General features: G+C 41.4%; 1 protein-coding gene across 2 annotated transcripts; it reads left to right on the plus strand.

Moving 5' to 3' along the window:
• The first annotated feature begins 967 nt into the window (after positions 1-967).
• Positions 968-65888, plus strand: RCL1 (RNA terminal phosphate cyclase like 1). Of its 2 annotated transcripts, XM_010389082.2 has the most exons (9): positions 968-1354; positions 27958-28029; positions 31302-31477; positions 37285-37359; positions 38271-38395; positions 45373-45498; positions 48977-49133; positions 54257-54360; positions 64936-65888. In XM_010389082.2, exons 1-9 carry the CDS (start codon positions 1219-1221, stop codon positions 65084-65086), a joined length of 1122 nt encoding a protein of 373 aa, XP_010387384.1. In that variant the 5' UTR covers positions 968-1218; the 3' UTR covers positions 65087-65888. The 2 variants fall into 2 exon arrangements, with proteins under 2 accessions (XP_010387384.1, XP_010387392.1); XM_010389090.2 differs by lacking the exons at positions 968-1354; positions 27958-28029; positions 31302-31477; positions 37285-37359; positions 38271-38395 and adding an exon at positions 43930-44012 and having other exon boundaries at positions 45337-45498; positions 64936-65877.
• Positions 65889-144179: the final 78291 nt, after the last annotated feature.

Consider the following 144179-nt stretch of genomic DNA (forward strand, 5'->3'; position numbering starts at 1 on the left):
ATTCTTAATCTTATTTAAGCTCCCACCTCTTTCAGACACTATCATACCCAGCCCCCCTTCCCACCCCCATGCATTCTGGAACTCATGGTCTGGTGAGTGTTGTCCAAGAATAGCTACAAACCCACATTACTATGATATTGGACTCCTACTTTTGTAGTCATTTGTTAGTTAACTGTAAATTTTAGAAGGTTTTTGAGTAGAGAAGTGAAATAATCCAACGTTTGGGAAGATTTTCTTGTGCAGGACTGGAGGAGGACGGGAAGGAAAAAGCATTGCGTGTGTGTGCGTGGGAAGTTATTACAACTATCTATCTCGAGGCATGCGAAGTAGGAGGGCCTGAATTGCCATGAAACGCAGTGACGATAAACGAAGGGACCCGTGAGAAAGGGGCAAAGAGGTGTCTCTTAATAAAATAAGAAACGGCCTGCTGTGAGAGGATTCGGGTCTCAGCACAGGCTGCCACTGTCAGCTTTGCAATATTCCTCGAACCTTTCTTCATAAGACAGGATGACTCTACCTTGCAGGGTTACAGCATGGAGCTGGGGGACTGCGCCAGCAGTGCGCTGAGCAGCATCGTTGCGATAGGGTGAGTGAGCCAACCCTTGTTTTCTCTCTTAGAAAGAGGAGGGGTAGATAATAGCATCTTCACCCCAGTAGTTGCCGTAAGTAGTGATGCTAAGAATCCGGCACGTCGTAGGCATCAATCTCAGTCCGCCATCTCCCCTTGCTACCAAGCCAGAAGGTACCCAAAGGAGACTGCCCTGACTGGCAACTCCCGCGCCGGGGTTCCCGGGCCACCCTCACGCGTTCCCTCCAGCCGCGCGCTGTTGCCAAGGCCCGGGCACCGCCCAGCTCCACTAAGGACCAATGGCAGCGCGGCTTGGGCACCGCCCAGCTTCAGCGCGAACCAATGGAGGCGCGTCGCGGGCACCGCCCTGATCCAGCGCGGGCCAATACCGGCGTGGCCCGGCGCGGTGGCCGCCCCGGTCGGGCGGGGAGGCGGGGAGGTGGCCACTGGCTCCGCCCCGCTCCCCTCTGACCCGGTGTCTAGTCTCTCCGTCTTCCTGTTCCAAACCACGTGGACGCGTCGGGGCTGCGGGAGGCAGCCCAGCCGCCGCCGTCGGTGTCGCCGCCACCACCACCGCCGGGGTCACGGGTCCCGCGTCTGTCCGAAGTCGCCGCACTCGGGCTGCTCACGTCTCTGCGGAGGGCGCGCACATGGCGACTCAGGCGAACTCCCTCAGCTACGCGGGGTGCAACTTCTTGCGCCAGCGTCTGGTCCTGTCTACCCTGAGCGGGCGCCCCGTCAAAATCCGAAAGATTCGGGCCAGAGACGACAACCCGGGCCTCCGAGGTAACTTGGTGTGAGCGGCTCGCGGCGTGGGCGCGGGGGCTGAGGGGAGACCGCGCTGATGCCCTGGGGGCCCGCGCGGCGTTGGCTGGGGGCTCGGCGTCCTGCGAGCGCGTCGGGGAGGGCAGGTGGCGCGTCGCCTCTAAAGCTGAAGGCGCAAGAATGGTGGGGGAGGCGGGGTCGGCGCCCGAGGGGAGCGCTCAGCTGCACGCTGCGCTCCGCGTCTACGGGGCACTGGTAGTAAACAGCTGCACGTTTTCCAGCTTTACGTGTAGCAACAAATCCCTGGCGTCGCCCCCTCGCTTCCCTTCAGTCCCTCTTGCCCTCGCCATAAACCTCTCAAAGGAGAAAAACAGTTTGTTGGACCAAAATATGGTGAATGAGCCGAGGGAGAGACATTGGGAGAGAAAAGTACCTCAGGTTGGTTCTCTGCCCTGTCTCAAAGGAGGTCTCAGAAGCAGCTGCCCCCTTGGACACCGGCTGTTCCTGTCGCCATGATTTCTCGGCTGCCCTCACACTTGTCCTTGGGTGTGGATAAAGAAATTTTTAAAATTCTGTTTATTTTCAGCCGTGACTGTGATTGATGTGCGCAGGACAAGAGCTTTGAGATAGATTTTTAACAGTCATGGGCCTAATTGCCTTGACTTTAGAAAAAAGGTTGGTGACAAGCGCTAAACTACAGGCTTCCAGGCTCACTTCTTGCTCTACAATGGTAGGTTAAAAAAAAAGGCCCATTTAAACCCACATCTCATTAAATGGCGCCGGTTTTCACCTGGCCTTGGTTTACACCTGGCCCCCTGGAATGAGATACATGCATTTAAAAGCTTCTGACTGGTGGTTATCCCAAGTTGGGCGAGTCAGTAGTCAGGTGAAAAAGGAAAAACCTGTCTGTAAATTGAAAGCGAGTGTTTGTAGTTGGTCCTGGAAGCTTCCTGGGTGGTGCTGATGTGTTTCATTTTGCACTGGCTCTTGTTTTATCTGTCTAAATGCATTTTTTGGATAGTTAGATCTCTGCCTCTATTGGGTGGTGATTGGTTGCACATGAAGGGCAAAGATGCCAGGCTGTTGATGGAGATAGAAGGTTAGGAAGGAAAGAACCAGAATATCCCAGGTACAGTGGTAAAAAACCTAGTGATAGTAGGAAAAACTTGTGTTGGTGGTTCCTGTCCTCTCTCTACTGCTCAAAAACACTGAGAAAGTTAAGGAGAGACCACAAATGGTTTATGGCACGACTTTTCCTTCAACAACTATTCCACTTAGTTTGGCCCTTGGGCAAAGTGTTTGCTTGATTGCTCTGTGGCATTCTCAGCCAGCTCTCCATCCACTTTACCTTCAGGTTAGCTCAGTGAACTTGCCACTGGCTGGATATGGTAAGAAGATGGGCTTCTACTTTGTATACATACTAGGCATAACTTTTTTTTTTTTTTTTAAGAGAAATGGAAGTATAGCCTGGAAATCTGGGCTCTCTAAAATAAATCTAATTCTATTTAGAATTTTTCTCTTGACAGGTGGCCTCCAATTTAATATTTAATGTTCCAAAGTATGCTTCTCCTTCTCCTCCTCCATTGTATGTGAGCATCTCTTCAAAGCATCTCACACATATGAGCTCTCATTTCTTCCAGGAACAGGGCTTGGCCACTTGGTACTTTCTTGAAAGGGTGTCAGACGCTGATACCTGAGGGAGGTAGAACTGGTTGGCAGGTGTGCTGGTATTTTACGGGGACTGTTACTTTAGAGCATTATTTGCCTTACCTCGTTCATATACCAGGGGAAGAAAGAGACTCCTAATTATGTGTACATCCTTGTGCTGGCTTCAGGGCCTCAGAAACTTTGTAGATGTTTGTCTGCTTAATTTCTTTCTTTTTTTTTTTTTTGAGACAGAGTCTTACTCCGTCTCCTAGGTTGGAGTGCAGTGGTGCGATCTCAGCTCACTGGAACCTCCACCTCCTGGGTTCAATCAATTCTCCTGTCTCAGCCTCCTGTGTAGCTGGGATTACAGGTGCCTGCCACCATGCCCAGCTAATTTTTAGTAGAGTGTTTTTAGTAGAGATTAGGTTTCACCATGTTGGCCAGGCTGGTATCAAACTGCTGACCTCAGGTGATCCACCTGCCTTGGCCTCCCAAAGTGCTAGGATTACAGGTGTAAGCCACTGCACCTGGCCTGTCTGCTTAATTTCTTACAGAGGGAACTGATAGATATGCATTTGCAGATATACATGTATATGTGTATATGTATATGTGTACATGTAAGTGTATATACATATACGTACACACATAAATAGATGTAGTCCCTGACACGTGATTTCTGGTCATAGTCAAGGGAGTCCTTGGTAGCTTGATTGAAGATACAGCCGAAAGGCTGTGTTGCCTCTCATCTGTCCCTTTCTGCCTTTTCCTGACTCAAATTCTCAGAGTTGGGAAAAACTCAGAGCATATCCAATAAAATCTTTAGCTCTAATGCAAGAATCACATCTCTTAAAGGTGCTTGCTTAAGCATCCCTCATGGTGTGGGCTTTGGAGGGTAGGGGTGGTATGGGAGGCTTTCGGCCTCAGGAACATTTATTTAGAAAGTGTTTATTGAGCCCCAGTATGTGCAAGGCTTTGTATGGGAGCGTGTAATATATGTGAGAAGCTGCTTGCCCCTGCTCTCATGAAGCTTGTCATCTAAGTAGGATGTTACTAAGTTTGAGTAACTTGAAATAGGAAGGACTGAGTATTGTACAGGGGCTCAGTGGAGTTCAGAGCAGAGACTTCCCTGAAAGTTACAAAGGAAGGCAGGTTTTCTGGATCTGATCTGGACAGGTAGGATTGAGATGGTGGCTGCGGAAATAATTGTTTGCAAAATAAACAGTTTTTTTTTTTTTTAAAGAAATTTTATTTTAGAATCGGGGGTACATGTGCATGTTTGTTACATGGATATATTGCCAACTGGTGGGGATTGGGCTTCTAGTGTACCCATTATCCAAATAGTGAACATTGTACCCAATAGGTAATTTTTCAACCTCCCTCAATCTTCCTCCTTTTTGAGTCCCCACTGTTTGTTATTTCCATGTTTATGTCCATGTGTATCCATCGTTCACCTCCCATTTATAAGTAAGAACATGCAGTATTTGATTTTCTGTTTCTGAATTAGTTCTCTTGGGATAATGGCCTCTAACTCCGTGTTGCTGCAAAAGACATTATTTCATTCTTTTTTTCTTTTTTTTTGAGACAGGGTCTCACTCTGTCATGAGTGCAGTGGTGTGATCATGGCTCACTGTAGCCTCAACCTCTTGGGCTCAGATGATCCTCTGACCTTAGCTTCCTGAGTAGCTGGGACTACAGATGTGTACCATAGCATCTGGTTGATTTTTAAAATGTTTTTCGTAGAGATGGGGTCTTGTTTATGTTGCCCAGGCTGCTCTTGAACTCCTGGACTCAAGCAGTCCACCTGCCTCAGCCTCCCAAAGTGCTGGGATTACAGGCATGAATCACCATGCCCAGCCTGATTTCATTCTTTTTTTATGACTGTGTAGTATTCCGTAGTGTATATATACCACATTTTTTTTATCCAGTCAACCATTGGTGGACACTTAGGTTAGTTCCATCACTTTGGTATTGTGAATAGTGCTGCAATAAACATACAAGTACAGGTGTCTTCTTTGTATAATGATGTCTTTTCCTCTGGGTAGATACCCAGTAGTGGAATTGCTGGGTCATATGGTAGTTCTATTTTTAGTTCTTTAAGAAATCTCCATATGAGAGAAACAGTTTTTAAGTCAAAAAGTTCTTTATTTTCTTTATTTTACTGAGGTAAAATCCTTAATTTGTCATGGTCATAATACTTGGCAATTAAGAGCTTGGGCTCAGTATTGGACCTTGGTTTGAGTACGAGTTCTGCCTTTTGCTATTAGCTCTTGGTCCTTGGGCAAATTCTTTTAACTATTCTCTTCTGAGCCTCAGCTTTTTCACCTGTAAAGTGGGGCCAGTACTACTGACCTTACAAGGTTATTGTGAGGACTAAATGAATTAATACTTCAAAGTGTACTGAACAGTGCCTGGCACATAGGAAGAATAAATGTTAGCTGATTTTATTATTAACTTGAACCCACTTGAACCCACTGGGTATAGGTCTGCTCCCTGGCATGCCAAATCCATTCCTGCTTCTATATGGAAATTTTTCAGATATTTGAAGAGAATTATGCCTTCTGTAAAGTTCTCTTCTTAGGTGGTTGTTTCCATGTATTTGTATGTTATATGTAAAGCACAGTAGTTTTCAACCAGGGGCACTTTTGTTCAGTAGGGGACATCTGGGAGCATTTGGAGACATTTTTGGTTGTCACAGCTTGGCAGAGGGGTATGCGACTGGCCTCTAGTGGTCAGAATCCAAGGATGCTGCTAAATATCCTACAGGACAGCCCCCTACAACAAAGAATTATTGCATTCAAAATGTCAGTAGCGCTGATGTAGGAAAACCCTGGCCTACTTGACATTAGTTATTAAGCCTTTTCTTTTCCATGTGTCCCTAGTGATTAGGAATAGCAGCATGTGACACAAAGAAGACTACACAAGGATTTAGAAACAAACGAGACACAGGTCAAACTCTGACTTCAGGCAAATGAGTGAATCTCTTAAAACTGTGCCCTTCCATTGCAAAGGGGTTGTAAATACTGAAAAGAATCTGAACCCCAAAGAAGGATGGTCCCGGGATGGTGGTTATAATTGTCCAGCCACATGTATAATTTATGCTTCAGTTTTGAGGAACATGAACAATTACGTTTATCTCATTGTACTCTTCCTTTCATTGAAGAGGAAGTAAATATTTTTTTCTTGTTGCTGCTGTTTTACTCAAGGTAAAAAAGCCAACACGTAGTTAGGTAAGATAGTTTGTGAAGGCGAATGTGTACTGAAGGACAGAGCTGGAAAGAGAATGTGGCCAGCTCCTGCCTGAAGGGCCTGTTCTCTCTCATTTCACAGCGTGATGGACCTGGGTGTTCCTCATCAGTATTATAAAGCAGCTGTCCAAAGTGTCTCTATCTCTGGATTTCATGAGGGCTGTGTCTTGCAGGGTTCAGTTTAACAGTCTCTGTATAGTGTGAGGTCTAAATGGAAGAGAATCCCACCAGAATAATTGTTTAAAGTTGAAATAGCAGAAATAATGGACTTGAACAAGAGCAGTGGTATAGGAGTTAGGAGACAGCACTGCTACTACCTAGGATCCTGAGCAGGTCACGGAACTGAGCCTTAATGCCTTCCCCTGTGAAACAGAGGAGTTACTTTGTCCCATAGGGGAGTGCTCCGTATGGCTTAAGCAGATAAGATTCTGAAAAAGAAGAGCTAAGTGGAGTTTTAATCAAAAGGGTCCTTTAAAATGTGTTAAGGAAGCATGCCACAAAGAGGTCCTTTGAAAGGTCAAACATGTTTTGGTAAACCAATGCATTGTTCTGGGGATAAATCTGTCTGTTCCCAAATTGGATCTTTTAAAAGGAGGATGTGCCTATATTTTATTTCAGCCTAGTTTGGGACCCAGAATTCTTGATGGACAACTGGTTTTGGGGCGTGGCAGATAACTGTGCTACTAACTGTAGATTGAATATGTCCTGTTAATAAGGAACGTACCCTTTTGTGCCTCTTATGACAAAGTGTGCTTCCAGGAGATGATTTTTGACTGCCCAAAATAAGACTTCTTTTTTTTTTTTTTTTTGAAAGACAAATGCCAAGAATCCTAATGACCAATTTTCAGATACGGTGTTGTTTGGAAGCTGTTATATAAATGCCTTTTCTTTTCTTTACTTTTCTTTCTCTCTCCCCCTCCCTCCCTCCCTCTCTTCTTCCCCCTTCCCCCACTCCCCCTCTCTCTCCCTTTCCCCATCTGTCCCTCCCTCCCTCCCCTTCCTCTCCTTCCTCTTTTTCTCCCTTCCTCCCTCTCTTTCTCTTTCTCTTTTTTTCTTTTTCTTTTTCTTAGAGATGGGGGTCTCACTATGTTGATCAGACTGATCTCAAACTATTGGCGTCCAGTGATCCTTCTGCCTCCCTGTCCCAAAGTGCTGAGATTACAGGCATGAGCCACAGTGCCTGGCCATAAGAGCTACTTCAGATGGAACTATCTACCATCTTTTTAAAAAAACCAAACTTTTTATTTTGAGATAATTGTAGATTCACATGCTGTTATAATAAATAATGCAGAAAGATCCTGACTGTACTTTATCCAGTTTCCCCCAATGGTGATAGATGGAAAAATTATAGTACAATGTTAGAACTAGGATATTGACATTGATACAGTGAGATACAGAACATTTCTATCACTCCAGGGATTCTTCATGTTTGTTGCTCTTTTGTAGCCACACCCAGTTTCCTCCTTCCGCCACTTCTTCCTTAACCCTTGTCAGTCTCTAATCTGTTCTTTAATTTCCGTAATTTTGTCATTTGAAGACTGTTCCATAAATGGAATCTTATAGTATGTAACCTTTGGATTGGTTTTTTCTTTTTTCTTAAATTTTATATTATAAATTTAAAAAGTTTTTTAAAAAGAAAAAAAAAACTTGAAGGGCCTTGAATGAGTCCTGTATTTTTATTTTTTGTCACTATCTCCCTCCTTGGATGTGGTAGCCATTTCTCAGGCTCTCACTCCGGAATCAAACTCTGATTCCCTGTCACCCATGGTCACCATGGTAGGCATGGTGACTATCATCAAAAGTTGATATGGCAGACGTTCAAATGGGTTGTTGCTGCCACATGGGGATGTGTGATTAGCCTGAGGTTATCTAGAGTCACTATAAGGATTGACTTTTTTACAGGCAGCATGATTTTCTGGAGATTATCTAAGATGTTTTTATCAAGTTTGTTCCCTTTTGTTGCTGAGTAGTATTTCATGGTATGAAAATATAGCAAGTCTTTTTACTTACCTGTTGAAAAACATCTGGGTTGTTTCCAGTTTTTGGCTATGTCGAATAACGCTGCTATAAAAATTCGTGCAAAGGATTTTTTTTTCTTTTTATTATTATTATTATTATTTAATGGTGTCTAGCTCTGTTACCCAGGCTGGAGTGCAGGGGCGCGATCTTGGTTCACTGCACCCTCCCCCTCCCGGGTTCAGGCGATTCTCCTGCCTCAGCCTCCCAAGTAGCTGGGATTACAAGCACCCACCACCATGTCCAGCTAATTTTTGTATTTTTAGTAGAGATGGGGTTTTGGCATGTTGGTCAGACCGATCTTGAACTCCTGACCTCAGGTGATCGACCCATCTCAGCCTCCCAAAGTGCTGGGATTATAAGTGTGCACCACCATGCCTTGCCAGGTTTTTAAATTTTTTTATGTGAACATAGTCTTCCTTTCTCTGGAATAAATGCCCAGGAGTGCTCTTGCAGGGTTGTATCCTAGTTGCATGTTTAGTTTTTTTAAGATATTGCTGCCCTGTTTTCCAGTGTGGATGTACTTTTTTTTTTTTTTTTTTGAGATGGAATCTTACTCTGTCTTCCAGACTGGAATGCAGTGACGTGATCTTGGCTCACTGCAACCTCTGCCTCCCGGGTTCAAGCGACTCTTCTGCCTCAGCCTCCTGAGCAACTGGGATTACAAGTGTGCACCAACACACCCGGCTAATTTTTTTTATTTTTGGTAGAGACCGGGTTTCACTGTGTCGGCCAGGCTGTTCTCAAACTCCTGACCTCAAGTGATCTTCCTGGCTCGGCCTCCTGAAGTGCTGGGATTACAGGTGTGAGCCACCACACTGGCCTGGGTGTACCATTTTATATTCGTATCTGTAGTGTATGAGGGATTCAGTTTCTCTGCATCCTTACTTGCATTTGGTGTTTTCACTACTTTTATTCATTCTGATAGGTATGTAGTGATGCCCCAGGGTGGTCTTAATTTGCATATTACAAATGACTAATGATGTCTTCATTGAAACATCTTTCTGAGTCTTTTGTCCATTTCTAATAGGATTCTTTGTACTAACTGTTTTGTTTTGTTTTGTTTTTTGAGATAGGGTCTTGCTTTCTCATCTAGGCTTGAGTACAGTGACACGATCATGGCTCATTTCTGCCTGAGCTTCCTGGGCGTAAGCAATTCTCGCTATATTGCCCAGGCTGGTCTTGAACTTGTGACCTCAAGCCATCTTTCTGCCTCACCTTCCCAAGGTGTAATTCCTAAGGTATTACAGGTGTGAACCACTGTGCCTGGCCTCTACTGTTGCTTTTGAGAGCACTTTATATATGCTGGTCCTTTGGCAGATTTGTGGTTTGTTTATATTTTCTCCCATTGTGTAGCTTGTCTTTTTATTATCTTATGGTTTGCAGAGGAAAATATTTTAATTTTAATGATGTAAAATTTATCATTTTTTTCTTTTGTGGCAGTGCTTTCGGTGTTAAGTCTAAGAACTCTTTGCCTAGCTTTAGGTACGAGAGTTGGGTTGAGATTCTTTTTTTTTTTTTGCCTATGGGGAGCCAGTTGCCCAAGCATCATTTGTTGAAATGGCCATCTTTTTTTCATTTAATTGCTTTTGTGCCTTTGTACAAAATCAGTTTAGCATTTTTGTGTGGATCTCTTTCTGGGTTCTCCATTTTGTTCCATTGATTTATATGTCTGTCTCTTGCCAATACCACACAGTCTTTTTTTTTTTTTGAGATGGAGTCTTGCTCTGTTGCCGCTGGAGTGCAGTGGTGTGATCTTGGCTCACTGCAGCCTCTGCCTCCCAGGTTCAAGTGATTCTCCTGTCTCAGCCTCCCGAGCAGCTGGGATTATAGGCGTGCGCCACCACACCTGGCTATTTTTTTTTTTTTTTTTGTTTGTATTTACGTAGAGACGGGGTTTCACTGTGTTGGCCAGGCTGGTCTCAAACTTCTGAGCTCAAGTAATCCACTCGCCTTGGGCTGTCAAAGTGCTGGGATTACAGGTGTGAGCCACCGCTCCCGGCCAGTATATCACACAGTCTTGATTACTTACTGTAGCCATATAATGAGTCTTGAAGTTGGTTAGACTGATTCCTCCCAGTTTATTTTTCAAAATCATTTTAGTTATTCCAGTTCCTTTGCCTTTCAATATAAATTTTAGAATAATCTTATCTAATATACAAAAAAGCTTTCCAATATTTTGACAAGAACTATATTATACCTGTATGTCCATTTGGGGATAATTGTCGTCTTTATTATGTTGAGGTGTTAATCCATGAACGTGATCTGTCTCTCTACTTACTTAAATCTGTTTCTTTTCCCTAGATGAAATATTATGGGTTTATTTAAAACATAATTCTCATCTTGCGATGAAAAATGTTTATTTGTTCACAAAATGTTCATTTTTCAATGTTTACAAAATGTTTTTTTTTTTTACTATGTAATTTACAAATATACAGAAGTAGTTTACTTAAATTTATATTATGTATTTATTAAGGCAGGTAACTACATAGAAAAAAAATTTTTTCTTTTTTTTTTTTTGGAGATGGAGTCTCGCTCTGTCGCCCAGGCTGGAGTGCAGTGGCCGGATCTCAGCTCACTGCAAGCTCTGCCTCCCGGGTTTACGCCATTCTCCTGCCTCAGTCTCCCGAGTAGCTGGGACTACAGGCGCCCACCACCTCGTCCGGCTAGTTTTTTGTATTTTTTTTTTTTTTTTTTTTTGTAGTAGATACGGGGTTTCACCGTGTTAGCCAGGATAGTCTGGATCTCCTGACCTCGTGATCCGCCCGTCCCGGCCTCCCAAAGTGCTGGGATTACAGGCTTGAGCCACGGCGCCCAGCCAATTTTTTCTGTCTTAAGCATACTTGGGAATAAACCATTTGACAAATTGTTGCACATCTGAAACCACAGTGCATAACAAACTTCAAAAAATGGTAAGTTTTTTTTTTTTTTTTTTTAAGACGGAGTCTTGCTCTGTCGCCCAGACTGGAGTGCAGTGGCGCGATCTTGGCTCACTGCAAGCTCTGCCTCCTGGGTTCACGCCATTCTCCTGCCTCAGCCTCCAGAGTAGCTGGGACTACAGGCGCCGGCCACCACGCCCAGCTAATTTTTTGTATTTTTAGTAGAGACGGGGTTTCACTGTGTTAGCCAGGATGGTCTCAATCTCCTGACCTCGTGATCCACCTGCCTCAGCCTCCCAAAGTGTTGGGATTATAGGCGTGAGCCACCACGCCTGGCTGTTTTGTTTTTTTAAGACAGGGTCTTGCTCTTTTGCACAGGCTGGGGTGCAGAGGTGTGACCTTAGCCCACTGCAACCTTGAATTCCTGGGCTCAAGCAATCCTCCTGCCTCAGCCTCCTGAGTAGCCAGGACTATAGTTGTGTACCACCACACTTGGGTATTTTTCTTTCTTTCTTTTTTTTTTTTTTTTTTCAGAGGCAGGGTTCACTGTTTTGTCCAGGCTGATCTAGGAACTCCTGGGCTCAAGCAGTCCCCATGTGTTGAGGGGGGACTTTAGTCCCCCAAAGTGTTAGGATTACAGGTGTTGAGCCACTACATCTGACCAAAATGTTAAAGACATAAACAAGACTTATTTACCTTACTTAGGTCATAAATGTAGATCAGAAGACAAAAGTAGATTTTCCTTGTCAAAGTATGCAGCGTTTCAGAACTTTGGCTTCCTTGTTTAGTGCTTTTAGAACCAAGACTCACCAAGCACCATTATTTAGGATATTAACACACATTTTCTGTATCTGAATTTCTTCTTCTAACATCATAATAATGATTTTTAGAAGGCAAAGAGAATACAAGGTGATCTTCATGCTTATATTGTATTAAGACACATTCGAGGGAATTCTAGTCTTCCCTCCCCTCAACTTGGGGATTTCATTTATGCCCTTATATCCACAACTTCCAGTCACCTGCTTGGTGTTTTCAAAATCCAGGAATATTCAAGTTGGATTTAGAGTTGGAGTGATAGTAGATCCAATCACAGATCCCACCTGTTCTTTGATTTTTATCTTTTGGATTCCTTAGTTTTCTTGATTATTCACTCACAAGTTGACTCAGTTCAGCACCTGACCATGATTGTAGTGCTTCCCAGGTCGACTCTTTGTCTCACTGGGGAGACAGTGTGAAAGGTTACAAAAAAAAAAGCTACTGAATTCTCTTCTGGCGGTGTGAGTCATATCCACTGTTTGTGATTTAAAAGTGCTTCATGTGGAAGGCCAGGCGGTCTGACCCGGAAAATGCAGGGTTGCACTTCTGGCACTCGAACGGGCTGTTCTCTGTGTGTTGGCGATAGTGACTGGTCAGTTCATCTGAGAGGACAGATTTCCACTCATGGCCATCTCAGGTCCAGTGGTAAGGTTTCTCATCTGTGTAGGTTTGCAGGTGTTTCTTGAGGCGAGAGCTCAAGTTCTGGGGAACTCAGAGTCTTTATTTCTTTTGTTGCTGTTATATAGTTTTCAGCGTACAAGTCCAGTACATGTTTTGTTAGAATTGTTTGTAAATATGTTGTGGTTTTTTTGGAGCAATTGTAAATGGTGTATCATATTTTAAATTTTAGTTTCTGTGTTCATTATTAGTATATAGAAATACCATTCGGGTTTGTGTATGTGTGTGTGTGTATGTTTGTCTGGTATCTTCCAGCATTGCTGAATTTATTTAGGAGGTTTTTTTCCCCTTGTCATTTCCTTGGAATTTATTTTCTATGTAGCTGGTCATGTTTTCTACAAATAGTAACAGTTTGATTTCTTCATTTTTGATATGTATGCCTTTTATTTTCTTCTGCCTTATTGTACTGGCTAGAATTTCTAGCACCATGTTAAGTAAAATGGGTGGGAGGGAACATCCTTGCCTGGTTCCCTATCTTAGGGGGAAAGCATCCCCTTAAGTATGTTAGCTATATATTTTATGTAGATTTTTAAAAGTCAAGTTGAGAAAGTCATCTTTTATTACAAATTTTCTAAGTGTTTTTTTTAAAACAATGAATGAATGTTGTATTTTGTCCAATGCTTTTTCTGCACCAATTGATGTGAGCATGTGATTTTTCTTCTTCAGCCTATAAATATGGTGTATTGTCTTGATTGATATTTAAATATTGAACCAGCCCTGCATTCCTGGAATAGATTCTACTTGAGATATATATATATATATATATCTCACATATATGGAAGAAATGCTCTAGTAAAATAGGGATAGAGAGGGATTACTTTCTTTCAATGTGTTCATGAGGACTAGTTTTGAAGAGTTCAGATATAAAGTATATTTTCTTTTCTTGTTAGGTGGAGTGCTCTATAAATGTTGGTTAGATCCTATTGGTTCATAGGGTGCTGAGTTCTTCTTTGTCCTTGCTGATTTTTCTGTCTAGTTCTGTTGATTATTGAGAAAGGGGTCTCTGACAGTAATTGTGGATTTGTCTCTCTTGTTCATTTCTATCAATTTTTCTTTGCATATTTTACAGCTTTGTTTGATACATTTAGGATTGCTACATCCTCTTAGTGCTACATTGACTCTTATATAATGTGTCACTCTGTCTCTAGTATTTTTTAATTTTTTATTATTATTTTTTAAGACCGGGTCTCTCTTTCATAAACCAGGCTGGAGTGCAATGGTGCGATCTCACCTCATTGCCACCTCCACCTCCTGGGCTCAAGTGATCCTCCTGTTTCAGCTCCCCAAGTAGCTGGGACTACAGGCCACTACGCCTGGCTAATTTTTGTGTTTTTTATAGGGACAGGTTTTCGCCATGTTACCCAGGCTGGTCTCTGAACTCCTGAGCTCAAGTGATCCACCTGCCTTTGCCTCCCAGTGTGCTGGGATTATAGGCGTGAGCCACTGTCTACTGGTTTTTTAGGGTGGAAGAAATGCTGTAGTAAAATAGGGATAGAGAGGGATTACTTTCTTCCAATGTGTTCATGAGGACTAGTTTTGAAGAGCTCAGATGTAAATAAGAAACTTGAAAGGCAGTAAAAACAGCATAAGTTAGAGAATTAGGTTGCCCTTGATTGTGAAAATTATCACAATCAAGGGCAACCTAGATTTTCATATAAGCAAAGCATGATATCTAGAAAAATTTGAAGATGCAGGAGAAAGAAGTTTTTGGTTTCATTTTTATATCATAAAAGTAATACATATTTGTTTGGGGGAGCAACTCTTAATGATTCAAAATTGAAAGTAATCTGTGCAGGTTATATCCTTTATTGCCTCTGGCTACTTAACTCTTGCTGTGTCGCTCACCAGTCATATTCCTAAGAAGCAGTCTTCCAGACCTTTTTCTGTATGTGCACTTTTTTTTTTTTAAAGCACAAGAATGTTATCATTATTCCATTGCAGTACATGAGCGTCCTAAGGTGTTTTTTTTTTTTAATGGCTACAGACTGTTCCGTGATACAGACATACCAATTTATTTAGCCATTCCCTTAGCTATAGATACTCAGTAATCTTCAGTGTTTGTCATTAAATAAAGCAGCAGTAAAGTTTTCTTAAGTATATCCTACCATTCTTCTATTTCCATAGGATAGGGTCGTAGATATGAAATTGCTTGTCTAGAGACTATGCTTTTTTTTTTTTTTTCTTTTTCTGATGGAGTTTCGCTTTGTCACCAGGCTGGAGTGCAGTGGCGAGATCTCGGCTCACTGCAACCTCCACCTCCTGGATTCAAGTGATTCGCCTGCCTAAGTCTTCTGAGTAGCTGGGACTACAGGCATGTGCCTCCACGCCTGGCCAATTTTTTGTATTTTAATAGAGACGGGGTTTCAACATGTTGGCCAGGTTGGTCTCGATCTCCTGACCTTGTGATCCACCTGCCTCAGCCTCCCAGAGTGCTGGGATTACAGGTGTGAGCCACTGCGCCCGTCCGAGACTATGCTTTTTAAAAAAGAAAAAGAAAAAATAGAAATGCGAGATGGAATCAAAATATATGAAATTCTCTTCATTAACTGGCAAAATAGCCTTTCCCTTAATTGATATTTCTTCCCTGTATTGATATCTTCTCTTACTTTTTTTTGAGACACCTTTAATGGTATTTCTGTATCATGAAGTTAGAGATGTGATTGGGATTTTTCCTTTGCTTTTCGTTTTTTTTGTTTGTTTTCGAGATGCTGTCTCACTCTGTCACCCAGGCTGGAGTGCAGTGGCGTGATCTTGGCTCACTGCAACGTCTGCCTCCTGGGTTCAAGCGATTCTCGTGCCTCAACCTCCCAAGTACCTGGGATTACAGACGTGCACCACTACGCCCGGCTAATTTTTGTATTTTTGGTAAAGATGGGGTTTCACCATGTTGGCCAAGCTAGTCTCGAACTCCTGGCCTCAAATGATCCTCAAGTGATCTGCCTACCTTGGCCTCCCAAGGTACTAGGGTTAACAGGCCTGAGCCACTGCATCCTGCCGCTTTTCATATTTTTAAAAGTATTTTTTCTTTCAACTTTGTTTTTCATTTTTTAAAATAAATCTTTACTAAACCATACTGTATACTGAGAAAGTGTGTAACCAATAAATGTATAGTTTGATGAATTATTACTGTGGATATACCCATGTAGCTATTACCTATGAAAAGAAACAGAGTATATGCCAGCCTCCTCCCATGCTTGTGCCCAGCCACACCATTCCCTCCCACTGCCAAGGTAAGCATTAAATTTTTAACACCATGGATTGACCGGGCGCGGTGGCTCATGCCTGAAATCCCAGCACTTTGGGAGGCCAAGGCAGGTGGATCACCTGAGGTAGGGAGTTCAAGACCAGCCTGACCAACATGGGGAAACCCTGGCTGTACCAAAAATACGAAATAGTGGGGCGTGGTGGCGCATGCCTGTAATCCCAGCTATTAGGGAGGCTGAGGCAGGAGAATCACTTGAACCCTGGAGGTGGAGGTTGTAGTGAGCCGAGATCGTGCCACTGCACTCCAGCCTGGGCAACGAGAGCGAAATTCTGTCTTAAAAACAAAAAAACCCACCATGGATTAGGTTTCTAAAAGATTAACTATAATTTTCGTAAATGGAATCATGTAGTATGTAATTGTTTGTGTGCCTGGCCTCTTTAGCTCTAGAGCTCCGTGTTGGACCAGCAGTAGTTTGTTGACTTTCCTTACTACGTCATGTTATTCTGCTTTTTAATGTGCCACAGTTTAGTTTTGATGAAAATTTGGCTTGTTTCCATTTTTAACTATTAAGAACAGTGAGGTCAAGAATATTCTTGTACAGTCTTTTGGTGTACATATATATGTATTTCTCTTGCATGAATGCTGGGTCATAGGGTGTGCCTATGTTTAGTTTTCCCAAGTGTTGTACAAAGTGGCTGTGAGTATATCTGAGGTCTTAGTTACTCTACATCCTATTCAGTGCTTGGTATTGCCAGTCTGTTTAATTTTAACCAATTTTGTAGGTGTGTTGTAGTCGTTCATTGTGGTTTTAATTTATATTCCCCTATGACTGAGATTAAGCACCCTTTCTTTTGCTTTCATTGTTTTTAATTATCACAAATAATTGTAGGTATTTAGTATTTATTGGGCACAGTGTGATATTTTGATACACGTCTACAATGTATAATGATAAAATCAGGGTAATTAGCATATCCATCACCTCAAACATTTCTTTGTGCTGAAAACATTCAAAATCTGTTCTAGCTATTTAAAAATATACACCAGCCTGGACAACATAGCAGACCCCATCTCCGCAAAAATAAAAATAAAAAATTAGCCAGGTGTGGTGGTGTACACCTATAATCCCAGCTACTCAGGAGGCTGAGGTGGGAGCATCACTTGAGCCCAGGAGTCGGAGGTTTTCAGTGAATCATGATCACACCATTGCACTGGGCGATAGAGCAAAACCATGTTTCTTAAAAAATAAAGGAAAAAAAGAAAATATGCAATAAATTATTGTTAATTACAGTCACTCTATAGTGCTATAGAACATTAGAACTTATTTCTTGTATCTACCTGTACTTTTGTATTTGTTAACCAGCCTTTGGCTATCCTTCCTTCTCCACTCCCTTTCCCTGCCTCTAGTAACCACTATTCTATCCTCTACTTTCTATGGGATCAACTTTTTTAGCTTCCACGAGATATGTGGTATTTATCTTTCTGTGTCTGGCTTATCTTACTTAACATAATGTCCTCCAAAAGCCTCTTCATGTTGCTGCCAGTGACAGAATTTCGTTTTTTTTTTTTTTTTTTTTTTTTTTTTATGGCTAAATAGTATTCCATTGTGTGTGTGTTTGTGAATACCGCTTCAATAAACCTAAGAGTGCAGATATCTCATTGACACTGATTTCTTTCCCTAGTAATGGGATTGCTGGATCATATGGTGGTTCTCTTTTTAGTTTTTGAGGAATATTCATACTGTTTCCCATAATGACTATACTAATTTACATTTCTACCAACAGTGTATGTAAGTTCCTGTTTTTGTATCCTTGCCATCGTTTGTTATTTTTTGTCTTTTTGATAATTGCCATTCTAACTGGGGTGAGATGATATCTCATTGTGGTTTTGATTTACATTTCCCTGATAATTAGTGATGCTGAGCACTTTTTCATATACTTGTTGGCCATTTGTATGTCTTTTGAGGGATGTCTATTTGGCTTTTTTGCTGACTTTTAAAATTGGATTTGTATTTTTGTGTGCTGTTGAATTCCTTGTATATTCTGGTTATTAATCCCTTGTTGGATGGATAGTTTGTATTTTTCTTTCATAGCTTCACTCCAATGGTTTCCTTTGTTCTGCAGAAGCTTTTTAGTTTGTTGTAATCCCTTTTGCTTTTGCCTAGTTTTTCTTTTGTTGCCTATGATTTTGAGGTCTTCTCCAGAAAATATTTGCCCAGAACAAACATCCTATAATGTTTCCCTAGTGTTTTCTTCTAGTAGTTTCATAGTATTGGATCTTACCTTTACGTCTTTAAGTTCATTTTTTAAAACATGATAAGTGTAGGCATCTAGTTCCTTTCTTCTGCATATGGCTGTAGTTTTCCCAGCACCATTATGTATATTTTTAAATTTTAGAAATAGAGACAAGGTTTCACTATATTGTGCAGGCTGGTCTCAATCTCCTGGGCTCAAATGATCCTCCTGCCTCAGCCTCCTACAAGGCTGGGATTTCAGGCTTTGTAGTATATTTCAGAGGCACATAATGTAATGCCTCTTGCTTTGTTCTTTTTTCTCAGAATTGCTTTGGCTGTTAAAGTTCTTTGGTGGCTCCATTTGCATATTAGGATTTTTTTTCTGTTTCCGTAAATAATGTCATTTGTATTTTGGTAGGGATTGCATTGAATCTGTAGATAAAGATGGAATGTGTTTCCATTTTTTGTGTGTCCTCAATTTTTTTTTGACCAGGGTTTTATCGTTTTCCTTTTAGAGAACTTTCACCTCCTTGGTTAAATTTATTTCTAGGTATTTTATTTTATTTTTTTGGTTCTTGTAAGTGCAATTGCTTATTGATTTCTTTTTTCTGCGAATTGATTGTTAGTGTATAAAAATGTTACTGATTTTTGTGTATTGATTTTGTATCCTACAACTTTACTGAATTTGTTTATCAGTTCTAGGAGTTTATGGCAGTATTTTAAGAGTTTTCTATGTATAAGATCATGTTGTCTGCAAACGGGAACAGTTTAACTTCCTCCTTCCCAATTTGGATGCTCTTTATTTCTTTGTCTTGCCTAATTGTTTTGGCTAGGATAGGACTTCCAGTACTATGTTCAGTAGGAGTGGTATAGTAGGCATCTTTGACTTGTTCTGTATCTTAGAGGAAAAGCTTTAAAATTTCCCCCATTCAGTATGTTAGATGTGAGTTTGTCATATACGGCCTTTTTTGTGTTGAGGTGTGTTCTTTCTATACCTAACTTGTTAAGAGTTTTTGTCATGAGGGGTTTTTGAAATTAAAAATAAATTTTTTTAGAGGTAGAGTCTGACTTTGTTGCCCAGGCTGGCGTGCAGCGATACGATCATAGTTTACTGCAACCTTGAACTCCTGCGCTCAAGCAGTCTTTCCGGCCTGGTCTCCCTACAGGTGTGTGCCACCATGCCCGGCTTTTGTATTTTTTGTAGAGATGGGGTTCTCGCTTTGTTCCCCAAGCTGGTCTCCAACTCCTGGGCACGAGCAATCCTCCTCCTTTGGCTTCCCAAAGTGTTGGGATTCTAGGCATGAGCCACAGGGCTTAGCCTCCTGTCCTTTTAAAAATTGTTTTCTGGTTGATATCCTTTTTTTCTTCCTCTCTTATCATTGTAGTTCGATGGTTTTCTATAGTGATAAGGTTTGATTTTTTTTCTCTTTGTCCTTTGTGTATTTGTTCTACCAGTGAGTTTTATACTTTTGTGTATTTTCATGATAGTGGTTATCGTTTTTTCATTTCTAGATGTAGGACCTTCTTGAGCATTTCTTGTAAGACCTGGCTAATGGTAATGAATTTCCTCAGTTTTTGCTTGTCTGGGAAAGACCTCATTTCTGAAGAATAGCTTTTTTGGGTATAGTGTTCTTGGTTGACTTTTTTTTTTTTCCTTTCAGCATTTTGAATATATCATCTTATTCTCTCATGGTCTGTAAGGTTTCTCCGGAGAAATCTGTTTTTAGTGTAATGGGGATTTCCTTGTGTTAAGTTGATGCTTTTTTCTCTTGCTGTTTTTAGAATTCTCTTTTTATCTTTCACTTTTGACAGTTTAACTATAATATGCCTTGGGAAGACCCTTTTGGGTTGAATCTATTTCGGAACCTTTGAGCTTCCTGGATCTGTGTGTTCATACCTCTTATCAGACTTGGGAAGTTTTCAGCTATTTCATTTGGCAGGCTTTCTGTGCTTCCTTTTTTCTCCTCCTTCTGGAACTTTCATAACATGAACATTTGTTTGCTTAATGATTTCCTGTAAGTCTTGTAGGTGTTCTCATTTTGTTTTCATTCTCATTTCTTATTTCTTTGAGTAGGTAATTTCAAAAGACTTATCTTCAAGTTAGAGATTTGTGTCTTATGCTTGATCATGTCTGCTATTTTAGTCCTATTATATTTATTTCATTCATTGAAGTCTTAAGCTGCAGGATTTCTGTGTATTTTTAAAAAATGATTTGTATCCCTTTGTTGATTTTTTTTTTTAACACATTGTAAATTTTAAAATTAACCCAGGAAGCATCAAATATGGCCCAGTGGGATGGGGTAGGGGTATGTGGCTCTATCTTCATTTGGCACCATGCTGAAAGGTACAGTAGCCACTTGAAACTCGGCTTGAGGATGTCGGGCCACTGGTCTAGGGTGTCTGAGTGGTGACTTATCCTCAGGGGAAAAGTGGAGTTTTTGCTACTTGCTGCTGGAGCAAGACACACTCCAGCCATAATTCTGATTCCAAGATGGTGTAGCACAGGCCACAGGGAGCTGGGCACACGGTTGACTCCTTCTTTGTGGGGAGCACAGCTATGCATACTCCAGGCAGCTTAGGCCTGTGAGGACTGCAGGGTTCCTCAGTGGTGAGGTCTGTAAGGGTCCAAGGTGTTGATACAGATCACTAGGATCCTCTTTCTTACCTCCTTGCAGAAGGGAGTAGTCCTTTTGGTTCCCAGCTGATCCTGGTTGGGGATTGGGGTGATAGAAGCTTGGCATTTCCTTCTGAAGACATTCTCCGTGAACTTTAAAGCCTTCTGTTTTAAGATATAAACTGTTACTTTTAACAAACTCATTTGCCATTCTTTTTAATATAGAATTTTACTGAGGAATAGATACCAAATTTTATCAGGTGCTTTTCCTGGAATAATTAAGCCAGTTAGTTGAATTGTTTCCCCTGTTTATATAATATTATATTTAATTAATGTTGTAGTTTTCCTTGCGCTTTATCTGTAGCCCCTTTTTGGGATGCACCTTTCTTAATCACAGTAGTAATTTTTAAGAATAACATCATTTCTGAGATGTTATTTAAGATTTTTCATCTGTTCTCATTAAATGAGATTAGCTTGTAATTCAGATGGTTTTTAGTGATGTTCTTAACTATGCTACAATAGCCATCTTTACACACTCTTTTTTGTACTTTGGGTAAAATAATAATAATAATTATTATTATTATTTTTTGAGACGGAGTCTTGCTCTGTTGCCCAGGATGGAGTGCGATCTCAGCTCACTGCAAGCTCTGCCTCCCGGTTTCACGCCATTCTCCTGCCTCAGCCTCCCGAGTAGCTGGGACTACAGGTGCTCACCACCACGCCTGGCCAATTTTTTTGTATTTTTAGTAGAGACAGGGTTTCACAGTGTTAACCAGGATGGTCTTGATCTCCTGACCTCATAATCCGCCTGTCTTGGCTTCCCAAAGTGCTGGGATTACAGGCATGAGCCACTGTGCTCAGCCAGTAATTATTTTTTTTCTTTGAATGTTAGGGGAAAAAACTTCCAGTGACTTCATTAGTGCCCTTTTCTGTTTATTATTTGAAAAAATTTCTTGTTGTCTTCTTTTTAGGTCCTTTTGTGTCTTTTTCATTTATTTGGTTTGTCATTTTTTACATAGCTTCCTGTCTTAATTCCAAATATATTGGTAACTAATGGAGAATCGTTTACTATAAAGCTCTTAATCTTTTTTATTAATTATATATTTTTTATTTTATTGAGTCACATCTTATTTCCTTTTACAAATAAGTAAAGTGGTTGATTTGTGTTGTATGTTCTCAATTAATTAGCTTGATTTGTTTTTTCACCTTTGTTTTTTGTTTTTTGTTTTTTTGAGACAGGGTCTCACTCTGTCATCCGGGCTGCAGTGCAGTGGCTCCGTTATGACTCACTTCAGCCTCAACCTCTTGGAATCAAGGGATTCTCCTGCCTCAACTCTCCCCTGACCATGCCCCACTGAGTAGCTGGGACTGGGACTATAGGTGTGTGCCACCATGCCTGGCTAATTTTTGTATTTTTTGTAGAGACAAGGTTTTGTCATGTTGCCCATGCTGGTCTCAAACATCTAGGCTCAAGTGATCTGCCCGCTTCAGCCTTCCAAAGTGCTGGGATTACAGGTGTGTGCTACCACACCCAACTTTATATTTTTATTTTCTTTTTCTCTTCTTTTGAGATTATCACTTTACTGTTTGGCTTGTGATTTTGTTTCATTTCTAAACTCTCAGTTCATTTTGCTCTTGCTTTTCATATATATTTTTTTTTTTTTTTGAGACAGAATTTGGCTTTTGTTGCCCAGGCTGGAGTATAGTGGCACGATCTCGGCTCACTGCAACCTCCGCCTCCTGGGTTCAAGCTCTTCTCCTGACTCAGACTCCCAAGTAGCGGAGATTAGTTGCCTACCACCATGCCCAGCTAATTTTTGTATTTTTAGTAGAGACCGGGTTTCACCATGTTGACCAGGCTGGTCTTGAACTCCTGACCTCAGGTGATCCACCTGCCTCAGCCTCCCATAGTGCTGGGATTACAGGTGTGAGCCACCACACCCAGGCCCAATGTCTAAGATTTTTAAAGTGATAAATTTTTCTTTGGTAGAGTCTCATATATTCTGATGAAATTTTTATTTCTATGTAAGATATTTTATTATGTACTGCAATTTTTTTTTCTTGACCTCAGTATAATTTAGGAAAGATATTTGGTTCTTTACATTAAAATTTTTATATTACATTGTATATAATCACATATAGAAATAAACATATATATTTCCAAGTGAGGAGATGTCTTAATTTATTCCGAGAATTGAGTATTTGTTTGTAATGTCTACCTCTTTGGATTTAATGAGGAAAGTAATGACTCCTAATTTTGCATGTTAACAGTTCACTGTCTTGTCTTCTGGTTATTCCCTAAAAAAGTTGAAATCGGGCCAGGCGTAGTGGCTCACACCTGTAATCCCAGCACTTTGGGAGGCCGAGGCGGGCGGATCACGAGATCAGGAGAACAAGACCATCCTGGCTAACACAGTGAAACCCGTCTCTACTGAAAATACAAAACATTAGCTGGGCATGTTGGCCGGCATCTGTAGTCCCAGCTACTCGGGAGGCTGAGGCAGGAGAATGGCGTGAACCCGGGAGATAGAGCTTGCAGTGAGTCAAGATCATGCCACTGCACTCCAGCCTGGGCAACAGAGCAAGATTCCGTCTCAAAAAAAAAAAAAAAAAATGCTTTCTTAGGGGTACATAGTATTATAAAGACCTGTCATAGGCCATTCAATGAAAACAGTTTTGTTGGCTATTTAAATCATGTTGCAGTACCTTTGTTTTTTTTAATTTAAATTTTATGTATTTTAAGAAATATGCACATGGCACAAAATTCAAAGGGAATAAATGGGTTTGTAGAGCAGGGTTCCTCAACCCCAGACAGGGCAGGGTTGGTGGAATGGTTGAAGAATGAAACTGTTGCACCTCAGATCATCAGGCATTAGAGTTTCAGAAGGAGCCAGCAGCCTCGATCCTTCGCATGTGCATTTCACAATAGGGTTCACAGTCCTATGAGGATCCAATGCCATCACTGATCTGATCTACGAAACTGGTTCCTGGTGCCAAAAGGTTGGAGACTGCTGGTTTAGAGAATCTTTGAAGCAAACAGTGTTACTAGTTTGTTGTTGTTGTTGTTGTTTCCCAGGCTTTTTCTTTTTCATAAATAAGCAAATATATATACATATATGTACACTTGTTCTTTTTCCGCAGAAATGGTCACTGTCAGTGTACACTATCTGGCGATGGCACATTAAAAACACAGACTTTGCTCACGCCTGTATTCCCAGCACTTTAGGAGGTCGAGGTGGGGGGGATCATGAGGTCAGGAGATCGAGACCAGCCTGGCCAACACAGTGAAACCCCGTCTCTACTAAAAATACAAAAATTAGCTGGGCATAGTGTTGCACGCCTGTAGTCCCAGCTACTGGGGAGGCTGAGGCAGGATAATCACTTGAACCTGGGAGGCGGAGGTTGCAGTGAGCCAGGATCGCGCCACTGCACTCTAGCTTGGACAACAGAGTGAGACTCCATCTCAAAAAAACAAAACAAAACACAGACTTTACCAACTTTACCACTACTCAATAGAACCATGTAATACAACTGCACTTGTGCCAACTAAATTTGTACAAATAAAAAAATGCATAAGACATAAAAGTAGCGCATAAGAGATTGTAAAATGAACATCTGTGTGACCCCCATAAGACATAAAAGTAGTGCGTAAGAGATTGTAAAATGAACATCTGTGTGACCCCCATCCACAAAAAGAAATACAAGTTTGCCAACATCCATACATCTTTTAGCCATTCACAGCTCCTTGCCATGCCTTTTGTGGTAGCCACTATCCTCACCATTATAGCGTTGACTTTGATTCTCTTTATAGTTTTATAACCTAATTATGTATTCATAAACAGTGTAGTAAAATTGTGCTTGTTTTTGGAGCTTTTCCCTGAACGTTTTTAGATACCTGAAATCTTGTAGTCCCAGGAGCAGTCTTGAAGAAGAGGAGTCAGCAGGGTCTGTGGGAGGTAAATGGGCAAGGAATTCTACACAGGTTGGCCTAGTGAAGTTTGGGGACTTTGATCTTACCATTATTAGATGGACTTCAGATCTTTTCTTATACCAGGTGATGGAGCCATATCTCCACAGTTGCCAGGGCTCCGGAACTAGCTCTGAGTCTACTTCTTTGAAGTGCTGCTTCTGCAGCACCTGTTTGCCGTGGTCAGGGATGGTCCTGCCTGGAGTTCTCTTTATGCCCATTCTCTTTCTACTTTGGTTCTGGGGGGCATTTCTGGTTTTGTGTGTGTGTAAGAGTCCCTGTGGATTGCAAAAAACAAAATCTAAAAAGTAAAGTCATGGTTTCTTCCTTTTTTCTTTCCTAATTTGTAAAATCTATGGAGTTTAATCTTAGCCTGTATTTGTAGATGCTTGTTCCTCTATCCCATTTAGGCACTTAGAAAGTTTGAACAAATCAAGGGCTTTCCTGTTTTCTGCAGAGCACCTTAGATTTTCTATAAACCTAAGTAGAAAGTGGCATTGTGGTAGAGATTGTGCCTGATTTGTAAAGAATGTTAAAAAGATCATAGAAATAATTTCTAATTGAATTTCATCATTCAGATACTTTCAAACTCCTGTGATGCTACTTACGTCACAACCTATTGCACATACACATATGTGTAAAACAGACTAAAGTTTCATGAACAGCTTCCTTAGTATGTACAGTTATTCCAATGTAGTTTATTCTGTTGTAATTTTATTTTTTTAAAAATGTTGATTAGGGATCCATTAAATTAACTATAAGGTCCTTCAAGAGATCAGTGCCTATAGTTGAAAGTGCCATGATTTTCTAGAGGAAGAGATTGGCTCCAAGGAATTAAACTGAACAGAGGCAAACTAGTGTCATGGTGTGGCTGAGTGTGGAACCTTTAGTTTCTGTGCAGTGGCTTACGCCTGTAATCCCAGCGTTTGTGAGGCCAAAGCAGGAGGATCACTTGAGGCCAGGAGTTTGAAACCAACCTGGGCAACATAGTGAGATCCTATTTCTTTTAAAAAAAAAAAAAAGAAAGAGAGAGCATGGACTTTGGAGAAGGACAGACTCGGGCTCAAATCCTGGTTTTGCTACTTGCTAGTCATATGATCAGGGCAGTCTGTTTGGCATTCTTGGGTCTCAGTGTCATTTGACTAGGGCAATCTAGTTGGCATTCTTGGATCCTAGCCTTCTGTAAAATTAAAATGGCATCTTAATTCATTTTGTGTTGCTATAACAATGTCACAGGCACAGACTGGGTAATTTATAAAAGAAAAGAAATTTGTCACAGTTCTGGAAGCCAGGAAATCCAATATCAAGGTGCTAGTATCTGGCAAGGGCCTTCTTGCCACAGCTTCCCATGGCAGAAAGTGGAAGAGCAAGAGAGGGAGAGCGAGCGTGACTGAGAGAGCTAGACTCATCCCCCCCCCCCCCCCCCCCCCCGCCCCCAGAGATGGGCATCTCACTATGGTGTCCAGGCTGGCTTTCAACTCCTGGTCACAAGCAATCCTCCCACCTCAGCCTCCTGAGTGGCTGGGACTACAGATACACACCACTGCACCCCTGGCTGGACTCATTTTTATAACAGCCCACTCTTGTGATATAATAATAAGTCCACTCCTGTGATAATGGCATTCGTCTATTCATGAGGCCAGAGCCCTTGCGGCTTAATCACCCTTTAATGGTCCCATCTCTTAATATAGTCATAATGACAGTTCAGTTTCAACATGAATTTTGGAGGGAATATTCAAACCATAGCAAATAGGAATGACACTCCATGCCTCAGGGATGTGAGGATTAAATGAAAGAATATCTAGTGTAAAGTAAGCGTGCAACACACAGCAGCTTTATTAACCATTGTTATTTGTTTCAGGATTTAATGGAGTTTCTCTGATTTCTAGCCCAATGCCCTTTGTACAAATTGCAGAATCCATTATGACAAGAGTTATGGGACAGTGTTAAGCAACAGACTAGGTGGATGGGAATTGCTTGGTCGATCCACTCACCCTTTGGGATCAGTTTAGGTGACTACTGGACTGTGTGTCCATAAACTCTGCTGGTTTCTTACAGGAGTGAGAATTGTCTAAAAGTGTCAGGCAGTCACAACGCCTTCGGTGGCAGAAGAGTTGGTCTTTCTGTCCTTGTTCATGGGCAGGAAGTTAAAACTAAGGGGTGTGTTTGTGTGTAAGATTAACTCAGGGGAAGGAAAGCTAGAGGAGTCTTCACTTCTCCTCCCATAATCTTACATTTAAAATCTACTCTCTTCCTTTCCCTTTCTTTTTTCCTCTCCCCCTCTCTTTCTCTTTCAAAGAATGACCAGCTTTTGCCCAGGCTTGGTGGCTCATGACTATAATCTCAGCACTTTGGGAGGCTGAGGTGGGAGAATTGTTTGAGGCCAGGAGCTCAAGACCAGCCTGGTCAACATAATGAGACCCCATCTCTACAAATATAAGAAATTAGCCAGGAGTGGTGGTGCACACCTGTGGTCCCAGCTACGTGGGAGGCTGAGGCAGGAGGATCCTTTGAGGCCAGGAGTTCCAGGTTACAGTGAGCCGTGATCATGCCACTACACTCCAGTTTGGGCAACAAACCCTGTCTCTTAAGAATAAACTTTTAATATAAAATTAAATTTATATAAAATCCAATCATTAAGATAAAAACATTTACTAACATTTCACCTTTTTTCTTCCAGTCTTTTCTCATGCATTAAAAAAAAGATGGCAGTAATACTGTATATTCAAACACCCTTTTAATAAAATAAAAAACTGAACTGGTTAGATAGTTCTAAATCAGTAAGATGGTAGAGGAAGGGAAAAGGGAGGGACACTTTACTGGAAGGCAGAGATAGTGATCTCTTACTGTCTCTGAGACTGAAGGGTGGGCCTCAATTTAATCTTTCCTTCCAGGCATTCTGGAGCAGGGAAGAATCTGACTTTAAAATTGTTCTCTACCTTCTACTGTTACCTCGTTATTTGACATGCCCTCCTGAGTTCAGAAGAATAGGTCTCAAGGTTTCATGCTGCCGATATTAATATCCCATTAGAGTGCTGGTAGAGCTGCTATTTTGTGTGTGTGTGTGTGTGTGTGTGTGTGTGCAGTGCGAAAGCTGAATTGTTTCTAAGTTCTACTAAACATATATGTACCAGTCAGTGCTTTTCAGCTGCCTGAGGTTCCTCAACCCGTGAACCTACCCAGTCCTTTAGGAAAGCCCAGGTGTGATGCAGGAGGTAACCTGCCATCTGCCATAGTACCTGAATCAGGCGTATGCTCTGGAAATGTTGACCTGACATGAGGCCAGTCTGTCTTCTCTTTTCTTCACAGATTTTTTTCTCTTCACAGATTTTGAAGCCAGCTTCATAAGGCTGTTGGATAAAATAACGAATGGTTCTCGAATTGAAATAAACCAAACAGGTAAGCTCCTTTTAGATTCCTAAAAGCACCTCCGTGCACTAAAGCATTCCTGTTTCTCCCTCTTTTTTTTTCTTTTCTTTTTTTTTTTTTTCCAGTCAGTCTCTGCTTATCCATCTCACTCTTTTTAATGGTATAAATATTATGTTTAAAACTTCACTAATCACTTTGTATTATATAAATCACCATAAATTAGAATTTTGGGGGGACTTATATGAGGAACTCTGGAGTATAACTTTGGAGTTATATGAGGAAGCTGTGAATGTAGATCATAGTAAAAGCATATCATTCTAGATCATTTAAAAAAATACCGTGTTCCTATGGAAAGACCCAGTTACCTCTCTGTGATATGATTTTCCAAAGGTGTGCATGAAGTCTCCCAATTTGAAGGGCATACATTTGATTTAAGGAAGTTAGAAGATAGAAAATTTCAGATCCATAAGCAAGTCCCTCCTCTTTTTTTTTTAGCAATAAATGTTTTATACATAATGTTTACATGAAACTTTCCGAAGTCCATTTATTATATTATCACATTAAATTATTTCAACCAACTCTGTGAGGTAGTTTATGGGCTGAATTCTATTTATTTTAAAATTTTGTTTGTTAAAATAAGTTTACACGAGTATATGCAAAAGATGTGAACATACCTTCACTTCTTTCCTCTTCCATTCCCCTCTCCAGGGGTAGCCACTATCACAGCATTTGCTTACATGGACATTTGCATAATGCAGACCATCAACAGCATCATTCTCTTCATATTGTTCTTCAGCCAGCATTTTTTTTTTTTTTTTTTGCTAGTACAAATGTCTCAGAGAACTTGCCCTGCCAGCACATGCAGGTTTTCCTCAATATTTCTGTATAGTATTCCATTGTATGGATGCATGATAATTTATTTAACTACTCCCCACTGATAAACATTTAGGTTGTTTCTAGCTTTTAGTTTTTCTATTAGAAACTTGTGTCTACATTGTATGGAAAACCGTGGCAAACATCCTTTGGCTGACTCCATTAACTCTGTACCTTTCCACACACATTCCACAAATAAATCTCTGATATTTTCCCTATCTTGGCTCTCTTAAGGCAAGCTCGGGTTCATATTTGGTCCTGGACCACATGAGATATTCTGATCTATAGCTGTGTTTAGCCATATCTTATAGAGAACAGGTTTTGGGAATGAGATACTCACATGTCTTTTGCCAGCTATGAGTCCCTTAATTTCCTTTAGCTTGTTTGCTTTGAAATTGCTGGAGGTTTTTTCAGTAACTTTTTGGTGATCTGGAAGACAGATATTTCTGTTCTTTTTTTGTGTGTGTGAGGTGGAGTCTTGCTCTGTCACCTAGGCTGGAGTGCAGTGGTGCGATCTTGGCACCGGGGTTCAAGCGATTCTCCTGCCTCAGCCTCCCGAGTAGCTGGAATTACAGGTGCCTGCCACCATGCCTGGCTAATTTTTTTTTTTTTTTTTTTTTTTGTATTTTTTGGTAGAGACAGGGTTTCACCACTTTGGTCAGGCTGGTTTCAAACCCCTGATGTCAGGTGATCCATCCACCTCAGCCTTCCAAAGTGTTGGGATTACAGGCATGAGCCACAGCGCCTGGCCCAATTCTCTTCTTTTCTAGTCATATCTGCAACGTAGATTGAGGAGTAAGACATTTATGTGATTCTGCTCCCACTACATGTCCTTTTAATTTTCCCCATCAGAGTAGTAAAAGCCTTCATTTTGATAATCTGGCCAGTTTCTCATTTGGTTAATTTATATAAATAAACATACAGATTTGAAGGATTTAGTGAATATATAGTCTTTTTTTGGTTTTTTGATCTAAAGAATGGTTTTGTGGCCCTTACAACTATTTCAAATAACTGATCCAGAATCCATTTGAGAAGTGTTCATTACTTTGATAAGAATATGGTCCTGATTGTGATTGTTTGGATTCTAGTGTTTAATATAGTAAAGCCTAAATTTATTTTATGAAAGTCCCAAGAACTTTTTCCCATTTGAGTGACTGAACATGCCTCCTTCCTCTAATGTTAAATATATTTTTGGTAAATTGTGCCAGAGGGCATTGCAAAATATTTTGTGCAGCAGAAATACCCTGTTCCACCATTTATGTCTTCCTAGATCATTAACAGTTTTTTACATTGATATGTAAATCTAGTAAGAAGCTTTTTGGAGAGCCAGGCATGGTGGTTCATGCCTGTAATCCCAGCACTTTGGGAAGCTGAGATGGGCGTAAGAAGCTTTTTGGATAGCCAGGCACGGTGGTTCATGTGTGTAATCTCAGCACTTTGGGAAGCTGAGCCTAGGAGTTCAAGACTAGCCTGGGCAACATAGTGAGACCCTTTCTCAAAAAAAAAAAAAAAAAAAGATTAGCTGAACGTGGTGGTATGTGCCTAGGGTCCCAGCACTTTGGAAGGCTGAGGTGGGAGGATCACTTGAGCCCAAGAGTTCAAGACTATCCTGGGCAATATAGTGAGACCCTTTCTCTTAAAAAAAAAAAAAAAGAAAGAAAGAAAGAAAGAAAAGAAAAAGAAAAAAGAATTAGCCGGGCATGGTCCCAGCTACTCTGGAGGCTGAGGTGGGAGGATTGCTTGGGCTCTGGAAGTCGAGCTGCAGCAAGCTGTGATCATGCCACTGTACTCTAGCTTAGGGGATAGAGCAAGACCCTGTCTCAAAACAAAACAAAGTTTTTTGAATGATATGATTTTGTGAAAAGTGAATAAAGATAGTAGTTTCCACTAAAGCCATAACATATTAGGCATTTCCATGTATCAATATTAAATTAAATGAGCTACTGTTAATGGCATTGAATGCCATAAAGTACTTGCCTTTTCTTGGCATCATTTTTGGTGAATGAGGTATATGAGAAGTCTCATTTCAGCAGCCCTGGAGGATGCTGGTTGCTGGTGTGATGATTTAAGCACATCATTTGTAATTCCCCTCTGTGGTCAGCCTAGTCTGAGAGTGTGCTGTTGGGAGACTAGGGTGCTTATTAGGATCTCTCTTCTGTGCCCTGCCATGACTTTGGCAACTCAGATGGCTTAGGGAGGGGCTTAATTTATTACTGATTATTAAATTACATTCACAGTTTATTATTGTTACAGGGGCTTGACAGTAGTGAGTCAGCTTTTGGAGTGAAGTGTGGGCTCTTAGCGATGGCATTTCAGGCACTCTTGGATGCCCTTTTCAGACATTCCCCTTGGAACTCACTGCCTTCATTACCTTTGTGACATTTTAGTTTTTTTCCTGCTGAATGTGGCTCTTTTTCTTCTGGTTTAAGGAACAACCTTGTATTATCAGCCTGGCCTCCTGTATGGTGGATCTGTGGAACATGACTGTAGCGTCCTTCGTGGCATTGGCTATTACCTGGAGAGTCTTCTTTGCTTGGCTCCGTTTATGAAGCACCCGTTAAAAATAGTTCTACGAGGAGTGACCAATGATCAGGTTGACCCTTCAGTGAGTATTGAGAACAAACCGTGGTGTGGTTTTTGTTTTGTCTCTTGTCACAACCCGACTTGTGAGAAAAAAGTTCCTCATAAAGCAGTTTTATTTCAAATGTATATTCCTTTTGTTATTTACCTTGAGATTTAGAGGTTAATCACTCTAGGACACAGATGAACCAGAACTTAGGGTCATCAAATTCAGGACTATTGTTAACAGTTACCAAGGCGCCTTTTGTTGTTACCTAAGAACCTTCAAAACAGTTGCTCGCAGTCATAGTTGACATGAACTATAGTTCTGTTGGCTGTAGTATGTCAGAGTGGAGTTTTTGTAAGGTCCTGTGGTAGCTGAGGCTAGAGGGCAGCCTATCAAATTTTGGGCAGGAGATCATAGTTCCTTGGCATTGCTACAGCATAATCTTGACTTACCCAGGCTTCAATCATAAACTCAAGGGCTTTTGTTTTCTGAGAAGAGTTTGCAGATAGAAAAAGGGCATAAAGTCAGGAAAGGAATGTGTGAGCTTTGATAGTTTGTGGGTGTCAGCAAGCTTTTCATTTTTATTTTATTTTTTTCACCAAGGGCCATGCCAGAGCAAGCTTTTTATTAAACATGCTAATTTTTCTGCAGATATGGAGAGAATGGTTTAATATCAAGCAAAACTTTTTATTATGATCACAACTGTCTTCGTGCCATTCTAGGATGAAGTGTGTGTGTGTGTGTGTGTGTCAGAGAGAGACAGAGAGATTAGAGAAGTCTAGAGAAGTCCTGCCCAGGGCTTCCTCCCTTGTAGGGAGGGGTGGATTCCCTGCTTTTGGATGCTCTGCTGTCAGAGAAGATACCTTAAAACTGATGGCCATGATGCAAAGTCCAGACAGAGGTAGTATGCTTGTCTTTACCATTACAGGCCAAGACCAATGAATGGGTAGCTTCTGAGGCAGAATGTGAATTATGTAGCTTTTCTACTCAGGGAGGACCAATGAGATGATGCTGTGAGCCCCAAAGTAGAGACTGCTGGTATTCCCCAAGATACCTACTAGGGTATAAACGTTGTTAGTATGTTCTTAGGCAATAAAAACTTATTCTTCATTTCTTGGAAATTTAGCTGCATAAGCTCTTTTTCCTAGGATACTGAGTATAGTACAAGATCTGGAATTCTTAAGCTGTAAAGGAATGTTGCGTAAACTGTTTAGACTATTTAATTAAGTGATTTTTTTTTTTTTTTTTGCATTTTCTAGAAGACTATAGGAAATGAGTTATTTGCATAAAAGAGTGAGAAGAGGTATAAATACCTTTAGGTTGGAAGAGAGGAAGGTGCCTCAAACAGTGGAAAAAGGCCCTGAAGTATACAGCAGTGTGTGTATCAGTTTTGTACTTTTTTTCTATACTTGCTGATTATCTTAAAAGCTTTTCTCACTGGCAATATTTTAAAAATTTTATATGTTAACATTGACAAAAGATCAGCTGATGAATTTCTCAGAAGTGGTACCCAAAAATCTGTTTTCTTATGCTGTAGGATTATCTGCTTTTGCCAGCTGCATGACTAAAATTACCTTGGTTGGTATCTGACTCCAGGCCAGAGTAAAATAAATATACCTAATCCTGAGTAAAGAGTGACATCTTCAGCTCATTCCATGGCTCCTTCATTTCTAGCTTCTTCTTTTCTGTGTGATTTCCTCATTAGTTCATGTCTGCCTCTACTCTCTGCATACAAGGATGAAATGAGTGATTCAGTCCTTAACAAACTCCTAGTCTCATGGGGTGGACAGCTGGGAACTCATTTAGGGAGATGATAAGGATGAATACCCTTGGGCTCTGATAGAGGTAGAAGCAAAGTGCTTAGTGTCAGAAAGGGTTTCTTGAGGAGGGAAAATCAGAGTCAGCCTGGGTTTTAGGAAGATAATTCTGGAGGTTGAGTGAAAGATGAATGGAGAGGTGATAGACTAGCTTGGGCATTATGGAGATGGAAGGAGAAAGGAAGGGGCAGATAGGACAACTAATTGGAGGCGGAGTGAGAGGAAGGGGCCATAGATGACTTCACAATTTCTGTCCTGGTTGCCATAAAGGATCATGATCGTAAAGATCATTCCCATTTGACAAAGAGAAGAGGAAAATTACAGTAGGATAATGGGTGATGCTTTTTATTTTGGTCCTGTTCCCTGGAATGTTGGCAGCCTGACCATGTAAGGATTTCCAATTGGCAGTTAGAAATTATTGTCTGGAGCCTCGGAGACAGGTCATCAGAATCTTACCTGCTGATACTTTAAGCCTCTAGGAATATGAGATTGATTAGGCTGAGGCTGAACACTGGTGGGTTTGGCTGAATTCATCTTTCACGTGTTTTTCCTTTGACATGTACAGTGTGGCAGTGGTGGCGGTGGTGGTGGTGGTTGTTGGTGGTGTGTATATGTATCTGAATTGGTTGTTCATGTTTGAAACTCCAGATTTTACATTATAATAGGGCAGTGTGACAATACTGAATGGTGGTTCCTCCATGACAGCCATCAGTTGGAGGTGAGTAGCAGCTGCCTTTTTTGGATAAAGTGTGAGCCTTCAGCTGGACACAGGTCACAGCCGACTTCATCATTCATTTAAGCTTCCTCTCTGCCCTCCATGGGCATTAGAGTTTCTGCCCCGTGGTCCAAGGGACTGAGAATGGAAGAAGGAGAAATGAGTGTTTAAGGTGTGAGTGGGAGAAGAGGAGCTAGAGACAGAGTGACTGTGAAGATAGAAGTATTTGGAGAAGTCAAGCAGGAATCAAGTTCTAAGAAGTCAGGGATAATCCACAGAATCACTCTTTGCCGGAGTTGAGTCAGTTTCAGCAGTGAGACATTTTTATTGACCTTTGAGAGAACAATATCATTGGAATATAAGGACAGGAACAGACAGAGGAACGAGTAGGAACTAGAGCTATTGGAAAGTTAGGAGATTCTTTCAGAAGTTCTTAAGAGCTGAGGTTGGGAATTTTTTTTAGGCTAGGGGAAGTTTGAACTTGCTTGTAGGCTGAGGAGAAGCTGTAATGGAAAAGAAAAGAATTAAAAGAGCGGAGAGTCCTTGCCGAAGTCCAGAGGGGATAAGGATTGAAAACAGAGGTGATGGAATGAGTCTTATGAAGAGGAAGAAGACATTTGTTCCTTAGAGGCAAGAGAATAGAAAGTGGGGAGAAATTTTAAAGAGAAGAAAAGTTTTACGAGGTCTCCTGACTCTTAGTGGTGTGGCACCAGAGCTCCCAGTAATTATTTATTGGTGCCAACAAGCTGCTCCAATGGTGGGTGAAGATTCCATTCTTTTCCAATTCCCTCTTAGAGAAGAAAAAGAAGTACAATAATGTCTACCGTGTACTGGGCATTATTCTAGGTGTACATATGTATGTATGTGTATATCCATATTTCTTTAATTCTTCTACCAACTCAGTGAGGCGGGTGTTTCAGACAAGGTAACAGGAGAGCAGTTTTCTCCCTCCCCCCCCCCCTTTTTTTAAGCATAGATTGATTACATTTTTACCTTTTGATTGATTGACTGCACTGTAATGTTAATGCCTTTGCCCTGAGCCGCCACTTCGGTGAGAGCTTTGCCTTTTCTCTCTGACCTCAGAGTGGACCGATCAGTTTCCCTTAAGCAGAACTTGCAGGCCACCATCACTCTGCTAAAACTAGAATGTGCAAAGCTGCAGGAGACTGTAGAGTGTTCAGCCCCGCCTCTCATTTTACACAGGAGGAAACTGAGGCCCAGGAGACAGGGAAGTATCTAGGGTCTCACAGCCAGTGAGAGGCAGAGTAGGTCCCAAGCCCTTATCTGCTTTTCCTGCTCTTGTCCCACTGCACCAAGTTGCTTGTCCTCCATGTCAGATGGAGAGTGATAAGGGGACAAGACTACACCTGGAATTATCCTTGGACTTCTGGCTGAACTAAGTAAATTTGGCTTCACCTTTTGTGACTCAAGGTATAGGAAGGATGAGCCAGAAGGAAGGCTGTGTTTTTTCACCTTTTTTTTCCCTCAGGAGAGCCGGTGGCTGGCCAGAGTAACTGCAGCATTGCATCCCCTGCTTTTTCAGAATCTGACTTGGCCTTCTCCCCTGCTGCCCTTAAGCCTCAGCTGTATTCTTCTTTATCTGGCAATGCTAAATGCATATATTAAGTTTTTGAGTGTGCTTAGCTTTATTTTTTTATTTTTAGAGACAGGGTCTCACTCTGTCTCCCAGGCTGGAGTGCAGTGGCATGATCATAGCTCACTGAAGTCTTAAAGTCCTGGGCTCAAGTGATCCTCCCACCAGCCTCTCAAGTAGCTAGGGCCACAGGTGTGCACCACGCCCAGCTAATTTTTTTTAGTGGAGTTGAAGTCTCACTATGTTGCTCAGGCTGTAGCTTTAATATTTAAAATTAGCTAATCTTTAATGGTTTTCCTAGTTTCCCTTGCCCCACCTGATCCATTCTAAGCATGTTCTTAGGCCTCACAGGTCATTCCTACGTCTGGTAATTTTCTGATATCACAATATTTAGTTGCAGCTTCTTAGCCTATTAGAGTTGGTTGCAACTTGGAGATAGCTGGGCTTGAGCCCCTTGCCTTAGAGATAAGGAAATTCAGTTAGTTGTGATTTTCTTGTCTGAGGCAACATAGCTAATTAGAAGCAGAGCTGGGACCAGGACTAGGGCTTTTCCTATGCCTTCTGTGTGGTGCCCACCCTCACAGGTCCAGCTGACAGGTCCAAGAAGGGAACAAGTAATGGAGTAATTTTCTTTCCCATGTAGCAGTTGAGGCAACATTTGCCGACTCGTTACATAACAGTACATGATTTGAATGTCATCTTTCTACCCTTATCAGGAATCCGCAAATGGATCAGAAAGACCCCAGACTTCCTAGGAGCTCGGAATGCAGGAGGAGATAACAGTAACACGCGGCAAAGTCTTGCCATTAACTGTGGATGTTGTCATTGTAGTTTTGAGTTTGTGCTGCTTCCTGTAGTTTGAGGCTATCCTCACCCCCACTCCCCACTCCCATGTAAAACCATCACCTTCCCTTTAGCTGCCTGTGTGGTGCTCATCATTGGCATTCTTAGGTGAGCTGCTGAATAGTTCATTTGGTTTGCTTTGACTCAGAATGCTACCAGCTCTAAACATTAAATAACCATACTGGACAAATGTTAATGAAAATATTTTCTTCTGTAGCATTTATATCTGTAGGGTTCTCCAGGCTGGGCGTGGTGGCTCACACCTGTAATCCCAGCACTTTGGGAGGTTGAAGTGGGCAGATCAACAAGGTCAAGAGATTGAGACCATCCTGGCCAACATGGTGAAACCCCGTCTCTACTAAAAATACAAAAATTAGCTGGGTGTGGTGGCGTGCACCTGTAGTCCCAGCTACTCGGGAGGCTGGGCAGGAGAATTGCTTGAACCCGGGAAGCAGAGGTTGCAGTTAGCCGAGATCACACCGCTGCATTCCAGCCTGGCGACAGAGCAAGACTCCATCTCAAAAAAAAAAAAAAAAAAAAAAAAAAAAAAAAAAAATGAGTAGGGTTCTCCATCCATTTGTTTTCTACAACAGTCCAGTCTCTCCATGCTTTTTGTATTATGCCTCCGATGCTCATGATGACTGTAAGGTAGGTCTCCATGTCATAAATGAGGAAAGTGTGGCTCAGGGAAGCCCAGTGGCCTGTGAAATCAGTGTTCCTCAGGCAGAGCCAGCCCACTCACTCAGTTATATGCCAGCATCCTTTCTGTTTACCACACTGCATCATCTACCTGGTTGCTAAGCCTCACTTGTTTTTTTGACTCTTCTATTCTGCTGAAGGTTTAATTAAACTTTTCTTTTCTGAAATAATTTCATAGGTTGATGTTCTTAAGGCAACAGCACTCCCTTTGTTGAAACAATTTGGGATTGATGGTGAATCATTTGAACTGAAGGTAAGAATGTTTGAACTGTTGACCATATGTTCCTGTGGAGAACATTTTCCCACTGACTCATTGGAAGAGCTGTGTGACTCAGTGTATGTGTGTCACATTTGAGGTCACCAGTTATCAGAAGACTCACAGGGCTCATGAAGTAAACGCTGCAGACTTGGAACTGCAAGGGACCCTTTAGTAATAACAATCGTAGCTGACAGTTCTGTTGCACTTACTTTGCGGTAGGGGCTGTTCTAAGCAGTTTACAAAGACTAACTCCTTTTCTCCTCGCAACAGCTCCGCCCATGTCCCTCAGCTAGCAAGCAGTGGAGAATAGATTTGGGCCATATTAGCTTTCTGATCTGAATGATCTGGATATAATTTATATTCAGGGGCTCCCAGCCTGGATGTCCCTGAGAATTTTCAGTATTTCCAAAATCTAGTAGAAGTAGTTTAAGCATCTGTATATTGTTGAATTATATCAGTCCAATGAGGTAAACCATTTAGCATCTCTGCCTTTTACATTCATGTTTTAAACGGGGGAAATGACTTCATTTTTATTTAATAATGTTTTGGTAGATCAGTTATTTGCATGGGAGGAGAAAAAGTGGTTTCTGATTATTAAGAAATGGGCTCAGATGATGGACTAGGTCAGCTCCATATTTTAAGGATAAAAAAGTGACCTTTTCAGGGTTAAAGAGGTGAGTGGCACAGCCACTTGGGTAATAGACTTGGACTTTGACACACGCTGAGCGTGTACTCTCTAGGAGCCAACATAAGGTGCTGTTGGTCTTGAAGGAATGACAGATTTAATATGGAAGAGCTATGCCTTGTAAAGAAGCATCTGTTGGTGTAAACCTTCCTGGGCAGGGTGTCAGGGTAATCCATTGCTTTGCTGCATCCTCACCTCATCTTTCTCACTCTCTGTGTAGATTGTGCGACGGGGAATGCCTCCTGGAGGAGGAGGCGAAGTGGTTTTCTCATGTCCTGTAAGGAAGGTCTTGAAGCCCATTCAACTCACAGATCCAGGAAAAATCAAACGTATTAGAGGAATGGCGTATCCTTTCCGTTTATTTGGATTTCTTTTCTTTTTTCTTGCCTCACTAAGATAAGAATGACTAACAGCTTTACTTCTTCCCGAGGTTATTTACATTTTAGACTACAACTTTGAAAAGTCTTAACAGTGAAATCATAATTGCTGGCTGAGTTAGGATGTTCTGTTATCTGCCTCACCATGACTACATTGATTGAGTCATTCTTTTTATTTTTTAATTTTCCAGTTAGCATTTAGGCTCTGATGTATGTGATCCTCTCTCAAGTGTTTTGGTTTGGGGGCCATGAATATACTGCAGTTCCTCCCTCAGAAGAGGTCATCATTCAGTGAAGGAGCCAAATATGAAAACACACTGTTCTGATATAACATGCAAAATGATGTGTGCAGTGGGGTGGGGGCCTGGAGTAGACAGTGGTCAATTTTGTCTGGAGGACCTGGGGAGGCGGGAGTAATCATAATGAACAATATCTACTATTAAGTACTTACTCTGCCTCTACTTCAGTAGTCCCTTTACATGCTTTTAAGCCTCAGATTGACTCTTGACTTCACTTACATCCTTTTTTGCAGATGGGGAAACTGAGAGGTCAAAAGCTTGAGGAATTTGTTAATAACGTCACACTGCAGAGCTAGGATTTGAACCTTGTCTATGTGACTCTGAAGTACAGGCATGTAATTTTTACTTTTTCCCATAGAAAGGAGCCTTGAAGAACAGAGGGTTGCAAAGTAGAGTGAGAAAGGAGGAGTGCTTCAGGTAGAAAAATGGGCCTGAGAAGAGGTGGCAGCGCACAGTGGTTCTAGCGAATGGCAAGTAATGAAGTGTGACCGGATTTCAGGTTGGTCTATGGCATTTGATGGTAGAATGGGGCATGAAGACAGGCAGGAGCCAGTGAAGAGCTGAAGGTGGCTGGAATCAGATACTATGCAGAATGCAAAGAAAGGATGGTGGAACCCTGAGAGGCCACCAAAACTTGAAAGCAAGAGTTAAGTAAGGAGGGAAGTAAGAGTGGGGAAGAGGATAAACAAAACATAGCTTCCTGGAAGCTCAGGTCAGCGCCTTAAAAGGCCCTGAGGAGTTAGCATTGGGGTGGGGGAAAAGCTGAGGGACTCAGCAGCAGGCTGCCACTGATACCCTGGGGAAGAGTGCTGGATCTCGATCCTGAGGGACTAATTCTGGGTTGTGGAGTGAAGGGGAGGGAAACGGCGGCTTGTGGGGACCACTGTTTACAGAATCTTGACAGGAAAGAGAAGGAGAAGGAAGGATGAGGTGGTAACTTGATGAAGCGAGAGCGGGGGAGACTCCCTCCCTTTTACAAAAAGATTGGTAAGGATTCGAGTGTTTTTGTAGGTTGTTAATGCCGATGAAGCAAATTAATGAGCTGATTAAAAGCCCGGGTCCTGGAGTCGGAAAGACGTGGGTGCTGATGCTGACTGTGCCACTCACCAATGGAAGCATTTTGGCCCTAAGCGTTGGTTGCCTATATATCTTAGTCCTGTTATAACTGCTGTGTGGGACTACCATGAAGGTAAAGTGAGATTATAGTTGCACAGTAGCAGGCACTGGTGTGTAAGTAGCTTTGGGTAAATGGTTGCTACTCTTCTTTTTATTCTTACTTGAGAGGGGATGGATTCAACGCCACAGGCATACAGTAAGGGTGGCTCCAGGTAGAGCTGTGTGGAGGTGAGTGGAAGGGGGTTGGGGTGAGTTTTTCAGTTGTTACCGAGTTAGGATGAGATTGAGGGTAAGGGGATGGGCAGGGTAGGATAAGAGAGTGACAAGGATGGTAAAGATGTGCCTTCACAGTGGGGCATCATAACTGAAGATAAGGAAAAGGCTGTGGAACAGCACGAAGGTCCTGGCTGAAGGTGAAATGTTAACACATTGCCAGCTGCATGGCCATGTGGCTATGTCCAGTGGCAATTGGCAGCCTAGAGGGAGGAGTAGAGAACGTGGGAGGACCAATTTCATCCAAGGATGGATGCAGGTTGGCAAGGTGGGTGGGTCCTACAGGGAGACAGTTGGAGCGTGGGTGCTGGAGCATCGGGAAGTACATTCTTCACTGAGGATCGTCACAGGGGCTCACCAGCCTGGAGAAAGTAGGTCAAGGGACAAGAAACTTTTAACAGGTTTAAAGATCAGGTCTAGTGGAAATAGATACATGTACTGTGTAGGACAAGAGATTGTGTTTAGGGAGTTTTGTTTTCGGATTTCAGATATTAAAAGTGGTAAAATTCTAGGTGCTAACAGGATCTGGGTGGGGACAGGTGTTGGAGGCCATAGAGCAAGATGGGCTGTGGGATGACTTTACTGGCGGGAGTGTGACAAGGAGGGGTAGACCAGAAGGCCTGCTTCTCAGGGCTGGAGTGGATGCTTAAGGTCAGGTTTTGTATTTCTCAGGAGGTTTGGGGATGGTCTTACTTGGAGGAAGAGAGGTGTAGCGTGGACTTTGTTTTTCAGAGGCCTCAAATAGCTTGAACAGTAAGTGGTGAAGGGCAGGGAGTAGGGTGGGCTGCAGAGTCATGGGCAGAGAGAGTGCTAGTTAAGATAGAAGCTCAAACTTGGATTGCTGCCTGATGTTCTTTTTAAGGATTATCAAAAGCACAGGAATACAAAATAACAAAGCCTTCCTGGATTATGGTCTGTTCTCTGCATGGCTGTCCCCTAGCCCATGTAAGTGTCAAGCCTTGTGTGTACCAGGAGAGAATGGGCAAAAGGAGAAATGTTCCTTTCCTAGGAGCCCTGAGGTTGATGTATAGTTAAATTGCCCAGGCAACTTTCTAAGGTGATGTTCAACTCTAATATCCAAATCAGAGGAGCTGGAATAAGGTTAATGAGATTACAAAGAAATGGAAATGCAGTGTAACTAGGTGTATGTTTTTAAAGTCAATGTGCCTTTCCTACTTGAATTCATTCTTATTAACAGATGCATTGTATCCCACCATTGATGCCCCACTGTGAAGGCACATCTTTACCATCCTTGTCACCCAAAATCAAACCCTGTTGATGGCCATTGAGTTGTTTTTTGCTTTTCACCATTGCCAAATACACTGCGGTTAATGGCTTTAACCGCAACATTTTTGGCAATGGTGAAAAAAAGTGTAGTAAGCGTACAGGAATACACTTTCCAATACATTCCAATAAGTGTACAGGAATACACTTTCAGTACTACTTTGGGTTTGTCTGGGGGGTAGTTGTTTTTTTTCCTCCTTATTTGAGATGTGTTTCCTTTATGCTGTATTGGTGGCAGTGAACTTTGTTTGGAATCCAGTCTCTGTAGTCTGGAAATGTGATTTCTGGCAGTGTGCTCTGTTTTGACACAATCTTGTCATAACAACATGGTTTTCATCACAGTGGGGTCCCCCTTGTTCTCTCTGGGTGTGCAGATGGCTCGTGTCCTTTGATGATGGTGCTGGGAAATGGGGAAGGGTTTTCCAGGGGAGAATATAAAAGTTAAAAGAGCTGCGGTGCCGGGCACCTTGGGTGTAACTTTGTTCCTCCCTGACTTCTCCCTCTAATGTTCTTGGAACCTTCCCTGTGTAGAACCTGAGCCAGGAAGAGACTTGTGAGGTCCCAAGTTCTTCCCTCCCTGGAGGCAGGGGATAGGACACAGAAATCATCCCCAATATATCTCTGACTGGTAGAGGTTTCATCCCAGCTCCCCAGGACAGTTGACACAGTGCCCTTGCTCAGATCCCTGTCTGTAAACCCAATGTTTAAGCCACTGCTCTGCAGAGCTGCCCATTTCACAAACACCTCAAAGGAATGTTGATTTGAATGGAGATCACCCTCTTCTCCAGTTTTGGAGCCTGGGAAAAAAAGAGCTGCCTTTGGAAAAAGCTTGAGTTGGTTTTGTGGTTTTTTTCCTTGCAAGGCTTATTGACTACTGGACTAAGCTTGGAGGTTGTATTTCCCATAGGAGGGCTCAAGTTGGGAGAATGAGGCTCACTCTCTTGTGTGCATTTGTGGTCTTAACTGAATTACTTCCAAAGTGTATCTTTTCCCTCTTGCATTCTACAAGATGACCTACCAGCCAGGGCCCAGAGGGAGCCGGTGTTGGTTCCTGCCAGCAGCTGTGACTAGACAGTAGTTACCTTTTATTTAATGCCACCCACTCTGTTTCTCACCCTTGCCTTATGTGGGGCGTAAGAGAAAGGAGCATTCTGTTTCAGTTTTGCAGTGCTATCCTAGGAGCTCATGATTTGGTACATGAGAATTAAGTGAAAAAGCTGGCAGTAAAGGGGGTTAAGTTGGAATTTGTGGGATAATCTAGTTTCTTTTCCTTGATTATAGGGAAGGTACTTTGAGAATCAAGCTATCTTTCTTTATCTCCACCTACTGTAACACACACACGTATCCCTCTTAGCTTTCTCTGACATGGAACATTGGGGAAGGGGAAGAGTGGGAGTCCTATATATATATGGACTGTAGCTATGGATTTATACATTGGTATTGGTTCTTAATATGGTTTTCATAAATGGGCTTTAGGAGGTTCATAAACCTGAAAATTTTTCTGCAAAATTGTGAGTATATATGTTTCTCAGGAGAGGGTCCATAGCTTTCATCAGTTTCTCAGAGAGTTCTCTGATTCCTGAAAGAATAAGAACTTCTGCTTGGGATTTGAATCTTGGATGAGTAATAAGAAAAGCAATAGCTGACATTTGCTGGGCTCCTGCTACACACTAGGCATTAAGAGCTTTACATGCATTTTATTTCATTACGCCTCCAAACTCTGTAAGGAATGTGTTATGATTATCTTTCTTTTACTGATTAGGAAATGACGGCACAGAGAAGTTAGCACAATTAACCTGGAATGATGCAGCTTGCTGGAGCTGGGACTTGAACAGAGATAATCTCATTCTAGAACTTGGGAGCTCTTAGACAGTCCTTAGTAGGACATGCATACCAAGCCAGATGGTTCTAAGCAACTCGATGTATCTGGCTTTAAAGTTCCTTTGCCTTCTTCATTTCACCGCCTGAGTTCTAATACAGGGTTCTGTTGGCCCTGAATTTGTACTGTGCGTTACCCTTCATGTTTCCATATTGGGATGGGTGAGAGGAGGAAGATGCTTTTTGGGAGTCAGATCTGTTTAATTTTGAGCAAGTGTCTTAGTTTTTTGTCTTAGTTGTCTTTAATGTTAAGTCCTAGAACTCAGAACCGTGGCTCTCAACGCACAGTTACTGTGAGCATAAAGTAAGGTGATAATATATGTGAAAGAACTTTGGGAGCCATGAGCTCTGTGGGATTATGTGTTAGGATGGTGACATCTCTTATGCTTTCCTGGGGAGAGTAGGTAGCCTCAGACCTCAGAAGGACAGCACCCACTTGGTCCAAAGGGTATGAGACCTAGGACTGTTTGTCTAAGCTGTCTGTGGTCAAAAGTACATTCTGGACTGAAGAGATGGTGATGTAACTGGGCTGTGTGTGTATTGAAAAGTCCCTCTTTGCTCTTTCCTCATTTCAGGTTTGTCCTTTGAGTCAAGTTAAATATTTATTGAGCATTTCTGAGTACAAAAGTAGTGTATTGGAGAGTTGGGAGGGATTACAGAAGTAAAGCCCTTGTAGAGTGTGTGGTCTTGTTGAAGATCAAGAACAAAATGTGTGTATGTGAAGAGAGATGTATGGTAAGTTCAAGTGGAGCCCACACTTGGGTGCTGGCTGGGGGGTTTCAGGAGAGAGTTTGGGACCTCAGAGCTGGGAGAATGGGGCAGAGCAGCTCAGGTTGAGGAATTTGGGCAATATGGATGGGTTGATGGTGCAGAGCTGAAGATGGACACACTGAGCAGGCTGGGGGTTCTAACAACAAGATATGGGAGGATCAGGAGCCACCGAGAGACTGGCACCAGCATGACGAAGATTGGTCTTTTAGTATGATGTTCAGGATGGGTCAAAAAGGAAGCTAGATGCCAGATCAGGTCATGAATCATCTCTGAGCACTTTGTTTCTGCAGTTCAAATGAAAATTAAATATGTTATTGACAGCAGTTCTTGAACACTCACTGGGCTGGAATGGGCAGATCACACACCTCGTTTTACCTGTTGGACTTGTCACGTGGGGTTTGTATCAGGATAGTGGGAAGGTCACATGTTATTTCTCCTTTTTTTAGTTCCAAATATATAGCCATCTCTTGACCATATTGCACACTGAAGTGTTCAATACACACTTATTTTTTCTTTGACATGTGTGGTTGGCGAAAGCCAGCTTCTGTTATAAGTCTAGTTTTAGGCAATAATTTCCATTTCCTCAAGCACTAGTCTTTTCACTTGAGTTACTAATATCTTCCTCCTTTCTTTTCTGGGGTGCCCTGTTGTAGGAGTGCTAATTATTAATATTTTAACTATAAGGTAGCAGGTGTGAGGAGGCTATGTTATCCACAAATGGAGTAATTAATTCTTAAATAGTAGAAAATAGGCCCTGTAAGTTAGAAAAACCTTTTTATATATTTATAAATAGCAGCAACCATGTTCTTTCACTGAACTTTTTCTGCTTCTCCCGTCAGCATACCAGGAGGTGGATTGGGATTGCCCAGGTCCTGTGTGGTGTCTGTTCTGGGCTTAGGTTCTTAAGAGAGAGACTCATTGGCTACAGCAGGGGGAATGGACAGAGAATAGAAAGTGTTCTTAGGTATTGTACTTCAAAGGGAGCCTGGATCGTGACCCACAGAGAGGCAGGTGTCTTTATGCCTTCCAAAATTGACTTGAACCATTTCTAGGGGAAGCATGTCTGTAGGAAGTCAGGGGTGGGGTTGAGGACCTCCAGCTTTATACTTTCCACTCTCTTTATTGTTTAGATGTTTTCGCCATGACCTTTTATAATAATGAAAAAAAATTAATTACGGTACTAATTCAGTACATACAGTTGGAAAACAATAGATTTGGAAGTCCTAGTTTATTACTACAGTTCCACAAATACTTGCCAGCTTTATAACTGATTTTTTCTGTCCTGGAGTTCAAGCAGAATGACATCCTTAACTCCAGGCTGCAGGTACTCTGTACGTGTGTCACCTCAGATGGCGAACCGGATTGTGGATTCTGCAAGGAGCATCCTCAACAAGTTCATACCTGATATCTATATTTACACAGATCACATGAAAGGAGTCAACTCTGGGAAGTAAGTATCTGTGTTTTTGAAGTCTGTTTCTGCAGCTTTTTCACATGCCTGTTCTAGTTGAAGTTAAAACTGCCAGCTCTGAGGTTGCGCAGCCAGAGGAAGAACAATTTCAGAATTAATTTCCTTCTGACTTCTTGCTGTTGTCACCAACAGGCATTTCTTGAGTGCCTGTCACATGGAAAGCATCCCAGTGACTAGAGCTGGAAGCTGAGGGTCTCGTTCCTAGCCTTGGGGAGTTAAAACCTTTATCTATTAATACACAATGCTTTAAGCTTTAAATTCCATCTTCACTCTGTTTCAACAAAAAAATTAAAGCGAACAGGTTCTTCCACCCTGAGTAAGTAACAGTATAGGGTTAAAATCTTTTGTTATCTAAGTGTAAGTCGACATCTCTCTTCATCAGTGGAAACGACATATTTACATCCAGAGAAAGTTGCTATTGCAGATTTGAATTTGGTTTAGTGAAAACCTTTGCTTTGCTAAAAAATAAAAATTTTAAAAATTAGAAAAACATCCTAAATATGGAAAATAAGTTCTTAAAAAATGATGCTCTATGTAATGAAGATGGCTGTTTTAGGCTTTGCTTTAACTAGGAAGTTAGAGAAGCAATTAAAGCCACTTTCTTGAATTAGGAAAATGTTAAACCTACAGAAAATATCAAAGAATAGTACAGTGAATACTGAGATATACTACTGCTGCCTATAGTTAACAGTAAATATTTTGCCAAATTTGCTTTACTTGTTTGTGGGTTTTGTTTGTTTTTGTTTTTTACTGAATCATTTCAGTGTGAATGATGGCATAATTTCACTTCAAATCTGAGGCTTACAGGTTGTGTCTCCTAAAAATAAGAATATTAGAGTCTGGGGTTAACTGTTGTAGGTTAAGAAGTCAACTTCTTCTTGGCCGGGCGCGGTGGCTCAAGCCTATAATCTCAGCACTTTGGGAGGCTGAGACGGGCAGATCACAAGGTCAGGAGATCGAGACCATCTTGGCTAACACGGTGAAACCCCGTCTCTACTAAAAATACAAAAACTAGCCGGGCGAGGTGGCGGGCGCCTGTAGTCCCAGCTACTTGGGAGGCTGAGAGGCAGGAGAATGGCATAAACCCGGGAGGCGGAGCTTGCAGTGAGCTGAGATCCGGCCACTGCACTCCAATCTGGGCGACAGAGCGAGACTCCGCCTCAAAAAAAAAAAAAAAAGAAGTCAACTTCTTCTTAAGTGATACCACAGCTGATCCTTTTCCACAGCTGTTTCACCTGTGGTTTCTTTTAATTTCAGCAAAAAGAGGAAAAGAGAGTAAAGGAGGGGGGTGAGCATTTTATACAATCTTTGACCTTTATAAGGCCTAATGGAAAGATGACAGTGGTTTTAGAAATACAGTGGAGGCTCATAGTCCAAAGCAACAAAGCTGGTGGCGTCAGACGCTGGGATTGGGAAAGGATTTGTGGGCAAAGCTGGCCTTTCTGGCTTGGAAAAGTCAATGATGTTCCTAAACCTTTGGTTTATGTTCTAGTAACAACAGTATTTTCCTCATTTATACATTGAGGATGATGCCTATGTTTTGAGATTATTGTAAAGATCACATATATAAGCCATTACTACCTTCCTTGCCACATAGTAGGTCCTACAGAAGTGGTAGCTCCTGATGCTGTTCTTTCCTTTACTCTCCCTTGTTGGCCACAGGTCTGGATTTATGTGTCAGCTATTTTCTGGAGAAAAGGGGTTTTCTTGGGATGGGGGAGGACAGATAGCAGCAGAAGCTGTCTTAAGTGGCTTCATCTCGATGGTCCCTTCTCTGCTTTGCTTCTCGCTTTATCAGAAAGTGTCCTGGAATGAAGCAGAGCAGGCCTGACGGCCATCCTGCCACCAGCTTATAGTGTGGCTTTTTGTAATACCACTGATTCAGCTGACCCTAGAGTGTGGTCAAGTCCATACTTACTAATGATGAGTAGAAGCCTTACACGTAGATCAAGACACGGACATGATGTAGACTGTGGGTCATCAACTCCAAGCCCCATTTTAAAAATTACATGTAAAACCAATGTGGGATTTAAATTTGTGTTTGTTTTTTTTTTTTAATCTCCAGTTACAGATGACTAATAGTGCTCTTCCTTCTCTGTTATTAAAATAATAAAGTCATGGATGGGTATTTCTCTCTTCTGATTCAGTGAAGTATCCAGTAAGTCAGGCTTGTTCAGATGTAAGAGTTTCTGTTGTGGCCATGGCCTAGAACCTTAGCGGACATCAGTTCTTGGTGGCCTGTGTCAGCGCTTTGGCCAGAATGCACATCAGTCCAGTGTGGTCCCATTTTAACTCTCACAGTAATTATTTTTTTTCTTAATTGGGTCCTTTACCAAGGAAAGCTGTGGAGGGTGGCCTTTGCAAACTACACCAGTGCAGATCTCTCATGAGGTCACCTGATGACCAGCAGCTTGGTCAGCCTAACTTGAAACAGGCCTGATAACACATATTTCCCACAAGTTGGGAAGAAAAGTTAGAGTAATTTACATAGAACCTAGTGTATGTTCTTTGTCTTTTCTGAAGTTACTTAAATTGTGTTAAATGGAATAATCCTGATTAAATATAAAGTTTATTGTAATGACAAATGCACCTCAGAAAACTCACACAGATGGAAGTTCTTGGGAAATGCAGGTAAATGGGGTAAAGCAGCAGTGGCAGCTTGTCTTCTTGCTTTCTCTCCCCTTCATCTTCTCCTCTTCACTTTTGCCTGCCACTGCCTGCAGCCACTGCCGGATACCGTCTTGCTCCTGCTGGTCAAGTGACTCAAAGGCAGCTTGGGATTATGCTAAAATTTTCTAGGTGTTCCATGATGATAGGTGGATAGCACTGTGTTAGATTGTTAAGCATAACTCAGAGTGCCTCCCAGAACCTTTGATGAAATGGATAACTCACTGCACCCCCTTCCCTTGGCAGGTGTTGTTAACCTTCACCTGCATAGACAAGCAATTTTTTTTTTAAGAATCTAAGGACTGACTAATATAGTTCTTCCATATGTAGTGAGCTCATATAGTGCATTTGAAGCATCATTAATTTTATACATAGTTTTACTGAAACAAGTATTTTGACTAGTCTCCTGCCGGACACATAGGAAGTATTGTGTGAACGTGTGTTGAGTTGTGTTAAAGGGGGCAGGTCTGTGTTGTGTTTGCATATGGATTGTACTGCTGGGAAGGCCGCCACACCTTTCCTGATGATGTGTCTGCTTAACAGGCATTGGGAAAGTAGAACTGAGCTGTCAAATCTTAAAAGTTTGTGGAGAGATGCTTGTTTTTGGACTGATTTTCTTTTCTGGTCAGCTAGTAAACTAGTAGCAACTCTATGAGGTTAATGCAGCCAGAAAGAAGCCTTTGAACACAGTGCCATCCAAAAAAGATGTTTGTCTTCTTTTTCTGTTTGCCAGTGAGTGGAAACCTCACTTGGTTAACCCTACTCAGTGTTTGTGCCTTTGTATCTCCAGGTCTCCGGGCTTTGGGTTGTCACTGGTTGCTGAGACCACCAGTGGCACCTTCCTCAGTGCCGAACTGGCCTCCAACCCCCAGGGCCAGGGAGCAGCAGTACTTCCAGAGGACCTTGGCAGGAACTGTGCCTGGCTGCTGCTGGAGGAAATCTATAGGGTATGTCCACAGCTTCCTCTGATAGAGGAGTGACCAGGAAGCAGTTCGTTTTCTCATTCTCATCCCTTGGCAGATTTCATCCTCTTCCAAGGGCTAAAGCCAAGGAGGTAACTTGTTCCTATGCATTAAGCAGTTCAGCATTAACTAGTTCAATTGATTAGTTGAACTAGTCAGTGAGTAGAGATCTAGCCCCACTGGATTGAGACATAGGGCAGGTAAGTTTTAACAGTGAGCCAAGGAAAGAACTGGAACAGTCTAAAGGAAAGGAAAGGTTAAAAAAATGAAGCAGGTAAGGTAAGGTGGTGACTGACACACCACCCTAACCAAAGAGAGTACCATCCCAGCACCCCCCGATTGCTGCCATGTAGGAAGGTGGACTCATTCTTTTTTTTTTTTTTTTTTTTTTTTTTGAGACGGAGTCTCGCTCTGTCGCCCAGGCTGGAGTGCAGTGGCTGGATCTCAGCTCACTGCAAGCTCCGCCTCCCGGGTTCACGCCATTCTCCTGCCTCAGCCTCCCAAGTAGCTGGGACTACAGGCGCCCGCCAGGTCGCCCGGCTAGTTTTTTTGTATTTTTAGTAGAGACGGGGTTTCACCATGTTAGCCAGGATGGTCTTGATCTCCTGACCTCGTGATCCGCCCGTCTCGGCCTCCCAAAGTGCTGGGATTACAGGCTTGAGCCACCGTGCCCGGCCGGTGGACTCATTCTTTTTAGATCTTTCAAGAGAAGCTAGAAATCTGGATTTGTATGTGAAAGTTGATACATATATAAAACAATGGCAACAGGCTAAATTTTGCAGTGCATTGTAGAGCACAGAATCTCAGTTAACAGATAAGTATCAAAAAAAAGAAAAAGAAAAAAATTTTTTTAAAAAAAGCACAGAATAACTAGGGAAGGCAGGCCTGTGGCACAGCATGGCAGAAGCTTTGGAAAACCTGAGAACATGGAACAGAGAAGGGGTGAACTGATGTTGAAGACAGACTCAACCGGTTGTCATTTTGCTTCTGCAACTGCTGGTGGGACACAGCTCAGACCAATCTGGCTTCTCAGTTGCCACAGTCTTTCTCTGTTGATCCTTTCACGCAGCGGGCACATATGCATGCACCCACTTTTACCGTTTCCTCAAAATAGGTGATGTGATGTAAAGTAAGAGAGAAATTAGGAGGAAAGATGATGGCAGAAAGAGTAAGATACAGTTGCCTAAAAAATATATTCCCCGAGATCCCCTATACTTGGTTAGAAGAGGGTCACAAATCTGGGTCCAAGATTTCTGTTAGTCTGCACTGTCTTTTGCCTTGTTCCCATATCAGGAAGGTGAAACCTTTTCTCTGACACGCAGAGTCTAGGAAAAGAGATCCTGGACTGTCAGAAAGGCTCTGAGGGGTGGTCATTTCTTTGCTCTGTGTTAGGTCCCAGATTCTTGAACTGAGCATCAGCAGGAACTGTACTCTAGGTGATTTGCTGTTGTATGGTGTATAATGTTTGTAAATCATCTTCTTCCCCTAAGGAGCTGAAGAGACTTCTGTCTTTGTATTGTTCTGTGTATTTCTTCTCAGTTGTCAGGCATCTCTCTGGTCTCCAAGTAAGTTTTCCCATTTAAGGTAGCAAAAATCACATCTGAGCCAAGTGAAATAAAATCAGTAAAACAGGTAAAATGTCAGTTTAGTTTTTCTTTTAATTCTTCCTTTTGCCACTGGTTCAGTTGGATTAATCAGGGTGGTAGGGTAAAGCCTGAATATTCATAGGTATTGATCCTCAGACTGGCCTCATGGTGGAAAACAGCTTATATTTTTAGTCTACTCCCTTGATCCAAGTCAGTGTTCTTGAAAATGTCTCGTTGGTTCAAGATGGAACATGTGAGAATGAGCTGTTTCAGACTTAATTAAAATTTCCAGGTCCTAAATGGCTCTATTTAATGACCATCTAATTAAAAATGGAAGACAGTGGGCCTATAGTTGTATTTTCAGGAAAGTAGCTCCAGCCCCTCTACTCGGCATTCACCTGGGAAATAGTGGAAGAAGGAGATGAAATCTTCCTGAAGGAGGAGGTATTATTTGACCAGTCTTGCGCAGTCACGATCTGGCCTCAGATTTTTTCATGCTTAATCAGTTTAATTTTTTTATACCAAAATTTAATAATTTTGTGAAAGATGGGTAGTAACTAAAAGTTTGGGGTAGATGATCAAGAGGTTGCCCTGCCAGTTACTTAATTTACGAGGTTTGTGGTCTACTTATTTGTAGGGGGGGCGGGAAACAGTGTGTGTGATGTGTCTCCCTGGGTCCCTTGTTGTGCAGGATTTCTTTTCCTGGTCCTGTAGTGTCTGGCAGTGGCTGGTCCTATAGTGGCCCTCTCTCTAACTGTGGGGACACTTCCATCTCTTTCTAATAGACCTTAGGAGAATTAGAAGCATCACATTATACAATAGTCCAGTGGGAGCCATGGGCATAGCTAGAGTGTGAGGTTTATATCCTTACAAGTAGCAGGTTATAAGCCTCAGGGTGAAAGCACAGCCTACTAGTCGACAAGAGGAAAAACATACAGTTTAAATTAGGTTCTTTAATATTTTTCTTTTTCTTCCTCTTTGCTTTTTTTTTTTTTTTTTTTTTTTTGAGACAGAGTCTCACTCTGTTTCCCAGGCTGGAGTGCAGTGACGCAATCTTGGCTCACTGCAGCCTTTGCCTCCCAGGTTCAAGTGATCCTCCTGCCTCAGCCTCCCGTGTAGCTGGAGGCATACGCCACCACGCCTGGCTAATTTTGTATATTTAGTAGAGACAGGGTTTCTCCATGTTGGTCAGGCTGGTCTTGAACTCCTGACCTCAGGTGTTCCACCCGCCTCGGCCTCCCAAAGTGCTGGGATTACAGGCGTGAGGCACCGTGCCTGGCAATTTTTTGTTTTCTTTAGTTGAGATCTACTTTCGGTCTTCCATTGTGCCTGGACCAAGTTTCATTTTCTTTTAGTTATTCAGAAAACTTCCTTTGTGTGTCTATGATCTTTCATTATTAAAAGGATGGAAATACTTCATGTTTTTCTGATTAATTTTCTGTAGAGTTGTGATGTGACATGGATTGAATGAGTGGTAAAAAAATCCATACCTTTTGAAGGCACAGTTTATCAAGTTTGAAGCCTCTGATCTAATCCCTCCTATTCCATTTATGCCTCATCGGTTACCAAGCCTTCTTGATTCTGTCCCAGGCTTTCTGGAACTGCCTTTTTGTTCCTCTGCTCTAATCACTGCCTGCCTCCCTGCTCCACCCCACAACTGGATTATGGCTACTGGCTCTCTGCACTTCCAGCGGAGAAGTTCTTTCCAAATCCTGACATCCTTTTCAGCCTAAATCTTCCCCTAAAATCCTGATCTGATCTCTTCGCTCATGTGCACAGAGACCTTCACTGGCTTCTCACTTTCCTGGAACAAAGTCAGAATTCTCGACCCATTTCAGAAAGCACTGCTTTAGTTGGGCTACCCACCTTTTCTATGCTGTATGTGCTTCTCCACAGGCAGCAGTGGTGCCATCTAGGCTGGTCGCCTGGCCGCCTTGCTGGCCCTGGCATTTTGTTTTTCCCCATCATTCTGTTCTCCTTCCTCCCCAAACCCTGCTCATCCCTCCAGGGCTGTCTCAAGTAGTCCTGACTCCTAAAGCCCCCCCTCTGGTATCTGGCAGGTGACACCTGCCTACCCACCCTGGCATAGGTAGGGTGATAGCTCCTACCACTTCCTCCATGATGTCCTGTACAGGGACCTTAGCATATCTCTTGCATTAAAATATTGGTCCAGTGAATGGTGAAATAACAACAGTGATAGGAAGCAGAGACTGAAGAGAACACTTTAATTTTAGGCTGTCTTATGAAAGGGAGCAAGATCTGTAAAACAGTTTCATTGGTTGTCGTATTTTCCATGGGTCAGGTTTTTCTTTTTGGGTAGAAAAGGAAAATGAACTGTCCTTGTCCTGGAATTTGCTGTGTGATATAAATGTTGTTCCCTGTCCTTTATTAACTTAGGTAGTTTAGGGACGTGCAATAGATTTTCATAAAGGCTAGCAGTTAGATCAATCCTTATTTCCTTCACCATTATTAGGGCTACTAAATGATTTCTGACAGCCAGAGATGCACCTGAAAATGGATTTATTTCCTACCTTACATGCCTTAAAAAGGAGGCAGGGGCAGTTGTACCCACATGAACAGCACTGCTGGCCACCTATCCTGTTCAGTCTAGCCTTGGATAGTAACATGCCTTGGTCAGAGACTGGATTTCTAATTGTGACCTGTGCAAAATATGTAGAAATTCAAGGTCATCCTTCTTTCACTATGTACAATATGTTTTAAATAAAGTTATTCCTGAAAGAATGATCAGAACACATGTTTGTATACTTACGTATGCATCTAGTGGAAGCAAAACAGCTAAAATGACTGAGAAAAAAACAAAATTAGAAAGGCAACCTAAGCAGTTGTAACTCAGGAGAAAGTGTTTGAAGAGAAGTCTGTTCTGCTTGTTAATTTGGGAGAAAGGGAAGGAAAAGGGGATGGAAGGCATAATTTTATACATAAGTAATAAGAATGAAGGGATCTGACCTTAATGATTCTTCAGTTTTAAGGAACTCAGGAAGAGATAAAGGAGAGAAGTTCATAGAGCATGGCAAGCAGTTTCCTGAACGTATTTGAATAAGTGTAAAAGTAAGGCCGTGAAAAGGCCGTTTCATGTCAGATAGACTGTTGTTCTGTGACAGATTAAATAAATATGAGCGTCATCCACCTAACCCTTGGAATTAACTCTACATCTTCTAGAACTGATTAAGCTTTTTTTTTTTTTCATATACTCAATAAAGATGATGTCTTCCTGCTGCTGCTTTAATTACAAAAGGAAAGTTTCATTTTTTTTTTTTTACTAGATTCACTTAAGAAGATTTGAATCTGATAGTTTCAACTATTACAGTTGCTCTAATTGTTAGTTTAACCCTCTACAGTCAGTTGATGTAAGGATTACTCTTATAAGACCTGTATTCTGTTTTATTGTTGCTTGAACTTTGGATTTTGATATTATGAGTGTATGTTTCTGTATTTTTTTTCTCCTCTCTTTTGTTGGCTTTCCATTTTCTGGTTTGTACAATTATTAATTTGTGTTTACAGGGTGGATGTGTAGATTCAACCAACCAAAGTCTGGCGCTACTACTCATGACCCTTGGACAGCAGGATGTTTCCAAAGTCCTGCTAGGCCCTCTGTCTCCCTACACGTAAGTTATTCTTTTTCAACCTCGTTATTCTGTCCAGTTTAATTTTCTCATTGCCCGAAATGACAAAGGTGTTGTGCTGCACAGAGCCTGCACTATGAACACCTGCTTGTATTTATCCTCAAATCAGCCAGCAGTTATCACTCTTAATCTGGTGTTTATTTTTACATACAAGGATTTTTGCCTTTCTTTCCTTCCTCAGTGCCATGGAACTAAAGTTGCATGATCTCTATTGGGCAGTTACTTTGTTCGTGCTTTAGGTTTTGTTTTCAGGTTAGAGGTAAACTCCTGGTTTGGTGTAGCTTGGATTTTATTACTAGTTTTTTTAAAAATCATTATTTTCCTTAGCTGTCTAACTTACTGTGGGAAAACAGGCTTTTTGTCTAAGATGATGGGGTATGAGCTCACTGGAAAAGATGACGAAAGACAGAGTTAGTATTAATGCTACTGGACTAGTAGGGAATTGTAGAAGTGAGTTTGGACCATTGAATGTTAGCAGAAGTTGACTGCTGTGGTATGAAAGCAAGCACTCTGCAAAAAGAATAGGGTGTCAGAAGACTTGAATTATAAATGACACCGTGAAAGAAGCATTTCCTGTTGATAGTAAATGAGGTTGCGAAAAACAGCTTATTTGAATACTGACATTTTGTGTGTGTGTGTGTGTGTGTGTGTGTGTGTGTGTTCACGTGCTTGCATACTTAGAGATCATCATATGGGCCATCTGAGGGTGGTGAGCTGGGTGGCGGGTAATATTCAGGTAGATATGAGACTGAACTGTCCTTTTTCGGTTATCATGGTACCGATGCTGTATATCTGAAAGGTACAGTACTGTGATAACTGAAGAATGGTGGTGCCATCACATTGAGAAAGGGGTGAGGACTGCGGTGGAGCTATGCAGCCTTGGGCTGTGGCTTTGGGGACATGAAAACCAGGAGCTTGAAATAAATTCTTTTGGAGGTTTTTTTTTTCCAGAATTGGTGGTAGGAGGGTTTTTTTGGAACAGAAAAATGGAAGAGAATACATTCTGTTAGCAGAGAGGGAAGACTGGTAAGCAGGAAACTCATGAGGACCACATTATCTCCTGATAGCTTGTGTAAAAGTATTTTGCAGGACAGGATACCTAAAATTGAGTAATCCTAAATGGCATGGTAACATCAGTAGTAAACATTGTTAAATAGACTTGGTAGTTAAGTACTTGGAGAGGAGATGAAGACTGGGAGAACGGCACCCTAGGTACAGAGACTTGCTTCCTGTAGAGAGCTCACTGGAGGCGGCTGCCAACTATGTGACCACCATGGCCCCGCCAGCTTTATAGCTGGGCTCATAGCTGCCGTTTCCCAGCCCTTGCTTCAGGCCTGGAGAAGTCCTGCTTGCACACACGGTATGGGGTGTGGGGTGTTGTCTTGAGTGTGTGTGGTCCTGGAGCATGGGGTTTGGCAGAACATTCTGTGAAAATGGAATATATATATATTTTTTTTTTCTTGACACTTTTTTTCTTTTGCTTTTGGAAATTTTTCAGTTTGACCCCAGGACCTGTATAATCTTTTCAAGCTTTGCAGAGATGCTCGAGATGTGACTGGACATTTTTAAAAGTTCCTGTGTCCTCTTCAACACATCTTCTCACCAAACATTAATTGTAGTGTCTTTTCTTCAGAAAACTTGCCTAAAATGACTTCCTCTCGTGGGAAGACAAAGTGTCCTGCTCTTAATGGAGCTTTAAAGGAGTAGCACAAATTGTAAGATGATGTATCTTGAGGCTGGGGCTTGGAGACATTCTGCTGCTTCCCAGAGCTTTGTGCAGAGGGGTCTGCTGGGGTGGGAAAGGGAAGCCTCCTTTCTTTTTGATAAACTAGCATAAGGACGGTTAAGGGAGTCTATTTTCAAGAAAGCTGGATCTGTTTAGTACTCTTTCTGCCCCTAATCACTGTGGACAGCTCCAGCAGCACAGAGAGATGAAGGGCAAAGGCAGGACACAGCAGGCAAAGTTAACATTGTATTTGTGAGTACAGTTGAGGATAAAAAAGGGATGAAATCCATGGTGAGGACCATCATAGTGGGGGAACAGTTTATTCTAGATGGATTCAAGAGCTTTGGAGACCAAACTAACACATTTATTTTTATGTGCAGTTAAAGTCATAGAAACCTGTTTTGTGAAACCTCAGATTTCTAAAGAAAACCAGAAGCAAGACCTTCCTTGGTTAAAAAAAAAAGCATTTCTTCAAGCAGTTTGGACCTGTTTTCATTTGTATAAAATAGATTTTTAAATGGCTATTGAAAGAGCATTGGGATTGCTGTTGGTGGTTTTCTGTGCTACTTGAGAAAGTAAGTCTGTATGTGTGAAACTTTTTTTTTTTTTTTTGAGGCAGAGCTTTGCTCTGTTGCCCAGGTTGGAGTGCAGTGGTGCGGTCTCCGCTCACTGCAAGCTCCGCCTCCTGGGTTCACACCATTCTCCTGCCTCAGCCTCCTGAGTAGCTGGGACTACAGGCGCCCACCACCACACCTGGCTAATTTTTTGTATTTTTAGTAGAGATGGAGTTTCACCGTGTTAGCCAGGATGGTCTCGATCTCCTGACCTTGTGACCCACCTGCCTCGGCCTCTCAAAGTGCTGGGATTACAGGCGTGAGCCACTGCGTCCAGCCAATGTGAAACTCTTTTAGAAAGGCCCAAGAGATTTTTTTTTCAGTAGAATAAAATATTATTTTATAATCTCTGATATATGAAGATTCTATTTCTGTTAAATTTGAGTTTTAGGTGGCTTATAGTTAGTGACAGTGGTTGCACCCTCCATTCAACAAGCTTAATTTTATAGTTTAGGGAGGGAGGATTTATACTTTTGGATTAACAGCAAGAAAAATAGCAAAAATTAAGATGCATCTTAATTAGCACTTTCAGAAATTGTTTGTGGAATGAGACTGCAGTTACAGAGCTCTCTGCATTCTACCAGTGCACAGGCCTTGGAGTCCAGCCTATTTGGACTTAAGGCTCTGCCACTTGCCACCAGGAGACCATGGAAATGGTATTTAGCATCTTGGAGCCTTGGTGTCATTTGTAGATAAGGTGCATGGTCCTGAAGTCCTGGACTTGTGGAAATGGAATGAAGCTTAGATGAAGTCAGATGCTTATGCTCCTGGCAATGTGCCTGAGGAGCTGTCAGCGCTGGGTGCTGTGGTTTCTGCCTGGACACCCCTTCACCCTGCTGCAGTCCAGTCCCTTGGTCAGGTCACTTTTTTTTTATTTTTTAAACTGCTCCTTGAGGAGCAGGACTACCCCATAGGCAGTGTGGCCAGAGTAGCCCAGTCAGGTCACTTTGAACCCCAGGAGGCCTGGTAAACTTGCTTTGGGTGATTTTAGGGTTTAAGTCATCTGTGAGTGGTCTGCCCAGCTACCTATAAATCTATATCCATTAATTTTAAATTATGGATTAAAAATTTTTAATTTCTAGTTATTATTTTTATGACTGACTTTCCCTAGTCACATTACTGAGCAAACTACACACATCTTATTGATCCTAAGAATTCTCTAAGGTAGATGTTTATTTAAAAAGCACCATGTTTACTGTGTGCAAGATGTTGTTTTAAGTGCTCACACATATTAGCCTATTTGGTTTTCATCATAACTTTATAAGGGCAAAAAAGGCAAGTACTATCATGTGTGCCATCTTACAGGTGATGGGATTGAGACACAGAGAGATCAAGTTACATGCCCAAGTTACATGCCCACAGAGAGGTCAAGTTACATGCCAAGTTACATCACACAGACAGTAAGTGGGGTTCAGACCTGGACAGTCTCTTCCAGTCACTGCTTCCCTTACCCACTGTGCTTTTATGTAACAGCTGGGATTCCATCCATATCGCTGGACTCAAAGCACCTTGCCTGAGGCAGGATGCCATGCTACATCTTTTCAGCAAAGTCCTTGTTTCAAATTCTGCTGTGAAATGATCTCTTTCTATCTTTAGTTGGAAATCTAAAATAAACCATGACTTTTTTTTTTCTGACTTTAATTAATGACCTTTTTCCATGACTGTGGAAGTGCTAAGGAGTTAGAAGACACTGTCCTTGTTAAACACAAACTGACTGGGGCTTCCTGGCCCACTCAGTCTAAAGCACAGCCCTCTGAAGAACCAGTGAGGAAACCAATGGGGAAACTGGGAACTGCCAGCCAAGCCTGCCACTCCTTGGGATCAGTGGCCTCACTGCATTCCATGAGCTTGCACAGTACCACTGTGTCTTAGGTTTGTGAAGCGTTTAAATACTGTAAAGCCCCGTCACCTGATGTTTGAGCCCCAGAACATATTTGGTGTATGGTAAAAGCAAGTGATAAGCTTCCTTCTCAGATAAAAAAGAGGTCAATGACCTGCTCATGGTGAGATCCTGTCTGAACTGGGCCTGGGACCCCATCTCCTGACAGTGCAGCTAGCCTGGTTCTCTGTTTCCTGCTGCTCTAGTAACAATGTAGTAACTTCATTTTTGGAGCAGAGGTCAGCTGGTCTTTGGAAAAGCCACTATTTCGCAGAACAAGCATCAGTAGTATATTTAAAAGCTGCCATGTAATAACTATAGGGACTCCATCCAGCAGATCCTTTTCTTATCTCCAGATCTTTCCCCTCAACTTCCAGAGCATCTCCTTACACCTGAGATGTAGGTACCCTCAGCTCTGTCTCATATCCAGTGGCATAGAAACCAGGTGGCTTGATGGAGCAGGACGCAGGACCCTCTGTTGTGGTTTGTGCCTGTGGGAGCTGCCAGAGATTACCCCATGATTGCCCTCACCCCATTCTCTCACATGCTTCAAAAGAGGGGTCTGGTGGGAGGGGCCCTCACCCCATTCTCTCACATGCTTCAAAAGAGGGGTCTGGTGGGAGGGGCTGTGTTTAAGGGTGGGATCTGGCAGCCTGTCAAATCCTGGTCACTTGGGATTCAATGGACCCATGACCATGAGCCTCATGGCCTTTCCTGTTGACCAGCAGTGGCAGTGGGAACAACTCACCTTTTGAAAATATATAGGAAGCCCGGGCACGGTGGCTCACACCTGTAATCCCAGCACTTTGGGAGGCCAAGGCGGGTAGATCATGAGGTTAGGAGTTCAAGACCAGCCTGGCCAACATGGTGAAACCCTGTCTCTACTAAAAATATAAAATTAGCTGGGCGTGGTGGTGCATGCCTGTAATCCCAGCTACTTGGGAGGCTGAGGCAGGAGAATCGCTTAAACCTAGGAGGCGGAGGTTGCAGTGAGCTGAGATCGCACCATTGCAACCCAGCCTGGGCGACAGAGCAAGACTCCGTCTCAAAACAAAATAAAAAATAAAAATAAAATAAAATACATAGGAAAAGTTATCTCTGTGCTCCAGAATTCTCTGAAACCTAATTGTCAAATAGACGAGAGGCTTTCGTAGAAAAGTCAGTTGCTTTTTGTTTTCTGAAAATCATTTTGTCCTGGGGGGGAAGGAAAAGCCTCACTGCAGATAATCACATGTCAGGTGTTAAAATCCTGTACACAGGAGTTGCATAGAGCCCCTACTGCCCAGAATGGTTCTTCTGAAAAGCTACTATTTGCGCTGTGTGGGTGGTTGCTCATTGAGGGGCAGAGCTGCTCTCGGTGAGCGGTGGGTCTCTCTTTGCCCTGGCTGTGTGGCTCTGTGGTTCTATCTAGGAAGTGTGAATCTCCAGTATAGTGCTGTGGAAGAGAGGGGCAGGGAAATGTGAACTCCAGAGGCGGTGCCTCAGTGCAGCTGCAGCTGTGGAGAGCTGTTGGTCTGTGGAGAAGGATGTGGATCAGCACTGGACGAGACTTTGTTAGTGCATGTAGATACAGGGCGAGCTTACTCTTCATTTGCTTTTCATTTTCTTAAGGAGGTTGTTTGCTGGGATTTAATATTGTCTGTGGTGATTTTTCAGGTTCTGAGCATTTTTGCTCTTCAATATCCCAGCTACCAGAGACATAGGGAGAATGGGGCTAGAGGTAGGGGAAAGATTCTGAAATGTACCTTAATCCGGTCTCTTACACAGTCTTCCTTGGACAGGCTGAGGGGTTGGCAGAACATTATGTAAAAAGTGGAACTAACTTTGCTTTTTCTAACTGTTCCAAAGGCTACAAATACCCCAAACTTGCAAATACACAAGTCTGCACACTTGAGCCTGTGTTCCTCCCATCCTTCTCCAAGAGATCAGAAGCAAGCTGAGGCCCCGTAGAAATTCTGCCAGCTGGGGAGGGTGTCTGGTTTTTCAAGCACAGTTGAGTGATTCAGAGTGAAGTAGGCTGGGTGAGATCCTGGGAGCAGAGCATGCCCCAGGCCTGTATTAGTTTGAGGCAGCAGCAAAGGAGAGACCAATTTGTTTTCTCCTTCAGATGCAGATGAGTGGGTGAGATGGCTGGCTTTTTCCGGGTTGCCGCCAGCTGGAAGCTTTGCCCACAGATGTGGACTGTTTATCTATGGTTTGATGTGTTTTCTTTTTTCCGTAGGACAGGATGGGGGAGATGGTGGGATGGATAGAAAGCAACAACGACAACAAAAGTTTAATTGGTTAGTAAGACAGGAAAGCCAGCAGGGAAAGCTGACTTCCCTTAATTGCCAAGAATGTTGAAAGTTGTTTCCCAAAATTACCCCAACTCCTAAATTCTATCCTGTGCCTCTTTACTGAGAACCTTATACAGTGCCTTGTTTGAATAACAGGTTCAGTGATGGAGAAGAGCGTTGTCCTTGAGGTGCTTAAATAATTTAATGAGGGGGAAGGGGACAGTTTTACATAAGCATTTAATTAGACACCATGAGCAGAGAATGCTATGGAAACCTGGAGGGGTGGGAAAGATCGTTTGGGGTGGGCTTTATGGGCTAGCAAAGGCTTCATAGAAAAGTTAACAAATGTGATGTTATTTTAAAGGTCGAGATAAACTTGCACATTCCTAGGTGGAAGGAAAGCAAGGAATTGGGAGATTTCTTCTGCGAGCATCCAGCACTGACCAGAACTCCTGCTCTCTGGGGTTGTTAATGTTTCATCTCTTAGCCCCTGATGCACTGGTCACTTCAGTCACAGGGTCAGGAATTGTTCAGGCCCCCTTTTCTCCATATAGCTGTTTCCTTCCTTTGACTAGATCAGTGCTCTTAGCACAGAGGGATGGGGATGGGAGGGAAATTCATCAATTCAGGCTTTATATGTAGTTTGGTATACACCGAGTAGGGGTGAGAACCAGGATCAGTTGTTTTATAACATGGCAAATATGTATTGATTTCTTTACTTTAAAAAGCTTTATTGGGATACAATTCACATACGACACAATTTACTCATTTTTAAGTACACAGTTTAAAGACTTGTGTAACCACAGCCACAATCTAATTTTAGAACATTTTTACTACCTCCAGAAAGAAACCCTGTGCCGACTCACAGTCTCTCCCATTCTTCCCCCTCTCCCCAGCCCCAGGCAACCACAAATCTCCTTTCTGCCTCTGATAGATTTGCCTGTTGCGGCTTTTTCATATTCTGTAGCTAGAATCATACACTATGTGGTCCTTTGTGACTGGATTCTTTCACTTAGCATGATGTTTTCAGGGTTCATCAATGTAGCATGTATCAGTACTTCATTCCTTTTTTATGACAGAAAAAAAAAATCTTCCGTTGAATGGATGTACCACGCTTTATGCATTCATCAGTTGATAGACATTTGGGTTGCTTCTGCGTTTTGACTCTTGTGAATAATGCCATTATGAACATTTGTATGCAAGTTCTTGTGTGGGTGTATGTTTTCATTTCTCTTGTATATATTCCTAAGAGTAGAATTACCGTATCCTATGGTAACTCCCTGGTTAACATTTTGAGGAACTGTCAGATTGTTTTCCACAGTGGCTGTACCATTTTACATTCCTGCCAGGAGTGTATGAGGGTGCTGGTGGTTCTGCCTTCTCACCCACACTTTTGTTATTGTATGTCTTTTTTATTATGGCCATCCTATTGGATATGAAGTGATATTTCATAGTGGTTTTGATTTTCATTTGCCTAATAACCAATGATGTTGAGCATCTTTTCATGTGCTTATTGGATATTTGTGAGGAAATGTCCATTTAGCTCTCTCATCTTTTTCTTTTTTTTCTTTTTTTTCTTTTTTTTTTTTTTTTTTAGTGAGTCTCACTCTGTTGCCCAGGCAGGAGTGCAGTGGTGCAGTCATAGCTCGAGTAGCTAGGACTACAGGCTCCTGCCATCATGCCTGGCTAATTTTAAAACAATTTCTTGTAGAGATGGGGGTCGTAATAGACTGGTCTTGAATTCCAGGCCCCAAGCGATTTGCATGCCTTGGCCTCCCAAAGTGTTGGGATTACACGTATGAGGTGCCACGCCTGTACTCTTCCATCGTTTAATTAGGTTATTTGTCTTTTTATTATTGAGTTGTTTATATAGTCGAGATGCCTGACTTTTATCAGAAATATGACTTGCAGATCTTTTCTCCAATCCTGTAGGTTGTCTTTTTATTTTCTTGATGGTGCATTTGATGCGCAAAGTATTTTAATTTTGATGAAGTCCAATTTATTTATTTTGTCTCTTATTGCCATCCTTTTGGTGTTGTATTTAAGAAATGGTTAAGAAACTGTTGCCTAGCCCAAGGTAACGAATACTCCTGTATTTTTTTTTTGCGAACTTTATAGTTTTAGCTCTTATAGCTACGACTTTGATCTCTTTTGGGTTAAGTTTTCTGTGTGATGTGAGGAAGGGGCCCAACTTCATTCTTTCACCTGTGGATATCCCGTTGTTCCAGCATCTTTGTTGAAATGAGTATGCTTTCCTCATTGAGGAAATTAACCATAACTGTGTGATTTATTTGTTGACTCTCTTTTCCATTGATCTATGTGTTTAGCATCAGTGTTTTTAAAACTCCTTAGATGATTCCACGTGCAGTTGAGATTGAGAGCCATCTGGCCAGAGTGGGGAGTTTGGCTGGTTTGACTGGGAGACAGTACAGTGCGAGGTTTTTGTAATACTTCACTATAGGTGTGCAAACCATTGTTCTTCACTAAGCCAGTGTTCCCTAACCTTGCCCAGTGAGAATTGCCAGGGATTCTTGTTAACAAGAATTGGTCTCTATGAACCGGGGAGCACGGGGTCTGGTGGAGGGTAGGAAGGAATCAGCTTTGTGTGTGGCCTATGATTCTGGGTTCTTCCATATGGATATGGACACTTCATACCAGTTGCAAATTCACCAGAACCTTCAGGAACCTGTGTATTTAATGAACTGTTCAGGTGTGTCTTATGATCAGGCTAGCTAAGGTGATGCTGGGTCTGCCAGGCAAGACAATTAGAAGCCTGTGTACCTGCACTGCGGTTCATCCACAGAATTGCTCTTCCCAAGGTACTCTTGGAGTGATGCCGTCACCCTGTGATGATGCCATTGTCCTTGTCGTGTTTACTGTGCACACTTCCCCGGCCACCTTATTTAATATTGCCTTCTGCCAAATTTGTACAAATACTGTCGTACCCACAGTTCTTCCCCATCTGTGTTGTTTGTTTTGTTTACATTACATAGCTTTTTTTTTTTTTTTTTTGAGACGGAGTCTCGCTCTCTCGCCCAGGCTGGAGTGCAGTGGCCGGATCTCAGCTCACTGCAAGCTCCGCCTCCCAGGTTTACGCCATTCTCCTGCCTCAGCCTCCCAAGTAGCTGGGACTACAGGCGCCCGCCACCTCGCCCGGCTAGTTTTTTGCATTTTTTTAGTAGAGACGGGGTTTCACTGTGTTAGCCAGGATGGTCTCGATCTCCTGACCTTGTGATCCACCCGTCTCGGCCTCCCAAAGTGCTGGGATTACAGGCTTGAGCCACCGCGCCCGGCCTTACATAGCACTTTTCAGGAATAATTAATTTATTTATCTTGTCTCTACACCACTAGATTGAAATCCTCATGAGGGAAGGATTTTTATTTTTAATTTTTTTCATTTGAGTGCAATATTCCAAGCACCAAGAACAGTGCCTAGCATACAGTACGCACTTGATAAATATTAAGTAAATGCAAAGGTATTATTAGAGAATGAAGGGAGAGACTTGTCTATTTCAGCATCAGTAGTCATTGTGCTTGTTTTGTATGTCATGGTGCTGTGAATCATGGAAACAGGTGTTTCTGTCTTTGTACAGGCCACTCAAAAATCATTGCCTAAGCCAGGTATGGTGGCACACCTGTAGTCCCAGGTACTCAGGAGGCTGAGGTGGAGGATTGCTTGAGTCCAGGAGTTTGAGGCCAGCTTGGGCACATCGTGAGACCTCGTCTCTTTAAAAAAAAAAAAAAAAAAAAAAGTCTTCACCATATTTATGTCCATTTTCTGCTAGGTCTGAACTAAATGACTTATGTGTCATGTGCTAACTTCTAACCTTTCCCCCCTCCCCGGTTTAATTTATCTTGCTATATTGTGTGTGTCTCTGCAGACTATCTCAATCTTCTTTGGAAACTGGCTGGCTGAAAAGAAGTATTATTTAATCAGATTTGATGAGAAGTTCTTAACTTCAGCTCTCTAGGTCTGGCAATTTAAAATGTTGGATTCTAGATGGTAGAGGATAATTTTTTTTAATGAATTGCCTTTTATTTATTTATTTATTTCCTTTTTAGGATAGAATTTTTGCGGCATTTGAAGAGCTTTTTCCAGATTATGTTTAAAATTGAAACCAAGCCATGTGGTGAAGAACTCAAGGGCGGAGATAAAGTGCTGATGACCTGTGTTGGCATTGGTTTCTCCAACCTTAGCAAGACCCTCAAGTGATAACCATCACAAGATAAGGCCCCAATGCCTCCAGACAAAGCAGACGCTGCCACGGACACCAATGGGACCAAGTCCAAATGGATTAATCCAGGACAGGATAGCCACGTGCTTAATTTTCTGTGAAGAAATATCAATATACAAATAAAAGACATCTCTGTAGCATGTGGTTTCCAGCTGTTTCTCCAGTGGCTCTGCCATTGCCCAGGAGGCCCAGTCACCATGAGAGCTCCCTTGCCTTGCCTGGAGGAAGAATGCGCCTTCAGGCCACAGTCATGCTGCTAGAACAGTCTCATAGTTGCAGTTCTGCTGTGCTTCCTCAGCCTACTATTGTAGGCTTCCTTGGCCCTCTGTCATATGGCTGTTTTCCAAACCTGTGGAGTCTGTTACTGTTCTTTCTGCAAGGACTTACCTCCTTGAGCCTCGGTTTTTGTTGTAGGGATTAAATGAGATAATATGGGTGGCAGCTCTTCATGAGCCCTGCAGTGCTATGCAAATGTCAGAAACTGGTATATTAGACTATTTATCTTTTGTCTTCTGAATAGATTGCTGTCATGGACATAGACACTGATCTTCATCTGGTTCATTGGATGTATATATGAGGGATGGGTGACTACAGGGGTCCAAGTAAAGTTATTGGGATGTTTTTTATATTCCAGGTGTGCTATACATTCCTGTTTTATTTTCACAATAGCTCTGTGATGTAAATGCTATCTCCATGAGAAAATTCTTAAAGGGTGTTTCGTTCCTTTGAAATGTATAATGTAAAGACATTAAATCTCCTCATTTAAGGATCTAAGTGTAATAGAGTCAGGGATTTTACCCTTGCAAGCTAATAAGTTAGATTATTACTTTTTCGTTGATGCTCCCAGAAGACATGAGGACCCTGGGTCAGAGATAAAGAACTTTATTACTTCTTATTACTCAGCATAGCGTGAGCTTCATGTTTACATTGGTTTCCCCTGCTCCCCAGGTCTCACAGTGGACATGGAGGGGCCCAGGTAGATGCTATGCATGTTACAAGTTTGCATCATAGCCAAAGAACTTGTATGCTTGGGGACTGCACCTCTTCATGGCAAGTCTGTTGTTTCACATGCAGACATTACTTCATCCCTTAAGACTACCTCCTGCAAACACAGTTTTGAGAAAGAACCCAGGTAAAAGCCTGCCCAACAAGAATATGCAGGAATACCCAGGATCCATGGCAGATTTCCCCTGCCAACTAATAGAGTCTACATTTGATATGTGCATAGGCTTGAAGTTTGTAGAAGGGGAAATATGTACTTCTTTCTACTAGACTTCCAAATGGTGTCCTTCCCTGGGGGCAAACTTTGCCTCATCACTCCCTCACAGTACCTTTTTCTTTTTAAGTGAAAAGGGGCCTCATCACTCCCTCACAGTACCTTTTTCTTTTTAAGTGAAAAGGGGCTAGAGAAAGACTGTGCTTTGATGTCTAGGGGTGTGGGAGGATGTGGAGGTAGAGAGTTAACCTTAAGGAAGGCCAGGACATTCTGGACTATGACATTGTACTGAGAGCTTTACATACTGTATTGGTTATGTGCTCTTGGTATATAACAAGTGCTCACAAACTTAGTAGCTTAAAACAATACCTCTTTATCATTTCACAGTTCTGAAGGTCAGATATCCAGGCAGGCTTGGTTGGATTCTCTGCTTAGAGTCTCATAAGGCTGATATCAGGGTGTCTGTCACCTGGGCTGGGCTCAGCTCTCATCTGAAGGCTCTAGGAAAGAATGTGCTTCCGTTCAGGTTGTTGGCAGAATTCAGGGTTGTAGGACTGAAGTCACCTGTTTTCTTCCGATTTTTCTTGCTGGCTGTGAGCTGTGGACAACTCTCAGCATATAGACAGGCACTGCCTGTATTTCTGTTCACTTGGTCTCCCCTACCTTCAAGCTGGCAATGGTGCATGGAATCCTGGTACTTTGAATTCACCTTCCTTTTGTGATACCACCTAGAGAAAACATTGCTTAAAAATGACTCATAGCACAATAGTCCTACCTGGATTATCTCCCTATCTTAAGGTCAACTGACAACAGCAATACTAGATTTGTGTTTAAAAAAACCAGGGGCTGGGAATAGTGGATTACCATCCCAGAATTTTGCCTACCACACATACTGCAGTCCTACCTAGTGCCGCTGACGTTTGAACTCACATCTTCCGATATAGAGCTCAAATCCTGAACTAAGGGGCCACATTGCTTTTGGAATACCATATACCTGCTGTTCCTTGTACAAGCTCTGGAAATGGTGCTGTTGGTCAATGTAGGGTGGCACACAGAGGCCAGGCAAATTACTATAAGCAGTAGAGGGGATGTGTGCTACTGTCTGCTACAAACCTGGAAATGTCTGGTGTGGTTCCAGCCCTGCATCTGGCAAAGCTGCTTCTGGAGTTGGAACATCTAGCAGGAGAGGTGATGGTATTGCCAAAAAGAGGACCAATTTAGTATTTATTTAAACAGCTCACTCCCAGTCCCTTCTCAAATTCCCAAGAAAAGCAATATACCATTCCTTCAGGCAGAAGTCATGCTTTGCTGTTTGCTGGGACATCTTAGATAAAATCTTTAGTCTCTGACGAATCTTTTAGTCTCTGCCTTTTTTCTAGCTTAGCTCCTGGTCAGTCCACTTACTTGCTGGGATAGCTTGAAGAGAGAGATTCCAGCGTTTTGGGGCTTGGTTTTCTATCTTGGTCTGTTTGTTCCTTTCTGCTGATAGAGATAGACCATTCTGAGTTAACGGCAGCAGTTATTCAATGGGACTGTGAGTTTTTTAGGCAGATAAACCAGTGAACTTGTTGGGGGTCATGGCAGAATCATTCTTTGCCTTGTCATCTACAAGGCCCTGCTTCTGTCTTTCAACACCCTTTAACTACATTTCATGCAAACTCCAGCCAGCCTCCATCATGATGATTTTACCATAGTGGTCAAAACAGTTGCTAAGGGGTGGCAGGAAGCCAGTGTATTGCAACATGACATATTGATTGGGAAAGAGCAACAGGAGGACCTGCTGAATTCCATATTGGCCTCACTGGGCAGCTAAGCCTCAGGGGTTTTGTTTTTTTTTAAAATAATTTCTTTTTTGAGTCGGAGTCTCACCCAGGCTAGAGTGCAGTGGTGCAGTCCTAGCTCACTGTAACCTCACACTCCGCTCAAGTGATCCTCCTGCCTCAGCCTCCCAAGTAGCTGGGACTGTAGGCATGAGCCACTGTACCCAGCTAATTAAAAATATTTTTTTAGAGATGGGGTCTCACTTTGTTGTCCAGGCTGGAGTTTGTGTGTGTTTTTTTTCCAATTTAAAGTTCTGGGATACCTGTGCAGGACGTGCGGGTTTGTTACATAGGTAAACATGTGCCATGGTGGTTTGCTGCACCTATCAACCCATCACCTAGGTATTAAGCCCACGGTGCATCAGCTATTTATCCTGATGCTCTCCCTTCTGGGTTTTCTTTATTTTAAAAAATCATTTCCAAAAAATGGTAAAGGATAGCTAATCACAGACCCAAATTACAAAAACAAAAATTCAGGTTGTACCATGGTGCCTGTCCTCACACCAAACAGCAGAAGACCATGAGGTGGCCATTTCCTGTTAGGTCTTTGTGTTGGGAGGCTGCTAGGTGAGACCAATGCTGGCACTTAGTTTTAAGGCCACTGAGTAGAAGAGTTGAAGGTGCTAGAGGGAGGCAAAGGAAGTAGACAGGATGGCATACAAGAGGCTGGAAGCAGTTGATGAAATCAAAGGTAGATGGGGAAACTGGAGCACCAGGGAAACAGAATTTCCAAAGTTTTGGCAGTGCCTGAGGTGAGGGTGGAGGTCAGCTGGGGGAGGGGGAATCAGAGTGATAAGTGGATTTACTGGGCCTTTGTTCCAGGGTAGGAGGATTAGAATGTGGGGTTCCGTTGACCTTCCCAGTTGGTAGTGTTGTAGACCTGGGGTGTACAGGTGGCAACTTTAATCTGCAATGAGTGGGAATGCAGCACTGCAGGGCCTGTGCCCACCCAGGATCTCCGTTGTCCCTTACCTGGCTCCAGAGTGGACAAGAAATTGCTTGCACTTGGGTTTCCATGTTCAGATGGTGCTGGCCTGTTCTTTAGAAGTGACTGAAAGTTAATGGGATTGTCAATAGGCAAGCTGGGCCTTTTTGTACTTTTCTTGGCCACATCTAATAGGCCATTTGAGTGGAACACTTTATCAGTGTTTGGCATCTAATGAAGGCTGACCCACGTCACTCCTTTACTCCAGCAAATGAAAGCTGTCCGGTTGTCACAGGCCTGGGCTGAGCACAGGCCTGGGGTCAGCACCTGTTTTAAAACATCCTAGATATTTCAGATATTCAAGTGCCTCTGAGGGTTCAGGACATTCTTTATTCTGTTTCCTGCTCATTCTCAGCCCTCTGAAGAGCCTTGTGTCCAAAAATCCTCAGATTGCAGAAATAAATTATTTCTGCCACAATTTGGGACATTACATATTTCAAAGGATAGAGAAATCAGAGGCCAACTTAAAGACAACAGATAATGAACAAGCCTGGCTAAAATATATGTGCCTCCGTGTGTCTGTCCCCGAATACCCTGTTACCATGGCTGCGATAGAGTGCTGGGGCTGCTGCCGGACTCCCTGGGAGCCTTCTGGGCAACTGGTCTCCATCTTGAGAAAAAATGATGCCCCAAAGGTAAGGCCAGCTGCTGCTTCCTGCTACATCTGGGGATGTTGAACCATCCTGAAGTTCTTTGTAATCTTCAAGGAAGTATGTTAGTGTTTGAAATGGTACCTGGCTTCAGTTGTGGCAACCCAACCTCAGGCTGTTGTCGGTGCTGTGTGCAAGCACTTGGTTCCTGGACCCTCCCACATGCTCCCCTCTTGGCCCTAAGCTCTGTTTTGACCACCCTGCTATTTACCCATTAGACAATGAAAGGCATCGTGCCTAAGATCTATAAGCTTTGAAAAACCTGTGAAATGCTTGCAAGAAACCAGGAAAAATAATGCTGGCTATAAATTATGCAAAGAAAAGAGCAAGAAAAATATCTACAAAGTGAAACACTATCTTCATTTTTTTCAGCATAATTGTTAAAATATTGAGAATAATATAAATGAGAATTTCTTTTTTCACAAGAATTTATAGTTTTAGTATATGTTCTGCCAAAATGAGCACGTCACAAGAATTTCTAAGTGCACGCAGTGGTTGCCAAGGAATCATAGCTAAGCACGTTAAATTAGTTGCTGATCACCAAGCCATTTAAAAGGCAAAATTATAAATAGTCTTTCAGAGATTTGGGATAGGGCTACGTTTTATTTTCTTTCTTTCCTTTCTTAAGTTTTTAAAAAATAGAGATAGGGTTTTGCTGTGTTCTCAAATTCCTGGGCTCAAATAATCTGTCCACCTCAGCTGCTCAAAGTGTTAGAATTACCGGCATGAGCTACCACACCCAGCTGAGCTACGTTTTAATATGTGTGGTTCGATAACGCTCTCATAAGGCACCTAGAAAGTAAAACCCTCTAAGCCTGCCCCTCTCTTGGAGCCACCTCCTCAGTCTTAAAGCCTCAGCTGTTCCTAAGGAAACCCTCTATCCCCACAATACACCCGCTGCTACATGTTCTCATAGATGCCTCTCCCCGTCCTTACCTCAGTACTCACTGCACCCCGTCATTGCTTAATTTTGCACTCTCTTCACCTATGGTGGTAGGGGCCATCTTTTAAGATTTGGTGTGTCCATGATCTTAAATTTTTTAAGTCTCTATTAAAAATCAATTACATTATTCGTGAGAGAAGTTTTTGGTTTCTTTTTTAAATACGTAAAAGAAAGCTGGCTGGCTTCTTGAATTTCAGTAGTGCATTGTGGAAATAACACAGGCTTAGGAATTACACCTATGTTTGAATCCCAACTGTGTTAGTAGCATTGTGCTGGCCCTCTGTCCTTCTGACCCTTAGTTTGCTCATCTGAAAATGGGAATTACCTTGTGCCCACTCTGGGATTGAGATTTATTAAATGTGTGTTTGTGATTAGGATTCTTTTTAGTTGTTTCATCCTTGGTAAAGATTTGAAGCAGATTTCTGCATAACAGGTTAATGTCAGAATGAGTCACAGTGTTTATCTTTAACATCTAGTTCTTGGATGTACTCGGCTAGAAGACCAGAGACAAGCAATGGCACCTACATGTGGGTTGAGGTCAAACTGTCCCATGACATACGTTACAAGAGTTAAAAGAGAGGGCCTACAGGCATCTCAGTGAGTTCACTGTGTTCCAGTGCAGAGTGCCAGGATCCATCTAGTTGGCACAGAGGAGAAAGCCTAGCTGACCTGGCAGGTCCTGAAGCCACTGTGTACACCAAACCAAACTGAGTCGTAAGGAACTCCATCCTTTCCTCTCCCACCAAGAAAGGAAAAGAATTGTAATCTCTAGTTGCCAGTTCTGGAATTTTATGTGTCAGCCTACATTTCTTGTAGCCAGGCTGGGGCTGCACGAAACATTACGTAATAGAAAAAGTCAAACAAGCCTAAGGCTCTGGTCTTGGGTCTTCTGCCTAAAGCACACCTTTGAGCAAATCATTCAGGTTTTTGAACCTCAGTTTCTTCATTAGGACATGAATAAAACCTACTGCAAAAGACTATGAAGACTAAGCATGTGTACTGTACAGGCCCTGGCAATACTAGGCATTGAAAAACTGAGTTGCCTCCTTGACTGATGGTAGAGCGAAAGATTAGATTTCATGAGTTCAGAGATACAACAGGAATGTGGAGGTCAGTTTAACTTGGGTGAGTCCTGAGGCTTTGAATTGAATAGAATATAGTTGCAAATAAGAAATTGACTCAAACAGCAGAATTTATAGGCTTTTAAACTAAGTTCAGTAGCACATTTAGCTTCAGGTAAAGGTGGATCCATGGGTTCAAACAATGTCATCAGAATTCAACTCTCAGGCCAAGGCAGGAAGTTCACTTCAGGCCAGTAGGTCAGTAATTCAGCTCTCTCCCATCTCTGCTTTCTGTTGTGTTGTCTTCCTTCTCCAGCAGGTATTATTTTTCATACGCTGTTTTTTGGGCAACCCTTAAGTACTGGATAGAGATTCTCTACCCAATACTGAATCCTAGCTGTGTCAGTAGCATTGAGCTGGGCCTCCATCCTTCTCACCCTTAGTACTCTCATCTGAAAATGGGAAATATCTTACCCACCCTGGGGTTTATTGGGTAGTGATTCTATTCAATACTTTAAAAAAAAAAAAAAAAAAAAAAAAAAAAAAACTTTTCAAAAAGCTATCAGAATTGTGTCTCCTTCTGTTGAACACAGAGCACCCCAGTTGACCAGATCTGGGTCCTGTTCTCGTCCCTGGAGTGGTAATGATGTCGCCTCACCTAAATTGTATGGACCAAGAGGAAAGGAAGTGTTGATTCTCAAAGGGAAGTCCGAATGCTTTTATAGAAGAGACGGTTGATACTGGATAGGCAGAAGGAGCAGTTGTCCACTGTAGACTACATTGCCTAATTCCTTGAATATTCTCAGAAAGATGCTCCACAATACTGCCTGCCCACCACCATCTTTCACCATCCAGAGTCTTCCAGCATTATGGTATAGAATTGAGTGAACAAGGATGAATTCACCTTAACAAATGATGCCCAACAAAGGCAAGATCATTGGACTCAGAAGGCCAAAGTTATGGATTCTTGGCAAAGATTTGTGATATTAGCCAGTGGCATTCTTGGGCTAGAAGGGGAACAGTACTCTGGATGGTAACCCAGAGGAAGGAGAAGTGGCAATGACCAATTGCAGGTGTGGGAGAATCATGGGTGTTGTGGGCCAAGAGGAGGGGTCGGGGCACCACGTAAAGAAAAATGTCAGTTGGTGCTCTTGCTCTCTATCATGGTCCTGCCTTTTCTTTTTTCCTCTTTTTTTTTTTTTTTCCCTAAGACAGTTTCATCAGAGACAAGCTATGGCACCTGCATATGGGTTGAGGTCAAACTATCCCATGACATATGTTACAAGAATTAAAGAGAGGGCCCACAGGCATCTCAGTGAGTTCACCGTGTAGACATGTTACCCAGGCTGGAGTGCAGTGGTGCGATCTTGGCTCACTGCAACCTCTGCCTCCCGGGTTCAAGTGATTCTCCTGCCTCAGCCTCCCAAGTAGCTGGGATTATAGGCTCCCACCACGACACCTAGCTAATTTTTGTATTTTTAGTAGAGATGGGGTTTCACCATGTTGGCCAGGCTGGTCTTGAACTCCTAACCTCAGGTGATCTGCCTGCCTTTCAGCCTCCCAAAGTGCTGGGATTACAGGTGTGAGCCACTGCACCCGGCCATGGTTCTGCTTTTTCTAACCTCTGGAAAACAGATTCAGGATCTGGGGAGGAAGATCAGGATTTTTTGCCCATTGCCAAAAACATGAATTGATGGCAACAATGTCAAGAGCTACCTGTGGAAGAGCAATGAAGACATATTAAACCTGTGACTCCTCCAGTGGGCGGGAGTGTGAAAGGTGCTTCTCATTTTCAAATAATTTGCACTTTTTTTTTTTGGAGGCGGAGTCTCACTCTGTCACTCAGGCTGGAGTGCAGTGGCGTGATCTTGGCTAACTGCAACCTCTGCCTCCTGGGTTCCAGCAATTCTCTGCCTCAGCCTCCTGAGTAGCTGGGATTACAGGTGTCCGCCACCATGCCTGGCTCATTTTTTTGTATTTTTAGTAGAGTCGGGGTTTCACCATTTTGGCCAGGCTGGTCTTGAACTCCTGACCTCAGGTGATCCACTTGCCTTGGCCTCCCAAAGTGCTGAGATTACAGGCGTGAGCCACTGCTCCTGGCCCGCGCTACTTTTTACAGTTATATGTGCACACATATATATTTGTATATGTATACATGTTAGTTTATATTAAGAATCCCAGGTAGAACTCCAGTAATTTTCCATCAGCCTCAAAGCAAATAAGGTTAGGAATCCTGGCCAGGCATGGTGGCTCAAGCCTGTAATCCCAGCACTTTGGGAGGCCAAGGCAAGTGGATCACTTGAGGTCAGGAGTTCAAGACCAGCCTGGCCAACATGGTGAAACCCTGTCTCTCCTAAAAAGACAAAAATCAGCCAGGTGTGGTGGTGAGTGCCTGTAATCCCAGCTACCCAGGAGACTAAAGCAGGAGAACCACTTGAACCTGAGAGGTGAAGAGGTTACAGTGAGCTGAGATCACGCCACTGCACTCCAGCCTGGGCAACAGTGAGACTCCTTCTCAAAAAAAAAAGATTAGGAATCCTCTTTGTCACATTCCTCTGTACCCTCAAAAATCAACAACAACCAAAAACTACATATGCAACTTACCTGTGGCAGAGGCCTCAGAAGAGGCCACAAAAGATGCCTCAGGAGACCTGCTGCAATGCTGGACAAGTGGCTTAGGCCCCTGCACATTATTACCCTTTTTCCAGGGCTGGCTCCAGGATTCTGGGTGAGAGCACTGTGCTCCGCCTCCAAATTAGGGTCTCATTATGTCCAGTGTAGTGCTTCCCAGAGGAGGTTCCATGATACACTAGCATCATGGGGTGCCTTCCCTGAAAAGGGCTTAATAGAGGTTTTGAAAATGCAACAGTCTCCTTCACAGTGTACATTAACAAAGCAAACACTACAAGAAGCCTTGCAACTGAAGCTTTGTTTTACCTAGTACTGTTGAAACTCACGTAACCATGGAACTCTCCCTACCCTGGAAAAAAGAGAGAGAAAGAGACTATTCGCATTATGTAGTGCTCTTATTCGGCAGATCACACTTTGGGTGTTCTTGGTCTGATAGGATTTATTGGTGAGTACAGAAAGTATAAGCTCTTGCATTCTTTTTTTTTTTTTGAGACAGTCTTGCTCTGTCAGGCTGGAGAGCAGTGGCATGACCATAGCTCACTGCAGCCTCAACCTCTCCCAGGCTTAAGCTTCCTGACTAGTAGCTTCCTGACTAGTAGCTGGGACCACAGGTGTGTACCACCACACCTGGCTAGTTTTTAAAAATCTTTTGTAGAGATGAGGTCTTGCTTTGTTGCCCAGGCTGGTCTCAAACTCCTTAGCTCAAGTGATCCTCCTGCCTTGGCCTCCTAAAGTGCTGAAATTACAGGTGTAAGCCACTGCACCTGGCCAACTCTTGCATTCTTGATTGGGGTATTTGTGAAAAGCCAAGTAGTTGTCAGGAATCTAGGTGGAAAATCTAGACTCATGTCTAACCCTGGTCCCAGCCCTACAGTATTGAACACCCCCACACATGAGTTTCAGATCAGTGGCCCTCAGCCCAACTGACTCTGTGCCATCTTCCCTTATCGTCTGGGCTTCTAGAAATTAGAGGGGCCAGGTACGTGGATGAGGTTGGATTCTGTGGTGTTTATATGATTATTACAATGTCCCCGTTTTCTTGAGAGTTACACAGACTGTTGTTCTTTTCCTCTTAGCTCAGAGGCTCAATATGGCAGGAAAGCTCACTTTAGGTTTTCAGCAAGAAGTTGGAAGAGGTCAGGGAGAAATCCTTGGTGAGGAGGAACCAAGGAGATATGAAAGGTTTCTTGAAGTCCTGTGGTTAGGCCAAGCCTGAACCCTGAAACACCTAGATTTTTAGAGGATTCAGACCAGGATACCACCTGCTATCACTGAGATGCAAAGACATGGTTCTTGAAGCAATGGACCTGGTTGCTCGAAATAGGGAAAGAGCTTGAGCTTTTTAAATTGGCTTTTGAAAAGATACTCTTGTACTTCAGCGCCTGCTTGACCTGCTTCTCTGTTAATGGGCTCTCCAGAAAAGAGCTTGGCTAATACTCTCTGAGTGTCTTCTTCAAGATGTAGAGTTAATGTCAGTGCTTTTAAAATCTGTTGAACCTGTGTGCCCAGGATAAACTTTTGCAGCTCTTGACAATCTGAGTGAGTTCTATTTGTAGTCCTGAGTTTTGTCTTTGGGAGCATGGAAGGTAAGAGAGACCTTGAATCACCTGGACACCCACCTGAGAAGAAGAGTGAGAAAGGAAGTGGAAAACAACCTCAGTTGGAAGTAGTGTGTTCTGAGTACCTTTGTTAACAATGCTAAGAAAACAGCTTGGCAAAGTAAGGGGTCCTGTAGGGAGAACAGGAGTGGGTTAGCTGCTCCAGTCCCTCGGGAACTGTCCTACTTCTCTGATCTGTTTGCCAGGGATCTGCGTGCCCCAAGAGGACTGTTTGAACGCTTAACACATAATATGCTTTGTACATCTTGTGAGACTATCTTCCCAAATTTTAAGAACCATTGTTATGAATAATATACAAATGCATTTTAAAGCATTATTGAATTCATACTTATTTCATTGTGTACTCTTTGTTTGTTTGAGACAGGGTTGCACTCTGTTGCCCAGGCTGGAATGCAGTGGCATGATCGCTGCTCACTGCATACTTGAATTCCTGGGCTCCGGCGATCCTCCTGCCTCAGCCTCCCAAGTAGCTAGGACTATAGGCATGTGCCACCACACTTGGCTAATTTTTTAATTTTTTGTAGAGACGGGGTCTCACTATGCTTCCCAGGCTGGTCTTGAATGCCTCACCTCAAGCAGTCCTCTCTCTTCTGCTTCCCAAGGTGCTAGGATTACAGGAATGAGCTACCATACCTGGCCTATATTTTCTCAGTCAACAGATTCTCTTCTTCTTCTCTTCTTCTCTTCTCTTCTGAAACAAGTCTGTGAAAATTTTAGATGCTTAAAAGAGGTCCTTGTGCTTTCTTGAAAAGGCTGTAATTAGTGTTATATTGTAAAATTGCTTGCCCCCTGGTAGTCATCTCTGGTTGGTTACCTATCTTGGTTATGTAATTATTCTGTAAGGTTCTGGAAAGTTTGAACTTCTTGCCACAAACCTTGACTGTTTGCCAGCATGGAGGGGAGGGTTAGAAGAGAGAAGAAGGGGTAAGATTGAGGACAGCTCACTCATCACTCAGAGGGCTGAATTTCCATTTAGCATCACTGATCTCCTGATACTAAAACGTCCAAGCCGAGCCTCCCTGCTTTGATATAAAGTGCTGCCCCCTTCCCTCAGGATGTTTCCTCCACAAAGCAGCTGACTTCCAATGTGGCAAGAGCTCCTATTTTTCTTGACTGACAATTGCCACTGCCTTATGGATTTCAGAACACTTCCATGAACATTGTCCCATTTCATCCTCACAGACACTTCTCAGTTTAGGTTTAAAGAAACTACCAGACTTACTTAAGATCACACAATTAGTGGAGAAATTGCAGCAAGAACGCAAAACTTTGGGTTTCAATAGCTCTGAACCATGACATATGAGTGTCTTTAGTAGGTCATACCTTAGTGCCCTTTCAAATGGGCATTATTTAAATGTTTGCTCAGTATCTGTTTATAGATGAGAGGATGAACACCTGTGAAAGAAGGGTAGAAAAGGAAGGTGTGGAGGCAGCACCCAGTTTTTCATGTTTTCCTCAGAAAGACCGAAGCCCAGCAGCTAACCATGGATGAATTATCTTTTATTATCCCTTAGAAATCATATTAGGAATTTTTTTTCTTGAGTGTAAGTGACTAAAAACAACTCAAACAGGCTTAAGCAAATGTACTGACTCATTTAAGGGAAAAGTCCAGGGATGTACCTCACTTCAGGCCTAAACTGGGTCCAGGGGTTTGACTGATGTCACCAAGACTCATCACTTTTGATCTATCCTCTAGTAGGGTCACCCCACTGATGGTAGCAAGAAGTCATCAGAAGTTCTTGGCTTGTATCCTATCCTCTCAGCAGCCCCAATAAAAAGAATCTTTCTGACAGTTCCCAAAAATGTCCCCAAAGGGTTGAATATCATGGGATTGACTTAGTGATTTGCCCAACTCTAAATCAATCACTATAACCCGTAGTGGTTGGTCAGATTGGCCACATCTGGGTGCATGCCAGCTCCAAGAGCCTAGCACACTTGGACCTTCTGTACCGCATGAGCTAAGAATAGGAGAGGCAGTCCCCAAGGAAAGTATGGCTTCTAGCGCCAAAAGACAAAGAAATGTATGCTGGGCAGGCCAAAGCAATGAATTTGTACTGAAGAAATGTTCCTCTAGCCCCGAACACCCGGCAGCTTACCAAAATACTGCTTTAAACAACATTCCAGACACTCCCTCAGAATTCCAGTCAACACAATTTTCTCTATTCCACTGCATTATAGTTTGGTACCCTGGGCAGCTTCTCAGCTAGATCCCCTTTATTCCAACTCTGTCTTTGCCAGGTGAGGAAGTTGCAGTAGAGGAACTTGGCCCAAGTCACACCACCAGGATAAGGAGGAGTTCAGACCAGATCCTGTTCCCAGACCATTGGCTACTGAAACCAGGAAGCACTGCTGACCCTGCCACTTGGGCCAGCCCAGCAGAACAGCCTTGCTTGTCCCATGAACCAGCCAAGTTCTGTTAGGACCCAAGATTGGTATAGATTATAGCACCAAAAGATCTCCAGGTTCTGGAATTGGTCCATTTTGGCCATTGCTATGGTCTGAATATTCATATCCTCCTCAGATTCATATGGTGAAATCCTAACCCCCAAGGTGATGGAATTAAGAGGTTGGGCTTTTGAGAGGTGATTAAGTCTGAAGAGCAGAATCTTCATGAATCAGATTAGTGTCCTTATAAGAGACACTTCCCCACTTTCTTTTCCACCTTGAGGACACAGCAAGAAAGCACTGCCTGCAAACCAGGAAATGAGTCCTCACTAGATACTAAATCTGCTAGCACCTTGATCTTGAACTTCCCATCCTCTAGAACTATGAGAAATAGGTTTCTGTTGTTTAGAAACCAGCCAGTCTATGGTCTTTTGTATAGCAGCCTGAATAGACTGAAGCCTTCTGAGGTAATCATACCCTATTTTAGGATCTGCAGAGGATGCAGATTTAGGTAAAAGGATGTTCTTAAGAGTCCCCGAAGAGTGATCATCTGGAAGGATACACACTGCGTCATTAATAGAAGTAGCATAGGCCTGTGAGATTGGGAAGCGCACTTTCACTTTTTGCTTTATCTATTCTCTGTTGTTGGAATTATTTAGAGGCAGGTACTGAGCCACAGTGGGATATCTGGAAGAATCACACTTGTACCTGAACACAGAGTTCGAGATAGATGGGCAAAGTGTCTCTGATGAGGAGCTCAGGGGCAGGGTCATTAGGGAGAAGACTCCGGACCCAAGCATAAGGCTACCACGTACCCAGAAAAATTAAGATCTTTATTTTTATTTTTTTGAGAAAAGGTCTCACTCTGTCACCCAGGCTGGAGTGTAGTGGTGTGATCTCAGCTGACTGCAGCCTTGACTTCCTGGGCTCAAGTGATCCTCCCACCTCAGCCTCCTGAGTAGCTGGGACCACAGGCATGAGCCACTACACTTGGCTATTTTTTGTTGTTGTTGTTGTTGTTGAGACAGAGTCTCAGTCTCTCACCCAAGCTGGAGTGCAGTGGCATGATCTTGGTTCACTGCAACTGTGGCTAATTTTTTTAAAATTATTGTGCTCAGGCTGGTCTTGTACTCCTGGGCTCAAGCAATCCTCCTGACTCAGCCTCCCAAAGTGCTGGGATTACAGACGTGAACCACTGTGCCCAGCCAAAAGTTAAGGTCTTTAAAGGATGAAGACCTTTTCTTTCAGTGGCACTAACCCTAGTAGGGACTGTCACTTGCTACACTGATCCTAACACCATCAAGACTGTTAACTGGTGGACATGATGGTTACTGGCCTGGCCACTTCCCTTCTGGGCAGTCTTACAAGGCATGGGAGAAAAACAGTCACTCGACTGGCCACACTTAGATTTTTTTTTTTTTTCATCTACACCTCCTCAAAGGAACATACCCATATTTTGACCTAAAAGGGAAATGACCGGCTTATTATCTAGGCTTCACTCCAAATGACTTTAGATTTAATCATCAAATCTGTCCTGAAATGATAGATTTGCCATTTTGAGGACATCTAGAAGAATAAAGTTATATCCTAAAGTCAACAGAGGGTTTCCTAAATTTTTATTAAAAAGGTTTCCTTTGTTAAAATGAGGATTTTGGCAGGGCGCAGTGACTCATGCCTGTAATCCCAGGACTTTTGGAGGCCGAGGCAGGTGGATCACTTGAGGTCAGGAGTTCAAGACCAGCCTGGCCAACATGGTGAAACCCCATCTCTACTAAAAATACAAAAATCAGCCAGGTGTGGTGGTGGGTGCCTGTAATCCTAGCTACTTGGGAGGCTGAGACAGGAGAATTGCTTCAGCCCAGGAGGCGGAGGTTGCAGTGAGATGAGATTGTGCCACTGCACTCCAGCCTGGGTGACAGAGCAAGACTCTGTTTAAAAACAATAAAATAATAAAATAAATAAAAATGGATTTCACCTTTCCAGTTGGTTACTTTGAGGATGATGTTGTTCCTTTGCATGAGACTCCCTTTATGCCATTGACCTGAGAATACCTGGTGGCTCCAACTGTGCTTGGAACTCACCTTTTTGCTCCACTCTCCCCCTGCTGATTGCTTCCCAGAAAGGGCCTGATCCATCCCCACCTTGACTTCATCCCTTCTTCTCTTACACTAAGTAAAATCTCCAGTGACTGGCCTGGTAGTAGCCATGGGTGTGTCTTTTTAATCATTAGTAAATCTAAGGACCCTGATAGTTCTGGGCCACTGAGTTTTTTCTTATAGAGTCTACAAGAAAGAAAGAGGTGGTGATGGGAGATAAAATAGACTCATCTTTTCCTTCCTATTTCCCCTTATCCACATAAGCAAAACCTTTTAGAAAACTGAAAATGAGATGTACCTGGAATAAGATGGAACTCTAAACCTTCAAGGGATGGGCACTGGAAGGAGATGTCCAGAGAAGTAGGAGTGGGGCACAGGAGTGTGGAGGCATGCTGCGGACGGGACAATGCAGCTGGCTAGGAATATATTGCATGTTCCCTTGGGGGCCTTTTGATTGCATTTCTATTACTCCCTCCCTCTGGCTCTCCAGTTCCCTCCTTACTCTCCTTTAAAGCTCTGCTCCAGCCTGGTTTCAAGATGAAAGACTGGGAACATGATGACCTTTTTCTCTTCTGCATTAAATTGATAGAAATGATAGCAAATATATTTTGTAAATCAATTAATGAATTGCAAACATGAAAACACAACAGGGAACTGTCTTGCTGTACCAGAAATAGCAAAGCATTCCTAAGAGAAGGATGCAGACAGGAAACTCAAAGTAAATCAGACTTGAAACCATAAGCCAGGCTGCTCCTGTATCAAGAAACTGTCTAAGCCCAAGACTTACTCAGAAGAGCACCAAACAAGAATTATCAAACATCTGAGACAATAATACCATGGAAGAAAGACAAACAACTCAGCAAATGAAAGTCCTTCCTAAGGAGGCAGTGTGGGTGGGGAGGTGAGGGCTGAGCCATGCTCTCCCTTAAAGAATCCTGTGTGACCTGGGCATGCCCACTTCCCAGTAGACTGGCACTTCCCAGCATGGTAACCAATGGTGGTTGTGCTGAGCAAATGCTTCTGTGATGGGGGAGGTGCTGGCAGGGATGTATGCACACAAAGATGCTGTGGATAGTCTGGATTTCTTGCTAATGTGGGCTGCGGTGTTGGAGCCTTGGGTCCAGGATGCTCCTGGAAGAAGGGTCAATCTTTGCAGCCCAAACGGTGGAGCTGAACTCCCAAGTTAACACTTGCAAATTCATTCATTGCCTACTAAGCAGTGGGCAGGTTGGCTATCCACTCTTTCTCATCTCTGTGTCTTTAAAGCCATGATTCTTGAGGGAGGGGAGGGAGGGGAAAGCATGCCTTCCAGAGTAAGAGTATCAGGGTCATTTATTCTCTCCCTCTGATCCCAGCAGCTATAAACTCCATCCTGCCCCCTCCTCAATTCTGATATGCTTTCTCTAGGGTATATGTGGTGTCCACCCCCACTGAAGAGACATGTTTTGATATTCAGCTGGGCTGAGGTAGTTAAAAATTTAGAGAGCCACTATTTTTAGGTAAATATGATTCTTTCCAATTTGTATAAATCACCTATCTGGTACAGACTATCTTCCTTATTCTGATGACCCAAATGCGTCTCTCTCACCAGAGCTCTTCAACTGTTTCAGAATTACAGCCCAGCTTTCTCCCCCTTGAAGACCCCACAGGAATGCGAAGCTTAAATGTCCAAAGCAGAGCTCATTTCATCTTGCTTCCAGAGCTGATCCTTAGCCTACATTTGTTTTCTTGGTGGATGATAGCTCAATCCAGAAATCTTGGACTATTTATTTTATTTATTTATATAGAAGATGCAAGGTGAGATCTTGGAGTCCTCTTTTGCTCTACCCTCTCTTATTTCCCAAATTCTATAACCCCTTCCCCCACCACCCTGCCCCCACCACACACACACCCTTTTTTTCAGAGATAGGGTCTTGCTTGGTTGCCCAGGCTGGAGTGCAGTGATGCAATCATGGCTTCTTGCAACCTCAAACTCCAGGCCTCAAGGAATTCTCCCGCCTCAGCCCCCTGAGTAACTGGGACTATAGGTGTGAGCCACCAGGTCTAATTTTTAAATTTTTAAAGAAATGGGGTCTCACTGTATTGTTTAGATTGGTCTCAAACTCCTGGCCCCAAGCAGTCTTCCCACTTCAGCCTCCCAAAATGCTGGGTTTACAGATGTGAGCCACCATGCCTGGCTCCTACACCCTTTTCATCAGCCTCCAGTCATATTAATTCTAACTCCTTAGTAGTTCTCATCATTATCCCTTTTCTCCACATCCATGGACACTTAACCATTTCATTAATTTAGGCATCCACGGTCTCCTAACTGGTTTCTCTGACTCTAGTCTTGCTCCCTCCAATTCATTTTCCTCTCTGCTCTCCAGATCTATCTCAGTAAAACAAATCTTACCAGGCCACTTCCCTGTTAAAGTCTTCACTGTAAAGGGGAATAGGGAATTTGTATCAGAAGTTCTAAAAATCTTCATAGCCTTTGATGGGTATAATTTCCTTGCTAGAAGTTTATTCTAAGGAAATAATCAGATGTTTGGACAAAGGTTTGAGTACAAAGATGGTCACAGGAAAAATCTAACCATTTGGTATTAGGAAATTTGTCAAACCAAAGGACATTTATAAGAAGAAATCTTATATAGCCATTCTATGTTGTGAGCTACAGAGAATTTAAAAAATATGTTGGGGACAGCTTGGACCAGGTGGTGTCTTTGCTGATCCCCATGGTACCCTTGGCATATCTCCCTCAGGGCATCAGAGGACTTATCCCACTGTATCTGCCTGTTCTTGGTTCTTCCCCGCTGGGTTATAAGGTTCTGGAAGGGACTGTGTTGTATTTGTCTCTTTACCCCCACGTCCTGTAGCAATGCTGGCATACAGTATGGTGTGGGAGTGGGATGTCCTTAAGGATAATTCTGCTTCAAGATCTGACACACCCTTAAGTGGTATATCCAAAACTGAAATCAATGCTCCTCCCAACCCCCACCCCCCAAAAATCTCAGACCCAGAATTTTATTCCTCCCCTCCATGGCCATCTCCATGAAAGAATCATTTCTGGTGGCCTTGGAGGTACCAACCTTTCTCAGACTGGTGAAGAACATGGTGTGGTGTGATCCTATCCCATAGCTCCTTAATCTTCCCTATACCCCAGCACCCAGATTTTAAAAAATAGGGCTCAGCCTGGGCTCTGAGGTGAGGGAAGAGGAAAGTGGGGACTAGCCAGGGCCCTGAGGCATGGTTGGGGTGTGGCGTGATGTGGCAAGGGGTGGGAGTGGGCAGGAGAGACTGCCTGGGTGAGGCTCGCCTCAGATGGAGAAGCCTGACCTGGATCCACTTGCTGCCTGTAGGAGCTCAGTTGCCAAAACCTGTCTGGCCTAAAGACAGGCACAGTTTGATTTAATACTTGGTACTGACCTCACTTGTACATTAAATCAATAAATGCCAACTTAATGGAGCTGTTGCTGGGAAACTAAGGAGTATCAAGTATCCAATATCTGCACAGAGGAGATTGTTTTGATCTGTTTTGTTTTTCTAAAGCTGTAACTTACTCCTTGGTGCCCTTTAGGTTATTCCTTTTTGGTAGGAAAGTGGCTCCCACACTCTCCTCTCCACCTACCCTTTGGAGAAGCTTGGAAATGCACTCAGCAGCTGCCCCCATGATAAGCTGAAGGGCCTGTCCTGTCCAGGTTGGCAGGTCCTCCCAACAGGCAGAGTGAGGAGTTCGTGAATGAGGGAGGAGACTATGGTGTCTCAGAAGGAAAACTCTAGAGGCAAAACACTTAAGTAACAATGATCAGTTCAACTTCTGGATCTGTCTTGCAGCTCGCTGAGACTATTTCCAGCTGAACTGTGTAGCTCTCAGTGTGGGTGCCTTTTATCCATCACTGGTGTCATGCCAGGTCATCTTCATCTTTTCTTAGCTAGCTGAGGACAGTCATCCAAGCTGGGGTCTCCTCTCCTGTGTGTCTCTCCTAGGGATGGAGTTGCCAGGTTTGTGCTTGTTTTCACTTCTTGTCCAGCCTTTCCTTCCCCTCCCTTTCCTGTTCCCTGGGTCGACCATAGCAGAGGTTGTGTTGGAGGAGGGTACTGGCTTTTGGGAAAAAGAGGACAACACGGCTGCCACAAACACTACTCAGACACAGGCTGGGAATGGGGCCTTGGATGCCAGCTGTTGGGTGCCTGCCTTGCAGCCAGCTCAGCCAAAGCATGTGGTTCTGATCGTCTCCTTTCTTCTGCTTCACAGCCAGTCATAAATGCCATCTTCCTTGGATGTCTGAGTCCCTTGGAAACTGGGCTCTGAACTCGATTCCACTGGGGTTGACCATGGGCTATGCTATCAGAATTTCCACCTAGGCCTCCAGTTTCCTTAGAGCAAAAGGAAAACAAATTGTGAAAGGGGAGTAGCAGAGTGGAAAGGTGGTCTAAGGACAGCTGTTCTGACCTGAGTAAAATTACATCCCTGATGGGAGGCAGGAAGTGCAGCACCTTCCACACCTGAAACCATCACTTAAATAGCGCTTCATGGTTTGGGGACTGTGACAGTTTCCTAGGTGCTATAACAGTGTACTATAAACTGGGTGGCTTAAAACAACAGAAATTTATCATCTCACAGTTCTGGAAGCCAGAAGTCCAAAATCAATTTGCTGGCAGTTGATTCCTTCTGCGAGTTCTGAGGGAGAATCTTTTCCTTGCCTCTCTCTTAGCTTCTGCTAATCCCAGACATTCCTTGGCTTATAGATGCTTATAGATGTTCTTTGAATAGTAGATGCAATCCTCCATTTTCGTATGGTGTTCTTCTTGGGTCTCTGTCTTCATGTCTGTCTTCTGTTAAAGATAACAATCATATTGAATTAGAAGTCCACCTACTCCAGTACGACCTCATCTTATCTAATTAAATCTTCAACAACCCTATTTCCAAATCATGTTACATTCTGAGGTTCTGGGGTTAGGACTTCAACATACCTTTTTTTTGGGGGATATGTAGTTCAACCCATAATGGAGATCAAAGGCTGAAGGATTTGTAGCAAGCAAATCTGGGTGTTATGTGGGTACCTTGGAAGCCCTGCCAAAACAGTGGTCTTGTTAATTCTGCAGAGAAAGCCATCTGAACTCCAAGATTTCATAAAACTGTATTTGTATGTATTGTATTGGTGAAGACTTCAGTGGCAAGTCATAGAAATTAACTTAAATCAGTTTAGGTTGCAAATGATGGAAACTCAATTCCAGCTGGTTTATACAAAGCATTAAAAAAAGAAATTCGGCTGGGCGCAGTAGCTCACACCTATAATCCCAGCACTTTGGGAAGGTGAGGCGGGTGGGTCACTTGAGGTCAGGAGTTTGAGAACAGCCTGGCCAACATGGTGAAACTCTGTTTCTACTAAAACTACAAAAATTAGTCGAATGTGGTGGTGGGCACCTGTAATCCCAGCTACTCAGGAGGCTGAGGTAAGACAATTGCTTGAACCCTGGAGGTGGAGGTTGCAGTGACCCGAGATCACACCACTGCACTCCAGTGTAGGCAAAAGAGTAAGACTCCATCAAAGAAAGAAAGAAAGAAAGAAAAGAAAGAAAGAAAGAAAGAAAGAAAGAAAGAAAGAAAGAAAGAAAGAAAGAAAGAAAGAAAGAAAGAGAAAGAAAGAAATTCATTGTAATGAATTGTAATTCAAGTAATGACAAAAACCACGATTATTTTTGTGCCAGCCTAATATAAAGAAAGAAAGAAAGAAAGAAAGAAAGAAAGAAAGAAAGAAAGAAAGAAAGAAAGAGAAAGAAAGAAATTCATTGTAATGAATTGTAATTCAAGTAATGACAAAAACCATGATTATTTTTGTGCCAGCCTAATATAACCAGAAAAATCTGGGAATGGACCTAGTTTTAGGTAGAGTAGAATCTAAGGCTCAAATTATGTATTCAGAAGTGTCTCTCCTCCCTCCTCCCTTCTTCCCTTCTTCTTTCTGTCTCCCTCCCTTCCTCCCTCCCTTTTTTCTTCTCTCTGCTCTCTCTTTACCTGTCCTTCTCTTAGATTGGCTTGTTTCTGCTTGGTTTCATTCTGCAGGTAGGGTCTCTTCACAAAGAGGGCTTTAAAATGGTGCCTGAACATTCTGAAAACATCACCTCAGTTTACCCCAGCAGAATGAGAACTTCTCTTCCCAACTCCCTAGATCAATCCTGGGGAAGACATTGATTGGCCTTGCTTGAGTCATGTGCCCGTACACAAACCAATCATTGTGGCCAGGGGGATAGGGTGCCTGATTGGCCAGTCTGGATCGTGTACTCGCCCTATGGGAGCTATCCATGACAATTTGTCCTGCTAGATAGGACCTTATGAAAATAGGGGAAAACCAAAGAAGGGGGAAATAAGTTACTAGACCAACACTATAGCTACTACAGTCCACTATACATTCCAACTAGCTTAAAGAAAAGGGGGGATTTATCTTAAGGATACAGGGGTATCTTGTGGAATACAAGGGAAGGCATACAGTTGGTCTTTGGAGAGAACTTGGAAGCTATCAGGACCCTGGCAGCTTCTTTCAGTCTAGATGCTTCATTCTCTCTCTCTGAAATCTTCATTTTTCTGCTTCTTAGCGTACCCAGTGGGAAGCAAGTGGTGTCTCTATAACCTCCCAGTTTTTATCTTCTTCGTTCAAGCGACCAGCCTAATTTACATGTCCAAGGAAAGAAAGCTGATTGACCCAGCTTGAGTCAGATTTCCACCCCCTAATCAATTGTGTTTGGTGTGCCTGGGGGAGGGGGCCATACACCAGAAACATAACATATACCAGAGGAGAAGGATCCAATATGTGTCAGTTTTAATCTCCTGCAAGTGTGAAAGGTCCCTAGAATCATGCTAAGGATCATTTTTTCCTAAGACCTTCATTTTGCAGATAAATGGAAGTCTCAAAAAGTTAAAGACTTTGAGATCTCACCTGTACACACAGAGGCAAGACAATGACTTAGCTGTAACTAGTGCCCAGGTCCCAGGATTTCCTTTCCAGCTCCTTCTACAACTCCATGTTTAGGCTTCATAATTTCCATGGCTCTTGTCTATAGAGAAAAGTAAAAAGCAAGTATAATCAATCACACACAACACACCTATGCACACACATGCACACACACACACACACACATACACACACACACACCCCATCGGCGAACAGAAAACCTGTCTTGCTCCTTCATAGCCTTTGCTTCTGCTATCCCTCTGTCTGAGTGGTCCTTCCACCTCTGACATCCAACCCTTGGCTTGGTTAATTCCTATACATCTTTTTTTTTTTTTTTTTTTTTTGAGACGGAGTTTTGGTCTGTCGCCCAGGCTGGAGTGCAGTGGCCGAATCTCAGCTCACTGCAAGCTCCGCCTCCCGGGTTTACGCCATTCTCCTGCCTCAGCCTCCCAAGTAGCTGGGACTACAGGCGCCCTCCACCTCGCCCGGCTAGTTTTCTGTATTTTTTAGTAGAGACGGGGTTTCACCGTGTTAGCCAGGATGGTCTCGATCTCCTGACCTCGTGATCCGCCCGTCTCGGCCTCCCAAAGTGCTGGGATTACAGGCTTGAGCCACCGCGCCCGGCCCTATACATCTTTTAAAGCTCAGCTCAGTTATGACTTACTAAAAGAAGCTCTTCTGAAATCCCAAACTAGGTCAGCCCTTACCTGTTTTGTGTTTTTCTAGTGTTTCTGGATTTTCCTTCTTTGGTCATTAAGTTATCGAGAATGAAAATTTGTGTAATTTATTCAGTAGGTGCCTCCTCCTGGGTTGCAAGAGCTACAGGGCCAAGACTGTGTAATATTGCTGTGTTGGGCACCATTCTTGCACATGGTAGGTTCTTGGTGAATATTTGTCAGGAAAACCAAAAAGAATGAAACATAAGAGAACAACAAGAAAAAGAGCCTTTACCTTTATACTTTCTCTTGGAGGAATATTTTCCTTCTTATTCTTGTGAATTCTGGGAGATTAGGAAAAAAACTTCTGAAATGAAGGTTATTTCAGAAGTATTTTTTATGGGAGAGCTTCCAGAATTCTTAGCCTCAGTAATGATAATGGCTAACATTTTGGAGCAGCTACCATCTGCCAGGTTTGGCAGTGCTAAGTGCCTTGCCCCTTTTAATCTTCACATGAACTCTTTGGAATAGGTACTATAGGTGCTGAGCCTGGCTCTTCAGAACAATAAGCATCCTGACAAATGACTGGTCCCTTGAAGACAGTACCAGGTCTCATTCTTTGCACCTGCCCGGAGACTAGCCAGAGGCTGAGGTGTGCTTAGTAAATGGGGATCATGGCTCAGAGGCCCTTGCAGGAACCTAGAACCTCACTCACTTCCTCTGGTTCCAGAGCAGGGGTTTGTAGAATCTGCAGGGAGACACTGGTGGGTGTTTTCACAGAAGACTGTAGTGGCCAAGCAGCTTTAAAAGGGCTAAGGGAATTTTCTGGGGTGCTCTAAGCTTAGATGAGAGCTAGCTTTGTTTTGGGCCAAAAATCTGTGGGTGGTGTTCAGATCTGCTTCTATGTCCTTGTAAATAAAAAACCTTTGAAATGCACAACCACACAAAAAGCACCATTTATTTGAACTTTTTGAATCTGTTCTTACTAAGTGGGTACTTATGCTTGCCACCAGAAACTGATTGATTTCTTTCTAAACCCCTTGGTATCTGTCTTAGTCTTTTATATATCTGTAACCATATGCAATATCATAAATTGAGTGGCTTATAAGCAATGGAAATTTCTCTTTCACAGTTCTGCAGGATGGAAGGTCCAAGATCAAGGCACTGGCAGATTTGGTGTCTGGTGAGGGCTCACTTCCTGGTTTTATAGATGGAGCCCTCTTGCTGTGTCCTCCTCACATGGTAGAAGGGGTCAGGGGTTCTCTGGGCACCCCCCAGTTTTTTCTTTTAATAAGGATATTCACTAATCTTTTTCTGATGACTCTGCCCCATGACATAATTATCTCCCAAAGGCCCCACCTCCTAATACCACCACCTTGGGGATCAGGTTTCAACATCGGACTTTTGAGGGGATGCAAACATTGAGGCCATTGGATATCAGAGGTGGAAGGACCACTCAGACAGAGGGACAGCAGAAGCAAATGTTTCTGCTGTATCTAATGTCTCACATGATCCTTTCAGGAGCAGCCTCCTGAAGTGAGGGTGGCAAGTATCTGACAGGGCACCCACAAAGGCAGACAAGGACTCTGAGAACCAACAGGACTTTTCTGGTCGTATTCTGAGGCTAAGACAAAAACTGCACCTGAGCCAGATCTCTCAGCCTGGCAGCTCCAGGACCCCTGGGCCCTGCCACTGGCCCATCTCACCTGCCAGGACCTAGAGCATCATCAAGCTGCAGGTTAAACAGGTTGGTTGGTTCTGACTTGACTGGACCTCTACAAGGACCTATGGTTGCACTTGTTGATACTTTCCCAAGGAGCCACAATGCTGAGCAATGAGGGGAGGAACAGGTGTTAGTTCACTCATTAAGTCTTAAATGTTAACTGAGTACCTACTACATGCCAGGTGCTAAGCCAGGCACCCGAGATACAATGATGAACAAGACACATAAATCTTACCCTCATTGAGCTTACGCCATGTGAAAGAGAAGTACGAAATAATTACACATTTTTTATTTAGTTTTTGAGATGGAGTTTCACTTTCGTACCCCAGGCTGGAGTGCGGTGGTGTGACCTCAGGTCGCTGCAACTTCCGCCTCCCAGGTTCAAGAGATTCTCCTGCCTCAGCCTCCCAAGTAGCTGGGATTACAGGCACCTGCCACCACACCTGGCTAATTTTTGTATTTTTAGTAGAGACGGGCTTTCACCCTGTTGGTCAGGCTGATCTTGAACTCCTGACCTCAAATGATCCACCCGCCTTGGCCTCCCAAAGTGTTGGGATTACAGGCGTGAGCCACGGTGCCTAGCAAATTACACATTATTCAAGTGTAATTGTGAAAGTGATTCTAAGGAAAAGGTATAGAGAGCTGTGGGAAAACATAATAGGAAATCTTTGTCATTCTGTCACTATTGTCTATTAGGCTGTTACTGTTGTCATTGTCACTACCCTCCTGCAGAGAGTGGTTCCCATTTGCCAGAGCTCATTTATTGTCCTGAACGTCTGTGAAAAGATGACAAAGTAGTGTTGCCTTCTTTCCATTTCCCCAAGTCTCACATGAGCACCCCTAACTGGCAGAACCAATTCACACCCACAAGCCTAGCTGCAAGGGGAACTGGGAAATGTATTCCCAGCTTTCCAACCTCTCCACCTGGGATATAAAATAGCCAATTTAGGCCAGGTGCAATGGCTCACGCTTATAAAACCAGCACTATGGGAGGCTGAGGAGGGAGGATTACTCAAGCCCAGGAGTTTGAGACCAGCCTGGACAACAGGGCAAGACCATCATCTCTACAAAAAGTACAACATATTAGCTAGGCATGGTGTCCTGTGCCTGTGGTCCCAGCTTCAGGAGACTGAGGCGGGAGGATTGCTTGAGATCGAGGCTGCAGTGAGCCATGATGGCACCCCTGCACTTCAATCTGGGTGACAGCAAGACCCTATCTCAAAAAAGGAGAGAGAGAGAGAGAGGGGAAAGAAAAAGAAAGAGAAGGAAAGGAAGGAAGGAAGGAAGGAAGGAAGGAAGGAAGGAAGGAAGGAAGGAAGGAAGGAAGGAAGGAAGGAAAAAAGAAAGAAATAAAAGAAAGAGATAGCCAATTTAAGTATCCAGCACACACAGGGCAAGCCCAAATCTGTATGTTTTCTGCAATCTGTTTTTTAAATGGGGGTATAACTTTCATATAAAAATTCACAGATTTTAAGCATACAGTTTGACAAGTTTTGCAAATGCTCATGTAACTATATCCCAGTCAAGACACAGAACATTTCCATCATTCTAACAAGTTCCTTCCTGCCTCTTTCTAGTTAGTCTTTCCTGTCTGCTGCTCAGAGGTGATGTTCTGATTCTAGCAATTTGTTTTGTCTGATAATCACAGGTCAGTATTGCCTCTTCTAGGACTTTAAATAAATAAAACCATACAATATGTCCTCTTTTGTGTCTGACTCTTTTTGCTCAGACTACTAAGTCAGTCATGCTGTTACATGTATCAATAGTTCAGTCCTTAGCCGGGCATGGTGGTGCGCACCTGTGGTCCCAGCTACTTGGGAGGCTGAGGCAGGAGAATCGCTTGAACCCAGGAGGCGGAGGCTGCAGTGAGCTGAGATGGGGCCACTGCACTCCAGCCTGGGTAATGGAGCGAGACTCAGTCTCAAGAAAAAAAAAAAAAATCAGTCCTTTTTTTAATGCTGAGTTGTATTTCATTGTATGAATATATCAAATCCTCTCACCAGCTGATGAATGTCCATATCATTTCCAGTTTGGGGCTATTATAAAAATAACTGCTTAAGTCTGTATTTTTTAAACAAACATCCAGCTAATTCTGATGCAGATGGGCCACATGTCGAGAAACACTGCTCTAACACAGAGCATTGAAGCATATTGCCCAAAGCCACATAACCAAGAAGGCTTTGATGCCAGACTTATCATTGGCAGTGGATTCAAGAGCCCATGCTCTTCCTACTTGGACAGTAGATGTCAGAAGGAGGGCCTTGAAGATAAGGCATATGTTTCAGTTGTCAATTGCTGCATAACAAAATTACCAAACTTTGGGTTCAACAACAATGATTTCTTATGATTCTGTCATCCTGGCTGGGTGGTTCTGTGGCAGGCCAGGTCTCACTAACAACTCTTTCAGTGCCGACTGAGTAGTTAAGTTAAATATTAAAGCCACTGGCCTTATACAAAGGCTGGGAGGTAACAAAAGCCCATCAAGAGTTTTGCCTAGGCCTTTTCTGGGCCTTAAGGCATGACAAAATAACAAAGGAATTCTTAACAGGACCCATTTGGGATTAAACAAGTTTTATTGTGGGTCTGAAGAAACTCCCCAGATCTCCACAAACAAGTTTACTGGGGGTCTGAAGGAACTCCTCTAACCTCCGTGATTTAGCATGAGACAAGATAAGGGTAAGTAATCACCCCAGTATCTGGACCCATTTAGATTAGCTAGATTTACTGAGGCTCCAGAGGAAGGTCTTCAGGACTCAGATCATAGTTGTAGATTAAAAGAAGTTAATCACTTATGTCTTTAGAAGAATGCACACTTACATGTAGACATATAGCTTAGAAGGTATATAAGCTCTGGAAAACTTTGTAATTTTGAGTTGGTCTGGAAATAATTTCCAGGCCTTCTCTCTGTAACTGGTTACAGAAGTAAAAGCTCTCTTCTTCCCCAGTTCATCTGCGTCTCATTATTGGGCCGTGAGAAATAGCAGCCCAACCCTTAGATTGGTCCAGGAACTGTTCTTTTGTTAGTCTTACCTGGACTGTCTCATGCCACTACATTCAGCAGCCAGGTCCACTGGATGCTGGGTGGAGCGGGGATGGCTGGAGCAGCAGGACCTTTCTTTCCATGATCTTTCAGTCTTAAGGAGTCTAGACCAGCCTTCCCTTCATGGCAGTGGCAGTATTCCAAGAAAAAGCTGCAATGCACAAGTGCTTTTCAAGCCTTCACTTGTATCATGTTTGCTAATGCCTCCCTGGCCAAAACAAGTCACGTGGCCAAGCTCAGTTTCGATGTGGGAAGCAACTATTCTAGGGAATGGCATGATTCATTTGGTGCAGGATTCATTTGGAGCCATTGATGTAACAATCTACCATTGCTAGCAAGTTTACGTTTCAGAGGCAGTTGGTAACTGGAGGAGGCAAAGCTAGAGAGAGCCAGGGAATTAAGAGGATTAGAGAAAATTTTGGTGGAGCCAGAAAAGGTCAAAATGATCTGTTTCCCCTAGTCATCTTTGAAGGAAGGACGTATTCCCTCTAGTCATCTTTATGGCCCCGACAGCACTAGAGGGGTTTTACATATGATAGGAGCTCAGGAAATATTTGTGAAGTTGAATCAAAGTGTCAATGATAAGTTGGGGGAGTTTAGGGCCTAGAGGAAGGATGGCTAAATGATAACACACTGAAAGGAGCAAGACCCCTTAAAGCATAGAAGGGTAAGTGCTAACAGACGAAAAAATTAAAACTGAAATGAAGAGAGACAGACGGGATATAAAATGTAAACAAATGTTTGCTTCACAATTAAACTGTGTGTTCACTCTTTCACCAATGTTTGTTTGCTAGATGCAATGCAAGGGACTAGAGCTGTGTTTCTCAAAATGTAAGTCATCAGAACAATGTGAAATACTTAGGTAGAGGGTTAGAAATGCCTGGTGGAGGTGTCTAGTGGATGGCCCTGAGACAGTGCCCCTGGTTCCATTGTCTTCTTATAACCTGTAGAAAGATCCCAGAAGTCATTGTCTGCCCCAGTCAGGGGCAACAGACATGGTCAGTGCTCTAATCATCTCATCTTGCCCTTAGCACTTCAGTGCAGGACAGAATTTCTGACTGCCAACCCCTGAATGTTCTCCCTAGGGGCTTCCCCTGGCTACCCCTGCTATAGAGGGAGCAATCCTCAACCAAAGACTGACAGGAGTTGGTGGAGATTTTAAAACCAAGCCAATTATCCATTATAAATCTGGAAGCAAAGAGTGTTCATTATCCTGCTTGGTCAAATACCAGTTCTGTTGAAAAATGCAAAAGGCTAGAGTCTTGCTCATTAAGGACCAAGTCTTTCCTTTTATTTCTGTAGCTGCCTGACAGATGGGCTCCTGGCTTCAATCTTGTTTCCCTTCAACTTATTTTACTGCACTTCTGAGTGACCTTAGAAATGCAAATACATTCTTTAAGCTTTGAGGATGGAGATGTTTCATATTCTCCATTGTATCTTCAGTACCTAGTAAGCACTCAGTGAATAAATATTTATTCACTGGATATTACAGGAGACTCCCAACTCATGAACAGGTTATATCCTAAAATTTCTCATGTAAGGAGGTGATTTTGAATTTAGAATATATTTGACCATCAAAATGATAGGTGGTTTTTAGCTTGTTAGGCTAGCTTACAAAAACCAAGTTCAAGCCAGTTACGGTGGTTCATGCCTGTAATCCCAGCACTTTGGGAGGCCAAGGTGGGAGGATCACCTGAGGTTGGGAGATCGAGACCAGCCTGGTCAACGTGGTGAAACCCTGTCTCTACTAAAAATGAAAAAATTAGCCGGGCGTGGTAACGCATGCCTGTAATCCCAGCTACTACTCAGGAGACTGAGGTGGGAGAATCACTTGAATTTGGGTGGCAGAGGTTGCAGTGAGCCGAGATCGTGCCACAGCACTCCAGCCTGTGCAACACAGAGAGACTCTGTCTCAAAAAACAAAACCAAGTTCACCCATGATGTAGCCTAATCTAATCCCAGCTTTCCTGGTAGTCGTGAGCAGGAGACCATAAGGGGAGGGGGGGATGAAGAAGAAAAGGAAAAACAAAGCCATTGGGAATTGGATAATTTGTTAAATATTTCTGTTTTACACTTGTATTTTTGCACTTCTGTGTGCTCTATGAGTACCTTCTCTGCTCCTGTTCCCTACCATGCCTCATCTCCCACTGGAGCAAGCCTCCACCCCAACTCCAGGCTCCTCTTACCTTCCCCCCTCTGCCAATCACAACTCCTATTCTCTGACTACAAATAAATTCAAGGATTAAGAGGAAGGTGGCCTGATTGAGCAAATTTACACTCCAGATGGATGTTTAACGGCTATTTAATCTTCCAAGAGATATTTCCAATTTTCCAGATTAGTTTAGATTAAATGAATCTCTAGTTAGTGGAATTTACTGTAACAAGATAAAATGGAAAAAAATGTGATAAGAGATATTTTAGGGCAAGTACTCCCTGATTCTGACTTTTTTTCAGATTCCCCCCCTAGGATTAATAATCTAGATTATTCTGGATTTTTATAACTTTTGGAGTTCTTTAAAGATCCCTCCCTGCTTCTTTTTTTCCCCACAATTACCCCCATAAGCCTGGTTGAGAAGGGGCTATCTGAGTGAGCACAGCCATAGCGCAGGCCTACAGAGTGTGCCCTTCATTGACTTTCCTGAATTGCCTCAGCAAGTGTGCACCTTTAACCTGATCCTGCCTTTGGCGACACTTGAACCAAGCCCAACACCAAAATGTGATCAGCACTCAAAAAACAAGAACCAGGAAAATTCAAGGGATTTTCTCACTGGACAGTCTGGGGATTTCCAATCCAACATTTGTGTTCTCTTTAATAATATGTTATTCAAGTGCACTTCAATTCATCTACCACAAAGAACTCTAGCCAGGGGATTTCTGCTTTTGCAGCTGTAAGAAAGAAATTGGATTAGAAAAGATTAAAGTGATCCTTGCCCAAGCTCACACAGCTAGTTAGAAGAGAGCTCATCTCCTGGTTCTAAATCCTATGTACTTTTGATAAAAACTTAATGCTTCATATTATTTAAAATGTAAGGTTTGGTCAAATAAGCTTGAAGATTAGCTTTTCCCTCTTGAGTCAGAGGAAAATAATAAATCTATTTCTGCAATATTCTTCTATTGGCCTGAGCTAGCATTTCTGAAAGTATGTTGTTCTACTGGATACTATTTTTAAAATCAGCCCGGCACAGCGGCTCATTCCTGTAATCCTAGCACTTTGGGAAGCCAAGGTGGGAGGATCAGTTGAGAACAGGAATCTGAGACCAGCCTGGTCAACATAAGGTGACCCCTGTTGCTAAAAAAAAAAAAAAAAAAAAAAAAATTAGCCAAGTGTGGAGCCTTGTGCTTATAGTTTCAACTACTCGGGAGGCTGAGGCGGTGGAGGCTGCAGTGAGCCATAACCACATCCTGCACTCCAGCCTGGGCCACAGAGTTAGACCTCGTCTTTTAAAGAAAATGAAGAAAAACAGTTTCAAACACAAAAGTCTACTCTCTGCCATCTTGGGGACTTACAGTGCACATTAACATAGTAAAGTTTCCAGGAAGTCCTGCAACAATAATTTCATAAAGTTTGTTGAACTCGGCAATCTCCAAACTTACTTGGTCAAGAGTTATCTCCCTTCCTCCTTCCCTCCCTCCCTCTCTTCCTTCCCTCTCTCCTTTTCATGAAACATCATTACCAAGTAATACGCTTTGGGAAATATTGCATTAAGGTAAACCAAATTGAACATCAATTTATAGTAGGCCCACAATTTTCTTATAAGATTAAGAACTTTCTTATTGTTTTAGCTGTGTTCTCTACTTTAAACATTATTACTAAATGTTAATGTTAAGGTATATTTAGTTAATTTGTATCTTTGGGAAGGCTTTGATTTAATTTAGATCACCCATATGACATCCTTTCATGGGTGATCTAAGTTAAATCAAAGCAGTGAAGGCATCATTATGCTTTGGTTTGTGGGGAGCAGGTATACAGATCTCAGTTGCACACAAGGGAAACCAGCAGGTGGGATATGTTTACATTGCTTTATAGTAAATCCAAAAATTCAGTAGCTGAAGTCCTCCAACTTTAAATCAACACTCTTTAGAAAAATAGAATCAAGGGACAATACAATGTATTATTCACAATGTTTGCAAATAATTCAAAATTTTTAGGCATACAAATAAATGGAAAAATGTGATTTCATACTCAAGAAAATAGAGAATCAATGCAGACCAACCTCAAGATGACTCAGATGCTGGATTTAACAGAAAAAGATTGTAAAGATAAAGGTTTCAGCAAATAAAGATTTTATAAGTATTATAACAATTCATAGAGGTAAATAAATATATATATATGCTCATCACAAAAGAACAAACAGGAAATCTCAGCAGAAAAGTAGAGATTATAAAATAGAACAAGATGGAGATTTAAGAACTAAAACATATAATATCTTAAAGAAAAATTTACTGGAGATCATAACAGCAGAATAGGTATGGCAGAACATGACTGGGTATGGTGGTTCATGCGTAATCTCAGCACTTTCAGAGGCTGAGACGGGTGGATTGTCTGAACCCAGGAGATCAAAGTGGCAGTGAGCTACGATTGTATCACTGAACTCTAGCCTGGTGACAGAGCAAGACCCTGTCTCTTAAAAACAATAAATAAAATAAAATAAAATAAAATAAAATAAAATAAAATAAAATGAACACAGTCACAGGAACCAGCGCAGCAATATCAAAAGGTCTAACACATGTGTAATTGGAGTTACAGGACAGTAAAGAGAAAATGGGGCATAAAATTTACTTAAAGAAATAAGTGGCCAAAGTGTTTCCCAATTTGCTAAAAGACATATATTTACAGATTCAAGAAGAACCTTAATCGGGGGAAATACAAAGAAAACCATATCTAGACACATCATAGTCAAACTTCTGAAAATGAAAAATAAAGAAAAAATATTGAAAGCATCTGGAGGAAAATAACACATCACATGTAAGCAAAAAATGATTCAAATGACTGTGAACATCTCGTCAGAAACTGGTGACCAATGATATTTTTAGGGTGTTGAAAGAAAAAACAACTGTCATCCGAGATGAAGATTTAATACATATGACAATGATATTATTAAGGATAAGGGGGAGGTGAGTAGACATATCAACCTACGAGAGTCATACATTTTATATAAAGTAAAGTAGTGTGATGTTAACTCTAAATAGTTAAGAGAATTTCAGGATGTATATTCCTGAGCAATCACTAGGAAAAGATGCAAAGAGGTATAGGTAAAATGCCAATAGATGAATTGAAAATCTTAAAAACTATTCAATTAACAAAAAAGAGGGCAAGAATGGAGGAAAATAGGTATGACAAATAGGGCAAACAGAAAATAAATAGTAATATTCATACAATGGAATGCTACTTAGCAATAAAAGGAAAGAGTAACTGATCCATGCACCCAGAGGAATGACTCTTAAGAACCTTAGGCTGAGTGGAGAAATCCAGATGCAAGAGGGTAAATACTGTGATTGCATTTTTTATGAAATTTTACAGCAGTCTAAACCAATCTATAGTGAAAAATCCTCACAACAGTGGTTGCCTCTTGAGTGTTGAGGAGTGAGTTTATTGGGAAAAGACTGTCATAAAAGAGTTTTCTAAGGTAATGGTTATATTCTGTATTACAAGAGGAATTTGGGTTACACAAGTGTATGCATTTGCCAAACTCATCAAATGGTATACTTAAGTTAAATACATTTTATCGTATGTAAATTTTACTTCAAAAAAGGAGCTATAAACAAATATTAGACTCTAGTTGAGGATATGCATGCTGAAGTGTTTAGGGGTGAAATGTACTCATTTTTGCAACTTACTCTGAAATCCATGAATAAATAAGAATGATTGATATAAGATGTGATAAAGCAAATACAATAAAACATTAATTATAGGGTCTAGATGTTGGGCGGATGAACATAAACTGTACAATTCTTTGAACTTTTCTGTTTTCTTGAATTTTTTTAAACAATAAAATGTTGGGAAAAATTAACAGACCCCAAACTGAACTCATTATCACTTCCTACTCCCTTTAAGTCTATTCTTATGCTACTATTTGTTTCATTAAACAGCACCAGATTTTACCTAGTTGTACAAGTCACAAACCTGACACTTGTTCTTTGTTGCTCTTTCCCTCATTCTTCAGATGCAAATTATCACCAAATATCATAGATTGCATTTCTTACACTTTTTTTTTAGTCAGTGCACTTCTTCCATCATAGCTACTAATCTAGGCCATGCCATCATCATCTGTCACACTGACTACTGTATGAACTTCCTAATGTGGCTTTCATCATCAACTATGGCCCCTTTCTATTCCTTGTCAGAATAATCTTTTTAAAATGCAAATATGTTATCTCATTCCTGCTTAAAATTTTTCTAGGCTATCCCACTGCCATTAGGATAAATCTCCAAATCCTTCATGTGGCTTAGGAGACACTTGCCTATCTCTTGACTCTCAGCTTCATTTAAACCCATTTTCTACTTCATTATCTCAGCCCCAGCTCTGTTGGACTAATTTGAATCCTGCTATGTCTGACATACATGCTGTTTCCTCTGCTTGGAATATTCTTCCCCTTCAATTTTCTCTGTCTTCCTCATTCTTCATGTTTCAAATCCTTCCTCATTCTTTATATTTCAATTTAAATGGATCTTCCTAGGAAAGCTTAGATCTCCTTCCTATGGTATGAAGTACTCTTTCACAGCACTTATTACATCACCATTATTCACTATACTGTCAGAACTTAGCACAGTAGGTTGGCACATGATATAAGCTCCGGAGATATTTGTGCTATGGGTGGGTGAATGGGAGAGGGTATATCATTATACGATGTTGACTTAGATGATTAGTCTGGGAAAATGAGAGTATGTTTTCATACACTTGTGGGGATATGCATCAGTATGTTTTGGATTGTAAACATCAGACACCAGAATCAAACTGGTAAACAATGAGGTTCATATGGGGAGATGTCTAGCAGCAGGGTAGACTTCAGGTACAGTGTGATCAGGGCTTTCACTCCATTCCTCCTCAATTGTCTTGGCTCTTCCCTTCTCATATGTTTTATTGTCAGGCTGGTTTCCCTTGTGGTTTCAAGATGAATGCCAGCAGCAACTGCAGCTTCTTTTCATATATTTCAGGTAAAAGACCCTTGTTTCTCATTAGTCTCTCTTAAAGCCAAGAAAGAACTTTCCTAAAAGTCTTCAGCAGCCATCTCCTTGTGTCTTATTGGCTGCCATTAAATCATATACTAATTCCTGAACCAATCACTGGTTGGCTTATGCTAATCAGTCTGCCTCTGGGATCAGCTTCCTTCAATTGAAGATGCTGCAGGAAGAAAGGGTAGATACCTGAACAAAACTAAGGTTCTGTTAGTAAGGATGAAGGGGAGAATGGATTCTGGAAAGACAACAAGCAATATTCACCTCTGTGTATTATTTTCCAACAGTAGCTTCTGAGAAATTGCCTTGCTTTTTTCTTCTAGATATTTGATACTTGGCTTTGGTAACTGAGATTATATTTGACTCTGTATTGACCGTTGAAAAAATAAATTTGTGGCCTATTCATAGAAACTGTACAGAGCCCTGTGGTAAATGTTTTTAGATTAGCTTCATTTCTGCCTCCTATTTATACTCCTACTCATTTTTCTTTTGCATCATTTAAAATTTTTAATTTTTTCTCTATAATTCAATTTAATTACTCAAATTTGTTTTATTATCCAGAAGATTTTTAGTAGTGCCCACAATTTCATAACATAGTATTCAAAATATTGAGGATACAATAGAAAATTACCTAACATATTAAAAAAAAATTAACAACCCTCAAAGAAACATTCATGATACTATTGTGTGAATGATTTTACTTGACTCAGAACACACATAAGTGAATATTTTGGGACTTTGATATCCTAAAATCTAAATCATACAATAATGCTTATTGAATGCCTAGTCTGCTGAGAATTACATATGTTTCATCAGATTTATCATCATTTTCCTTGTAAGTTTTCACTTTTTCAAGTTGTTAGTCTTTTTGAAGGCTGGTACATACTTTCTTAAGCTTCTGCCTTTGCCTCATAGAGAACATCTGACACAGAATGGCAATTCTAAGCTTATTAAGCTTGTCAGTGTTCAGGATATAGAAGTCTGTCATTAAATTCTTAGCAAGATACTGTACAAAAAGGAAGGCCTCAATCCTGACTGATCAAGTGTGCTGGTTGCTTATATCTTTTGGAGGAACATTTCCGGACTTAACATTTTGTGCTGTCGAAGTCAGTATTACTTAACTTACTACTTTAGCATGGTGTTCCTTCCTGATCCCCTTCTCTCCTCCTCAAATTCCACCAAAATAGGTACATACAGTTACGTAGTGTATGTGGGGCTCCTGTAGTCCCTTCAGTCTACCAGAAACTTCTTGCTCTAAACACAGATTCGTTGTTTCTTCTTTGCCTTGGTCACTGGTGCTCTTTTACAAAAGTCAAAGGGTATAATGTCCCTGTGCTCATTTCTTTGTCTTTTTTTTTTTTTAAATATACTTTAAGTTCTGGGGTACATGTGCAGAACATGCAGGTTTGTTACATAGGCATACACCTGCCTGGTTTGCTGCACCCATCAACCCGTCATCTACATTAGGTATTTCTCCTAATACTATCCCTCCCCTAGTCCCCAAACCCCTAACAAACCCGGGTGTGTGATGTTCCCCTCCCTGTGTCCATGTGTTCTCTCATTATTCAACTCCCACTTATGAGTGAGAACATGCAGTGTTTGGTTTTCTGTTCTTGTGTTAGTTTGCTGAGAATGATGGTTTCCAGTTTCACCCATGTCCCTGCAAAGGACACAAACTCATCCTTTTTTTATGGTTGCATAGTATTCCATGGTGTATATATGCCACATTTTCTTAATCCAGTCTATCATTGATGGGCATTTGGGTTGGTTCCAAGTCTTTACTATTGTGAACAATGCCACAATAAACGTACGTGTGCATGTGTCTTTATAGTAGAATGATTTATAATCCTTTGGGTATATACCCAGTAATGGGATTGCTGGGTCAAATGGTATTTCTGGTTCTAGATCTGTGAGGAGTTGCCACACTGTCTTCCACAATGGTTGAACTAATTTACACTCCCACCAGCAGTGTAAAAGCATTCCTGTTTCTCTACATCCACTCCAGCATCTGTTGTTTCCTGACTTTTTTATGGTCGCCATTCTAACTGGTGTGAGATGGTATTTGTTTGTGGTTTTGATTTGCATTTCTCTAATGACCAGTCTTGATGAGCTTTTTTTGTTTGTTTGTTGACTGCATAAATGTCTTTTTTTGAGAAGTGTCTGTTCATATCCTTTGCCCACTTTTTGTTGGGGTTGTTCGTTTTTTTCTTGTAAATTTGTTTAAGTTCTTTGAAGATTCTGGATCTTTGTCAGATGGATAGATCGCAAAAATTTTGTTCCATTCTGTAGGTTGCCTGTTCACTCTGATGATAGTTTCATTTCCTGTGCAGAAGCTCTTTAGTTTAATTAGATCCCATTTGTCAATTTTGGCTTTTGTTGCCATTGCTTTTGGTGTTTTAGTCATGAAGTCTTTTCCCATGCCTATGTCCTGAATGGTATTGCCTAGGTTTTCTTCTAGGGTTGTTATGGTTTTTGGTATTACATTTAAGTCTTTACTCCATCTTGAGTTAATTTTTGTATAAGGTGTAAGGAAGGGGTCCAGTTTCAGTTTTCTGTATATGGCTAGCCAGTTTTCCCAACACCATTTATTAAATAGAGAATCCTTTCCCCATTTTTTGTTTTTGTCAGGTTTATCAAAGATCAGATGGTTGTAAATGTGTGGTGTTATTTCTGAGGCCTATGTTCTGTTCCATTGGTCTATATATCTGTTTTGGTACCAGTACCATGCTGTTTTTGTTACTGTAGCCTTGTAGTATAGTTTGAAGTCAGGTAGTGTGATGTCTCCAGCTTTGTTCGTTTTGCATAGGATTGTCTTGGCCATGTGGGCTCTTTTTTGGTTCCACGTGAAATTTAAAGTAGTTTTTTCCAATTCTCTGAAGAAAGTCAAAGATAGCTTGATGGGGATGACATTGAATCTATAAATTACTTTGGGGAGTATGACCATTTTCATAATATTGATTCTTCCTATCCATGAGCATCAAATGTTTTTCCATTTGTTTGTGTCTTCTCTTATTTCCTTGAGCAGTGGTTTATAGTTCTCCTTGAAGAGGTCCTTCACATCCCTTGTAAGTTGAATTCCTAGGTATTTTATTCTCTTTGTAACAACTATGAATGGGAGTTAACTCATGATTTGGCTCTCTGTTTGTCTGTTATTGGTGTATAGGAATGCTTATGAATTTTGCACACTGATTTTGTATCCTGAGACTTTGCTGAAGTTGCTGATCAGCTTACAGAGATTTTGGGCTGAGACGATGGGGTTTTCTATATATACAGTCATGTCATCTGCAAACAGAGACAATTTGACTTCCTCTCTTCCTGTTTGAATACACTTTATTTCTTTCTCTTGTCTGATTGTCCTGTCCAGAACTTCCAATACTATGTTGAATAGGAATGGTGAGAGAGGGCATCCTTGTCTTGTGGCAGTTTTCAAAGGGAATGCTTCCAGTTTTTGCCCATTCAGTATATTGGCTGTGGGTTTGTCATAAATAGCTCTTATTATTTTGAGGTACATTCCATCAATACCTAGTTTATTGAGCATTTTTGGTTTGAAGAGATGTTGAATTTTATCAAAGACCTTTTCTGCATCTATTGAGATAAACATATGTTTTTTGTCATTGGTTCTGTTTGTGTGATGGATTATGTTTATTGATTTGCATATGTTGAACTAGCCTTGCATCCCATGGATGAAGCTGACTTGATCGTGGTGGATACGCATTCTGATGTGCTGCTGGATTCGGTTTGCCATTATTTTATTGTGGATTTCTGCATCAATGTTCATCAGGGATATTGGCCTAAAATTCTCTTTTTTTACTGTGTCTCTGCCAGGTTTTGGTATCAGGATAATGCTGGCCTCATAAAATGAGTCAGGGAGGAGTCCCTCTTTTTCTATTGTTTGGAATAGTTTCAGAAGGAATGGTACCAGCTCCTCTTTGTACCTCTGGTAGAATTCGACTGTGAATCTGTCTGGTCCTGGCCTTTTTTGGTTGGTAGGCTATTACTTACTGCCTCAATTTCAGAACTTCTTATTGGTCTATTCAGGGATTCAACTTCTTCCTGGTTTAGACTTGGGAGGGTGTATGTGTCCAGGAATTTATCCATTTCTTCTGGATTTTCTAGTTTATTTGCATAGAGGTGTTTATAGTATTCTTTGATGGTAGTTTGTATTTCTGTGGGATCGGTGGTGATATCCCCTTTATCATTTTTTATTGCATCTATTTGATTCTTCTCTCTTTTCTTCTTAGTTAGTCTTGCTAGGAGTCTATCAATTTTGTTGGTCTTTTCAAAAAACCAGCTCTTGGATTCACTGATTTTTTTGAAGAGTTTTTTTTTTGTGTCTCTATCTCCTTCAGTTCTGCTCTGATCTTAGTTATTTCTTGCCTTCTGCTAGCTTTTGAACGTGTTTGTTCTTGCTTCTGTAGTTATTTTAATTGTGATGTTAGGATGTCGATTTTAGATCTTTCCTGCTTTCTCTTGTGGGCATTTAGTGCTATAAATTTCCCTCTACACACTGCTTTAAATGTGTCCCAGAGATTCTGGTACCTTGTGTCTTTGTTGTCATTGGTTTCAAAGAACTTATTTATTTCTGCCTTAATTTCATTATTTACCCAGTAGTCATTCAAGAACAGGTTGTTCAGTTTCCATGTAGTTGTGCAGTTTTGAGTGCGTTTCTTAATTTTGAGTTCTAATTTGATTGCACTGTGGTCTGAGAGACTGTTTGTTACGATTTCCATTCTTTTGCATTTTCTGAGGAGTGTTTTACTTCCAATTATGTGTTCAATTTTAGAATAAGTGCAATGTGGTGCTGAGAGGAATGTATATTCTGATGATTTGGGGTGGAGAGTTCTGTAGATGTCTATTAGGTCCACTTGGTCCAGAGCTGAGTTCAAGTCCTGAACATCCTTGTTAATTTTCTGTCTTTTTGATCTGTCTAATATTGACTGTGGGGTGTTAAAGTCTCCCACTATTATTGTCTCTTTGTAGGTCTCTGAGAACTTGCTTTATGAATCTGGGTGCTCCTGTATTGGGTGCATATATATTTAGGATAGTTAGCTCTTCTTATTGAATTGATCTCTTTACCATTATGTAATGACCTTCTTTGTCTCTTTTCATCTTTGTTGGTTTAAAGTCTGTTTTATCAGAGACTAGGATCGCAACTCCTACTTTTTCTTTGCTTTCCATTTGCTTGGTAAATAATCCTCTATCCCTTTATTTTGAGCCCATGTGTGTCTTTGCACATGAGATGAGTCTCCTGAATACAGCACACTGATGGGTCTTGACTCTTTATCCAATTTGCCAGTCCATGTCTTTTAATTGGGGCTTTTAACCCATTTACATTTAAGGTTAATATTGTTATGTGTGAATTTGATCCTGTCATTATTATGCCAGCTTGTTTTTCTGCCCATTAGTTGATGCAGTTTCTTCATAGTGTCAATGGTCTTTACAATTTGGTGTGTTTTTGCAGTTGCTTGTCCCTGTTGTTTCTTTCCATATTTAGAGCTTCCTTCAGGAGCTCTTGTAAGGCAGGCCTGGTGGTGGCAAAATCTCTCAGCATTTGCTTGTCTGTAAAGGATTTTATTTCTCCTTCACTTATGAAGCTTAGTTTGGCTGGATATGAAATTCTGGGTTGAAAATTCTTTCCTTTAAGAATGTTGAATATTGGCCTCTGCTCTCTTCTGGCTTGTAGGGTTTCTGTAGAGAGATTCGTTGTTAGTCTGATGGGCTTCCCTTTGTGGGTAACCTGACTTTTCTCTCTGGCTGCACTTATCATTTTTTCCTTCATTTCAACCTTGGTGAATCTGACAATTATGTATTTTGGGGTTGCTCTTCTCGAGGAGTATCTTTATGGTGTTCTCTGATTTTCCTGAATTTGAATGTTGGCCTGTCTTGCTAGGTTAGGGAAGATCTCCTGGATAATACCCTGAAGAGTGTTTTCTAACTTGCTTCCGTTCTCCCCCTCACTTTCAGGTACACCAGTGAAATGTAGATTTGGTCTTTTCACAGTCCCATATTTCTTGGAGGCTTTGTTCGTTCCTTTTCATTCTTTTTTCTCTAATCTTGTCTTCTTTCTGTATTTCATTAAGTTGATCTTCAATCTCTGATATCCTTTCTTCTACTTGATTGATTTGGCTATTGGTACTTGTATATGTACCAATATATACAAGCTTCACAAAGTTGTCATGCTGTGTTTTTTCAGCTCCATCAGGTCATTTATGTACTTCTCTAAACTGGTTATTCTAGTTAGCAATTCATCTAACCTTTTCTCAAGGTTCTTAACTTCCTTGCATTGAGTTAGAATGTGCTCCTTTCGCTAGGACGAGTTTGTAATTACCCACCTTCTGAAGCCTACTTCGGCCAATTCATCAAACTCATTCTCCATCCAGTTTTGTTCCCTTGCTGGTGAGGAGTTGTGACTCTTTGGAGGAGAAGATGTGTTCTGGTTTTTGGAATTTTCAGCCTTTTTGCACTGGTTTCTCCCCATTTTCGTGGATTTATCTACCTTTGGTCTTTGATGTTGGTAACCTGCGTATAGGGTCTCTGAGTGGATGTCCTTTTTGTTGATGTTGATGCTATTCCTTTCTGTTTGTTAGTTTTTCTTCAAACAGTCAGGCCCCTCTGCTGCAGTTCTGCTGGAGTTTGCTGGAGGTCCACTCCAGACCCTGTTTTCCTGGGTATCACCAGCAGAGGCTGCAGAGATTGCTGCCTGTTCCTTCCCCTGGAAGCTCCGTCCCAGAGGGGCATTCACCAGATTCTAGCCAGAGCTTTCCTGTATGAGGTGTCTGTCAGCCCCTGCCGGAGGTGTCTCCCAGTCAGGAGACATGGGGGTCAGGGTCCCACTTGAGGAGGCAGGCTGTCCCTTACCAGAACTTGAATGCTGTGCTGGGAGATCCGTTGCTCTCTTCAGAGCCGTCAGGCAGGGATGTTTAAATCTGCTGATGCTGCACCCACTGCCGCCCCATCCCCCACGTGCTCTGTCCCAGGGAGATGGGCGTTTTATATAGAAGCCCCTGACTGGACTGCTGCTTTTTTTTCAGAGATGCCCTGCCCATAGAGGAGGAATCTAGAAAGGCAGTCTGGCTACAGTGGCTTTGCTGAGCTGTGGAGGGCTCTGCCCAGTTTGGACTTCTGGCAGCTTTGTTTACACTGTGAGGGTAAAACTGCCTACTCAAGCCTCAGTAATGCCGGATGCCCCTCCCCCCACCAAGCTTGAGCACCCCAGGTCGACTTCAGACTGCTGTGCTGACTGAGAATTTCAAGCCAGTGGATCTTAGTTTGGTGAGTTTCCTAGGGTGGGATCTGCTGAGCTAGACCACTTGGCTCCCTGGCTTCAGCCCTCTTTCCAGGGGAGTGAACGATTTTGTCTCACTGGCTTTCCAGGCACCACTGGGATATGGAAAAAACCTCCTGCAGCTAGCTTGGTGTCTGCCCAAATGGCCATCCAGTTTTGTGCTTGAAACCCAGGGCCCTGGTGGCATAGGCACCGAAGGGAATCTCCTGGTCTGCAGATTGCGAAGACTGTGGGAAAAGCATAGTATATGGGCCAGAGTGCACCACTCCTCACGACACAGTCCCTCATGGCTTCACTTGGCTAGGGGAGGGATTTCCCCAACCCTTTGTACTTCCTGGGTGAGGCGATGCCCCTCCCTGCTTTGGCTTGCCCTCCGTGGGCTGCAGCCCCCGTCTAACCAGTCCCAGTGAGATGAACTGGTTACCTCAGTTGGAAATGCCAAAATCACTTGCCTTCTGCGTTGATCTCACTGGGAGCTGCAGACTGGAGCTGTTCCTATTTGGCCATTTTGCCAGTAATCAAAAAAATTTAATTTTTAATCTATTATCTATTATGTAGTTTTATTAAACTATATTAATTTAAAAAATAAAGTAGGCGGCCGGGTGCGGTGGCTCAAGCCTGTAATCCCAGCACTTTGGGAGGCCGAGACGGGCGGATCATGAGGTCAGGAGATCGAGACCATCCTGACTAATACGGTGAAACCCCGTCTCTACTAAAAAATACAAAAACTAGGTGGGCGAGGTGGCGGGCGCCTGTAGTCCCAGCTACTTGGGAGGCCGAGGCAGGAGAATGGCGTAAACCCAGGAGGCAGAGCTTGCAGTGAGCTGAGATCCGGCCACTGCACTCCAGCCTGGGCGACAGAGCGAGACTCCGTCTCAAAAATAAAAAATAAAAATAAATAAATAAATAAAGTAGGCATAACCAAATAAAATACAAAAATTTGTTTGTGATAGGTTTCTCCCCCTCTTCATTATGTTGCTTCATCCTTAAATATCTAGAGGTATGGATTGCTTACAGCTCCTTCCTGCCAGCAATAGATAGGAGTTAGTTGATACAACCAGCCTGTCATTATTTTCCTTATTTTATTTTCATAGAATATTCCTTTTGGAATATTCTTCTTTAATATTTTGAGAAGATAAAATCAATTTCTATTATTTTTGATGACGGAAACCAAAGTGAACCAAGAAAATCCAATAATTTCATAGCCTTTTGAGAAAAAGCATCCCTTATATAAATTATTTATTATTTATTTTTTATTTTTTGAGATGGAGTCTCACTCTGCCACCCAGGCTAGAGGTTAGTGGTATGGTCTCAGCTCACTGCAACCTCCAACTCCCAGGGTCAAGCAATTCTCTTGCCTCAGCCTCCCAAATATTTGGGATTACAGACACATGCCACCATGCCTGGCTAATTTTTTGTATTTTTTCAGTGGAGACAGGGTTTCACCATGTTGGCCAGGCTGGTCTCAAACTCCAGACCTCAGATGATCCACCCAACTCAGCCTCCCAAAGTGTTGGGATTACAGGCATGAGCTATGGTGCCTGGCCAGAAATTAATTTTAAGAAGATAAAATTGAACTGGCCCCCCCTTATGAAAATACTGACCTGTTCTTATCCTTGCTGGGCATTGTGTTTTGTTGTTTAAAGTATTATGCCCCAAAATCATTTGGAAAAAAACAAAGTTAGGTCCCTTTCTTTTTCCATATACCCAAATAAATTCTAAGAAATGTAAAATGTAAGATCATAAAAGAAAATTTGAGTGAATATATAATCTTAGGGAGAGAAAGAACTTTCATGGCATGATACCAAAGGTAGAAATCATACAAAGAAACACTGATTACAAATGGTAGCTAACATCTATTGAGGGATTACTCTGTGGTGGGCCATGTATTGAGGATGTGTACTATCTCATTTTGTTCTCACATCAAGCCTATGAAGTAGGTGTTATTATCACCGTTTAATTATCATCTCATTTAAACGATTGTTCCTCATTTGCCTGCGTGGAACCACTCAGCTAATCCAGGTGCCTCCCTAATCCTACCAAAAAACCTGGAAAAGGGTCTGCTTCTTATTCTCTGGGAACAAAAGGGCATAGATTTTGCACTTGAAAGATAATTGAATCCAAACATGAATAGTAGCTGTCAATCACTTGGCAGTTAGCCATTTTTTCTTTCTTTCCTGCTTTTTTTCCAGTTGGTAGACAAATATGCTTAACCCTCACAGCTTGCATAGAGTTGGGTACGGAGACAGACTGTTAGAAAATTTCTAATTTAAGCCAACTTTTAGTTTAAAATTTACGGGAAGGAAATATTTGTAAAGACCCTGTTGCTATTGCCACAGAGTTTGTGGAACATCACATTTGGTGATGTAATGCTGGAAACCATTCACTCCTCTAATGTTTCATTCATAGTAATTTTCCAAAGTGTTTGTTTTGGCTTATTACTACTATTTAGGTTGGTGCAAAAGGAATTGTGGTTTTTGCCATTATTTTAAAACCGCAATTCCTTTTGCACCAACCTAATAAAAATGTGAAAGAAAAATAAACCTTGCCCATTTCTAAAGGCACTGGTAAATACAAACTACTGTCATTGGCAAGCCTTGGCATGGTAAAGACACGTAATTTGCAAATCTGCTACATTCCAGTGGATAAATGAATAATTAGGAGTCATGAGTGGCTCCCCAATGGGAAGAAAATTTTTGGGATTACTGACCACAAAAAGAAAAATTTCAAAATTTCCAGTATTTGTTACTTTCGGTTGCTTTCCATCTCTGGGAAATCTACTCTTAACAGAACTAGAGACTATTTCCAAGGAAAAAAGGAGAAAAAAAGAAGATGCCACTTCGAAAGACATCGTTGCTTCATCCTTCAAATAGCCACACGGGGAACATGCAGCAGTTTTCTTATTAATAGGTGTTCAAAGCATCTTGTGTTTCTCAACATTCAGACTGGAACTCTCCTGGGAACTAGACTGATAAACTTACCAACTAACTGTAGTTTGCTCAAGTGGGCCCCAGGAAAAGTTGCCGAACTGAGGAATCAGTGAATCTCAGGGGTGTTTCTGAATTCTAAACCCTGAGGCCAAATGGGTAAGTATTGGAGTCCTAAGTTATTTATTTTCTTATTCTTTACACATTTTTGTAGGTAATTTCGTAATATCAGGGGATTATTTAATGACTCTACTGTACATTTCTTGGAAGAAATACTCTATTAATATTTAGGATACGGTTGGGTGTTGGGTGAAGACTCATTACTTAATGACATTGAGTAAATTAAGAAAAAGTGTGTCATCCACATAATTAACAGCAGAGACATAATGTAATACTCATTTGAAAAAACCTTTAATTTGAATAATTGCTTGAAGACCTAACTGAACACTAGATTACTATTGTGACCTGGAAAATGGAGAGAAATATGTTGGTTTTCATACTCTAAGAACCACATGCCATTTCTAAATGATCACATATTTTAATAGCTTAACTGTAAGTAAGTGTCATTCTAGATTATCAGAGATCATTGGCCAATTCCAAAGGTTCCTTGAGTATGTTTAACTTCTAGGCTTTTGAAGGGGAAGCTGTAGGGTTTGTTTATTTCATTAAAAAATAATATTTATTCTATTTCCTCATTAAAAAGTAATATATGTTCACTGAAAAGCATTAGAGAGAAACACTGAAAAACAAAGGGAAAAATATAAGGATTATGTATAATTCTTACAGACAACTCATATTAACATTTTGGTGTTAACAATTTGCTTTCTAGTCAGTTTTTTCCTATCTTTTTTATTGTTTTAAAAATTACACAAGAAATATTTTCTCATTATAAAAAATTGAGACAATATAGGACAAAATGTAGAAGTCACCCCCTATTATGGTCTAAATTGTGCCTCCCTAAAATTCATGTGTTGAAACCCTAAGCTCCAGTTCCTCAGGATGTGATTATTTGGAGATAGGGGCTTTAACAAGGAGATGAAGTTTAAATGAGGGCTTTAGGGTGGACCCAATCTGATGACCTTGTAAGAAGAGAAAATGTGGGCTGGGCATGGTGGCTCAAGCCTATAATCCCAGCACTTTGGGAGGCTAAGGTGGGTGAATCACCTGAGGTCAGGAGTTTGCCACCAGCATGGCCAACATGGTGAAGCTCCGTCTCTACCAAAAATACAAAAATTAGCCAGGTGTGGTGGCGGACACCTGTAGTCCAGGCTACTTGGGAGGCTGAGGCAGGACAATTGGTTTAACCTAGGAGGCGGAGGTTGCAGTGAGCCAGGATCATGTCACACTGCACTGCAGCCTGGACCACAGAGTGAGATTCCATCTCAAAAAAAAAAAAAAAGAAGAGAAAATGCAGATCCACAACGGAAAATGTGGCCTGTGCACTCACACAGGGAAGGCCAAATGAGGACAGATCAAGGTGGCCACCCTGCAAGCCCAGAAGAGAGGCCTCAGAAGAAACCAAGTCAACTGACACCTTCATTTTGGGCATCTAGCCTCCAGCCTGAGAAAATAAATTTCTGTTGTTTAAGCCACCCACTGTGTGTATTTTGTTATGGTAGTCCTAGCCCTTTATTCCACTCTTCTCTCAAGAGGTAACCATGATCCACACTGTTGTTCCAGACTGACTTCTTACATTTTTGCACACAGAGTCATCTATAGGAAGTTTCTTTGATTACACAGGTGAGACCATATTCTAAATATGGCTCTGTGACTTGCTTTTTTCATTTAACAGTATACCATAGACAGCTTTCCATATCCATATCTGTAGAAAACTACCCACTACGTTCCTACTGAAGACTGCTTAGTTTTCCATTGTATGAATGTACCATGATTTATTTTAACCATTCCATTATTGAGCATTTAGATGTTTTAAATGTTTTATTTTATCATTAATGCTGTAATAAACATCTTTGTACCTTTGTGGTTGGGCTCCTGTGCTAACATCTGTAAGAATGATCTTAGAAATGAAATTTCTGGATCAAAAAGTATATGCATTTAAAATTTGAAAGTCATTGTCAAATTGCCTTCCATAAAGGCTTAATTTCCAATCCTACTGATATATACGAGAGTCTCTGCGTCCCCATTCAGTCATTCAGGTTTTTTTTTTTCTGTCTTACTTATGGGTGTAAGCATACGTGTATATAAGTAGGTAGATAAATAGATTCTTAAAAATAATATTAGAATTCTACTCTGCATATTTTTTTGAAATATTGTTTGAGAATTTTAATAATAAATAGTCTTTTCCCCATGAAAAGAAAACTTTGTCCTCATTTTCATTCTTTCTGTTTAGAATCATTCTTTGGGGAAATCCTTTGCCTATATTAACCACTGTATTGTCAACTGTGGTACTTGTGAATTTAGAGCAACCTGAACATAGTTCTGAAAGTTTTGTCTCCCTGATGGAGGGAAAAATCAGAATGCCCTTTTTCTGGAAATGAGTGAGCAAGTGCTTTGAAATGTGTGCTAAGGTGCCCTGTTGAGTGAACTTTCGGTTTTCTTTTGGAACCAATTAAAATTATTAAAATAGTATTCAAACCCAGTAGGCTAACTAAATGCTTGTTAAATTGCATTGCAGTATGTCTGTAGTTAAACCAGAATGAGTACTAATAGGACTTTTTCTGCATGGATCTGAGAGAATTTTACCCTTTTGGGGGGTGGGAATGATCTCTATGAAGTAAGAACAGACTTTGGTGGGGTTAATGCCTCCTTTTTACCTTCCTATTTGGAATACTATTTTATAAAATTCCAAGAAAAAATGATCAGAAAATGAAGTTAAGTGAGAGTGGTTGTTCCTTACTTAATATGTGTGGAAAATTTAATCTGAACTCAGTCTAACCAATATTTGTTGTCTCTTACCATGTGTAAGATACTGTCTAATACATTGTGAGCAATAGAAAGAAGGCACCATGGTGGCTGCCTTCAAATTGTTCATGCTTTAGTTCAGTGATGACCAAACCTGGCATCAAAGCAACTGAGAAGCAGTTTTAAAATAGATATCATGGGCCGGGTGCAGTGGCTCACACCTGTAATCCCAGCACTTTGGGAGGCCGAGGTGGGTGGATCACCTGCGTTCAGGAGTTCGAGACCAGCCTGGTTAACATGGTGAAACCCCATCTCTACTAAAAATACAAAAAAATTAGCCAGGTGTGGTGGCAGGCACCTGTAATCCCAGCTACTCAGGAGGCTGAGGCAGGAGAACCGCTTGTACCTGGGAGGTGGAGGTTGCAGTGAGCAGAGACCACACCATTGCACTCCGGCCTGGGCAACAAGAGTGAAACTCCATCTCAAAAAAAAAGAAAAACAAAAATATATATATGTACACACACACACACATATAAAATATATATACACACACACATATATATATATCATACAACAGACAACCATGGTTGAAAACCTATATAGCAGTAGCTACTAAAGCTAAACGTAAGCCTATTTGTTGACCTAGCAATTTTATTCCTATGTATGTACCTAATAGAAATGCATACATGCTTGCACCAAAAGACATGTATATGAATGTTCATTGCAGCGCTATTTGTAACAGCCTCTAATTGGAAACAAACCAAATGTTCATCAACAGCACAGCAATGACAATGAATAAACCACAAATATAGTGACCAGATGAATTTCACAAACATGATGTTGAACAAAGAAAACCAGGTACAAAAAAGTATAGATTGTATAATTCCATTTAAATGAAGATGAAAAAAAGGCAAAACCAATCTATGCTTCTAGAAGTCAAGATATTGGTTAACCTTGGGGGAAGAGGCAGAATCTGGAAAAAGAACATGAAAGGGATTTGGAAGTGCTAGTATGTTCCGTTTCTTGATCTGCTCAGTTTCACAGGTATGGTGACTTTGTGAAAACTCTTCTTGCTGTATACATATGATTTTTACATTTTTCTGTATATAGTGTATCTATTTTTAAAATTAACATTAAAAGTGTACAGATTGGGAAAATCCTATCCCAGACCCACCAAATTAGAATATCTACCTAAAATGTAACTATTTACATAAGGGGCTCCAGGATCGTAGTTTAAAAAGCTCCCCAGGGATTCTGATGCATTTGGGTACAAGTTTTTGGGAATGGCTGCTTTTGTGAAGACAGCATTTTATCTCTCCTTCCCAAGATCTCATCTCTGCCCTTCTTTTCCTCTATATATTTTTTACTTAGGCCAATACAACAGAATAGAACATCTCTGCCTTTCTACCAAGGAGGGATCTTTGTAGAGATCATTAATGCATTAGGGGTTCATTATGGCACTATTCAGAGAAAGGCATTGGAAGCCCACCACATTCACTTCCATGGCCTCTGCACTTAGGGATTATCTGCTTTGTTGCTCCTCCCAGGTGAGTTCATCAGCTCATGTTCATGACCTTTTAGGGGGACATTTGTAAGCACCTTTGCAGCCTTCAGTAGATAACTTTGAAGGAGACATTCTGAAAGATTGGACTTCCTGGCTGGGCGCGGTGGCTCATGCCTGTAATCCCAGCACTCTGGGAGGCCGAGGCGGGTGGATCACAAGGTCAGGAGTTCAAGACCAGCCTGGCCAAGATGGTGAAACCCCCGTCTCTACTAAAAATACAAAAAAATTAGCCGGGCGTGGTGGCACGCGTCTGTAATCCCAGCTACTCCGTAGGCTGAGGCAGAGAATTGCTTAAACCTGGAGGGGCAGAGGTTGCAGTGAGCCGAGATCGCGCCACTGCACTCCAGCCTGGGTGACAGAGCCAGACTCAGTCTCAAAAAAAAAAAAAAAAAAAAAAAAGGTTGGACTTCCTGTGGTCAAGAAGGAAGTCCAATCAATGGAAGGTTAGAGCTGGTGAAATTCGGTTATTAATGTTAATGTCATTATCTTTTTTAATAAAGGTGAATGAATGAAGGCTGAGCTGTTTTAGATTGTTTTTTAGAAAAAGTCTCAACATCAGGGAACTCATAAAAAGAATGCCGACTTCTTTATAAAGAAAATTTCAGGTCAAACTCCCCTCAAGCTCAGGCATTGTATCCTGCACTTTTTTTAGTAGTACCCACACAACCTGGAACGGTATACATAGTAGATGCTTAAAGAAAAATTTAGAGTAAAATTTGTTGTTGATTCCATTCTCTTGTGGCATAAAGGCTTAGAAGGCATTTTAGTGTAAAACTGTGGTTTCTTCTTGCAAAGCATCAAATTCTTCTCTTCTGTGACTCATACTAACAGGAAGCCTGATTAAAAAACTTTTCAGTGGTAATTCGAATGTATTATTTTATTACTTAAAAATGCAGTAGATTCACTAACACTGAAATCAGATATGGCCAAGGCTGAATGACAACAGAGAGAAGTGAAGCATTTTCTTAGAGGACTGTGGTGAAACTTGCCCCTTTGGAACTTTTATTTTTTTTTTTAATCACAGCACTGGTTATACATGAGGCAATATATATATATATAGTGGACTAATATTTTGGAAAAACGTGTCTACGTGCTTTGAAGATGCTTTCCAAGTGAGTTACAATTCTTTATCATCAGGACTAAATTGCCTACAATAGGCCTTTATATTTGTATGCAGAACAGATATAAAATCTGTTGCATTGGTGCATCTGGAAAATGCACCAATTAGATACACTTTCCCCTCCCCCTCAACCCGAGTAACACTATGAGTTTTTGAGTTTGCTGTGTTTACTTACCTTGTGAAAGAGGAAAACTTCTATTACTTTCTGAGAATTTGAAAGCATATTGATAATTGGAATGAGCAAGAGGAGGAATGACATTGCAAGATTTTTGTTTCTCTTGAGAAGTCAGTGAGTAATGTGGGTGTGTCACTTTCATTGGGTTTTGGTCTAAGAGTGTTTGCCCTAAATATTTTTGAAATTTTTACTACAAATACAATAAGTTACTGCTTAGACAACATCTCTGGAATGAATTACAAAATTAGACATAAAAAATAAAAACTATTATACTGACATTGGTTTTTTTTCTTTTTTTTCTTTTTTTTTTTTTTGAGATGAAATCTCGCTCTGTCACCCATGCAGGGCTCACTATGGTGTAATCTCGGCTCACTGCAACCTCCACCTCCTGGGTTCAAGCGATTCTCCTGCCTCAGCCTCCTATCTGGGATTACAGGCACACACCACCATGCCCGGCTAATTTTTGTATTTTTGGTAGAGACGGAGTTTCACCATGTTGGCCAGGTTGGTCTCAAACTCTTGACCTCAAGTCATCTGCCTGCTTTGGCCTCCCAAAGTACTGGGATTACAGGCGTGAGCCACTGCACCTGGCCCAGTTTTAACCTGGTGGCTAAATTGGGAATTAAGTCTTAAATGATAGTGTTGCTTAGACCACACCCACTTCCCCTACACCTTACTTCAGCTTTCCTCTCTCGTCCTCTCTTTGATTTCAGAATGGGAGAAAAAGCTGGAGTGAGTCTGTCTACCTCCTTCCTTGTTTTTCAAACATAGTTCCCTGAGGAGTGCTATTTACTGAGTACCTAGGCATTGTACCAACAGAATCTTATTTCACCCACACAGTAACTCTCTGGGAGCTGCTGTTATTGTCCTCATTTTCCTGATGAGAACACTGAGGCACAGTTTATAAGCAGGGGTCCTGATTTCAACTCAGCTCTGTTTAATTCTCAAATGTTCATTCTTTCCACACATGGGATGCACTCAGTAAACATCTGATCAGTTCTGACTTTTTCATTCCCACACCACAGAGCACAGGGTCACGTTAGACACAAAACCACAGCCTCTTCAATCCTCTCTGGCTTCGTGCCTAGGTTTAATGGAAGAGAAAGGAGGAGGATCTCCTAGTTTTAGGAGAGAAGGAAGGAAGAAGGGGAGGAAAACAGAAGAAAAGAAAAGCCAAATAGAAACGAGGCCAAGGAAAGAGAAAGAGGTATTTGGGAGAATTTATGGGGAATGGGAAAGAAAAAATTAAATTCAAGTCCTACAAAAAATCAGGAATGGCCTTCACACTTTAGCTGTGTGATATGGGGGATATTGCCTAGTCTTTTCCTGATAAGTTCCTCAAATGCTGAATACTCTACTCTAAAATTCTTACCACTTTTAAATGTAAGGTGTTCAGATAATGAGAATTTATCTGTGGAAGGAAATGAGTAAGAAAGACTCATATGACTTATCTCCTTTAGCCTTTCTGACCCGATTCTTCCCTTCTGCTTTAACTCTTCTTTCTCTCTGTCCCTTACCTTCATGCAATATTCAAATTGATAATCATTGTGTACCTACTGCACCCAAGTTGTTGTAGGGATGGAATACAAAGAGGAAGTTTCTTATCTCATAGAGAAAATAAGATACACAAATAATTCTGATACAAAGAATAATGGTACAATTGATTATCATCAGGTATCACTCCCCATCAAAGAGAGTAAAAATCTGAGAAGCTAATTTACAATGAGTTTCTACTGACCAAGTGTGCAGGTGGGAATGATATATTGGTGGTGATGGTGAGGTAAATAGAGGTTTTTATGCCTCCATTTCAAATATTAATTTTCATAAAACACATATTTCTGTATTATTTGTTATTGTGGGCATTCATGAGTCCTGAGAATTGATGTCATTTTATTTTATTTTGAGATAGTCTCACTCTGTTGCCCAGGCTGGAGTGCAGAGACGCAATCTTGGCTCACTGAAACCTCTGACTCCCAGGTGCAAATGATACTTGTGCCTCAGCCTCCTGAGTAGCTGGGATTATAGGCACGAGCCACCATGCCCAGCTAAATTGTTTTGTGTGTTTTTAGTAGAGATGGGGTTTCACCGTGTTGGTCAGGCTGGTCTGTCTTGAACTCCTGACCTCAAGTGATCTGCCCGCTTTGGCCTTCCAAAGTGCTGGGTTATAGGCGTGAGCCACCACACCTGGCCTGATGTTATTTTATATTCTTATTGGTTATTGCTCATATAGGGAAACTATTGATTTCTGCATTGTCTGTCTTGCATCTTGCCATGTCATTAAATTATCTGTGCAAACGGGTTTTTAGTTAATTTTTGTAAGATTTTTAAAAATTAGATTTTTGCAAATAATAACATTTACAGATTTTTCTTCCGGGATATTTATCTTTACTTTTCTTGTCTTACATTGACCATGTACGATGCTGAAAGATAGTGGTGAGAGAATACACATACTTCTTTTCTTTCTCTAACAAATGCTTCCAATGATTCACCATTAAACGGATGGTTGTTTTAGTTTTCTGATTCTTTTTACCAAATTAAGAAAGTGTCATTTTCTTTAGAGTTTACTGAGGACACTAAAAAAAATTATGTATGGGGCTGGGTGCGGTGGCTAAAGCCTGTAATCCCAGCACTGTGGGAGGCCTAGGCAGGTGGATCACCTGAGGTCAGGAGTTCAAGACCAGCCTGGCCAACATGGTGAAACCCCATCTCTACTAAAAGTACAAAAATTTTCTAGGCATGGTGGCAGGCACCTGTAATCCCAGCTACTCAGGAGGCTGAGGCAGGAGAATTGCTTGAACCTGGGAGGTGGAGGTTGCAGTGAACCAAGATCACATCACTGCACTCCAGCCTGGGTGACAAAGTTAGACTCTATCTCAAAAAAAAAAAAAAAAATTATATATATATATATATATATATATATATATATATATATATATATATGGCTGTTGAGTTTTATAAAAATATGCTGGAAACTGTTGAAGTGATGATATGGTTTTTCTTCATTAATCAGTTAATGTGGTGAATTATGGTAAAATATACTAATAATATGTTAGGATGTATTTTACTTGGTTATGTTATATTATTCTTTTAATACTTTATTGAATTCAATTTCCTAATATCTTATTAAGGATTTTTATGTCTATATTCATAGGTGAGATTTGTCTACAATTTCCTCTCCCGAATGCCCCATTATTGTTTAATCTAGCTCTGGAAAGAGAGCAATGCTAGTTTTGTTAAATAGCATGCTCTTTCTCTTTTTCTGTGAACTGGAACAATTTAAATAACTCAGGAATGATCTGTCCTTTGTTAGTTTGATAGAACAGTTTGAAACTGGTACCTTTTAGGGGTGGTAGATATATAGCATTTTCAATTTAATTTGTAGTTAGTGGCATATTCAGATTTTCGAACTCTTCTTTAATCAGTTTTGATAAATCACATTTTTGTTGTCGTAGACATCAGTAATTTTTGCCTGTGTAACAACATCATGTCCTTTAGGAAACTGCCCCTACATTCACAATGATCCCATAATGGCTGCCACCCAAGGTGATCTGCTGCCTACTTAATTATAGGGATAGAGAAGACAAGATCCGAGGAGGGACAATCAGAATCTTTTCTTGGATTGATATATAGACATCAGAGGGGAAATGTTTTATTTTTCTATTTTGGTTCTTAAACCAGTAAGATGTGAGTTTGTAGCTGTAGATGGCTGTGTTTCCTGGATACGTGTAGAAGACCTGTCTGAGCTGAAGTGAGAGATGTAGTGGGAAAGAGTGAGATAATTCTTAAGACATTGATCCCCTGGACCCAGCCAGGTATGGAGTGAGCACAGCCCTCTGGGCTTCTCAGGTTTTTGAGTCAGTATGTCATTTTTTTTTTTTTGCTTCATCTAATTTGAATTGAGTACCTGTTATTTGCATCCAAATCAGCACTAATAAATTTCTTAACTTTTCCAATTTATGTGTAGAAGTAATATAGAAAACTCTCTTACAATTTAAAAAACATCTTCTGTAATTGCAGTTAAATCTCCTCTCTTGTTCCTATTATAGGATTATTTGGGAAAACATTTAAACGTAGTATTATTTGGGAAAATGATACTATATTAGGAATAAGAGAGGAGATTTCTCTCTTATTCTCTTTCTTTTTTGCTTGATCATAGTTAGCCATCATTTTTGGTTCTTTAAGAACATGGATTTGTTAATCAAGACTTCAGTGATTTTGTAGGTATTTTGTTTTCTTAATTTGGTTTTCCTTTTCCTTCCATCTATTTTTATATGACTTTTCAATTTCACATAGTTTAACCATTTTTATTTTATTTTTGGAGACGGAGTCTCGCTCTGTCACCCAGGCTGGAGTGCAGTGGGGCCATCTTGGCTCACTGCAACCTCTGCCTCCTGGGTTCAAGCAATTCTCCTGCCTCAGCCTCCAGAGTAACTGGGACTACAGGCACCCGCCACCATGCCTAATTAATTTTTTGTATTTTAGTAGAGACGGGGTTTCACCGTGTTGCCCAGGCTGGCCTCAAATTCCTAAGCTCAGGCAATCCGCCTGCCTCAGCTTCCCAAAGTGCTAGAATTACAGGCTTGAGCCACTGTGCCTGGCCTCCATTTTCATTTTTATATTACTTTATAGATAAGTATTTTTTAAAATTCTGCGTTTAGTTTATTTCAAAATTTATTATTTTCTAAAACATTCAAGGCTATAAGTTTTAATGTTCCTCTGCATTCTTCCTTATCCATATTGCAGAACTTCTGAGGTATAATGCTCTTATGTTATTTATGTTATTTATTTCTAAATTATTTGTAATTTCCCTTTGCCTTTTCCCTTTTACCCAAAAGTTATTTAGAAGGATATTTTAGGATGTCTAATTGTATAGATTTAAGACATTTAAATATTTTTTGAATAATTTTATTTTTAGAACCGTTTTAGATTTAAAGAAAAATTACAATGAAAGTACAGAGATCCAATATAGCCTACACCTAGTTTTTCTTATAAGCATCTTACATTACTATGGTACATTGGTTACAATTGGGTTTTTTGGGAGAGTGTGTTTTTGGGATGGTGGCGAAGTGCCATTCTCATCATATCATATCAAGGATGTGTACTATTAACACAACTTATCACTGTTGACGTGAATCTTGACCACCTGACTGAGGTAATGTGTCAAATGTCTTCACTATAAAGTTACTCTTTTTTCTCTCATTTTCATACTGTACTCTTTGTGATTTTCTGTTTGTTTATTGTTGTTTCTTAGATACAGAGTCTTGCTGTCTTACCCAGGCTGGAGTACAGCAGTTTGTTCACAGCTCATTTCAGCCTGGAACTCCTGGGCTCAAGGGATCCTCCCACCTCAGCCTCTCAAGTAGCTGGGACTATAGGTGTGCACCACCATGCCTAACTTTAAAAAGCTTTCTCTTTTTTGTAGAGATGGGGTCTCACTATGTAGCTCAGGCCGGTCTCAATCTCCTGGCCTCAGGCGATCCTCCTGCCTCCCAAAGTGCTGGGTACAGGCATAAGCCACCATGCCCAGCCCATGTTGTAGTCTTTGGAAGGAAGTCACTCTGCACAGCCCATATTTAAGCAGTGGAGAATTATGATCCACCTCCTTGAGAGCAGAATTTCCATGTAATTTATATGGACTTTCATGAGGGATATCTGTCCCTTCTCATTCATTTATTTATTCAGTGCTTTATCATTGTGAATTTATGGATATTTATTTTCTACTTTGGGCACTTTGGTTTATAATCCAATACTCCTGCATATATTTGTTGCTTAATTTATTCTAGTTTTGTCCATCTGAAGCTCTTTCTGCTATTTCCTACGACCCTTTGACATAGCCTTTGTTATTGTAGACCTCTTTTTGTTTTGAGCACTTCCTTTCTGGCATGAGAAGATGCTTCAGGTTCAACTTGTATATTTCTTATTACAGTCCTAGAATCAGTCACTTTTTAAAGTTGCCATACTTCCCTTTTATTGGAGAACGGCATTGAAAACCAACACCTGGGTGCTATCCCAACACTTCAAATGGCTTAATACAACAATAGATCTGTATTATTTATTATTTATTTAGAGATGGAGTTTCGCTCTTGTTGCCCAGACTGGAGTGCAATGGCATGATCTCAGTTCACTCCAACCTCCGCCTCCCAGGTTCAAGCGATTCTCCTGCTTCAGACTCCCGAGTAGCTGGGATTACAGGTGCCTGCCATCACGCCCGGCTAATTTTTTGTATTTTTAGTAGGGACAGGGTTTCACCATGTTGGCAAGTCTGGTCTCCAACTCCTCACCTCAAGTGATCCGCCTGCCTCAGCCTCCCAAAGTGGTGGGATTACAAGTGTGAACCACCACGCCTGGCTAACAATAGATTTTTATTTAGCTCATGAGTCTGTGGGATTCAGCTGACCTGGACTGAGTTCACCTGGGCTTGCTTATGCGTCTATGATGAACTGCGAGGCAACCAGGTGGCTCTGCTGATCCTAGCAAGGTATGTTTACACTTTCAGGGGTTGGCTGGCTGTTTGTGATCTATGATGTCTCAGTTGGAGTGATTGGGATTACTGGGGTGGCTTAGGGTAGCTAAGGTGCAAGAGAAGGAACAAGTCTGAACATGCAAGCACATTTTAGTCTTTACTTATGTCACATTTGCTAATGTGACATAGGCCAAGTTACGTGACTGATTTTCCAGTCATTGTGTGAGAGCATTACAAAGTTCAAAGGTGCAAGGCAAAGATGTGAATAAGAGAGACATATTAGGATTCTTTAGAGAAACAGAATCAATAGGATATATGTAGATATGTAGATCTAAATCTTGATATAGATAGATGTATAGGAAGAGATTTATTCTGAGCAATTGGCCCATATGATTATGTAGGTTGAGAAGTCCCACAATCTGCCGTCTGCGAGCTGGAGGCTGGGAAAGTCAGTGGGGTAATTCCAGCCCAAACCCAAAGGCCTAGGAACTAGGAATGCTAATGTCTGAGGGCAGGAGAAGATGGATGTCTCACTTTAAGTAGTGAGCAAATTCACCTTTCCTCTGCCTTTTTGCTCTATTCAGGTCCTCGATGGATTGAATGCCCGCTCACACTGGTGAGGGTGATATTTACTCAGTCTACTGATCCAAATGCTAATCTGTTTTGGAAACATTCTCATGGACACACCCAGGAAAAATGTTTTACCTACTACCTGGGTATCACTTAGCCTAGTCAAGTTGATACATAAAATTAATCATCACAGGAGGGATGAATAATTAAGCTTATTTTGTAAACAATTGATCACAGTCTTCCCTTTGGATAAAATTATTCACATAGTTCCCATATGTAGAATATACTAAAGCCCATCCCAGACCCCTCAAAAGTGTCGTCCAATCATGGACGCAGGTTTGAAATTCAGGTTCTTGTGAGCTACATCAAGCCAAGATATGACTTCTCTTGACACAGAGACTTGTAAACTAGAAAGATAAGTTATGTGGTTTCAGACACCCAATATGCAATGATAAAACAGGGACAAGATAAATGAGAACTTCATTGCATTGGGAATTCCAGTTGGGAAGTCCAGTTCCCAAAGTGGAAGAATGAGAGGCACATATCATAGGCTCACAGTAGTTCTGAAATCCTACGGGGCAAATATTGCTGGGTCTCTCTACTCTAAGGGAGTGAAATGTTTTTAAATTAGGGCCCAGCTCTGCCACTTGGGAAAGGTTTGCCAGCCTATTCATCACAGCTGTTGGTTCTGCCCTCTAATAGCCCCCCATACTTTCCATTGCCCTACTTGACCTCTTCGGAAGAGGGCATTAAAAGGTACACTCTGCTCTTTGAACAACTTCTCTGTCTGCTTCTTGTCCAGAGAAAGGTGAGGTACTTGAGGACTTTATACGTTTTGAACAATCTCTGTCCCTTTGAGTTTTGGCTGGTGGCTACTTGTGCTTTCTGTCTTCTGAGTTACCCCAGGCTATCCAATTGCTAAATATTTCGCGACTACAGAATGCTGTCACCATTTCTCAGGCCACTTCTAAACATTCCCTCACCATTTTTTTAGCCTCCATCTACTGCCTCGTCTCAAAATTAAATGTCACAAGTTTTAGATTATGTTACAGTGGTACCACACTTTTTAGTATCAATTATCTATTGACACAATAATGTTTCAAAACAGAATGACACAAATCTCAGTAGCATGCAACACAAACATTTGTTTAATTCAAGAGTCTATGTAGCTTCTCTGATTCAGGTTGAGCTTAGGTGGTCTTGGCTGAGCTTGCTCACACAGTGGACACAGATTCCGCTGGCCATTGGCTCATCTAGAATGGCCCTGGCTGGGATTATCTAATTTTTTCTACAGTTCTGTCCTTTGCAAAATGTATCTACTATCTATATATCATTTTAAAATGGGGAAATATGTGATGAATATATTTTTGGAAAAAAATTACACTGTCGTAGTTGGCCATTCTTCTCCTTGTAAGCCAGGCACTACTCTGATTTTGCCAGAAGACTGAAGAGGTGTCAAAAAAGAACTGTTTGAACCACCAGGCCAAGCCGTCTCTGAAAGGACTTTGGAATATCTTGTTGCTAGAAGAAAGAACACAGAGGGAAAATGAAGCCTGGTGGTAAATAAGAAGAGGTGTGTAATGAAAGATGACGTTAGAAAGACCTATTTTTAGAAGAGCTCATGGCTCTCAAGAAAACTGAGTGAATGGTGACATTTTACTGAGAATGATAACAAAACCAGCATGACAGGAACGTGGAGAGAAGACTGCTGTAACTTTCAGACTCTCCAGAAAACCACATGGCAGACCCTGAGCATAATACATTGTAGCAGTTGTAATTGTGATGCAGTGTGGCAGTTACAGTGTGATATCTTGGGCTCCTTCACAGAGTCACAAGTGGAGTGGGGTTGTTTACAGCTTTGTCACACACTCCCTTTTAGAGGCAGTTGGGTTAGGCCAGGCAAAAGGAGAAAGAAGTCTAGGTCCCTCTAGGAAACTAGATGTGACCTCAGCTCTCCACCTAACTGGAATCCTTTTTAGTTCCTAGAACCAATTTCTGGTTCACTGAGCCACATCTTTGACTACTTGGCCTGACAACTCCCCTGCTCTACTATCTTTTCTCTCCTCAAATCCCTTCTTCAGCCCTCAGTCTTGTTTTCCTCCTGCAGGAGCCTCATCCCACACTCAGGGGTCGTGGGGCCAAGCTGTGGGCTGGTGCCTTTATCTTACTACCATTTGCTGGGGCTCAGAACTTAGATGCATCAATCCATTTTTAGAAGTGCCCTCTGCTGGTTGTTGACAACTCAACCTAAAAATTAAAGCCTAGACAGAGAGTTTCAGTTTGTTTAATAGAAAGATGGGGTGGAGGCACTAGCAGGTAGGATAAAACACAAAAGAAAATGTTGCTATTATAAAAGCTTTTACATTCCACTGAATTGTGTTTGGTTTACTGTGGCATGCAGTAAAGCAGTGGTTCTCCATCAAGGGAGATTTTTCCATCCCAGAGAACATTTGGCAATGTCTGGAGACATTTTTGGTTGTTATAGCTGGTAACTGGGAGGCAGGGGTGGTGCCATTAGCATCTGGTGGGTAGAGGCGAATGATGCAGTCCAACGTCCTACAATGCATAAGGGATTTCCCACCCCCAATAAAGAAACATCTGACTCCATTAGAGTGGCCCTGACTTAAATAGGCCAGAGAAAGCTGAAATTAGACTAATGGTAATTTTGGGGTTTGGTCAGGCACAGTGGCTATGTACCTCATGGGAGGCTGAGGCAGGAGGATCACTTAAGGCTGGGAGTTTGAGGCTGCAGTGAGCATTGGTTGTGCCACTGCATTCCAACCTTGGTGACAGAGTGAGACCTTGTCTCAGGAGAGAAAAAAAGTTTTGAGGTTTGAAGCAATTAAAGATTAGTTGAGGGCTTCTCAACTTTGGTTGCCCATGAGATGACCTGGAAAGCTTTAACATTGTGATGCTTGGGTCTGATCTCTGGAGAGTTTGGTTTAATTTAATTTCTGGCTTGAGGTGTGGCCTGGCCACCAGGATTTTAAAATCTGCCCAGGTGAATTCAAGATTCAGCCAAAGCTGAGAAAAATTGATGTAGTTCGACTCTCATTTTTTGGATGAGGAATGAGGTTCTGGGGGATATGGCTCACAGCTACAGAGTGGCAGAGCTGGAACTAGTATATGGTCTCTTGGAGAAAAGAAGATACGTGGCCCTTGCTTGACTGTATACCACACTTCCAGAGCAAGAACTGTGAAGATATCCTCTTACGACTTTTTAATAAAAACTCTAAAGCTTTTTTTATGTTCTATTCTTTCTTTAAATAATATTTTCAATAATTTTTTTTTCTAAAAAATGATACCTGCTAAAAATTCAAGCTTAGGGAAATGCACATTAAAACCACAAGATATTACTACACACTTGTTAGTATAACTAAATAAAAATAATAACTGGGAATATTAAGCGATGATGAGGATGCAGAGCAAGTGAAAATCTTATACATTGCTAATGGGAGTGCAAAATAGTACAGCCCCTTTGGAAGACAATTTGGCAGTTTCTTATAAAATTAACCATACCCTTACCACGTGAACCAGCAGTCTCACTTCTGGGTATTTTTTCAAGAGAAATAAAAACATATTCACATGAAAACCTGTACACAAATGTTTATAGTGTCTTAATTTGTAATCACAAAAATGAGAACAACTCAAATGTCCTTGAACTAGTGAATGGATTAACAAACTGTGGAACCTCCAAATAAGGCAACACTAGTCCACAATAAAAGTGAACAAACTATGATCTGTAATCATAGTTTGGCACAAACGAATCTCAAATGGATTATGCTAAGGGATAGAAGCCAGACTTGAAAGGCTACACTGTATTATTCTATTTATATGAAATTCTGGAAAATTTCAAAGGCAAATGGAAAAGGCGAAACGATAGAGAAATGGATGAGTGGTTTCAGGGGTTGGTAGTGGGTAGAGGGATTGAGTACAAAGAAGTAACATGAGGGAAGGCTGTGGGGTGATGAAACTATTCTTTTTTTTTTTTTTTTTGAGGCGGAGTCTCGCTCTGTTGCCGGGACTGGAGTGCAGTGGCCAGATCTCAGCTCACTGCAAGCTCCGCCTCCTGGGTTTACGCCATTCTCCTGCCTCAGCCTCCCGAGTAGCTGGGACTACAGGCGCTCACCACCTCGCCCGGCTAGTTTTTGTATTTTTAGTAGAGACGGGGTTTCATTGTGTTAGCCAGGATGGTCTCGATCTCCTGACCTCGTGATCCGCCCGTCTCGGCCTCCCAAAGTGCTGGGATTACAGGCTTGAGCCACCGCGCCCGGCCGAAACTATTCTTATCTTGATTTTGGTGGTAGTTATATGGCTATGCAGTTGTCTAAACTCAAAGAACTGTATAATAAAAAGAGTGAATTTTACTGTATAAATTTTAAAAGTGACTAAAATAATACACAAAGACTCAAGAAACATAAAAAAAAAAAAAAAAAAAGCAACAAACCACCCAAGGTTCCATATCTCAAAATAAGAAGTGTGATATTTGGTTAACATACTTCTAGGTATCCCTTTGTGCATACAAAAAAAATAAAAAATGGATAGATAAAAATAAATAAAAATCATACTTTAGAGTTTAATTATAAATAGGATTATGTTATAATATAGGATTATGTTATAAATAATAGGTTATAAATGTAATATAAATAATATGTAATAAATAATAAATACTGTTATTTATAATCTGGAAGATGAAATGCTCCAGAATCTGAAACTTTTTGAGAGCCAAAATACTGCTTAAAATAAATGCTCACTGGGACATTTAGGATGTCAGATATCCAGATTAGGGATGCTCAGCCAGTATAATGTAAATGTTATAAAACTGGGGAAAATCTGAAACACTTCTGGTCCCAAACATTTTGGGCAAGGGATACTCAGCCTATATTTAAATTTAACAAAAGAAATAGAAACTGAAGGGACTGATGAACTTTAAATAATATTTTTTCTTAAAGGATATTTTCTAGAATAAGGTTAAGAAAAGAAATTATGAAAATTATTAAGAGTTGGTAACTTTTAAAATAAAATATGCTTAACTTTAGACAGGACAAATTGACTCCCTGTTGGAAATAAGGAAGCAATATGAACTCTTAACATTTTTCTCCGCCGCTCTTGTACTCGGCTTCTGATTTTCAGTGCTCATGTATTTTAACTTTGTCAGGAAGTATAACATTTGCATTATGGGTTGCAGTTATAATTCTCTTAGTTGTTTAGCCTTAATTCAATATTTAAAATACTTCAGTGATAACCATTAGCCCTTTTACCATGACTTTTCCATTCCTGAGTTTATTTTGGTTCAACTTTGTTTGGCTGGATTACATAGTTGGATAGTTTTTCAAAGAAGGGTTTTCATCGCTGCTGTAAGACCAGAGTTCTCTAAAATTTCAAGGTCTAGTGTCTACTTGTTGCCTTTAAATAACAATTTTGCAGTCTGTAGTATTTCTGAGATATAGTTTTTTGTTTTCTTTTTCCAGAACATTGTAAGTAGTGCTCTCTTATGTTGTAGCATTAAATGTTGCTAAGGAGTTTTTAAAGTCTAACTTGATTATTCCTCCTTTTAAGTGTCTTGCTTTTTTGTCTGTATGCCTGAAATAGTATTTATTTACACTGGAGGCTTAATAACTTAATTAAAATATGAATGAAATGTTTTTTATGTCAAATTTTCATTTAACAAATACACCATGAGTACTTTTAATCCGTTCTTTCATCACTTCAGGGAAAATTTCTTTTATTATATTTCTCAGTATTTATTTATATTCCATCAACTTTTCCAAGAGTACCGATCATTTTCATGTAGGATTGTCTTCATTTTTCTGTTATCTTTCCTAACTGCCTGAACTTCTTTATTTTCTCCCTCTGCATTAACTCTCATTATCTCCTGCATTTTCCTTCATGTCAGGAATTCAAATTGTCATTGTTCTTCACTGGGACTAGATTGTCTATCCCCATTCTACTCCTTTTAAGAGCAAAGTAATTATCAATCCCCTTTTCTGCAAATCAACAGTACAGATATGGGTGTAGGGGAGGAGGAGAGCTAGGCTGGGCTGAGTGAAGTCTTTATTTAGTTTCTGCTATGTCTGCAGTGTTTTGTTGAATCTCAGAAGAGTGAGATCAAGGAGCTCATGCCTTTCAGCCAATGGTTGGTATATCCCACTTCCAAGAGCTCTTAATTCATTCCTTCAACTCAGCACAATGCCCTGGAAACTCTTCCCAGGAAACCAAGGGAAGCCATGGGAAACCCTTCCTGTCTCTGCAAATCCTGACTTCAACATTTCTCAGGCTGCTTACTCATCTCTCCCTTCATTTACAAATTGAGGATAATTAATGAGAATCATTTTCGACTTTCTTTTCTTCAGTGTCATGCTTCTGGTTTTTCCTTGTTAGCAACCAAGTTTTGGAGTTTGTGGCATAAGATTGATCTTCTTTCTTATGTTTGGTTACATATTTGGTAAATTTTTACATTTTCTTTTTTTGTTGTTGTTTGTTTGTTTGTTTCAATAATATTAAGAGTGGAGATTCTGCAGTTCTGCTTTGTTCTTTACTGGGTAGTATATTTGCACCACCACTTAATATTTGAGGTCACTTTTCTCATCTATAAAAATAGGAGTGAAGCCTCTCATGAAGTGGTAAAAGATTAAATGAGACTTTCTGAAGAAATCCCACTGAATTATTTTTGGCTTAGGAATCCAAGAAGGAGTTCCACTAGGGAATTCTGTCATTTACATTTCTGATTTCAAGCATTCAGAGATCTGTTGTTAATTAGCAGTATATTCCAGATGTTGACAAATGTTTTCTGTAATGGGTCACACAGCAAGTGGTTTAAACTTTGCCAGTCATACAATTTCTGTTGCAACTACTTTATTTACTCTGCTGTTGTAGTAGGAAAGCATTTAGAGACAACATATAAATGAATGGGTGTGACTGTGTTCCAATACAGTTTTATTTATAGACACTGAAGTTTGAATTTCATGTCATTTTCACATGTCACAAAATAGTCTTCTTTTGATTTTTTTTCAGCCACTTAAATATAAAAGAAGCCGGATATGGTGGTGTGTGCCCGTAATTCCAGCAACTTGGGAGGCTGAGATGGGAGAATTGCTTGAGGCCTGGAGTTCAAGGACAGCCTGGACAACATTTAAAAAAAAGTGAAAGAAAATATTCTTACCTCATGGGCCACACAAAAACAGGTGCTGGGCCAGATTTGGCCTACAGGATATAGTCTAGACCACTGGTATATACTGTTAGCACTCCAGACCCTTGCTGGCATGAATAATCTGAACCTTTACAGTTTCTATTAAAAACCCCTTCAAGAAAAGTGAATTTAGGAGATATAATTCAAAGGACATACTGTCTATACATCTATACACCCTCTGTTAATTTTATCCTCTATCTTTGGATCAAGTTAAACCACTGGATGACTGCTAACTTGGACCAACTCAACTCTGAACAGTCTCCCTCACTGAGTTAAATTAAATTTTTATTTATTTATTTATTTTTAGAGATAAGAGTCTTGCTCTGTCATCCAAGCTAGAGTGCAGTGGTGTGATCATAGCTCACTGCAACCTCGAATTCCTAGGCTCAAGCAATCTTCCCACTTCAGCCTCCCAAGCAACTAGGACTACAAGCATGCACCACTGTGCCCGGCTATTTTTGTTGCTGTTGTTGTTGGAGATGGAATCTTGCTGTGTTGTGCAGGCTTGTCTGGAACTCCTGGCCTCAAGCGATCCTTCTATCTTGGCTTCCCAAAACACTGGAATTACAGGCATGAGACATTGTGCCTGGCCTAAATTTTAATATTATGTTTTGTGGTTTTATCAATGTTCTATCTCAAGATAAAACAATTTAATTTCAAGTTTTTTACTTGCAAAAACAACTTTTGTTGTTTTCATGTTCCAGTAAATCACTTACTGTGCCTGGATGGGGTGACCTACAAGGACTTTCTCTCAGAATTTAGTATACTAATCCTTCAGTATACTGGGGAAACCCCGTGAGGATACTAAAATCCAAGGATGCTCAAGTTCCTTAGCTGGCCCTCTGCATCTGCATATCTTCTGTCTAAGAAAACCTCTGCCTCCTTTCAGACACTTTCATAGTTCTTTCTTGCAGTTGACTACACACAATTGTCTGTGTGCTGTGGCTCGTGCCTGTAATCCCAGCACTTTGGGAGGCCGAGGTGGGTGGATCTCTGGAGGTCAGGAGTTCAAGACCAGCTTGGCCAAAATGGTGAAACCCTGTCACTACTAAAAATACTTTTTGTATTTTTACAAAATACAAGAAGTGCACAGTGGTGCATGCTTGTAGTCCTAGCTGCTTGGGAGGCTGAAGTGGGAAGATTGCTTGAGCCTAGGAATTTGAGGTTGCAGTGAGCTATGATCATACCACTGCACTCTAGCTTGGATGACTAGCCGGGCATGGTGGCATGTGTCTGTAATCCCAGCTACTTGGGAGGCTGAGGCAGGAGAATCTGTCTCAAACAAAGCAAAACAAACAAAAAAACAAACTACACACAATTATAATCAAACTTCCCTGTTTACATTGGCTTCTGCGAAGCTTAAAGTTAGATTTTATTCTCAATCGCAGCAACAGTATTCACCCAGGGCTACTGTGTAGTACAACTATAGGGGACTTCAAGTCAGGCCAGTGTTGCAGACATTTAGATGAGAAAGATTAATCTCTGGAAAAATGAAGTTCTTATTTCTAAGTCTGAGTCCAGACTTACTTTGAAGATTCCCTCCCGCCACTCCATCCCTCAACCCAGGTGTCTTGAAGAGCCACTGTTCCTTGGAAGAGGGGTATCTTTTATGCCTTCTTGAAATGGATGATAATTTTCTCCTAGGGGAAGATGGCAAAGGGCACTTGCCATTTGAAAAGTGATTATCTGAAGAGTCTCTCTGGAAGTTCAGCTTGAAAGGACTCTCTTTCTGTGTTTGTTTAACTGTACATTCACTAGGTATTAACGGAAGTGCTAGGAAAAACTTGAAGAGGAAACACTTGTCAGAACCCAACAGGCCATTACTCTACTTCCCTTATGCCAAATCTAGGTCAGAGTGCACCTGTGACTTGCCCTGGACACTGAGAGGTCACATCCACACAGGACTAGTCCTTACTATTCCACAGATACGTGATGAAGCCTGTGCAAGATCTGATAGTCTACACAGAGCTGCTCCATAAATTTCCCAGGAAAGGGTAACTCATTGAGTCATCAAATATTTGTGCAATCTGAATCTTCCAGAGGTCAAGGAATAATTGTAAATGGTATTTGGACTGATGGCTCTGTAGTTCAGAAGGTGCTTAATTGTGCATGTGTGTGTGTATAGATTTGAGAGGAGCATAGCTCTCTATCCTCATCTACTTTCAACTTGTACTTCTCAATTTTATTACTGTTTGTTATTGGGGGAAAGAATGGTTTTGACATCAGTGCCAAAGTTGTCAAGATCTTGGATGATTTATTCCTGAATTATCTGGCACGAAGTCTCACTGAAAAGTTCATAGTTATATTTTATGTACTGCAAGCAAGATATGGTTACAAATGGATTTAGCTTACAAAATGGATATTTCTGGATATATACTTGGACCTATAGAAATATGTGAAATCAGATGAAAGCAGAAGTGATAGTAAGATTATATTCAGTAATTCATGTAGCCAATGATAATATCTGGGCCTTTGGGAGAAGGCCGTGAGGAATGTTTTATGAGGCTGAAGAAATGTGGATAATAAAAATGTAGTTGGCTATGAAGACCTTCCTAATATACAAAGGTTGTTAAGTCTTAGAATCACTTCTTAAGTGCTGATGGAATTTTCTGTTTTAAGAGAATAGATAGCTGGCCAGTGGCTTAGGGCTTTACTATTCAAAGCGTAGTCCAAAGATCAGCAACATTAGTGTCACCTGGGAGCTTGTTAGAACTGCCTGGACACCACCACAGAGCTACCAATCAGAATCTGCGGTTTAACAAGATGCCCAAGTTATTTGTATGCATACTAAAGTTGGAGAAGCAAAAAGGCTTGGAGCACTTGACTGCATATGAGATAAACTGGGGAACATTAAAAATATTGATGCCTGGCCAGGTGTGGTGCTTCACACCTGTAATCCCAGCACTTTGGGAGGCCGAGGTGGGTGGATCATGAAGTCGGGAGTTCAAGACCAGCCTGGCCAACATGGTGAAACCCTGTCTCTACTAAAAATACAAAAATGAACTGGGTGTGGTGGCATGTGCCTGTAGTCCCAGCTACTTAGGAGGCTGAGGCAGGAGAATTGCTTGAATCTGGGAGGCAGAGGTTGCAGTGTGACAAGACCGTGCCATTGCACTCCAGACTGTGTGACAGAGTGAGACTCTGTCTCAAAAAAAAAAAAAAAAAAATTGATGCCCACCTCCAGAGATTCTGACTGAGTAGGTTCAAGATGTGGTCCTCATGTTGGGATTTTTTGAAGCTCCTCAGATAATTCTGATGTGCACTTTCCATTGCCTTAGAACAGGCTGGAAGGTTTGGCTTACAGAAGCCCTGAGCTCACACATTCTGATAGTTGTGTTTTTATTATTATTATTATTTTTAATAGTGGTAAAATACACGTAACAAAATGATATCTTAATTGTGGTGAAACAAATATAACATAAAAGTTAACCATTGTAACCATTTTTAAATGTACCATTCAGTGGCATTAGTTACATTCACAATGTTGTGTAACTATCAGGACTATTTCCAGAATTCTTTCCATCATTCCAAAAAGAGATTCCACACCCATTAACTAGTTGCTACCCATTCCCCCCTATTCCCACTCTATGACAACCATTAGTCTGCTTTCTGTCTTTACATGTTTACCTATTCTGGATGTGCTATATAAATGGAATAATAAAATATGTGAACATTTGTGTCTGGCTTCTTTCACTTAGCATAATGTTGTCAAGGTTAATCCACATTGTGGCATACCTCAGAATTTCATTCCTTTTTAACACTGCATTGTATGGGTATAACACTTTTTGTTTATTTATCCTTTCATCTGTCATCTGTCGATGGCCATTTGGATTGTTTTTACCATTTAGCTATTGTGAATAATGCTGCATTGAATGTCGGTGTACAACTATCTGTTTGCTTCTCTGCTTTCAGTTCTTTTGGGCATGTACCCGGGACTGGAATTGTGGAATCAGATGGCAATTTTATGTTTAACTTTTTGAGGAACCATCAAATTGTTTTCCATGGTGGTTGCACCATTTTACACTTCGAGCAGAAACACATGAAGGTTCTCATCACATGGGCGTATATTGCCACACTAATAAAACACTTCCATGGTGACACATTGATGGTAGACTCTCTGAAGAACTAGGTTATGTTGCTGCAGTAGTTTTTGCTGTGGGTAGGGCATAGCACCAACTGCAGCACTAGCACCCATGCAAAGGATTGGGAGAAATGGGAATAGGGGAGAGACAAGAAGAGCAGTGTTGTGTCTCTCTTACTGAGGGGTTCCAATTAGAGATCCCCTAGAAGTTAGAGTCCAAAGTGAATGAATTCCTCTCTTTTTCCCAGGCCACTTTCCCTCTTTTCTAATACCTAGCTATCTGGAACTTCCACAGGGCTGAGGTTGCATGTGAATTTCTTCAAGTGCCTCACCTGGTTGGTATCCAGCAGCCCATGGTGCAGGTACAGGATAGTTGTTCGGTTTTTGTTCACAAGGAGACTAATTTAAATTACTGCAAGTAAGGAGGAGGGTATTTTAAGGATACAAGGGAGGTTATATCCCTAACCATGTGAGAAAAAGCAAAACAACTGAGCTTTGGGGAGACAGGAGCCAGACATTGGTTCTGTCTTCTGGGAGGCTCTGAAGACCTCTCTCATGAGTGAATGGAGTTTTCTTTGGTTTTCCATCATTAATGGATCCTAGGTACTGTTCCATGTTTGCTTTTCCTGTCATGCAGAGGTATTCTTTCTCTCTTTGATTATTTTCTTTCCTCTGCTTCAAGTTCTGCTGTTTTAAATTCCGTTTGCACAAGGCTCATCCAACTCCTACAGCTGCCAAAACTAACTGACTCATTCTTTTAGCCAAAATTCCTTAGAGATACCAGAAATCTGCTTGGTCCAGTTCTACTTTCTATACCAGATGACATGGGTCACTGTCAGGCAGTAGTCCTTCTACCTGTTCCAATCAACTGTGGTCTAACATAGTCTCCTTGGCCAGGGGCCATGTGTGGGAGAGTTGTAATTGGAAGGGCTGAAGGGAAGGGCAGACACCACTTACGTGTCTTTTTCCTTTTTTTGAGACAGGGTTTCATTTCCATCGCCCAGGCTTGAGTGCAGTGGCACGATCTTGACTCACTGCAACATCCGCCTCCCAGGCTCAAGCCATCCTCCCACCTCAGTTTCCCAAGTACCTGGGACTACACGCACATACCACAACACCCAGATAATTTTAGTACTTTTTGTAGAGTTCGGATTTCACAATGTTGCCCATGATGGTCTGGATCTCCCAGGCTCAAACGATCTGCCTGCCTTGGTCTCCCAAAGTGCTGGGATTATAGGTGTTAGTCACCACACCTGACTCTTCTTTTTTTTTTTTTTTTTTTTTATTAGAGACAGGGTCTGGCTCTGTTGCCTAGGCTGGAGTGCAGTGACTCTGTTATGGCTCACTGCAGCCTTGAATTTTTGGGCTTAAGCAATCCTCCTACTTCAACCTTCCTAGTAGCTAGAACTACAGGCATGTGGCACCACACCCAACTAATTAAAAAAAAATTTTTTTTAGACATGGAGTCTTGCTGTGTTGCCCAGGCTGATCTTGAATTCCTGCCCTCAAGTAGTCCTCCTGTCTTGCCCTTCCAAAGTGCTGGCATTATAGACATGAGCCACCACTCCTGGCCAATGTGTCTTGAATAGAATGTGACCCAGAGGTTGGCTTCTCCATACTCATCACTTATGGACTCAGGTTGATATGGAACATATTTTTCCATGGGGAAATACTGGTCAATCATGAAGCCTGACTTTCCCATCCAGTGTAAAGGCAAGTGTGTTCTTAAGCATGTATTTAAGAAACAATTAATGAAAGGGTCCAAATCTTCCTATGACAGGTAGGGTTGCCAAATAAATCACAGGATACTTAGTTAAACTTGAATTTCAGATAAACAATGAACACGTTTCAGATAAACAGCATTGATATTTGTGACATGCATTTAAAAAGCAATTTATTGCTGGGCACAGTGGCTCACGCCTGTAATCCCAGCACTTTAGGAGGCCGAGGTGGGCAGATCAAGAGGTCAGGAGATTGATAACATCCTGGCTAACACAGTGAAACCCCATCTCTACTAAAAATACAAAAAATCAGCCGGGTGTGGTGGCATGCGCCTGTAGTCCCAGCTACTTGGGAGGCTGAGGCAGGAGAATTGCTTGAACATGGGAGGCAGAGGCTGTGGTGAGCTGAGATCACACCTTTGCACTCCAGCCTGGGCAACAAGAGTGAGACCCCATCTCAAAAAAAGAAGAAAAAAAAAACCCAACTATTTATTGTTTATCTGAAATTCAAATTTAACTGGGCTTCCTGTTTGCTTTTGTCATTGTTTTCTAAATGTGGCAACCCTAATAAGAGAATATTCTTCAAAGAGAGAGCTATTCCTTAGGGATGTTATAAAAAGGTCTAAGACATGTGGGATGGTCTGCAGCTGAAGTATTTCAGCTGCCTTTTGCAGGTGGGAGAATTTATTCCCACTTAATTATGTATTTTGCATATCTTACAATTCATTTAATGCTTAATCTCATACTCAGAATAACTGCAACTGCTACTGCTCTGCTAGGGCTGTTACTGGCTACTCTATCAAATGGTGCACTCCAATTGGGTAATCTGAGAAGAGTTTAATAGAAGGACTACTTACAGTGGTTCAGGGAGTATGTAAGGAACCGCCAGGGAGAGCACAATGACCCACAGCAAGTACTATCACCTCATCTAGGCTTGAAGGCTGTGTGGAAAGGGTCACTTTGCAGGCCTTGTGTCCATCTGTCAAGGAACCTTGACAGTCCCATGGCAACCCTCCAGGGAGGGAGCTGGAGAATACATACTTCACGTTCCCCCTCTTTCCTTCCCTCATGCTCCTACTGGGCCTCTCAGGCAAGCATACCCACGCAGAAGTCATATAGGGTAGCCTCCCAGGGCAAGGGAGCCTGGAGAAGGACAGACAGATGTGGAGAAGCCAATGGATGAATCAAGTCTGAATATGTACTCTGTGCTTCCAGCCTCAGTAAGCATTTTACATAGTCACCTCGTTTGAACCTCATGACAGTCCTGTGAGGAATGTACCATTATTGTTCCCTTTTACAGATGTGGTAAAGGATTAGTGATCTTGAATAATTTGCTGAAGGTCACAGAATCCCAATCTACTCACCCCCCTATCACTGTACAATATTTCCTACTGACATCTTTAATTATCCTTATAAAAAAAAAAACCAATTCATGGTGTTTTAATAGTTTCATTGTTCTTGTCATGTTGCCAGCTATTAAAACTGCCCAGACCTAGTTTAGCAGCTAGTACACAAAACATGCTCACTCGTTGTAATTTTTGTTTTAGTTTTTATCTTTTAATGTTTGTTAATTTTTGTTTGATTTCTGGCTTGGGAGAGCAGCAGTAGCAGGAAGTCCAGATTTAGGAGTTGGGTCAGTTGTTTCCTTACAGAAAAGCAGCTAGAGGAAGGCACCCAGCTCAGAATATACCTGGCATATGGAAAGGCCCATTAAGTCAAGGTTCGAAGAAACCCCAAAAAAGCAATTTTATAGAATCTTAGACTTGGACGGGACTTTAGACATCACCTACAACCTCTACCCCATGTGTGATTCCTCTCCACAATTCAGCCCCTGTTCTTGTCCCTAGGGTTACCTCTTCTAAATAAACATCAAGAGAGTGTCTGGACAAGAGATTCACAGAAGGGTCCACAATTCCCTCCCATGATTCTTTTTGCTACTTAAGAATTCATTCCACTTCTGAACTTTGATATGCCTTGGTTTTCCCACTCATAACTTGGAGGTAGATAATGTAAAATATATCAATTTCCATTATCTCCTTGAACAGTTATAGTGCTTCCTGAAGAAAGTGCCAAGTTGTGCTGTTAAAAAGAGTAGGAGCAAACTAGGAAGCTGGCACTAATTGTACAGTTAGGTTTCTGACATGTAAAATTCAGGAGAAGGGAAATGTGGGTTGGAAGCTTTTATTGTGAGCAGAGAATGAAAGCTGATTCAGTTAGTGTGTAATGTAATTTGGAAAGTGGAAATAATGAAAGGGAAACAGTTTTAATTTCTGGGAAATGAAACAGAAAGAAATACAAGTAACAAGAACAACAGCAACAGCAACAACAAAGCCAAACCCATTACCCACAAAAGCTACAAGTTTTTCTTATATTTGGGTCTTTGAATTACTACTCTCCCCAGAAACAATGGTTTTTGATTGAGTTTGCAGTTCCCTTTGAATTTCATAAGTGATTTACACTATTAAGTTTACTTTAATTTTAATTCTTTAAATATATATATTTAGTTAATATGTAATATATAGTTAAACACACACATATTTTTCTTCCAACATTTACATTAGGGTTTTTTAATGGTCAAAGAAGATATTTCTGAGTTCGAAACTCAGTTTTAAAGTAGAGTTTGGTAAAGTAGGGAAATTTTGCTTTTTGGACATGGCTTTCTCCCTCAGTCTGTTTTTGGAGCATGAGGTCCTGTGGGCCTAAGTTTTGTATTAACCACATCTCTCCTGAAACCCCTGACTTCTCTTCTGCTACCATCACCCAGAGATCCCTCTTCCCACTGCTATAACACTTTATGTCTGCTTCTGTACAGCACTTACCACACATCTCCCTCCCACCTGTACCAGAAGGTCCTATGGGTAGAAAAATGTCTTATTTATCTTAGTAGTCCAATGTACCTGGCATGTAGTAAATGTCAGAGTCCGAAACTGTCTTATTTTCCAGATTTGGGCTTTGTAACAAACGCCTTTTGAAGATAATGTCCAGGTCTTTGATGTGTAATTTTAGATAAAAAGAAAACTGAAGGAATGACTCTAATGGCAGAAGTTTCCGGTTGGAAAAGAGGATAGTGTTGTTAGAGTCTGTGGGTAATTTGGGGGCCAGAATGGTCTTCCTGGTAGTCCTTGAATCATACAAAGTCAATGATAGTTAGCTTGGTGTACCTGCTTGTTAAGATGGTCTGTGGACAATGCTCTGACTTGTTGGGAAATAAGTAGAGTGAACAACAGTCTCTGTTTGTCTGGGACTGTTCCCATGTTAGCATGGAAAGTTACATATCTTGGGAAACCCCCAGTCTATAGTGGAGTATGGCCTCTTAACTGTCACATTAATATGCTGATAACTTGGACTCCAGTACTTGTAAGGAAAAGATAAATCTTCAAATAAGTAAACAACTAGCCCAGTTTGGGAAGATGTCAGTTCTTCTTTCTCATTAAGATAAGGCAATCTTAAAATCAGTAGAGAACTCTCAAATGTGGCTATAAAAATAACAACTGTTACATAATTAAATTTCCTTGGCTGAAACCGCTAATAAGACATTGCCAAATTTTAGCTTATTGTTGAAGATAAATCTCTCTCACCCATTCTCTCTCTCTCTTACACACACACACGCACACACACACACACAATTTTTATTTTTCTGGCTTAGCATACTCCTATTTTAATTATAGGTTTTATCGTTTTTCACCATGTTAACAGAACAAAGTTGGTTTGTTGTTGAAGAATATCATTTAAATGGATACCTAGTGCTGTGGTTTATTGACAGCACAAAACTGCATTATTTTAAAAATATGTTTAATGGAGCATATTTTCATTTAAAGTGTACCTGTACTTAATGGAAATTTTTGAGAGTGATCATTTATAAAGATGAAGAGAAGAGGCTCTGTAGCCCCCAAATGCTTACTGGCCCTCTAATGCCTAAAGTGCTATATTTATTTATTATAAGAATATAGAGATAATAAGACTGTTTATGAATCACAAATTATTAATAAAATAACTCTTGGGCTAAGGACAAAATCAAATGGAAATTATAAATCACATAAAGATGAATGGGCACAGAAGCATTACTCTACAAAATCTGTGGGGTATGGTCAACATGTTATTTGGAGGGAAACCTATAGCTTTCAGTGTCCATGTCAGAAAAGAAGAGACATGGAAAATAAATTAACCGAACTTTCAAATCAAAATTTAACTTCCCAATTCAACAATCAATCAAACAAAAAAGTAAAACAAATAAATAAAACAGAAAGTAAAGAGAAGGGAAAAAATGTAATGGCAGGAAATAATGTGATAGAAAAGGATAATCGAGGCTGCTGAACTTGAGGAAATCCTCTTTTTACACAACAAGGATGTCAGCTGCCCGGACTCTGACTTGGAGACTTACCTCCCAACCCAAGGAATATGCATTATGAGAGTAAGAAATATGTGATTACACCTCGCATAGAGAACTGCAGAGAGGACAGTAATAACTAACAGTAAGACCCATGTGTCAAGCATTATGTCAGGCAGCTGATATAAATTATATGGTTTAGTTGTATTTCTTCCTCATTTTCTGATAATATTGAAACACAGCATGGCCAAGCAATTTCCTCAATATCGAGGGACAGTAATTAATGCAGCTGGAACTTGAACTTCAGAAGGGCTATTAAGTGGACTTTAATTTACCATAGGTTGTTAAAGATATCATTGGCTTTAGAAACATCTTGTTTTGAAAATTCATATCTGGTCTGGGAAGATCATGATCCTGTCAGTCGGTCATGCTTTAGAGTGAAATGGTTCAAACAGATTTCTTTCCTCTCAACAGCTAGCTGAGATTAGCCGTGTTAAAACAATGGGAGTTTTGAAGTGGTTAAAGAGAGAGAAGTAATGCAGGAGTGGCACTGCTTAGAGGCTAACACCACCATCGGAATACTGGGCAGCTGGTAAGCAAAAGTACAGAAAGGGAAGTGAGAAGATGCCAAAGATAAACTCTATTTCAAAATTCTGACTATGGTCAGCCCCACCCTCAAGAAGAGAGGGACAGGTTCTTCCTCTTTTTCTCTCCCGTACAAAGCAGTCTCCTATTCCCAGGACCAGGAAGTTCAGGTCCAAGGGCCACTCTTGGGCAAATAGGGTTGGAAGAGACTTTAGAGGTCCTATCCAGTCTACTCACTGCAAGGCCTCCCACACCCTCCTGCATGAATCCTCCAAACTCCTCCTGACCATCTTTGCATCTTCATTGCTCTTTCACAGGACAGCCCATGTCTATTTGGGGTTTGAATTAATTGTTAGAAATTCCTTTCTATCAGCCAACTGTCTTATCTCCCTTCCACTTCCCCTCATTTGTCTTACATCTGCCCTCTGGAATTGCCCAGTCTGTGTGGTATTTGTTCCAATGGAATTTCATCTGTCATGTACTGTTGTTTTTGGCTGCTTTGCTAAATTGATTAGATATCTCTCTAAATTCAATGCTTTTGGATCAAGGTAAATGCTGGTAAAATGTACCAGCAATTTCTTTTTAAGAATTATTTTGCTATTGCTCTGTTGCTTTTGTTTGTTTTTTTAAAGAATGTTCCCAATAGATTCATTTTGTGGGAGTAGGTTCACATATGAATCCATGGAATGACCCACATAAAACACCTACATAAAAAAGAATCAAAAAGTGTATGTTTTCTTATTGATCAACACTACTTGAAAGCTCTTCAAGTCCTTCGTGGTATAATAAAGTAAATAGATATTGAGACGAGGAGATCATCTAGTTAACAGACATGGAAAAATATTCCACCTCACTTTTAATTTTAAAAAGTAAAAAGTAAAATGATAACAAGATACCCCTTCCATTCATTTGGCTACTAAGCATAACAACATTTATAATAATATTTAATGTTTGTTAGTACTATTATACATTACCAGTAGAATTAGAAATGTCTTTTAGAAATCGATTTAACTATATGCATTGAGATCTTTTAGTTTTATTTATTTAGTAATTTTTAGAGGCAGGGTCTTGCTATGTTGCCTAAGCTGTTCTTGAACTCCTGAGCTCAAGCGATCCTTTTGCTTCAGTCTCTCAAGTAGCTAGAATGACAGGTGCAAGCCACTGCACCTGGCTATCAGGAGATTTTAAAATATTCACATCCTTTCACCTAGTAGAATCTCCTGGGTATTTGTACTAAGGAAATAATCCAGAGATTAAAAAATATATATGCCTAAGGTTTGTACTTCTTACAGGAAAATTATTCATAATAGTGAAAAATTAGTCACAGCCTAAAACTAACAACAGGAAATGGTTAACTAGATTATGCTGCATCCACTCAATGGAAGATTATACAGCCATTTCAAATAATGATTATGAAAAAACCACTATATATTATGTGTATTGCCCTAGTGGAGTAAGCCAATGGTAGCGAATCAGAAAAATGTTAAGACAGCAGTTTTTAGCCACATGAAAAATTCTTGCAGTATATAAAAAACAATGTATACCAAGAAGTGTACCAAAATTATTCTTATGACATAAATAGGGTGGGAGAAGTGTTTTTATATTTAATCAAGAACTGGACTGTATAACTGAATTGTTTGCCAGTGAAGCAGAAGCAGATGGCTTGGTTAAACTCACACATTCTTGCCCACTCCGGCTATTTTTACAAGGCTCTTACGGTTTTATATTTTCTTACATTTTTGTTGATTCTTGTACTCTATTTTCTTCTTCTCCAACTTCATTACAGAATATTATTTAGTGTGTATACTTTGTCTGGGGTCCCCATTGATATTAGCAAGAAACACTGGTCATTGGGTTGTGCTTGATTATTTGAGTCTTCAAACCTCCTCGTCATTGGATATTGTGGGACTGCGTGTTAATATAAGGATATGATTCTATCAATCAATTTTCACACATATGTATGTCACTGAACATGAAATATGGGATATATAGTCAGCTATTGTTACAATGCTGAGTAATAAACAGCTCCAAAGCTCAGTGGCTCTTAAAAATAAGCCTTTATTTTCCTTGTTCATGGGCCTGTGGATGATCTGGGATGCTCTGCTTCTTTTGCAGGATAGCTGGGCTTATATCAAAGTCTCAAGCTGGGATCAGGCCTGCTTCACATGTTCCCAAATCCCATTAGCTATCTCAGGCACATTCTTCTATTGGTGGATTATGAAAGGCAAGAGGCCAAGTCAGGAGAATTGCTTGAACCCAGGAGGCAGAGACTACAGTAAGCCGAGATTGTGCCACTGCACTCCAGCCTGGGTGAAAGAGTGAGACCCTGTGTAGAAAAAGAAAAAAAAAAAAAAGAGGCCAAGTCAAACTACTTAAGATCTATGCTCATGAGTGCTATCATCTAATTGACCAAAGCAAGTCACATATGTAATCATGCCAAACATCAATGAGAGAGGGAAATAACTCCCATTAGAAGTTCACCTGAGAGAAGGAGGGGGTAAAGAATTGAGAGTAATGATCTAGTCTACCACAGGGACAATGTACAAACAGATTAATTTAAATAATTCGAAAGAAATACCTACTGACTTGCAGAATAGGTAACATTATCTTCATGTATGAAAAATATCCTATTTTTCAATTAGACTAATGAAAACTTAATAAAATAGTTGTTACCATATACTTCTTTTAAAGAATACACAATATCTATCTATCTATCTATCTATCTATCTATCTATCTATATATATATATATATTTTTTTTTTTTTTTTTTTTTTTTGAGACGGAGTCTTGCTCTGTCACCCAGGCTGGAGTGCAGTGGCCAGATCTCAGCTCACTGCAAGCTCCGCCTCCCGGGTTCACGCCATTCTCCTGCCTCAGCCTCCCGAGTAGCTGGGGCTACAGGCGCCGCCACCTCGCCCGGCTAGTTTTTTGTATTTTTAGTAGAGACGGGGTTTCACCGTGTTAGCCAGGATGGTCTCGATCTCCTGACCTCGTGATCTGCCCGTCTCGGCCTCCCAAAGTGCTGGGATTACAGGCTTGAGCCACTGCGCCCGGCAAATATCAATATATTTTAAGGACAGTTACTGGTTTTGACTATTCTGGGTGTTTAGCCAAGTAGAAACTGGTCCAGTTGTAAGTGGATTTTTTTGTTGTTGTTTTTTCTTGGGGACAGAGTCTCGCTTGGTCACCCAGGCTGGAGTGCAGTGGTGCGATCTTGGCTCACTGCAACTTCTGCCTCTGGGGTTGAAGAGATTCTTGTGCCTCAGTC

Source organism: Rhinopithecus roxellana, chromosome 16 (assembly GCF_007565055.1).
Source record: "Rhinopithecus roxellana isolate Shanxi Qingling chromosome 16, ASM756505v1, whole genome shotgun sequence".
In the NCBI taxonomy this organism is placed as follows: domain Eukaryota; kingdom Metazoa; phylum Chordata; class Mammalia; order Primates; family Cercopithecidae; genus Rhinopithecus; species Rhinopithecus roxellana.

Excerpts from the sequence above, each read along its gene's own strand:
- RCL1 (XM_010389082.2), top strand. The coding sequence starts at position 1,219 with ATGGCGACTCAGGCGAACTCCCTCAGCTACGCGGGGTGCAACTTCTTG. Across the intron at positions 31,478-37,284 it reads ATGATCAGGTTGACCCTTCA|GTTGATGTTCTTAAGGCAAC; the intron begins GTGAGTATTGAG and ends ATAATTTCATAG. Across the intron at positions 54,361-64,935 it reads GGCCCTCTGTCTCCCTACAC|GATAGAATTTTTGCGGCATT; the intron begins GTAAGTTATTCT and ends TTTCCTTTTTAG.